This window comes from Lethenteron reissneri, chromosome 26 (genome assembly GCF_015708825.2).
Source record: "Lethenteron reissneri isolate LAM-NWPU_2019-01 chromosome 26, ASM1570882v1, whole genome shotgun sequence".
Classification (NCBI taxonomy): Eukaryota; Metazoa; Chordata; class Hyperoartia; order Petromyzontiformes; family Petromyzontidae; genus Lethenteron; species Lethenteron reissneri.
The window spans coordinates 9,628,180-9,750,464 of NC_083804.1; the positions used below are offsets into that span (position 1 = coordinate 9,628,180).

Consider the following 122,285-nt stretch of genomic DNA (forward strand, 5'->3'; position numbering starts at 1 on the left):
GCACAAAGGTGTACCTTCACACATACACACTGGTGTACAATGACAAAATATCCCCGTATAAGGATATTCAAGGCTGTTGGGGCAAGTGCGGTGAACATCCGTGGTGGTTGAATATCTGAACTGGGTCCCAGGGATCTCACCTTTGGTCGACTTCATCACTGGGGAGACAAATGCGGCCAGGCGTGGTTCTGATCACACCATCCTGTTTATCCACCCCTTCGAATGCCGTGTTCCAGCATTAATAGATGGTAGCAAACATCACCATACAATAGTGTATCGGTGGCTAACAGACGGTCTTGTTTTATTTAGGCCTTTAATCCCCGAGAACCAGGCCTGCTTTCGGGCCGACACAATAATCCTTAAATTCAACGACAGAGCAGTTGCTGCTATTATTATTATCATACAACGCAGTTCCTGCGGGGTAATAATGTACATCGTTCGAGCTGTGTGTGAATACACACACACAGGGCAGTGCAGGTCCAGTCTGCATTTAACAATGCATCTTGCATCTTGGCGAGCGTATGGGCGAGTGTGCTGTCAGTCAGTTGAGCATGTAGTCGAGCAGGTGTGTGGGTTAGTGAAGAAGTGTTTGCGTGCGTGTGTGAACGTTGGGGTGAGTGTGTAGCCGAGCGCTCTGTAAGTCAGTAAGCATGTGGATATGCATGTGGGCGAGCATTTGGGTGAGCATGTGGGCGAGTGCGGAGGTGAGTGCATCGTCAGTCGGGTGAGCGAGGGGGAGAGCGGGTGAGCACCGCGATGACAGCCCCGCGGGGAACGGGAACTCCTCCCACCTCCCTCATCCTCTTCTTCCCCTCCGCCTGCCGCTTCAGCAGCTTCATCTTCCTCGAAATGTCACCTCCGTACTGATGGCAACATCGTCACACGCCATCGCCGAGCCTCGTCACGCAGCATCATCATCTTACCTCTACTGCTACTAATCGACCTCAAGAAATATGGTCCACATTAAATCGAATACCTCATGGTGGATCCAGCCACTGCTTATTATTTATTATTATGCTTGTTTAGCCAGGAGACCCTTTTATTCCGAAGGGTCCTGCCAAGTTTTTGTAGAAAGGGGGCGATGTTGCTACGCGTGAGTCATCTGCGGGCAATGTTTTTTCAGTATTGGGATGTTTTGGCCATTATCAGTTACATTACATAATTTATTTGTATATCTATTGGAGGGAACCAGGAGGATATGGAGGAAAACCCATGCAAAACAAAAACGCCACGCAGAAAGGTGCCTGGACTCGGGAAACAAACCCAGGCCCATGTTGCTATCAGTCACGAGTGTCATCACCGCGCCACCTGCCGGCCCTTCGCAAGTTCTAAATTCAAAGAAATACCGGTGTGCGATTGCGTAAACGCCAACCCAACCATTGTCCACATGGTCGTGAACCACTGTGAACTCCGTAAATTAACGCAAGTCTTTGGGTCTCTATGTAAGTCTATTAGTCTCGACGTGGGAACAAATAGTCGTGGGTGCGTATCAGTCTTTTCCTAGCTAACGAATCTGGACATAGACTGGTAGGTGAATTTCCGTGCTCAAGAGAATTATATCTCTGTGTGCCATGTAGTCACCCCTCAAACTCCTCAACATTGTCACATATTATCGTCACTTCCACACCGCACCTCATCCGGCATCGGCACACCTCATCATCCGAAATCACCGCTCCTTGTCATGTGCCGCTACACCTCATCACATCATTATCACACCATCACACCCCACCGAACATCGTCGGCGCTACTCACGCATTTGGCGAGGACGTTCTTGCGGAAAGCTTTGATCCTGGAAAACGAGAATGGCACCAACGTCGTCAGTTTCTTAGCGACACCAACATCATCACCATCATCACAATCTCCGCCATCAAGATGATTTATCGCGAACACCAAAACCCAAACTATCCTGATCAATCTCACTTATCCAGCGTGTATTGTGTGTCACGTACGTCTCCCTGGCGATGACCTTCGACCCAATGGTGGCCTGGATCGCGACCTCAAACATCTGGCGGGGGATGGAGTCGCGGAGACGAATGCACATCTCCTTGCCAACCAGGTGTGCCTTGTCCCTACATGCACACAGGAACACAATGTACATGCAATTGTGTGCACACACATGTCGACAAGAGTGTATGTGCGCGTCTATACGTGGGGAGCGGCAGTGCAGAGGTCAGCACACTGTGCTACAAACGCGGCGACCACAGTTCAACTCCCGCTTATAGCCAATATCGGCGACGAATATCTCAACTGGTCCTTCTTGGTCCACTCAGCCTTAAATCAAGAACCTGGTATGATGTGTACACATCAGTCTGTTAAGGCTATATGGTGGATCTTTGCCTTTTGTGTGTATGCATGTTTGTGCAGGTGCAGGTGCATCCGGATGTGCCTGCGGGTGTGTGTCTGTATGTCCATGCCGGTGTGTGTCCATGTGTTACGTTTACGATTAGGGTGAGAACCCGGTGACCCAAGTTATATTCCCGCTCATGGCCAACACCAGTGACGATTATCTGAACCAGTCCTAGGCCTTCCCTAGGTCGACTCAGCCTCAAATGAGTACCTGGTGCGGTGTCTAAAAACATCATCACTGGGGAGACGAAGGAGTGGCTGGGTGTATTGTTGGCCACCCACCCCCTCGTGTGCCGTGGCGGCCTTCATAGGTGCTCGCTAACAGCCCTTGCCCCAACAGTCTGTTTCAGGCTACACGGGGGATCTTTGTTTTTTGTGTGTGCTGCGTGTTCGGACCGGTGCACGATGTTCGTGAGTTCCTCCACAGGTTTCCCGTTGAGCATAACGTCCATGCGCACGATGTCCACGGGCTCGTAGCCAGCCTCCTCGTAGTCAAAGCTGTACACGGGGGTGTTACCATGGTGAGCAGACCAGGTGGCATGTAGATACACGGGGATACACACAGACATGCAAATAGTGCACGGGGATACACAGGGGTGCACGAGCATGCAAATAAACACAGAGATGCACGGTGCAGGCATGGCTATGCGTAAGGGTGCACTCGTAGGAGTACACAGGGAAGCAGAGGGGTGCACGCGGATACATGGAGACAAGGCGTGGTTGTGCGGCGGTGGCTGACGTCACCTGGCGTATCCCGAAGACAGGGACTTGAGGATGTCGTAAAAGTCAACGAGGACCTCGCAGAGTGGCATGCGGTAGCGCAGCATGATGCGCGCGCCGTCCATGTACAGCACGTCCACCTGCGTGCCCCGCCGTTCCTGACACGCGGCGACACGCGGGTAAGCAAAGGTACATGCGGGGACACGCAGGGACACGCGGAGCCACGTGGGGCACGTGTATCTAAAGCGACAGGCGGGGATACTAGAGACACAGAGAGAGACGACACAATCCATAGTTGTATTGTACTTTCTAAGCTCACACGCCTATACTCCTCGCCTACACTAACCCACACCTCCAAATGTTTGTGCAATTTACAGACATTCAATCCAGCAGTGAATTGACATAAGGTGGTTTAATGTCGTGTGTATGGACACGTATGTGTACACGTGCGTGCGTGAGCGTGAGATGTGGCACCTGGCAGAGCTTCATGATGGCACCCATGTGCGCGTCGGGCGTGATGATGGTGCCCGTGATCATGGGCTCCAAGTAGTGCGACACCACCGAGCGGTCTGGCAGCTCACACGGGTTCAGCACCATCACCTCGGCACTACCATGCTCCTGGTAACACCAGCACGGCACAGGGAGGGTCACGGCATGGGCAGGGTCACGGTACAGGGAGGGTTACGGCACAGGAAGGGTCAAGACACAAGGAGGGTCACGGCACAAGGAGGGTCACATCAAGAAGAGAGGGGTCACGGGCAGGATCAGTTACATCATCTCTCACATGGAATGGTGTATAAGTGTTACGTGTTGCTTAAGCGGGTGTGGGTATTACGAGTGTGAGGAGTGATGACATCGTCGTTGACGTACTGCACTATTAACCCGGTGTCTTGAGATCGACTCCTGACCATGCCTTGCATGTGTGCATCTGTAGAGTATGCGTGCGTGCTTGTGTATTTGCTTGAGTGCGGAGCGCTAGTGCAATGGTTAGCGCGCTGCGCTATGGACCCAGCGACCAGAGTTCAATTCCCGCTCACGGCCAACACCAATGACGAATATCTGAATCTGTTCTGGGCCTCCGCTAGGTTGATTTAGCCTCAAATCAGGACCTGGGGCGATGTGTAAACATCGCCAGTGGGGAGACAAAGGCGGCCGGGCGTGATGCTGACCACGCACACCTTTGAGTGTCGTGTCGGCCTTCATAGGTGCTCGCAAACAGCACATGCCCCAACAGTCTATCGAAGGCTACACGGGGTATCTTTGCCTTTGTTTTTGTGCTTGAGTTTGAGAGTGGATGAGCGTGCTTTCATCAGGCCCAGTTCCAGCTCCTCTCAGATGGGGGGAGGGGGAGGGGGTCCAGTAGAGCTGTTGTATGGGGGGCCACCTGAACAGCTATTCACCGCTAAGGAGTGTGAACTTGGGTGAGGTCAAAGGGACATCTGTTGGGGCAGGGCCCACCCAGGCCCCACCCAGGGCCCACCCCAGCTCCCACGTAGTCCGGTCCTGGTGTGTGTATGCGTGAGTGTGTATGCGTGGCGTCACCTTGATGAGGCGTGGGGAGGTGAGCACGGCGCGGTAGGGCACGGTGGGTGCCGTGAGAATGACGCTCGCATTGTACTCCTGCTCCAGCCGCTGCTGGAACACGTCGAGGTGCAACAGGCCCAGGAACCCCAGCCTGCACAAAGAACAAGATTCTCTCGTGTAGCCTTTGACAGACTTGTGGGGCAAGTGCTGTTATCGAGACACCTATGAAGGCCGGCATGGCACACGGGGGGCTGGCATGGCTGGCTCCACGCCCGGCTGCCTTTGTCTTCCCCAGTGTTCATGTTTACACAATGCACCAGGTACTCATTGAAGGATGAGCATATCAATTACATACTCGTGTGTACTGCATGTGTGTGTGTGTATGCGCATGTATATCGCGTGCGTGCGTGCGTGTGTGCGTGTGTATGTCCCGCTGGTGCCCAATGATTTTACCTCCAACCAGCTCCCAAGGCGGCGCTGCTCTCCCTCTGTATGGAGACGCTGGAGTCGCGCAGGGTCAGCCTCTCGAGCGCTGAGCGCAGGGACGTGTACTCCGACTGGTCTGATGGGAACATGCCTGGACAAACAAAGACAAAGATCCCCCGTATAGCCTCAACAGACTGTTGGGGCAGGCGCTGTTAGCGAGCACCTATGAAGGCCGGCACGGCACACGAGGGGGTGGGTGGCCAGCACCACGCCCGGCCGCCTTTGTCTCCCCAGTGGCGATGTTTACACACCGCACCAGGTATTCATATCACGCAAGCACACACGCCACAGACATACACAGCCACCACCATCAACACCACCACCGCTTTTTTTCACACATCAGGGGTTGTTTGTAAGTACGTACGTGTGTTAACATTTGTATGTCAGCGTATATTTTAGTGTTAGTCTACGTACATCTCTGTGTGAGTGCATACGCGCCACGGTGGCAAGAACCACCTAACCTGGTATACAGGAGGTCGTGGGTATGATCCCGACCCTGACACCTGTATATTTGGAGTGTGCATGTTCTCCCAGTGGTTGTGTGGATTTTTCTTCAGGTCCTCCAGTTTTTCCCTACACATTTAGAATAAAGGTGTTTAAAAGTATTTGGCTGCTATAAATTTCCAGCCAATAAGCCACTTCATTGAGCTATCATTTTTGGCCAGATCGCTTCTGAAAAAGAAGCTAATAGCTCAGTGGGCCCTACCTGGTAAAATAAAAAATAGTTTAGTGTTTGTGTGTGTGTGTGTACATATGTGAGTATACACAGTGACAATTATATGCACTGTTCCTGGGGCTTCCCTAGGTCGACCTCAAATAAGTATCTGGTGCGGTGTGTAAACATTGCCACTGGGGAGACAAAGGCGGCCACTCATCCCCTCATATACTGTGCCGGCCTTCATAGTTGCTTGCTAACAGCACTTGCCCTAAAATCTGTTAAAGGATATATGGGGGTCTTTGTATACGAGTATACACAGGTAGTATTCATATGTGTGTTAGCACGTAGGCTTTCGCGACCAATATTATTCATAATCAACGTTTTTGGGTTTAGATCGCGTTATTTATAAATGTGTCGTAACCCTCCACCACCCGACACAGCCAATCAGTAAAAAAGTGTCACGTTGACAAAAGACAAAAATAGTTCACTGCTTTAGCCCACCGGTGTGTTGAAGCGTGAAACCACAACATTTACAATTTTTGAGTACGACGTTTCGCTGGATGCGTTGATTATGAATTCATACGTGTGTTAGCATGTGCGTCCAGCGCCGCGTACCGGCGAACACCATGGGCTTGGAGGGTTTGAACCCGGGCAGGGGCTCTACCTCGTGAGCCGGGTCTTTGTATGCGAGTATACACAGGTAGTATTCATACGTGTGTTAGCGTGTGCGTCCAGCGCCGCGTACCAGCGAACACCATGGGTTTGGAGGGTTTGAACCCGGGCAGAGGCTCCACCTCGTGTGCGGCCGAGTGCACCGTGTCGCCCACCTGAGCCTCGCTAACCTGGCGCATCCCGCACACCAGGTACCCCACCTGGCCCGCGTACCTGGGCACACATACCGCAGCAGACCACGTCACGTGAACCACGTCGCACGCTCACAACGCACGCTCCGCACGCCACGACACACCGCATCACACTGCATGACAACACATTGCGACACACACACGGCACGCCAACCAGGCAACTAATTCCAATCGATGCGAGCCCAGCGCACGTGCGCACACACATTTACACGTGCGAGGGTACACAGCTTGCGCGCACTCATAGAGCACGCGTATAAGTGTTTGCGAGCGCACACAAACGGGTGTCCGCACGTACGTGCGTGAGCTCACAGAGTTGCCGTGGGAGTGGGCAAGGGCAGCAGGAGGCCGATGTCGGACACCTCGTAGTCGCGCTGCCGCAACGAGGTGGAGGAGCTGTGCGTGCGCACGCGGTCGCCGCGGCTCACGGCGCCGTCGCGCACCATCACGCGCGCCACCGCGCCGCGGAACGAGTCGAACTCCGAGGCGAAGAGCAGCGCGCGGAATGGGGCTGTCGCGTCCCCGCGGGGGCTGCACATGCACGCACCCATGCACACAGTTAATATACGTGTGCACGGGTGTGTGAGAATACGTGAACAGGTGTGAAAAGATGTGTGGTAGCAGCGGTGTAGTGGTTACCACGCTGCGCTACGAACCCGGTGAACTGAGTTTGATTTCCGCAAACAGCCAACAACACCAGCTACGATGATCTGAACTAGTCCCGGGCCTCCCCTAGGTCGAATAATCCTCAAATTAGTACCCGGTGCAGTGTGTAAACATCGCCACTAGGGAAACAAAAGTGGTTGGGCATGGTACTGGCAACCCACCCCCTTGTGTGCCTTGCGGGCCTTCATAGGTTCTTGCCAACAGCACTTGCCCCAAAAGTCTACTAAAGTTATATGGGGGATCTGTGTCTTTGCCTTCGTGTGAAGAGAATGTGTGCACGAGTGTGCGTGAGAATGTGTGCGCAAGTGCGTGAGGATGTGTGCACGGGTATGCGTGGTAATGTGTACAACGGTGTGCGTGAGAATGTGTGCAAGGGTGTGCGTGGTAATGTGTACAACGGTGTGCGTGAGAATGTGTGCAAGGGTGTGCGTGGTAATGTGTACAACGGTGTGCGTGAGGATGTGTGCAAGGGTGTGCGTGAGAATGTGTGCAAGGGTGTGCGTGGTAATGTGTACAACGGTGTGCGTGAGAATGTGTACAACGGTGTGCATGAGAATGTGTGCAAGGGTGTGCGTGGTAATGTGTACAACGGTGTGCGTGAGAATGTGTACAACGGTGTGCGTGAGAATGTGTGCAAGGGTGTGCGTGGTAATGTGTACAACGGTGTGCGTGGTAATGTGTACAACGATGTGCGTGAGAATGTGTGCAAGGGTGTGCGTGAGAATGTGTGCAAGGGTGTGCGCACTAACGGAGGGATCCTGTCGATAACCGCCTCCAATATTTGCTCCACATTTGTACCCAACTTGGCAGATACCTGCACACACACACATACACAGACACGCACAGATACAGACACAGCATGCACACAACATTCACATACAGACACAGAATGCATATACAGCAGACGCACAGCAGTTGTTCGTCCGTCATTCTCACTCTAATGCAGTCGCTGGCCGGAATGTCGAAGAGTTTCTCAATCTCCGCGGCGACTCGGTCCGGATCCGCGTTTTTGAGATCGATCTAGCCGAGGCATCAAACACGAAAAAACAACAACCACAACAACAAAGTGAGCTGAGATGGGGATGCATGAGGGGACATGTGGAAACAAGGTGAGGCACGGTGCGGTCATCTGGAACGCTGTTCCTTCCGACATTAGGAAGCCACTGGAGCTATGCACATTTAAATCTACATTAAAAACAAATTTTTTTAAACCGATTTTTGCGTTTAGTTTGTTGTCCTTCCCCCGTACCTCCAATTAGCACGTTTGGCTATGTACAGTGCGATGCGAAACACGTTCAACATGCAGGGAGACGCGGGTAGCCACAGCAATGCACGGAGAGACATGGGGAGGTACATTTATAAGTCTATCTGGCCTTTTGAGGTCTGTCTTGCATCCTAATTTCTTTGCAGCGCAACATCCGCTCCTTCCTTGTGTTTAGACTCTTAAATGTATAAATCCACATCGGATTGCATGAATTGTATGACGAGACGGAAAGGAAGAGAGGGAAAGTGTGAGCTAGAGGGACGGAGGGGGAAGGGAAGGAGGAAGGTGAGATGGGGGGGGGGTAGATGGAGAAGGGGAGGAAGGGAGGGGGGAGGGAGAGAGGCTTCACCTTGTTAATGACGGGGATGATTGCGAGCTCTGCTTCAAATGCGAGGTAAAAGTTTGCCACAGTCTGAGCTTGGATGCCCTGCACAAATACACACAGAGACCCGTACAGCCTTAAAGAATGTTGGGGGGGAAATACTGTTAGTGAGCACCAGTCATAGGGCTAGCGAGCGCCACATTCTCTCAATCCTGATGTTTAAATACACCACACTGAGCACTCATCTAAGGCTGAGTCGACCGAGGGGAGGCCCAAGACTGGTTCAGATTTTACTTGCTACTGACATACACACTGGCAAACAACAAATTGGCACACATGCATGTAACCCACCATGCCCTCTCGCTACAGTGGGCATGCATGCATGCCTGCGTGTGTGTTCCTGAGTGTGATTGTGACTGAGCATACGTGTCTGTAAGTTGTGTGCATGTCTGTGTGAATGTGCCCAAGTGCATGCGAATGATTGCTTGCATGTGTGTGCGATTGTGTGCACGTTTTGAGTCTTTTCTGTTCGTGTTTGTACGCACATGAGTGAGTGCGTCTGTTTGTGTGCGTGTTTATATGTTCATGCACGCTTCTTTTTGCACACGTGTGCCGGTGCGTGCACGCTTGTATATGTGTTGCCGTGCGTTTGCTTTTACATTCGCACGTGTGCATGGCTGTGCATCTTGTTAGAACCTCATTAGCGTCGACCAATAGAAGCACTCCCTGGCAGGCTGCGAGCGACCGCGACACCTCATAGTTGAAATCCACGTGGCCCTAACACACGCGCACACATAAATACAAAGATCCCCCGTATAGCCTTTAACAGACTGTTGGAGCAAGTGCTGTTAGCGAGCAACTATTAAGGCCGGTACGGTACACGAGGGGGTGGGTGGCCCAAACCATGCCTGGCCACTTTTGTCTCCCCAGTGGTAATGTTTACACATCACACAAGGTACTCATTTAAGGGTGAATCGACCTAGGGGAGGTCCAGGACCAGTTCATATATTCCCCGCTGTTATTGGTCATGAACGGGAATGGAATCCAGGTCTCTGGGTTCGTAGCGCAGTGCTAAACACTATGTTATCGCTCCGCACGCACACACACACACAAGCATTCATACACACATACACACGTGTATACACACATCCGCACAAGCATATGCACATGGACATATGTAAGCACAGAAGGTTGGGCATGTACGTGACAAGCGTGTATACTTGGTTTGTCTAAGAAGTGAAGGGTGGACACATGCTGTGTGTATATGTGTGTGTACTAGAATTTCTAGGCACTTGAGTGTGCATACGTGTGTATACCGATGTGTCTATGAGGTCGAGTGTGTACCTGCGGCGTATATGTATGTGTATATGTCGTTGTGTGTGTAGTAGTGGGGAGCGGTAGTGTAGCGGTTAGCACGCTGCCTGAGATTGATTCCCACTCACGGCCAACACCAGTGACGATTATCTGAAGCAGTCCTGGGCCTCCTCTAGGTCAACTCAGCCTGATATGAGTACCTGTGAGGTGTGTAAACATCGCCACTATCGAGAAAAAAGGCGGCTGGGCATGGTGCTGGTCTTCCCGTCCTCCTGTGTGCCGTGTTGGCCTTCATAGGTGCTCGCTAAAAGCACTTGCTTCTATAGTCTGTTAAGGCTATACGGGGGATCTTTGTGTGTGTGCATGCATGTGTAGAGGAGTGAAATACGCGGTTGCGCACAGTTAACCGACGGCAACTGAGGGCAAACAGGTGCGCGTGTGCAACACGAGGGTTGCACGGACAAATCGCCAGTTGTTAAGGGGCGAAGCAAGGTGCAAACGGGGTCGACCGGTTGTGCACGTTGAGACCAGAGGTGTTGCCAGGGAGGCATGGCGATAAGGGTTGATTGATGGGCCAACAGGCGCCGGCCTAGCGAGAGCTTAAAGAGACGCACGAGAAGTCTTGGATAATTAGCAGAGAGATGTAAGGGTGTGTGCGTGAGCGGAGGGAGAGTTGTTGCCGGGGACAAGATTGAAAAGACATCTCGCCGCTCCAGCCGTTAACGGGACCTCAGCCCTCACGCCGTCGCCGGGCGGGTGTTGGCTGATCCCCCCGCCCGGGACAGACGGGTGAGCGGGTCTGAGGGAGAGTAGGAGAGGGCAGCGGTGGAGATGTAGAGTTGCTGTGTGCGTAGACGCTGTGTGTGTAGACGCTGTGTGCGGAGACACTGTGTGCAAAGATGCTGTGTGCGGAGTCGCTGAGAGCAGAGCTGCTGAGTGCAGGATGAGTGAGGTGGAAGGCTGATAAGAGTGGGGAGGAGTTAGTCATAAGTCACCGTATTGATAGTTATAGGAGTGCCTACAACTGGTGCAAGAATAGGTGAATAAAGTGTAAGCAGGTGACTTGTTACAAAGTGTCGGTGTGAGTAATTTTTGAAGACGCTACACATGTGTGTGTATGAGGTTGAGTGTGAACCTGTGGCGTATATGCATGTATGTGTATACGTGTGTATGTGTATACACGTGTGTGTGTGTACCGGTGTGTCTATGAGGTTGAGCATGTACGCGTGGCGCGTGTGCACATGCGAGTAGAACAGCGTGGCTGTCTGAGCCTTGACCGTGATGCCTCTCTCCCGCTCCACCTGGAGCGTGTCCAGCACCTGCTTGTTCCCTGAGCTCGGCTGGATGGCTCCTGTGCACACACACACACAAAACAAAGATCCCCCGTATAGCCTTCAACAAACTGTTGAGGCAAGGGCTGTTTGGGAGCGACTATTAAGGCTAGCACAAGGGGGTCGGGTGGGGTGGCCAGAACCACGGCCACCCGGCCGCTTTTTTCTCCCAAATGCTGAGGTTTACACACCACATCAGGTACTCGTTTGAGGCAGAGTTGACCTAAGGGAGGCTCAGCAGCTGTTTAAATATTCGAAACGGATGTTGGCTGCGAGCAGAAACTGAATTCAGGTCACCAGATTCGTAGCGCAGGCCGCAATCCACTTTGCCATCGCTCCCCACATGCACACACACGTAAAACGACGCAGATCCCCGTGTAGCCTACACAAGACTGTTGGGGTAAGAGCTATTAGCGAGGACTCATGAAGACTAGACAAGTGCACAAGAGGGTGGCATGGCCCGCACACACGCATGAAAGCACGCACGCATACGAATGCACACATATGAACACAAACATTCACACGCACACCCGCACACGCACAGGAGGAGGTGTTAAGAGGTGGTAATGCGAGGAGGAAAAGTTGTGAGGAGGAAAAGGAGGTGTGAGAACGACTGAGTAGGAGGGGAAGGAGTTGTGAAGAGGAAGAGGAGGTGTGAGGAGGTAGTGTGAGGAGTCAGAGGAGTGGGAGGGAGAGCGGAGCGTACCCGTGATCTCGAGGAGCCGGTCGGCAAGCGTGCTCTTGCCATGATCAACGTGCGCCACGATGCTGAAGTTCCGGATCCTCTCCATGGGGAACAGAGACAGATCCGGGACCTGCAGCATAAGCACACAGTCCCCCAGTGCAGGCTACGTTATAGAGTGCGGTTAGCGAGCACCTATGAAGGCTGGAGAGGCACACGAGGAGGTGGTGTGGTCAGCACCATGCCGAGCTGGCCGCCTTTGCCTCCCCAGTGCTGATGTTTGGACACCGCACCAGGTACTCGTTTTCAGAACCAGTTTGGATATCGCTCGCCACTGATGTTCGCCGTGGTGTAAAATCAAAGCCATTATGCCAAGTCCTTAGCGTAGTGTGTAACACATTGCACCACCACTCCTAACGGCCACGTCATCACACCTGATAACACACACCTCATCATGCTGGCCAAAATCCACACTTTTATTCTAAAGTGTTATTTTGGCATGATGCCAGGAGACAAAGAATGCATTTGGAACTCTCGTATTAGCCTATGTTCGAACACAATCTGCAGAGGTTGATATCACAGATCTGCATACATGAGAGCACGCAGCACTTTCCCGCCCTCCCACCTACAAAGACATGTTCGTTGCATGGCAGTCAAACCGATATATTTATTCTAATGAAGTGCAAAACCAAATTTATCGTGGGATTGTTTTGTGCAGTCATTGGTGACTGGCCGGAGACCATCAACTCACTAGCCTCGAAAACCCGGCTTCATCACTGTTGGCTGAAACCAAGATTCGAACTCAGAACCTAAGCGGGACCGGCTCAGTGCTACGACACAGCCATTGTGAACCCCCTGAGCAACCCGTCCACCACTCCAGCTCTTACTGCCCAGTCAATGCACCTTCTCCCCTCTTGCTTACCGCAACCTCTTCCTTTTCCACCTCACCTTGGCTTCATCACTGTAGCTCCTCGTGCTGACACCGTGACCCGACCTTAACCTTGACCTCGGCCCCGCCCTGAGCGGCCTCAGCAGCAGCAGGGCCCGTGTGTTCAACATCAGCGGCGGTCTCTCCTCCTGCGCCGCCGTGGGGTTAACATTGAGGTCAATTAAAACGGTTTCAACTGGACCCACATTCAAACGGAGTTTCAGCACCATAAGGCTTGAGATCTCCATCGTTGAATGAAGGCTTTCCCTCGCCATCACCATCTTATCAGTATCACGATACAGCAATCCTTCTAGCTCCTCCACATATGTTTAGTTCATTGCTCCATCTCTGTATTGGACGTAGTCTCAGGTGTGTTCTCTCCTTTGGCTGGAAATCAATGTGATGTCTTTAACTTGCGTTTGTTCTGTGGTCCGTCTGTAGCTCTTTCTGTCTCTCAGTGCAATTCTCAGAATACACATCTCCATGCTTCTTTAAGTACTTTTCAGCTGTTGTTCAATTTTCTTTGTGAACATACCAATGCGCTTAAAGGAGAAACGGTTTAATCAGTGTATTTTACCTGCTGTGACATATGAATTGGAAATATATTACATAAACACAGTGTAATATTGTAGAAGCGCGCGAGTTTAAAGCAGTTTAAAGTAACGTAATCAGAAAATACATCTCCTTCAATAGCTGTCTCTCTGTATACAAAAATAAAATATGTTTTACATAACCCAATGGCCCTACAGCCTTCTAAGAGTTAATAATTTGAGCAGCATTGATTCAAAGCAAGCAAACTCCGGATGGGTTTTGATATACGGCGTCGCATCAGCAGATTCAGGCTCGCTTGAATCAATTCTGGTGAACTGTCAGATGTCATAGGCAAGAATAATCTTTTAAAGATATGGGTCCTCGTTAGATGTGAAATACAACTAAAAATAATCATAAATGGTAATCTTGGGTAATATCATTGTAATCGAGAACCATAGTAACTAGAAGGGAATTCATGATCTAGAACCGTATGGTTAAAGAAACAACACATCCATTCGAATCTATAGAATGGCCCGCGGAAGGAGATATCGCAGATTTACTTCAGAAATTAATTCAAGTGACCTCTGGTCTACACGAAACTTTCTCACCCATCCTGCAACGGAAAAATATTCGTCGCATGTCAGACAACCTCGATATTTTAAATTTTCAGTGCTGGAATTTTTTCAGATTAAGTGCAACAACAAAGTGAGTGATATTATATTTTTGGTTCTTTCGGTAAAGTCACGTAGAAGGGAGATAATAAAATAATACAAATATAAAACAATAAAAATTCTCACGACGTTTCGACTGCAACACAAGCAATCATCATCAGATGTGAAATCCACAGCAATAAAATTGGTGATGTGAAATCCACAGCAATAAAATTGGTGATTTTCTTGCTGTGGATTTTACACCTGATGATTGCTTGTGTTGCAGTCGAAACGTCGTGAGAATTTTTATTGTTTTATATTTGTATTATTTTATTATTTACCTTCTACGTGACTTTACCGAAAGAACCAATAATATGAATCCCTGCAGTCACGAAAGCTTTAAATCAAAAATGAGTGATGTGTTTTTTATCGCAATCATCGCAAAACAAAAACACATCACTCTAAATGTTAAACACTTGAGATCCCGGTTAATTCAGAGGTGAAGGATCAGTACCCTGGCATCTGAGGCACCAGGCCACCTCAGGTTCTGTTGGTCTAACACGATTTAGCCTGTTAACCTCGTTCAGTCTGAAACCCTATTAAATCTGGTGCTTTTGCGTTTAAAATTGTTTAACTTTGAACCATAACACCATGTTTTTGAATGGAGAAGCTTGGTACTGAACGTACAGTACTTTAAAAAGATTAACTCGACCCGTGTAACTTGAAAACGATTTAACCTGCCCCATGTCTATTGTAGAAATGTGTAATCCGTTTAAACTGAAACCTTTATAACTCAACAGTCTTAACTTGGATGCACATCCCCGTAATATGTGCTACTCTTGGTCTAACAGGGGTTAAACCTGGATTCTTGTTGGTCTAACACGGTGTAGCCTGGGACCGTGATGGTCTAACACGGCGTAGCCTGGGACCGTGATGGTCTAACACGGCGTAGCCTGGCAACGTGATGGTCTAACACGGCGTAGCCTGAGGCAGTGATGGTCTAACACGGCGTAGCCTGGCAATGTGATGGTCTAACATGGCGTAGCCTGGGGCAGTGATGGTCTAACACGGCGTAGCCTGGGACCGTGATGGTCTAACGCGGCGTAGCCTGGGACCGTGATGGTCTAACACGGCGTAGCCTGGGGCAGTGATGGTCTAACACGGCGTAGCCTGGCAACGTGATGGTCTAACACGGCGTAGCCTGGGGCAGTGATGGTCTAACACGGTGTAGCCTGGCAACGTGATGGTCTAACACGGCGTAGCCTGGGGCAGTGATGGTCTAACACGGTGTAGCCTGGGACCGTGATGGTCTAACACGGCGTAGCCTGGAACCGTGATGGTCTAACACGGCGTAGCCTGGGACCGTGATGGTCTAACACGGCGTAGCCTGGGACCGTGATGGTCTAACACGGCATAGCCTGGGACCGTGATGGTCTAACACGGCGTAGCCTGGGACCGTGATGGTCTAACACGGCGTAGCCTGGGACCGTGATGGTCTAACATGGCGTAGCCTGGGACCGTGATGGTCTAACACGGCGTAGCCTGGGACCGTGATGGTCTAACACGGCGTAGCCTGGGACCGTGATGGTCTAACGCGGCGTAGCCTGGGACAGTGATGGTCTAACACGGCGTAGCCTGGCAACGTGATGGTCTAACACGGCGTAGCCTGGGGCAGTGATGGTCTAACACGGCGTAGCCTGGCAACGTGATGGTCTAACACGGCGTAGCCTGGGGCAGTGATGGTCTAACACGGCGTAGCCTGGGACCGTGATGGTCTAACGCGGCGTAGCCTGGGACCGTGATGGTCTAACACGGCGTAGCCTGGGGCAGTGATGGTCTAACACGGCGTAGCCTGGCAACGTGATGGTCTAACACGGCGTAGCCTGGGGCAGTGATGGTCTAACACGGTGTAGCCTGGCAACGTGATGGTCTAACACGGCGTAGCCTGGGGCAGTGATGGTCTAACACAGCGTAGCCTGGCAACGTGATGGTCTAACACGGCGTAGCCTGGGGCAGTGATGGTCTAACACGGCGTAGCCTGGCAACGTGATGGTCTAACACGGCGTAGCCTGGGGCAGTGATGGTCTAACACGGTGTAGCCTGGGACCGTGATGGTCTAACACGGCGTAGCCTGGCAACGTGATGGTCTAACACGGCGTAGCCTGGGACCGTGATGGTCTAACACGGCGTAGCCTGGGACCGTGATGGTCTAACACGGCGTAGCCTGGGACCGTGATGGTCTAACACGGCGTAGCCTGGGACCGTGATGGTCTAACACGGCGTAGCCTGGCAACGTGATGGTCTAACACGGCGTAGCCTGGGACCGTGATGGTCTAACACGGCGTAGCCTGGGACCGTGATGGTCTAACACGGCGTAGCCTGGCAACGTGATGGTCTAACACGGCGTAGCCTGGGACCATGATGGTCTAACACGGTGTAGCCTGGGACCGTGATGGTCTAACACGGCGTAGCCTGGGACCGTGATGGTCTAACACGGCGTAGCCTGGGACCGTGATGGTGTAACACGGTGTAGCCTGGGACCGTGATGGTCTAACACGGCGTAGCCTGGCAACGTGATGGTCTAACACGGCGTAGCCTGGGACCATGATGGTCTAACACGGTGTAGCCTGGGACCATGATGGTCTAACACGGTGTAGCCTGGGACCGTGATGGTCTAACACGGCGTAGCCTGGGACCGTGATGGTCTAACACGGCGTAGCCTGGGACCGTGATGGTCTAACACGGCGTAGCCTGGGACCGTGATGGTCTAACACGGCGTAGCCTGGGACCGTGATGGTCTAACATGGCGTAGCCTGGGACCGTGATGGTCTAACACGGCGTAGCCTGGGACCGTGATGGTCTAACACGGCGTAGCCTGGCAACGTGATGGTCTAACACGGCGTAGCCTGGGACCATGATGGTCTAACACGGCGTAGCCTGGGACCATGATGGTCTAACACGGTGTAGCCTGGGACCGTGATGGTCTAACACGGCGTAGCCTGGGACCGTGATGGTCTAACACGGCGTAGCCTGGGACCATGATGGTCTAACACGGCGTAGCCTGGGACCATGATGGTCTAACACGGCGTAGCCTGGGACCGTGATGGTCTAACACGGCGTAGCCTGGGACCGTGATGGTCTAACACGGCGTAGCCTGGGACCGTGATGGTCTAACACGGCGTGGCCTGGGACCGTGATGGTCTAACACGGCGTAGCCTGGGACCATGATGGTCTAACACGGTGTAGCCTGGGACCGTGATGGTCTAACACGGCGTAGCCTGGGACCGTGATGGTCTAACACGGCGTAGCCTGGGACCGTGATGGTCTAACACGGCGTAGCCTGGGACCATGATGGTCTAACACGGCGTAGCCTGGGACCGTGATGGTCTAACACGGCGTAGCCTGGAACCGTGATGGTCTAACACGGCGTAGCCTGGGACCGTGATGGTCTAACACGGCGTGGCCTGGGACCGTGATGGTCTAACACGGCGTGGCCTGGGACCGGTGTCAAAGTCAACCGCAGTTCACTCCGGTGCCCCCCCCCCCCGATATGACCCCCCCCCCCCCCCGATATGACCCCCCCCCCCCTTAATCTCTCAGACCCCCGCCCCCCACCCGCCCCCCGCTCTGACCTCCCCCGCCCCCACGTGCGCGAGGCCTCTGCTTGCGGCTGCCCGGGGTCACGCGGAATCGATCCAGCGTGATGAATCCTCGTCGATTAAATCGACGAGCTTTGGCCAAAAAGCGAACCTCTCTGTCCAATTCTTGTTGAGTTTTTCGCAGTTGAGCAGGGTCGCTTTGAGATCAGGATCAGAATAGTTACTAATACTGGAGATTTCACGTTGCTGTGCCGGGGGTCCGGTATATCCGTAGGACATTTAATGCTGAGTTTATAACCAAAGTGGTAATAATTTGTAATAACCCCCCCTATCAGATGGACCATAACATGTAATTAAAATAAACTGGCCGAACGCACCAATAATATTGTTTACGAACTATGAGCCAATCATCATCACCACCAAATGTGGTCGATAAACGCGCTTTAACAATCGACGGGGGGAGTCGATTCGACCTTCACTCGTGGCGTCGATTCCCAGCGAACGGCCAATCGTGCGCGCGCGTCACCACCACCACCACCACAGGGCGGGGCAATCGAGGGCCGACAAGAGCCTCGCAATCGATTGGGGGGAGGGGCTCTGCGAGACCGTCGATTGCGGACGCGGCAGGCGGCGCAAGGTGGGGGTTGTGAGGGGGAGGCGAGGAGGGGGGGGGAGGCGAGGAGGGGGGGGAGGCGAGGAGGGGGGGGGAGGCGAGGAGGGGGGGGGGAGGCGAGGAGGGGGGGGGGAGGCGAGGAGGGGGGGGGGAGGCGAGGAGGGGGGGGGAGGCGAGGAGGGGGGGGGAGGCGAGGAGGGGGGGGGAGGCGAGGAGGGGGGGGGGAGGCGAGGAGGGGGGGGGGGGAGGCGAGGAGGGGGTGGGGGGGAGGCGAGGAGGGGGGGGGGGGAGGCGAGGAGGGGGGGGGGAGGCGAGGAGGGGGGGGGAGGCGAGGAGGGGGGGGGGAGGCGAGGAGGGGGGGGAGGCGAGGAGGGGGGGGGGAGGCGAGGAGGGGGGGGGGAGGCGAGGAGGGGGGGGGGAGGCGAGGAGGGGGGGGGAGGCGAGGAGGGGGGGGGAGGCGAGGAGGGGGGGGGGAGGCGAGGAGGGGGGGGGAGGCGAGGAGGGGGGGGGGAGGCGAGGAGGGGGGGGGAGGCGAGGAGGGGGGGGGAGGCGAGGAGGGGGGGGGGAGGCGAGGAGGGGGGGGGGGAGGCGAGGAGGGGGGGGGGGGAGCGAGGAGGGGGGGGGGGGGAGCGAGGAGGGGGGGGGGGGAGCGAGGGGGGGGGGGGGGGAGGCGAGGAGGGGGGGGGGAGCGAGGGGGGGGGGGAGGCGAGGAGGGGGGGGGAGGCGAGGAGGGGGGGGGGGGGGAGGCGAGGAGGGGGGGGGGGGGCGAGGTAGGGGGGGGGGGGGAGCGAGGTGGGGGGGGGAGCGAGGTGGGGGGGGGAGGCGAGGAGGGGGGAGGCGAGGAGGGGGGGGAGCGAGGAGGGGGGGGAGGCGAGGAGGGGGGGGGAGGCGAGGAGGGGGGGGGGAGCGAGGAGGGGGGGGAGGCGAGGAGGGGGGGGGAGGCGAGGAGGGGGGGGGGAGGCGAGGAGGGGGGGGAGGCGAGGAGGGGGGGGAGGCGAGGAGGGGGGGGGAGGCGAGGAGGGGGGGGGAGGCGAGGAGGGGGGGGGGGGAGGCGAGGAGGGGGGGGGAGGCGAGGAGGGGGGGGGAGGCGAGGAGGGGGGGGGAGGCGAGGAGGGGGGGGGAGGCGAGGAGGGGGGGGAGGCGAGGAGGGGGGGGGAGGCGAGGGGAGGGGAGGAGGGGGGGGAGGCGAGGAGGGGGGGGGAGGCGAGGAGGGGGGGGAGGCGAGGAGGGGGGGGGGGCGAGGAGGGGGGGGAGGGCGAGGAGGGGGGGGAGGGCGAGGCGGGGGGGGAGGGCGAGGAGGGGGGGGAGGGCGAGGAGGGGTGGGGAGGGCGAGGAGGGGGGGGAGGGCGAGGAGGGGGAGGGAGGGCGAGGAGGGGGGGAGGGCGAGGAGGGGGGGGGGCGAGGATGGGGGGAGGCGAGGAGGGGGGGGGAGGGCGAGGAGGGGGGGGGAGGGCGAGGGAGGGGGGGAGGGCGGGAGGGGGGAGGGAGGGGGGGGGCGAGGAGGGGGGGGAGGGCGAGGAGGGGGGGGGAGGGCGAGGAGGGGGGGGGAGGGCGAGGAGGGGGGGGAGGGCGAGGAGGGTGGGGGGAGGGCGAGGAGGGGGGGGGCAGGCGAGGAGGGGGGGGAGGCGAGGAGGGGGGGCAGGCGAGGAGGGGGGGGAGGCGCGGAGGGGGGGGAGGCGAGGAGAAGGGGGGAGGCGAGGGGGGGGGGGGCGAGGAGGGGGGGAGGTGAGGAGGGGGTGGCGAGGAGGGGGGGCGAGGAGGGGGCGGGGGGGGGGCGAGGAGGGGGCGGGGGAGGCGAGGAGAGGGAGGGGGGAGAAGAGGAGGGGGCGAGGGGGGGGAGGCGAGGAGGGAGGGGGGAGGCGAGGAGGGGGGGGGCGAGGAGGGGGGGGGCGAGGAGGGGGGGGGGGGCGAGGAGGGGGGGGCGAGGAGGGGGGGGCGAGGAGGGGGGGGGCGAGGAAGGAGTTGGGGGGAGGCGAGGAGGGGGCGGGGGAGGCGAGGAGGGGGAAAGGGGGGTAGGGGCGAGGAGGGGGTGGGGGCTAATGGGAGGGGGCTGCCGAATCGATGCGGTCGACGCTCGATTTGTCTCTGAGTTTCTTAGGTTTCTTCCTGGACGCCGCTGGCCACGCGAACGGCGTCTCGCCGTCAAGAAGAACCCCGAGGGGCTCTCGACGAGAGCGATTCGTTGTTTTAAACATTCAACTCAAAGTGAAGACCTCGTTCGCGTTTAAAAAAACAACCCGCGGTGTTTTGCTTTAGCGAATTAGACGGCGATAAAAGTGCCGCGCATTGGGACTCGGGGTACGGGGATCGCGACCCAGTGGCTCGTGGAGTGGAAATTCGCGCTGCTGCTGCTGCTGCTACAAAGCGATGACAGCATCGGCGTCTTTGACAAGGTGAGAGACTCCGAAGGTGGCCCAGAGGCTGCAATGCGGGCAAATGCCCCCCGGGTCGTGAATGTTGTTAACATTATTGGGGTTTGTTGTTGCTGCTTTACTGGTCGACCGAATGATAAACACCGGTTATATCGAGGTATACGCCAGAGTACGGCACATTTACCCGTAGAAATGTCTCGCAGCAAACATAATTTGTGTTAATATATAAAAAAAAACTGAAACGAAGGAAGCTGCCAGACGGCGGTGTAATGGTTAGCGCACTCAACTCGACTTGCAATCCAGGCGACGCCGGTTTCATTCGATCTCCCTGCGCGGCATTTGAAGCAACGTGGTTCCTGACCCCCCCCCCCCACCTCGCCTCTGCCCATCCACCAGCACTGCACAGTGTAAAGGGGCCGGCCATAAATGACGTCACGCACCTAGGGGGGGAGGGGGGTTTGATAATTGTGACGTCACATCGAAATGCGCAACTTTAAATAAATCTAGAATTGTTATAACAACACTAATTGTTATAACAACACTCCTACAACATCAGCGTACAGCGCCACGTTAAATACGCACTACAATGACAATAGTTTAAAGCGATTTGAAGCATGTTTTATTTTCCAAATGGAAATATGATTTTGGGGGAGGGGGCAGAGCTTTGTGACGTCAAATTTGAGGGGGGGCAGAGCTTTGTGACGTCATATTTGAGGGGGGTCTGACTTTTTGTGACGCCGTCCAAAATCGCGTGACGTCATTTATGGACGGCTCCTAAATGGGCACGCCGCCGTCGATCGGCAGTTCGCGTGCGGTGCGGTAAAGTGTGGTGGGTACGCCCAGCTCATCCCAGAAGTCTGGTCAGGGTGGACGATGACACCAAATACCGTAACACGACAGTGCTGCCATAGAGCTCCCTCGAGTGGAGGAGGCTCTTCCGCCGGCATTTAGAAAGCAAGCAATTGGCTGAGAATCGAGAGCAATTTGACTTGTGCCGCCGTGCCGTTAGCACGTTAAGCGCATGCCAACCAGTGCATTCATTACTAAAATTTACACAGGATATGGTTACCGGGCCCAGACTTTCTGAACCGGCAATCATCTTCTGAAAATGGTTACCAGTTTATAGCAGTTGTTGCGTAACAACCCCAAAAAAACATTACATAACATCTGGTGCGACGCCTTGATTTGCCAAAAATTTGGCCTAAGAATCTTAAATTTAGTTTGTGAGGTGACGAACATTACTCTCATATGGAATAATTGGTGGGAAAGTGCTACCCCACCTATTGTGCAGAACAGCGGTTACTTGGAGGGATCTGAGGAGAGAAAGTTCTGTTATATCCACTTCAGTGGGACATTCTCTAAGACGAAAGTTTGCACAGCATTGTGTGAGATAATGGATGTTTTGCCTCATGACATGACACTGTAGCACAATCAAGATATTCTTTGTGGGAAATTTAAATCAGTCGTTGAGATTGACTATTTCTTAATTTAACCAGGGAGACTATTGAGATTCATTCTTAATTATATTTAAGGCCGTATTCACAACTGGTCTTGAGCCTTGAACGGGGGACAGGGAGTCGACAGCACGAATGGCTGGGAGAAAGGGGACTGCAGACGAGGGGGGGGCAGCAGGGGAGAATAAGCAAATAACACTACTAATAAATGGTAAAAACGAGACCAAACTGATTAGAAAATGTATTATTTTATTATTGAGTTGAATCACAGCCCCGAATTGTGACATTGAATCACTACTCTTGAAAGTCATCAATATTAAAGCTCCAGCATTCATCTTCCCTTTGCTAAGCCATGCAAGACCCCGCTGATGGAGAGTCTTTATCTTCTAACCCCAACTCTCTCCTCGCGCTGCTCCCTTCCCTGTCCAGGATGGACGGCCCCCGTGCGAGGGGGCCCACGGCAGGACGGGGCCGTGGTCGAGGAGGGGTCCCCCCCAGGCCTCCGGGGAGCGCGTGGGCGGCGGGGGTGCCCGGAGGAGTTGCGGGGTCGCTTTTCCCGGGCGGTAGAGGTCGAGCTGGAACCCCTGCTCGCCCTCCAACTCCGGTGGCAAGAGGTCAACCGGGGCCAAATATGGGGCCCGCTGCTGGTGGGGTGAAGGTGGCGCGTGGGGGCGCATCCATGGACGGTAAGAGAGACAGCCGTGGTTGAATAAGAAAGAAATACAGTCACGGGCAAACTCGTTATCCCCACATCCTCTTGTTCCCCAATGTGACCCATGTACCCATTCCTCCTCCTCTCCGTGTCTGTATTGCTGTGTCTCCCCTTCACCCCCTGTCTCCATGTTTTTCTCTCCCCTTTTCCCCTGTGTTTCTGCATTAACTTTTCCCCTTGAACCCCATGTTCCGTTTTCTCCCGTGTCTTGTCCATTTCTTCTTGTGTCCCCCATGATCCCATTGTGTCTGTGTTCTTCTTTATTCCTTTCCCTTCTCTTCCATGTCCCCGTGTCCCCCGTGTCTCTTGGTTTTATGACTCTGTGTCTCGACATCTCCTTCCTTGTGCCCGTGTATCTTGTGTCTCCCTGCTCTCTTCATCCCCGTGTCACTTTTCCCCGTGTCCCCATGTCGTTATCTCTCTTTTGTCCCCATGCAACTGTGTGCGCATCTCCCTCCATCCAACCCTTGTCCCTGTACCAGGCCGCTCAGCCCAGCAGAGATTCCACGAGGCTCAACTCGCCAACCAGGCGGCCGCCAGAAAATTCACCAACGATTGCGACAGGTCCACCTCCTCGGATGATGACGACGACGACGATGAGGATAACGACGTTAAGGAAGCGCAGAGCAACAGAATCCTGGACTCGGCACTCCGCCAATACACAGGGCAAGCAGGCAAGTGCTTAAATGTGCATTTATGCATGTGTACATGTGTGTATGCACATGCCGTACACATGGGTACACATCACAATTTGGGGTCGAATATTTATCCAATTATGGATATTTTTGTTGTCTCGTTTGTACTAACCCGTTTGTGTTGTTTCTCATTTTCCCTGTCTTGTTGCCAGTTTTATTTAAAATCTCCATGAGTCGAAATGTAACGTGAGAATACCTTTGCATGTAATGTGTAAAAAATATCAACACAAGCGGTTGTCATCAGGCAATTTATAAAGGTTTGGGGACCCTCCAGAAAGATAGTCTTCAGACTCAGTGAAGCTTTCCTAGGTACACAGGCATAATCTGCCTGTATATCTCTATGCATCGCTCCATGTGTCTCCAGAACCAAACAGTAGTCTCAGCCTTCTGCTCTGCAATCTCTTAATAATGCCTTTTATTTGCCCAGGAACGAACTCTGTTATGGATTATTTTTTGAAAAATTATATTAATGAGTGTTTGGCTTCATGTGGAAAAAAACTGGAGAACTCGGATAAACTCCACCGAGCACATGAGGGTATAACACAGCCATCTTCTGGCCACCTTGCAGCCCCATGACCGACTATGACTTGTGGAAAGCCCCGGGGGGTCGACCATGCAAGCACTAATCGAGCTCGATCCCCTGTGTGCGTGTAGGCACGGAGGGGGCGGTTGTGCTGGAGAGGACGAGGCAGCTGCTTGAGGAGTGTCTGCAGTCGGGGGCGCTCTCCTGTCTCGTGTGCATCAGCAGCGTGAAGCGCACGCACGCCGTGAGCGCGCGCACGCGTGTGGCACACATAGCACACGCCACACACACCACTCACACACTCTGAATGGTGTACACTACGCACACGCGCATAGCTTACACCACTCACACACTCTGAATGGTGTGCACCACACATGAATAGCATACACCAAACACACGCTGTGAATGGTGTAAACCATACACCACATGCACACATTCATAGCATACACCATACAGACCACGAATGGTGTACACCACACACATGCATAGCATACACCTCACACACTAAATGCTGTACACCACACACATGCATAGCAAACACGGCAAGCTGTAAGCACACGCCACACTCACACGCACTGCACAGCATGCATCACTCACACGCGGTACTATGGAAGACACCACACACTGGACTGAGGGGAATCATACAATGTGTACACCATACGTGCACACGCAGCATGTGCAGAGTACTCCACACATGCACACTTAGTGTACACCACACATTCGCTCATTGCTTGCACAGCTGCACCCTACATGCACGTATACATCATATCCCGCACATGCACCCACACGTACTACTTGTAACCATGTGCACTACATGTACCCCTGTGCATTGTGTCTAATCGTATGTATTGCATGTACCTATGTGTATTGATTGTATCCATATGTATTGTGTATGTGCGTGCAGGTGTGGAGCTGCATGGGATGCTACAGCGTGTTCCACCTGCCGTGTGTGCAGCAGTGGGCTCGGGACAGCGCTCGCCTCGCTGTGCCCTCCCCGCTCTCCCCACAGCACTTCCCGGCTGTCGACACGCCCTGGCACTGGTGCGCATGGGGATACATGGGGGGGGGGGAGGGAGGACGGAGGGTTTTCGCCTTCGCAAGGCAGGATGTCGGGACGGCCGCGAACTTTAAAGGGTTCCTGAAAAGTTGTTGATTAGTCTTTCGTCAATTAATAAGCAGCCAATATATCTGCTTGATATATCTATCCACATACAAACTAAACTTATTATTACACTTTTCATTAACCAGGAGGCCTTTTGGGAGTCCACTATTTCAGCAGATGGGTGCAATAGAAGCACACTTTGGACCGGTTTTGACATGCAGTGTGTCTTCAGTAGTCTAGGTTGCTTGAACCAATGCTGGTGAACTGCCAGGTGTTATAGGTAAGAAGCCGCTATTAGTTGTGGGTCACAATCTTTTAGTCTATCAACTTTACGACGAATATTCCGAGCTCTAATCGCAGCGCGTCCCCACGGCGCGCGTGCAGCCCCAAGTGCCGTCACGAGTACGCGCGGAAGGAGGCACCCAGCGTGTACTACTGTTGGTGCGGCCGGGAGCCCGACCCCCGGCCCGACCCGTGGCTCGTGCCGCACTCGTGCGGGGAGGTGTGCAACCGCGAGCTGCGGCCGTCCTGTGGCCACCGCTGCCTCCTGTTGTGCCACCCGGGTAACTCATACACTTGTGTACAAAAACACGCATGCATGCATGCAGAGGGCTGCCAATCCACACACGCATGGCTGCCCACCCACCTACACACACCGACATAGACAAAAATGTTGGCCACCCACCCCCTCGTGTGCTGTTCTGGTCTTCATAGGTGCTCGCTAAAAGCACTTGCCCCAACAGTCTGTTAAGGTTGTACAGCAGATGTTTGTATTTGCCTTTGTGTCTTGACATGTTTTCATTCACTCCTTGTGTGCATGCTCCCCTGCTCCCAACCCCCACACTCCAATGCCCCGTGCAGGCCCGTGCCCCCCTTGCCCCCAGGTGGTGCGCGTCCCATGCCACTGTGGAGGGGGCGGCGTTCAGAGCCGGCGCTGTGGGGGGCGTGCGTGGTCGTGCGGCACCCCCTGTGGTCGCGCCCTGCCATGCAGGCAGCACAAGTGCAGCGTAACGTGCCACGCAGGTACACACGGCGTGTATACACACACGCGTCGTGCATGCACATACGCTACGTGGGTATGCAGTACTTGCCTCAACAGACTATTTGGGGGATCATTGTTTTGTGTGTGTGTATGTGGTCTATGTAGGTTGTGGGGGACTATACTATAGCGGTTAGCGCTCTACGCTACAATCCCAGCCACCCGAGTTTGATGCCCACTCAGGGCCAACACCAGTGATAAATATCTGAAATAGTCCTGGGCCTTCCCGGGGTCGATTCGGCCCCAAAATCAGTACCTGGTACGGTGCGTAAACATTTGCACTGAAGAGACAACGGCGGCCGGGCGTGGTGCTGGTGACCCCCACCCCCTTGTGTGCCGTGCTGACCTTCATAGGTGCTCGCTAACAGCACTTGCCTCAACAGTCTATTCAGGGTATACAGGGGGACCTTGATCTTTTTGTATGTAGGTGAGTGTCCCCTGTGCCCGCACGTGAGCTCCCAGCTGTGCTGCTGTGGGACCTCGCGTGCTATGAGGCCGTGCAGCTCCCCTGACTGGCAGTGCATAAAGGTAACATGTGAGCACACACACAAACACACACACCCACACGCATTCAGAAATGCACACACACTAAGACATAGTCATACACACGATTACGCACCTGTGAATCTTACCCATGATGCAATGCATGCATAGTAAGCGTGAGCCTTGATTTGAATCAATGAATCGATGCATTATTACATGCCTAAAGCAGTGCATGATGAACCTGTTCAGTTCCTGGCCACAGTTAAAGAGGAGTATGGAATATTTGAACCGGTCCTTGGTCTCCCATTAGTTGACTCAGCCTTCCCTGATTACCAGGTGTAACGTGTTAATAAACATCAGCATTGGGGAGAGGCAAAGGGGGCCATGTCTGGTGATGGCCACATTACTTTCTCATGGTCGCAAACAGCACTCTCCCCAACAGCCTATATCGGTTATACGGGAGATTTCAATGCTTATCTGTGCATCAGGCACCTCCGATTAGCACAGTTGGCTACATACAGTGTGAAAGAAGTTTAATTTATATAAGTGTGCATCTGTGTATATCTGCACACGTGTGCCCTGGTGTGCATGGGTGTGTGCACGTTGTGCATGAAGGCATTTAAGTGCAACGTACACAAGTGTGAGCATGTGTGTCTGCATATTTGGGGAGTGGTAGGGTCGCGGTTAGCGCTACAAACCCAGCGACCCAAGTTTGATTCCCACTCACAATATCTAAACCGGACCTGGGTCGACTCGGCCTCAAATGAGCACCTGGTGCGGTGTGTAAACATCGCCACTAGGGAGGCAAAGGCAGTCTGGTGTGGTGCTAGCCACCCACCCACTTGTGTGCCGTGCCGGCCTTCGTAGGTTCTTGCAAAGAGCACTTGCCCCAACACAGGCGGGTCTTTGTATGCGTACGTGTCAGGTGTGTGGGAAGGCATTTGACTGTGGCGTACACACGTGTGAGCTCGTGTGCCACGCGGGGGCGTGTGGTTCGTGTCCACGCTCCGGGGAGCGCAGCTGTCCCTGCGGAAAGACAAGTACGTACACACGCATATGCGCACACGAGCGTGCACGCATCCACCTGCTCACACACTTTCACACACACAAGTAACTCATGCACACGCACATACCTACAAATACAAGTGTACAAAGACACATGAACACGTACACACGTACTTGTACACGCACACACGCATACACGCATGTGCATACACATACATGTGCATGTACATGTGTGTACACGAGGATATGTGCACACTCACTTGCATGATGATAATTTCAAGTGGAAGATGAGATGATGGACAGGTCTGACAATAATTGCGGTGACCGTTGAAAAATTGTTGACGCCTGCAATTCATTATTATCATGTAGACGATGGTAACAATGATGATGGTGATCATGGATCATGATGTCGCTGATGGAAATGAAGCCAATGATCACGACACGGCTGATGAGGCATCTTATGATCTTGGCAATGCCGACCACACCGGTCAATACTGACGATGCTGTTGATGGTAATGATGATGACAACAACGCTGATTATGCTGATGCTGCTGCTGACAATGTTGTTAACTATGCTGCCGATGAGGCTGCTGCTGCTGCTGCTGATAATGATGGTGATACTGGGGGCCAACCCTGCAGGGTGCTCCTTGCCGTGCACGGAGGAGGTGCTGCTGTGTGGGGACACGTGTGGCCGCCTCTTGTCATGCGGCGTCCACACCTGCGCACAGCGCTGTCACCGTGGACCCTGCGACACCTGCCGGCAGGTGAGGGGGCGGGGACTGGGTGGTCAGGGGTAGGGCTGAACGATTTGGGGAAAATATCTAATTGCAATTTTTCTGACAGATATTGCCATTGCGATTGGATTTGCGATTACATTTTTTTAAGTCAAGCTTCAGTTCAATATTCACTGTGTAATAGATTTAAAACGTGATGGAGCATTACCACATGATACCATCAAAATATGAACTTCTCTATGTATTCTAATGCAAGGATGAGAACTTGACAGATATGAATTGCTTCCAACATGTATTTATTTAAATGTTTTAATTGAAATAGAACAATCAAACATAGAACAAATGTTAAGTTAAATAAGTAAAGGTATAATAATAAATAATAAAACAATTCAAATAAGAAAGTAATAGGACTTTTCAAATCGCAAAAATCCGCAGCCTTTGCGATTTGCTAATCGCATTGTTTCAAATTGCGATTTAGATTTGAAATCGATTAATCGTTCAGCCCTAGTCAGGGGCAGGCCAAGGGTGGGCGTGGCAGTGCTGGCCTTGGTGAGGGTTAGCTGGGCTGCGTGGTGAGTGTCTGTGTTGTTTCCGTGTCCCTGTGTCCCTACGTCATGGCGCTCACGTGCAGGTGGTAGAGAAGGTGTGTCGGTGCGGTCGCCACTCGAAGGCGATGCCGTGCCTCAAAGAGTATCTGTGCGACACGCGCTGCACCCAGCAACGCACCTGCCAGCGCCACGCCTGCCGGCGCAAGGTGTGTACGTCCACACACGTGTATTTGTGCATCGGATCAACATCGCTACCCCTCGTTTGCCCCCGTGGCCTTAATAGGCACTCGCTAACTAACATCAATCTGTCTGACAGGCAGTCCATTTCATTTGGCTTATCTTTGTATGTCAGGCTTGTTACCAATACGTCAACCGTCGTCGATGCTTCTCTGTGCCCCGATGTGTTCCTGCACGTCCCCGTGGATCCCTTTGTGTTCATCTGTGTCCCTACTTGTCCTTTTGACCCCGTCTTCCCGGGTACCTGTCCTCTCTCGGTGTGCCCACCACTCCACAGTGCTGTGACGGGAGCTGCCCACAGTGCGACCAGGTGTGCGCCCGTTCCCTCTCCTGCAAGAACCACAAGTGCTCCTCCATTTGCCATCCCGGTGAGATGTGTGCAGGGCATCGTGCCTGTGGGGGTGGGTGGGGGTGCAGTTGGGCATGCATGGACGGGGTATGTGCAGCGAGGCATTGGTGAGGAGTGCGGTATATGGCGAGTGTGGCGGGCAGTGCGAGTGAGTAACGAGCGCGAGGTGTGCGTGGTGAGTGTGAAAAGCGTGGAGGTGAGTTGTTACGGTGAGTGTGGTGACAGTGTTAAGAGTTGTGAGTGCGGTAGCTGCGTGCATGATGAACGCGGTGAGCGTGGTGGGTGTGTGGTGACTGTGCCATGCCTCTGTGCTTCAGGCAGCTGCTATCCGTGCGGGGTGAGCGTGGAGGTGAGCTGTGCATGCGGTTCCACGAATGTCACGGTGCCGTGCGGTAGGGAGAAGCACACACGCCCCCCACGCTGCAAACAGCTGTGCAGGTGCGAACCCCCCCCCCCCACCACTACGTTCCTTACACCCCTTGTCCGTGCGTCCCCATTGTGTACGTACAATACACTCGAGATTTCTCTAGCAGCGTCTAAATGTTATCGCATCTCAAGAACCTGTAAAAAACTATGAGCATAGTTTCATGAAAAACAGAACTATGTCTCGTGTATTCCTGTGTGTATGTACGTACCCTTGTCTCTCAGTGTGTCCTCGTGAACCTGTGTTTGTGTGCCCATGTGTACGTGCATGCTTGCGGGCATATGTGGGTATGTATTAATGCGTGCGTGTGTTTGCGTTTATCCCCTGTGTGTGTACATGCTTGTTTGTGGATGTGCACGCGCACGTGTGTGTGTACATGCGTTTGTGGATGTGCGCGTCTGTGTAAATGCGTGTTTGTGGATGTGCGCACGTGTGTTGCTTGTGCAGCGCCCAGTCGGACTGCCACCATGCGGCACGCGAGCCCCACCGCTGCCATGGGGGGCCGTGCCCCTCGTGCCGCCAGACGTGTCGCCTCCCGCTCAAGCCGTGCGGGCACGTGTGTCCCGCCCCGTGCCACGATAACGACACGCTCGCCGAGCCCGCCGCGGTGAGTCGCACTCGCACACACGAAACGACACACACAAATGCACACTCAAAGACGCAGGCTAAGACCGCCCCCCGTGTAGCCCTTAAACTAAACTAAATAATTTTTATTTTACAAGGTGAGGCCCAATGAGCCATATAGCTCTTTTTCAGAAGCAAAGTGGCTAGTCATGTGGAAATTTATAGCAGCCAAATACTCAAAACGCATGATTCTAAATGTGGAGGGAAAAACTGGAGGACCCAGAGAAAAATCCATACGACCACGGGGAGAATATGCAAACTTCAAATATACAGGCGTCAGGGTCTGGATCGAACCCGTGACCTCCTGCATACCAGGTAGGTAACGTCTCGCCACTGTAACTGCCCCCTCTCTGACAGTCACCAGAACCATGCTCCCGAGAGCCCCTTTCCATGCCATATAAACTCTGGTGCCAGAGAGAGGCTCTAACATGCACAGTTCCACTCTTGTATGAGTAGTTGGCGCTAAACGCCGTAGTGACTCAATATACGTCACTACACATTTATCATGTGTACACTGTCATTAATAAGGCTATTACCGATACCCCAATGAAGCCCTCGTATATCGCTCATAGGTAAAAAATAGCACTTTCGGTAACGCACCTCCATTGGAACCATGTTATAACGACCTCCTATAGCGCTGTTTCGTATAGCGTTCCGTTATCAAAAATGCATCCTGAGTGATAAAAGAGGTATGCCTGTACACAGAAGTACACAATTACACAAACACAAGCCGGCACAGTGTACTAACTGTTGTATTACTGTGCCCCGCTCTCACATTAATGTGTATATATACACATATAAATATATGGGGTGGAGCAGTGGCACAGTGGTTTGCACACTGCACCATGCACCTAGCAACCTGAGTTCGATTCCCAGCCACGGCGAGTGATATCTCAACTGTTCCTGGGCGCGGCTTTACCCAATCCACACTGACGAACGTGGTGGAGTATTGTCAAACAACCGACATGTCCAGCGCAATGTCTTGTGGGTACCTGTACATCTCTACATATATCTGCGGATGTCTGTACATGACTGCAATCTACAATGCTCATAAACGTTTGCACGCTCGTGTTTCTGCCCATGCATTGGTGCATGTGCCTGTGCGTGTGTGTGCCCGTGCGTTTGTGTACATGTAGGCTCAGCGCGCTGGCCCCTGGGAGCTGCCAGCGCCCGTGGTGAAACGGGCGGTGTCGTGTCCACCGTGCATGCATCCCACCCCCACGTATGTACACGTACCCATGCGCACGACTCACGTGTGTACGATACAACACAAAGATCCCCCGTATAGGGAAACTGCTGTTAGCGAGCACCTACGAAGGCCAGGATGGCACACGAGGGGATGGGTGGCCAGCACCACACCCCCACACACACAGACACACGCAGACCACATGTGTACACACACACAGCCTGCACACCGATGCATATAGCTCATGTGTGTACACACTCGTACACACATCCCACCTGTGTCCAAATATATTGAAAAGGATCCCCCGTATATCCTTTCACAGATTGTTGGGGCAAGTGCTGTTAGTGAGCACCTATGAAGGCCAGCACGGCACACAAGGGGGCCCTAGATCAGTTAAAATATGCACCTATGTTGTTGGTTGTGAGCAGGGATCAAACTCGGTTGCCAGATGTGTAACAAAGTGTGCTAACCACTGCACTTCTGCTCCTCACTGACACATACCCATGCACACAGCCCACATGTGTACAGACACACACAGACTGTGTGTATACACACATAGCCCACACACCCTCGCATACAACTCACATATGTACACACAGTAGACTCGCAAACACCCACACACTGGCCATATATGTACACACTCCTGTGTAATAGACCACAGTTGGAGGATGTTATGTTCATCATTGTAATATGAATCTGTAGTAACATGTGCACGTGTGTGCATGTCCGTACGTACATGCTTTTGTGTTTGCGTGTGTATTTCAGGAAATGCCTGGGAGGCCATGAGGTGAGCACTGCACGCCCACGGACTTCAACTCGCGTACACACGCATTCAAACCCGCACTCTGATTCTCCCGTGTAGGAGTGCAGTGTGTAAGTTGTTGCGGCGCCGTGTGGATGTGGCATTGCGATGACGACGTGGTTTGTGGTGTTATATGCTGATGGTTTGAAATTCTGAGTGGTGTGGTTTGGTGTGACGTGAGATTGTGACGTGAGATAGTGACGAGTCTGCCAGTAGTGTGGTTTCATGCGGTGTGATGTGACATACTGGTTTTGCAGTGTGCAGTTCGGTATGACCCTCGTGCTGGTAGTCGATTGTAACACGGTGGAGTGTGACGTGTTTGTTGTGTAGTGCAGCACATGCATGTGCGCATGTGTGCGTGCGAATGCTTTGTGGTTTTGTGCACTGCGCCACTAACCCAGTCGCTTGAATTTGATTTCCGGCCGTGGCTAACATCAGTGTCGAGTGATGTATGAACCGGTCCTGGACCTCCCCTAGGGCGACTTATTCACAAATGAGCATCTAGTACGATGTGTGAACATCACCACCGGACATAAAATGGTGGACAGGCGTGGTTCTGGCCACACCACCTCCTCGTGCACTGTGATAACATTAAAATGGTGCTCAGTAATAGCACTTGTCCCGGCAGTCTGCGTCGGGTATACAGGGGATCTTTGCGTGTGTGTCCATGTGTGTGCGTGCATGCAGGAGAGTGCGTTGCCGTGTCACGCCGCCCGCCCCTCCTCGTGCGGCCGTGCGTGTGGTCGATTGCTGGTGTGTGGGAACCACACCTGCTCGCTGGTGTGCCACGCCGTCACGGGCTCCGGCCTACAGGTGTGTACATGGTGTCTGCATACAGTGTGTGTACGTGCATTAGCGTACGTGTGTTATGTCGTAACCAACCCCTTGTGTGCTGTGCCGGTCTTCATTAGTGCTCACTTAAAGCACTTTCCTTTTCTGTATGTTAAGGTTATACGGGGGATCTTTGTTTTTGGTGTGCGATGTACGTGCCAGGCCGGCCCGGAGTGTGCGGTGTGCGAGGAGGGGTGTGCACGGTCCCGCCCGGCGGGGTGTACCCACCGGTGCAAGCGCCGGTGCCACCTGGGCCCCTGCCCGGCCTGCACACACACCATACGCACACCCTGCCACTGCACACTCGTGTCCATCCATCTGTCTGCAGGTGTGCATGTACACAACACACACACACAGTGGTAATCACCATACATGCGCACCCACACACACACACCACTCCTAAGTACACAACAAGGTACACACTGCCTCTCAAACGCACGCGCCAATCAACAATGCACGCCGACACATGCACACGTTGCATACCACATTTACGCACTAAAATGCACCCCACACACACATGCACTGATGTCCACCCTTATATGTATGCATGTTGAACTTCTTTCGCACCGTACGCAGCCAACCGTGCTAATCGGAGGTATGGTGAAGGATAAAATACTAATCACAAAAACAGTTCCCTATGTATTTTTCATATTCTCACTTGTCTGTGTTTTCTTGCATCTATGTATGCGTGTCTCCATGTCCCCGCCTCCTCGCATGTTGTCTCCTTCCGTATCCATGCCTTAACTTTGTGCCCATCCCCACGCTGGTCCACACTTGGGCCTGGTGGCATCTCCACGTGTTCTGCGAGCACCTGCAATCTCGTGTGTGCCTCTGTGTGTCCCGCCCCACAGCGAGCTGCTCTCCGCCGGTGAGACGGAGCGAAGCAAACTGCTCTCCTGCAAGAACCAGTGTCCGCGAAAGGTATGCACCGCACCCACCGTATATACGGTACGCACCACAGTGTATGCTCTAAGTGTGCGTGGGCTCGTGCGTGTGTGTTTAGCTGTTGTGTTCTTGTTGTGTTCTGCACTCTGTGTGTGTGTGTGTGTAGTTGGAGTGTGGACATCGCTGCCGCGCCCTTTGCCACCCGGGCGCGTGCCAGACCGGCGAGGCGTGTACGCACCGCGTGCGCGTGCGGTGTGCATGCACGCGCATCAAGAAGGTACCATGCACACATGCACCGCTGTTCTCTATTTGCGTGGTGTGCGAATTTGGGGTGTATGTGAGGAGTGGTAGTACAATGGTTAGTGCGCTGCGCTACGAACCCAGCGATTCGGGTTCGATTCCCGCTCACGGCCAACGCCAGTTACGACCTCAAACATCTGGCGGGGGATGGAGTCGCGGAGACAAATGCACATCTCCTTGCCAACCAGGTGTGCCTTGTCCCTACATGCACACAGGAACACAATGTTCAGCACACTGCGCTACAAACGCGGCGACCACAGTTCGACTCCCGCTTATAGCCAACATCGGCGACGAATATCTCAACTGGTCCTGGGTCTGTCCTAGGTCGACTCAGCCTCAAATGAGTACCTGGTGCGGTGTGTAAAATCATCACCACTGGGGAGACAAAGGCGGTCGCGCATGGTTCTAGATACCCACCCCCTCGCATACCGTGCCGGCCTTCATAGGTGCTCGCTACCAGCACCTGCCCCAAGTCTGTTAACGCTATACGGGGGATCTTTGTTGTGTTTGTGTGTTTGTGTGTATGGGTTGCTCGTGGGTATGTGCGGTGTGTGTTCACTATGTGTGGTGTTCGAATGTGCTGTGGTGTGTGTATGGTATGTGTGGTGTGATGTACATGGTATTTGTGGTGTGCTCACGTGGTGTTCTGTGTGGCTTGTATGTAGGACTCGGTGTGCTGGAAGGTTCAAACTGGCCAGCTGCGCGTGGATTGTGATGAGGGATGCGAGGAGGAAAAACACAAACTCCAGCAGGTACATAATTGCCGAGTGAGCGGTCAGCACTCTTAATTACTGAACCGTGGTGTAATGCATTGTCTGTGTGGTGCATGTGTGGCAAAAATAGAATAATGTTACATAAGGCAGCCTGCACACAATTTCCATCCTCCCTCAGCAGTTGGCTTGGGAGGTCATCCCTGCCCTGGTCTCAGGCTCTGTATCGCTCTTTGCACCTTTAGGGCAGATGTGAAATCAGCCATCCACTCACAAATGATGACTATTTCCTCCAACTTTTGAGGCTATGCCACCGTCACAGCAACTGGAGGGGTTTGCCCTGTGTGCGTGGTGTGTGTGAGTGGTGGGATAGAGAAGAGATGGCTCATGTGGTACATGAGGATATGGAGCTGAGTGGACATACCGATGACTGGTACCAGCAGTGTTAAAATTGGCCTCTGTGGAGGAGACTCGTGAAGGACGCTACTGAGCAGTTGGAGGCAGTCGCCCTCCAGCAACAACGGAGGGCAGAGGAGCGACGCTCACAACGAGCAAAGCACCGGGTGGCTAAAGCGCAGCAAGTTGGCACAGTAGGGGGCACAGGTGGTGCATCGGCCAGTCATCTCAGTCGACCTGTGGCACCTGCTGGGTCTGCCCCATGACCTACACTCACGTGGCCTCCACGTGCACATAGCCTGGCACAAGCGCCATGGTGACGTCACCGCCACTTAGTGGCAAATGACGGTTGTTGTGCGTGTATGCTGCAGGGGTGCAGGCCGAGCCAGGGCCACACGAGGCAATACTTACAACAACAGTCGGAGTGCCAGGCAGCTAAAACGCAGCTAGTGGGCACAATTGGGAGCACCGGTGGTGCTTCTGCCATTCAGTCAACCCATGGCACCTGTGTCCATCCCATGATACTTCACGTGGCCTCAGAGTGCACCTAGACTGGCTTGGGCACTGTGGTGACATCCCTGCCACTCGGTGGCGAATTGCGGATATTATTGTTGTGGAATGGTTCGGTGTGATATGCTCGGAATATGTAAGTGGTGTAAGTGGCGCAGGATGCGTCGGAAAGTGTTCTTTGCTTGTGGTGCATGTGCGGTATGTGGTATCGTGCGTGCGGTGTTTGTTGTGTAGGTGAAGTTTGCCGAGGAGCAGGCTGCCTTAGAAGAAGAGGAGAAAAAGAAACAGGTGATGCACGCACACACCCAACTATACATGACAAAACAATGGTCGCCATTCAGCACTTAGTGACAGTGACCTCACCATGGTGCTTGTACCAAGCGAGGTGCACTTTGAGGCCACGTGAAGTTGTCGAAGGCTTGCTAGCAGGTCACGGAACAGCCCCAAGTGTTATATGGGGTAACTGGGATGACAACTTGGACATACACATACCCTTACTCATGAATTAACATCTCAACACAAACACACCTGTACATAAAGATAAAGATCCCCCGTATAGCCTTAACAGACTGTAGGGGCAAGTGCTGTTAGCGAGCACCTATGAAGGCCGGAACGGTACACGAGGGGGTGGGTGGCCAGCACCACGCCCGACCGCCTTTGTCTCCCTAGTGGCAATGTTTACACACTGCACCAGGTACTCATTTGAGGCTGAATCGACCTAGGGCGTAGCCCAGGACTGGTTCAGATAATCGTCACTGGTGTTGGCCGTGAGCAGGAATCGAACTTGTGTCGCCGGGTTCGTAGCGCAGTGCGCTAACTGCTAAGTGACCACTCCCCACACACCTTAGTACACGTATGCAAACCTCCACCGATATGAACTCGCACTCAGCTGTGATTTTAAACTTTACTTCATCATTTGAATTTGCCAGTGGGTTTGGACCTCCATGCTGCCGCATGTCTCCGTGTCCCTATGTTTGTGTCTTCCTGTTACCCATCTCTCCATCCCAGTGTGTGTGTGCATATTCCCTCTTTCCCACGTGTCACTGTGTCCTTCTGTGTCCCCATGTCTCCCTTTGTGTTCCCGTGTCTCCCCATCTGTTCCCACGTGTCCTCGTGAATCCCCATGTCTCTGCGTCTTATTTTATCTCGCTGTTCCTGCGGCCTGTCTGTCCCCCGTACGTCCCCATACATTCCTGTTTGTTCCTGTGCAGGCGGAGCTGGAGTCTTACGCGCGTCTCTTCGGGAAGAAGCGCCGTCGCGAGCGCTCCCAAGCACTCTCCGCACCCGCTGCCTCGCACACGCGCAGGAACATCGCCATCACAGCCATCGCCGCCACCGTCATCGCCATCATCGCTTCCGCTGTCTCTTACATATACAAGGATTGATCATTACCCATCATCGCATTCATCACCATCATCACAACCATCATCGCCATTATCACGAGTATCACCATCATCATCATTGCCATCATCATCACTGTTATAACCTAGGCCAGTTTGGACTAACACTCACCTTCGCCATGACCCTCGTCAGCACAGGTACACTCAATACTATAACAATGTTGATGGTGGTGATATATTAATGCGGGCTGTTTACTTGAGGGTAATACAATCATGTTTGTTGTTGGAATAAATGGAGCTCATATAGTGATTAGACACACGACCCGAGGCCTACGCACAGCAGACACACATCCGTACACCGATGTACCCCCTTTGTCATTCTATGAATTTTCACGATTCGGGATGGCAATATTTAATCAAATAGATTCTATTAACCAAGTTCTTAGTTGACTGTCTTAGCCCGGCCACTAATGGCTGCACAAAAAAAGCCCATCGCATTATAGATTGACCGCAGTGAATTTTTTAAAATGTATTCTTGAATTGAACTGTGGCCCTGAATTGAAATATTTCTTACAACTGCAATGGGGTGAATTGTTCACCCCCCTTCCACCCAATGAAAAACCACAGTAAATAATACCAGTCACTCGCACTCGCCATACACACCACTCTTGCCCACCACACCACTCGTGTTCCTAACACATGTTCACCACACACACTACTCATGCTAATCACACATACACTGCTCGCAGTGATATACATTTGTTCTCAAAAGAATTGTGTTTGAAAGTGATGTGCGCATGTTAAAGAAGAGATATACGGGCAGGAGCGTTCCACTAGAATGGATGGGTCCAAGTCCTGATAGGGTGTTACTCCCCAAGCCGTCATCATCTCAGGCTCATGGTACCACGATCCAATTTTACGTCTGTGCATGAGTCTATTGTATCACTCCATCTCATATTAGAAGGGGAGACATCCTTTGGCAAAATTGTTCAGAGCAACATTATTAAGTGTTTTGTTTTCTCCATTAGCTTGACCAGAGAGACAATGGCATATAGAGACGTACATAAAAAAATTAACTCCATTAAACTGTACACAAATGCACAGCCTTGTACTGCCATCTGCTGGCCACATAGCCAAACTAATTTTACTATGTCCTGAAGTCAGACCGTTTCATGAGCAGATCTTGATTCCCCAATTTGACGTCTCACCCCACCACCTCTGAGCTTGCTTCGTGAACAAGATTTAGTTTAAATAAGGGGCCGTAAGTCAGATTCCGTGGGGCGTGGTGCTGGAGTCGGCAACGACGTTGGTCCCATCGCCTTCAGTGAGTACCCGCGGCACGCAGGAGAGCCACGTTGGCAGCAGGACGGGGCAGGTAAGGGGCCGTCCATAAATGAGGTCACGCACCTAGAGGAGGGGGAGGGGGTGAGAAATGTGACGTCACATCAAAATGCGCAACTTTAAATAAATATAGACAACACGTTCTACTTAATTAAATAGACATTCTCCGACAACAGAGTGCAGCACCACATTAAATACGCACTACAATGACAATAGTTTAAAGCGATTTGAAGCATGTTTTTTTTGGGGGGTGGGGCAGAGCTTTGTGACGTTATACAGTATTTGAGGGGGGGGGTCTGACTTTCTGTGACGAAGATGGGGGGGTCAAAAATCGTCCAAAATCGCGCGACGTCATTTATGGACGTCCCTTAAGGTGGTCGGCGGTTGCGGACAGAAGGTTTTGGGAAGGAAGAGTCAAATCTAATTGTGTTTTTGCTTCAACACTTGCGCACCTTACTAGCACATCTGCCACGCATTGAGCGAATTTCACAGTGGAATCGCAGCAGCCAGCCAGGCCCAACGACGCATTCTGCCGATATACCGTCCCTCCACATTCTAAACGTTGCAAGGCAACGATTGTGACCATGGGATGAAGCCCTCCTCCCATCAGGCCCAGCATGCCACGTGCCATCACGCTGTGTATTTTATGCACGCAGCGGTATTATTGATTAATTAAGGCAAACATGGGGCTGTATTATTGAGACCACTGGATACCAGTTTCGTGCTTACACGTAGTATGGTGAGGTTGCGTGGCATGCAAGGCATGACGGGCAGACCGATTGTAATCGTGCATTTCGGTGTATATAAATTACCTTGTACGTGCATTGCATACCCAGGGAACATACAACGTTGGCATGTGGTTGGAAACGTACTTTCCAACCCTACCGATTTAAGCGTTATTCTGCCAATGTTTTTACCGCGACACCAAATAACCGAATTTCGATATTCATCATTTCCCTTGTTAATGCGATCTTTGCTTTGATAATTAGTTTGCGGTAACATTGTTTTTTAAGTGCAACCTGCTGCTTACACTGGTAGGGTTAGCCGTATTGCTAGGTTTACTCAGCATTTACCCAGTAAAACACGCAATTCTGAGCCAACGTTGGTCTATCATCGTTTGGTCCAACGGTTCCACCCACGTGTCAACTTTGACCATATTGTTGCATGTTTGCTGAGTATCTGATGAGTTACATTCGCAGAAAGTGTTGCAATTGGTGTGCTGAATCCCAACCCTCAGCACGTGTTGTGTTTCGGGAGGCAAGGCGCACGCTGCGCCGTCGTGCCGCCGTGCCGAAGCGCGTCCAGGAAGGCGTTTGCCACAAGTTCCGCTTGCAGCCCACGAAACTTCCCCCTTTTTGTCACACGTTGGGACTTTTTTTGTGCCTATATTTTTTTCGCTGCCACTGCTGCCACGAGTCCCATTTATAGCCCTGCCTGCCAACATAGCGATGTTGAGCAAGGAGGACTTACAGTGCGCGTGTCGGCAAGGGTTGTAGTATACGACACCTTTCACCAATGATCCCCAATGTCGGTTAAACCCGTCTTGGCAAATGGCAAATAGGTGATCATGGCCACACCACCGCACTGATGATCAATAATGATAAAAGTACATGTGATGGATCAATAATGATAAAAGTAAGTACATGTACAGCTTTTTAGTTCGCTGGTGGTTGAGCGCTTTCCCACGCCGTACGGGTCATGGAGGTCAAGTGATGAATTCGCCATTGCGGGTTCGTGAATGCATAAGACAGACGTGTGTGCACGACCCTGTGCTGACCACCACGGAGCCCTACCGGCATTCTGCCCATAACAACTTGGCGTGCACGACGGCCGCCCATCCGCGTCCTATCCATCTTTAAAACTGCTTAGCTTTACAGATCTGACGCACGGAGCGCGCATTCCAGGCTAATTGGTGATAGACGGATGAATATGGGTTCCACTTAAACATGTATCTTAGTCCATCAGCCTATTGGGTTACCAGACTAATATCCAGTATAATGTTTAAACACGATCTCATGTAAAGTCAGAACTATTAAACAATGCTGATAGGTTATAATTTGTTATAAGCAAGAGCACCTTATTTATAAGGCAGAGTCTAGGCCAATCCAATAACAAAAACGCTGTTGTCGAGTCTTGTGGGTAAACAAATAGACCTGTCTTGTGGTCTTTCTCAACCAATATTTTTGCTAAATATATAGAAATGATATGCTCTATTTACTTTGAGGCCAGTTGAACCAATTAAAATGTAGAAGCCAGGCACAATACAAGTAATGATACGAACGAGACATTCAAATCGGTTCTTATACAAGACAACAAATACGGTTTATAGTATTCTTGAATCTAAATGCAGTCCTGCTGAATCATGGCATTTTATCAAATTGAATGGAGGAAATTATTGTGACACTATGATGGACATGTACTGGCAATTACACATCTCTTTTTGGAGGTTCTGAGCCGATGGTGGAAATTGCACATTCCTATGACAAGAGCGATGGCGCAGTGATTAGTGGACTGCACCGTGAACTTGGCGATGTGAGTTTGGATTCCCAGCCATGGCTAACATCAGTGGTTTGGAGTGATGCCTGTGAACTGGTTCTACCCCCCTCCCCTCTCCGCCCTTCACCATCCTTCACCGATCACAGTGGTGAAGTGTGATCAAGTAACCCCTATGACGAACGTGGAGTGGCGAGGCCTTCAACATTGATTTTACAAAAAAGCGGAAATAACACAATTTGAGTATATATCTATCACAATCATTGAAAGTGGACTGTCATCAAAATTAAGTAAAGGGGTAAGTCAGAGCTGGTCGAAGTCCCTTTGGAAAACATAATTTGGTCAACAAAATCAGGACGCCAATGAGGCCTAATAAGGGAGGCTTTTAATGCACGTTGGGTGACCATAACATATACAGCTCATAGAAAAGTTTTCAAAGAAATACTGAGTGCTGCATGCTGGGAAATACGCTGAGAAAAAAACATTGAAATCTGAGACATCACAGTGACAAGAGAATAGAGAAGTGGGCTTGAGCAGGACAGGTTCCAAGAAGGGGTGAACTCTCGGTAGCCAAGACTTTAACAACAACAAAAACAGCCAAAGGAGAGGACGTGCATGACGAGAGGACGTCAACTGAGGGGTCTGGGGCAATTAAATCAGCTGGTGTGCAGGAGTTCGATGGATTTGCTGAGGCTGTGAGAGATGGTGATGGCTTGAAGAGGGATTCGTCCAGCAGTGGATATACTATGGCTGATGTGTGTTTATACCATCATTCTATACCATGTGCAGTTATTTAACATGCAGGTTCACACTTCGGTGATGTCAATTATGTTTTTGTAATGCAGATAATTTAATTATTTGAATATTTTAAGGACAGGAAAATCGATGTGTTATTGACCGACTAGGCCTTCATCACGAATAAACAAGGGTGATGGCGGTGATGTATCTTGCCATCGGCGAAATCCAGGCGACGGCAGTGTCTCCTTTTGCATGGTTCGTTTGTTGAGGTCAAGGCCTGTTAGTGAGCACCTATTTAAGTCCACATTTATTGATTGTGCGCATGTGAAATGGCCTTACAAACAGGTCTTTCCATCATACGTGATCATCGTAATTAATATTTGTAATATGTACTGCTGGATGAAGGTCTCCCCACACGTGTCGGTTTTGTGGGTGGTTTGACCATATTTCACCACGCTGGTGAGTGTGGGTTGGTCAAGCTGGTGACGGAGAGGCTGCTCTGAACAAGTTCAGATAGAGTATAGTGCTCCAACCGCCATATCAACTTCTCCGTACACCGCACTGAAGTACAATTCATCCAGCATTCAACCCTTTTCACACATCTAATTCTCATAAACCTTACAATACCACTACATATAAATAATCTGTCATATCGCCCTCAAATATTATTCTTACAGCAGTATTCACCGCACACATCCTCTTCCCGTAAACCATGCGCATTGTGAAAATATATTACATAAAACATGTGTTTTGAGGCCATACATAAACCCTGAAAAATAAAAGCGTGACTAAAGTCACAAAGAAGTTAAATTATGATTTCAAGCTTTCGTGACTGCAGGAATTACTCTTTGGTTCTTTCGGTAAAGTCGCGTAGAAAGAAAAAGAAAATTATTTAAATACGAAGTTTCGATTGCAAAACAAGCAGTCGTCATCAGGTAGAACTAAATTTGAGAGACAAAACACAAACACGGAGACACAAGCAGAGAGAGACACAACATAGACACACAGAGACCCAAGAAGAGAGAGGGGGGCAGAGAGAGTTGTGGGTCTGCTGGAGCAGAGAAATTAGCATGTCAATGAGAGAGTTGTGTGGAAATCCACCCCAAAGCGGCCGGGAGAGAAAGAGCGAATGGACCTATGAGAGCCTGGTAAATTTTAGAGAGAGAAATAGGCAGTTTGAGAAAACAAAATTAGTCGGAGCGGGCCACACACAGGTGGAGTGAGCAGCGCTGCGCTGGAGGCAACGAGGACGTCTATCGAAATTGAAATAAATACAAATAACTTTAACCGTTCGGATAGCTACCGCCTTAGTGCTGCGTGGAAGTTGGCTGTGTCGGGTGGTGGCAGGTTTTAACGACTTTTACGCGATCTAACCCCAAAAAAAACCTCTATTATAGATCAACAGAGAAAATCAGTCAAGTTTTGACTGGACTGAAAATAGCAACGTAAAATAGGGGGTAAACTGCATTGACTTGAAGCTGTGGGACAGGAATAACGTGGATATAAAAATTTAGAAAATCAACAACCGTGACACTTAACAATGCATTCGGGTAGGACGGCCGTACTGCTGCTGATGATTTATAAAATAATAATGAAACTACTCCTGGCCACAGTGATTCTTTGTTTTGACATTGTGGTGATCGTAGCGGCCTCGGTCGGCTGAAAGGAGTCACGTGAACCCAATACGTACAACCATGTGTATATGGACAGACCGTTTGCCATTCCACTGCTGTTTGAGGGTTTATGAGATTATGCTTCACTGCGCTGGTCAATGCGAGTTGGTGAAGGTTGGGGGAGTAACAGTCTCCCTCCCCCCACTGCCCACAGCGCAAATTACTGCTGCCGGTTGCGCATGGCGGTCACTCATCCAAGCACTACCCAGGCTCAAACTCTGCTTAGCTTCCGAGCTCCGATGGGATCGGGCGCATTTCCTCGTTAAGGAGAATAAACCATCGTCACATGAACTCCGGTCGTCATCCTCGCAGCGGCGGCTTGTGGCTGGCCGTCGAACAAAGACGGCGGTCACCGCATCGCGCGGCGCTTTCAGATGCGCTTCTGTGGCCGTCTGGAATGCTCTTCTTTCCGATATTAGGAAGCCACTGGAGATGTGCAAATTTTAAACATCTAGATTGGCAAACTCATTTCTTTACAACTGTTTTTTGTGTTGAGTCTGTTGTCCTTCCCACGCACCTCCGATTAGCACGTTTGGCTATGTACGGTGCGAAATAAGTTCAACATACATACACATACATACACAGCGCCCTCTAGTGAGTGTATCATTGGTACTCCATTTATATTCCCCAGAAGGATGATAAGCTGATTGTCATGATCTTCTATATATAAAAAAGGGAAATTTGTGAATTTATGTGTCTGTTCGAAATGTTTAGCATGCTTCCCGACATGCAACAAACTTGAAATTTGGCATGTGGGTAGTTCCCAGACTGTACACCATGCAGAGGGGGTTGGAGGGGGGGCGGAGGAGGTTAGAGGGGGGGTTGGGGCCGATTTTTGACCCCCCCCCCCTCTAGTCACACGACGTTACAAAAAGTCAGACCCCCCCTCAAATATGACGTCACAAAGTTCTGCCCCCCCCCCCCAAAACCATATTTCCATTTTGAAAATAAAACATGCTTCAAATCGCTTTAAACTATTCTCATTGTAGTGCGTATTTAATTTGGCGCTGCACTCTGATGTTGTAGGATAAAACATTTATTAAAAAGTATATTTAATTAAGTATAACATGTTGTCTATATTTATTTAAAGTTGCGCATTTCACATTTCTCACCCCCCCCCGTCACACATCGTCACAAATGTCTGACCCCCCGCCCTAGGTGCGTGACGTCATTTATGGACGGACCCTTGGAGGGGTTGGAGGGGGGGTTGGAGGGGTTGGAGGGGGGTTGGGGGGGTTGGGGTTGGAGGGGGGGTTAGAGGGTTGGAGAGGGTGGGCGGAGGGGGTTGGAGGGTTGGAGGGTTGGAGGGAGGGGGGACTTCCTCGTTGCCTCCAGCGCAGCGCTGCTTTTGGGCTCCGTCACTCCACCTGCGCGTGGCCCGCTCCGGCTGCGCTGCTGCGTCTCTCCGTTTCACTTTCCCTGTGGCTGACTCTCATTCCTCTCTGCCGCTGTGTATATTTACGTGTGTGTGTGTCTGAATGTGTAACGCTCTCCGCCTTGGTCTTAACTCTTGCCTACCTGTGCCTGTGTCCGAGCGGTGAGTTCGCCAGCGCATGCGGTTGTTGGTTCCACTTGTGACCGAGACTGGCTGGCTCTGCCTGCAAGTTCGACCGCCAATTTGTCCGGCCGTGTGGTTGTCCCTGACGTGACATCGGTCCGAGTCTGGTTGTGACTCATTGTAACCTGTAAGAGTCTGTGAATATGTGCGAGTGAGAGAGGTGTGTATTGTACAGGGGTGTGTGTGTCTGTGTGAGTTACGTGTGTGTGAGTTACGTGTGTGTGTGTGTGTGAGTGGTTGTGAGTCCACACTGCACATCGTTTGGGAAGAGAGGAGCGATGCCGAGGTGATATCACAGCGATGAACGGCAGGTAAGACTCACCGGCACACACACACACACCTACACACTCACGTGTTCACAAACTCACCTGTACACACACACACCTATACAAACTCACCTGCACATATCTGTAGACACACGTGTGTACAAAGATACCTGTACAAAAGCTCTCCTGCAGACTCGCATGTATACAAACTCATCTGTAAACAAACTGATCTGTTCAACACGTAGGCTTTCGAGACCAATATTCATAATAAACGTTTTTGGGTTAGATCGCGTTATTTATAAATGTGTCGTAACCCTCCACCACCCGACATGGCCAATCAGTAAAAAAGTGTCACGTTGACAAAAGGCAAATAGTTCACTACTTTAGTCCACCGGTGTGTTGAAGAGTGAAACCACAACATTTAAAATGTTTGAGTATTACGACGTTTCGCTGGTAATTGCATCCAGCATCATCGGGGTTACGACACATAAATAACGCGATCTAACCCAAAAACGTTTATTATGAAACTGACCCGTACACCCACATGTGTACACACACACCTGTACACAAGCTCACGTGTAAACACACTTATTTGTACACACTCGTACGTACACTCGACATGTGTAAACAACAGGCGCCCTTCAACCCACTAAGTGGCGGCGATATCACCAGCAGTTGATAGAGCGTGTTAGGTTCATCTCGGGAGATGATTAACAAATCCACTTCTAGATGAAGGCGCGTTAACGCCTACCAAGAGGAACGTTTTCAAGTACGTCGTCTTCACGTTGCGAAGATTAAAATTCAGCATAAGGCGGGATAAACGTTATGGCGATTTATTAGGGAAAAAACTGAAAGACGAATGACCGTGCTTGTTGTGTACAATGATAATAAGAATCATCACCATCGTTATCGGACGCACGTCAGCTGATCTCATCCACCGCTTCGTCAACCCGCTCCTGGATGACGGCACGCGCACGCCGTGGTAGTGGTGGTGGTGGTTGTTGTTGGTGGTGGTGGTCATCGAGGTCGTTTGCCCATAACTTCATCGCACGTTGGTCGGGACGGGTTCTCTTGATTCACACGCGAAAGTTATTTGCTCGATGCTGTATATGTGCCTTGGCAGTGGTGCACAATCGCAAACAACAGTCGTCAACCACGTTAGCCAATTAGGTGTTAGCCATGTTCTATGAATCAGGGACATGTTCTGAAACGTCGGCTGTTATATAAGGCCACACTTTTAGTCACCTTTGTTCTGTTTTTTTTTTGTGAGGGGGGGGGGGGGGTTCATTTATGTATCCGCCACTGACGGCGAGCCCTTGCATTGATCTCGGGTGGCATTAATCACTGCGCCACAGTTCCCAATCAAACGTTGCTACGTCGTTCTAGAGACGCCTGTATACCGTACAACTGGTGTCACACAAACCCCACAGCGGCAACACTCGCGTGTTTACCCCGTTACAACAATGCAACAACACGCTGCGTACACAACGCGTGCACGTGCGTCGAATGGATAAGCGCTCTTACACCATAGGGGCCGTCCATAAATGACGTCACGCACCTAGGGGGGGGGGGGTCAGACATTTGTGACGATGTGTGACGAGGGGGGGGGGGTTGAGAAATGTGACGTTACATCAAAATGCGTTCTACTTAATTAAATAGTTACAATGACAATAGTTTAAAGCGATTTGAAGCATGTTTTATTTGGGGGGGGGAGGCAGAGTTTTGTGACGTCATATTTGAGGGGGGGGGTCTGACTTTTAGTGACGCCGTGTGACGTCATTTATGGACGGCCCCATAGCAGTAACACACAGGGTGGACACAAAAAAAGTGGAACAAGTGCTCTACAGTACAGTAATCGCACAACAAAGACAAAGATCCCCATTCATATCGCCTTAATAGACTGTTGGGGAAAGGGCTTCATGTTGGGCCATTATTGAGCCTAACGGTTCCAACCGCGCGCAAAAACGTTGGGTCAACGTTCGCATGTTTACTGGGCAAGCCACCTCTTTAACACGCCGGCTTTCGTGACGAATGTCATTAATAGAGTAATTTATTTTGTTGGGTCGGAGCGCGTAAATAAAATGTGTCGTATAAACCCTCCTCCACCCGACAGCCATATCATAAAGTCGCCACGTGGTGTGGCCAATACCACCCTCGGGCCACGCTGGGCCGCCTTTGTCTCCCCGAGTGAGTGCTGATGTTTTTACACGCCACACCAGGTACAAATGTAAGGGAAAGCCAAGCGAAGGGAGTCAAGCGGAGTGGAGGGCCAGGGCCAATTCAGATGCAACTCGCCACTGACTGTCAGGGGCCGTCCATAAATGATGTCACGCACCTAGGGGGGGGGGGGGGTCAGACACTTGTGACGATGTGTGACGAGGGGGGGGGTTTGAGAAATGTGACGTCACATCAAAATGCGCAACTTTAAATATAGCATTGTTATAACAACACTAATTGTTATAACAACACTCCTACAACAACATTAAATCCGCCCTACAATGACAATAGTTTAACGCGATTTGAAGCATATTTTATTTTCAAAATGGAAATATGGTTTGGGGGGGGGGGGGGCAGTGCTTTGTGACATCATATTTGAGGGGGGGGGGGTCTGACTTTTTGTAACGCCGTGTGACGAGGAGGGGTGGGGGTCAAAAATCACCCAAAATCGCGTGACGTCATTTATGGACGGCCCCTTAGCCGTGGCCGGGTATCGAACTCGAGTGACATTGGTTCGTAACGTACGGTTGGTGGATTATCCTCTGCCACGATAGCTCCACATGCACGCAACACGTGCATCTTACGCTGCATACAGGTGCTGTAATAATTAACCTGCTACACTGGGACATGTTTAAAAAAAGTACACACATGCACTGCTTACGCAGGCACACGTGTAATATATGACCAGGTTCGTTTACCTCGTTATACATTAAGGATATCTGTCCGTTTATGCGTCTCTTCAACTGTTTGCTGGGACGTAAAATTACCAACTGGAGTGCTTTGTTTATTTGCCAAAGAAAACATTGTGTCAACTCACATTTAAGGCTACCCTCAAACCAAACAAACGTGCGTACGCTCTCTAAGACAATGTTAGCAACGGTGTTCGGGACAAAATAAAATAACCTCGAACGTAAGCTATCAACCTAACGAGACATCACGTTACGATTCACCGTCCAAGGCCAACAATCGGTGGCGAAGTGATATGCGAACCGGCCGTGGCATTTCCATCACCGACCCGCACTGAAGTTCAGTCTGTGTGCTCAAAACACAGTGAGACCTTGATCCAGCCGATGATTGACAAGGGAATGTTCGGGGTGGTGGTCCAGATGTTTGGTGACCCCCTCTCCATTAATTGCCCCCGAACATTTTTTTTCCCTCGGTCACAAGACATCTGGACCACGCTGTAAGATTATTACAACTTACAGCATCTAGCCGTTGTGTGAAGCAGCTGCAAGGCCAGGATAGAGCGCAATTAGAGTAACTCTGCCAGTGACTAAGATCAGTGAGTAGTAGCACATCAGCTAAGGCGCCCCCCCAGATCGTTCCTGCACGTTTCTGGAGGAGGGGAAATTCTTGATTTTGTCTTCTTCTGTAAGTGGGGCTTCAAGGGGGTCAGACTTCTGTCCATAATAACCCCCAAGATATGTTAAAGTGGGGTCATAGCTCATTGGGCTACTACAGAAGGACACATCTGTAGTATATATATACTGTATGTGCCTTCAATATATGTGTAGGTGTGTATACATGATGTGTAATTTTCTGGTATGTCCGTATAAACTATATTAAATGAGTGTGTGATATAAAAAAGAACATGTAGTTTGTGTATTTATGTAGGTATATTGATATGTATGTATGTGTGTATTAATACATGGCAGTATGTTCATGTGCACGAATATGTGTTTGTGTACGTGCTGTGTGTTTTTTTGGTATGTGCCTGTGGACGATACTGAATGAGTGTTATTTTTCACGGAGAGTGTGCATGTCTCAAGGTAGACATGGCTGTCGGTAACAATAACAATAACGCCCTTTATATACCCAGAAAAGCCTCACTGAGTCTCAAGACCTCAGGAGGGATATTTGGTTAATTCCATCAATGAGCAATGTGCCTGTACTATGGGAAGGTGCTATAGCCTGAAACGTAAGCTATTTTATATACTGTACTGTATATCTTTTATGTTAAGGCAGTGTTTAGTTATGTTTGTGTGTGTATACTGTGTGTATATGGAGGACGGTATATTGGGTTGCATCTGCATTCATTTGTCTATCCACTGCTCGGATGAAGGCCTCCTCGTGTTGTCACTCATGGTCCCGCGATACCACACTCCACCTCGTTGCGAGCTGATTTCATCGCCGCATCTTCGCAGCAGTCGTCATCGTCGTCCAGGGTGTGTTTATCTCCTTTAGCTGTCATTCCATCGCAGTCTCGTCTCATCGGCCATCAATCGCTTTGAGCGGGGTGTCGTCCTGCCCAACCCCACTCACTTTCTTGTATCGTCAATTTGATGTTTTGAGTTTGTTTCCAGACACCACGTGGGTGTTTCCTCTCCCAGTACTTCCAAGCCATAATGGGCCTCTCTCCTTTGCCTCTTTGCTCTCCTGTCGACTTTGGTTCCACTTTTACCATCTTTTCTTACGTCATGGAAGGTAATATACCTTCATAAAAAAAACGTTCTTTATGCAGAATGGTATAAGATTGGTAAATGTACATGCGTGTTCATTCTACAGTGAGCGATCGGAAGTGTGTTCAAATCCTGACTAGGGGTTCACTCAGCCTATCATCTCTTTGGGGTCGATAAAATGAGGACCGATTTTAGTTCTACTTCTTGGGGAAGTCAAAAGTGGTTGTCCTCTGGGACAGACTTGCCCCCACCATAGGAACATGGAATATACAGCATTGGCTCAGGGTTGTAAACAGAAGAGAAGCACCACCTCAATGCTCGTTTGAGCAGGAAATAACTTTGGCTTATTTATATATTTATATATGTAGGTTGTGTGTATTCATAAATGTTATCGTGTTTTAGGCGTGTGTGTAGGCACGCCCATATGTGTGTTGTGTAGGCATTGTTAGGTGTGTGTGTGTGTATGAGGTTGTGTGTGAACACTGGGACACACATGGCAGCATTTTAAAAAAACATTCCTGTTTCCAGGGTCTCAACTTTCCACTTCTTGTTCATTCTACACCCTGGAATGTGTTTTTTTTAAATCAGAAACACGGGAATTTGAATTCAGGCTCTATAGATTAGAACTGTGATTCTAACTAATCTCTTGAATCTGTAACAGAACCATCCCATTTGATGTGTGTACGGTCTGTGCTTTAGTCTTGTCTGCTGTCTGTAAAACACTCATGTGATCCGCTGCGTTGTGGCCTTAAAGGTAAAACACATTAAATAGGTGACATTTTGGGCAATTGCGCTTCTTCATAGCACACAACGTGCGAAGTATTGAGCTTGCTATGTGTGGTGGGCTGTGTGTACAGCCTTCCGTTAGCAGTTCCTGTTTTGCACGTCTCAACCATAACCCCAAACCCTAATAACCACACCACCGGGCCCCAACCTTAACGGTAAACCTCCCCAGAGCAGGGACTGATTGTTGAGAATATAAACTTACATTACCATATTTGTGCGTACTATATTTTATTTTACCTCGAGGCGTAGATGTTTTTTTTTTAACACGCACAAACGCCTACAGAATTTTAAAGGGCATAGAGAGAATGTGCCTGGGTGGGTTTGTGAGTGCCACTCTCCGTGCGCCTTGTTATACTGGGCACACGGCCGTTGCTGGGTTCCTTTTCATCGGTGTCCGCTAACAGCACTTGTCCTGACAGTTTGCCTATGCAGGGGATCTCTGTGTGGCGTTAGTTGGTTTTTGCGCATTGTGCTACGAACCGGGCCCTTTCTGAGTTCAATTCCCGACCACGGCTAATAGTGGCGAGTGATATCTGAACGTTGTCCTGTGCCTCTCTTAGGTCGATTTTTCTTAAACGAGTACCTGATGAGGCGTGATGCTGGCCGCACAACTTCATTATGGGCCATGCCAGATGCAAACAGTGCTGTACATTTCTGTATTTACATATGAGCATTATTTCAGTTTATATGACCATTGATGTTTGTACTTCTTTATTCGGAATGTTAAATAGTGGGTTTTTTTCAACACTAGTAACCATATGAATTTTTTACCTGTTTCCAGCACATGAGCATTAAAACCCAACATAAAACATTTTTTTTAACTCGAGCGGCCACGGTGGTGTCACGGTTTCCACACTGGATTTGCAATCCGTGGGCCGTTGGTTCGATTTCATTTCCTGGCACCGAAGTTAAAACAATTGGCCAGGTTTCTTGAATCCCCCCCCCCACCCCGCTCAGTATACCCCGCAATATAAATATATAAATTGGTGCTGTGATATAAACATTACCTTGTAACGTTCACTGTTTGGCATTCTCTGGTCTAACACTGCTGAGACAAGGCCAGAAAGAAGGCTATCTCTGGTGTAGGCCAGTTTAAAAACAATTCATACATTGTCTTTGGCTCTTTTGGTAATGTCACGTAGATAAAAAATTAAATAAAAAGTCAAAATTTTATGCGTACATTATCAAAGCATGTTTTTTTTTGCCACGTTTTACCACAAGCACGTGTGCTTCACGCAGACATGGTGCCTTGTAAAGGCTGCCTATTTGGTTTTTGAACATCGTTAACTAACACCTGTATTATTGCCAGAAAAGGTAAAGGCCGATTATTGTTTCACCATTTTGATACTGGAAAAAAAGGTCCCGTAGATATAGGAACACAGTTTGTTGATCGGTGTGTAGTATGTGGTGGGGAAAAGTGTAGGTAACTCCCACTTCTTTAAAAAATATCTAGTCGTCTCGGAAGAGTAGAGCAAGCGGAGTTCCTTCCATAAGAAGCGATGTGATCAATCAATTGCAGGTGTTGCACCTTTTAAACTTAGAAACGAGGACAAATGTACCACGTGGTGACTTTAGCTGCCATGCCGCTTGTACACCTTGTGCGTGCCAATAGGTGAATTCGTCACAAAGATTCCACTGGTAATCCAGTTGTGAGATCCAGTTGCGTTTATATGGACTGTCGTTATATGCTTCAAACCCAAATTGTAATTGTAGAGTTTGAATTCTCCGGAGAATAAGATACTTTCCTGGTAGTATAAATCAGCAGCTGGAGGTGCGTCTGGTAATCTGCTAGGTGTGAGTGTGGCCAAGTGACCAGATTGATATAACTCTCTTGACATCGGGCACAACTTTAGGGTGATTCTAATGCAGCTAACCAGCTTCATAGACGGCAACGATGCCCCCTTTTGCCTCCTAGAATCACAGTGTGATGTCAAACAGCAGATACACTTTTCTTCACGTATAGAGTACTGTACGGCCATTTTGTAATTTTACTGCTGGACGAGGGCCTCTCTACTCTGTGCTTGGGTCGTAGGGGGGCCATCCATTTAGTGCGTCCGCAAAAATCCGTCAAAACTTGACCCCTGCCCCCTCCCTGTACGCACGCGTACTTTTTACACCCCCCCACCCACACCTGCGTACGTACGCCTGACGCACCCCCCCCCCCCGAATCCTATAGAACGGCCGATGTAGACAAATTATTATCGAGGCTTCACACCCCCCACCCCGTGTCCTATGCGTACGTACATTGTTAGCAGACCCCCCCCATACGCAAGCTTACGCATTTGGGTTAACCCCTCCTCCCCCCTCCATGCGTACGTACTAAATGGATGGCCCCTAGGGGTTAGTTGACCATACACCACCACGCTGGTCAGTGCTGGGTGATGCAGGTGAGGAGCATAGACATGGGAGTACATGAGTACAATACAACAATACATTTTATGCGCTGCTCTCTGCTGCCCACATCATAGCTCCGCAGCAGTTGCCTGTAACTGCCGATTGTGCATGACGGTCGCCCATCCAAGCACTATCCAGGCTCAACCCTACTTAGCTTACGAGATCTGACGAGATTGTGTGTGTATGTGTTTAAGTGTGGGGTTCAGCCACCCGTGATTAAACTGGGCCCTCGGGTGTTCATGGAGTCAGCCCAATCACCAATGACTGCACCAAAAACAAAGGATGATCACGTTATACATTTATTCAAACGTACATATCTTAGATATAAATGTTATAAATATAGTACACGTTGGATATTTTAATAAGCCTGTGTATTGCTGATAAATATTGCAGCATGGCAAAAGCATGAAGGATGTTGATGTTGTGGAGGTCTTAATCGAGCTTTGGATAGACAATGGCTGGTGACGATCATGATTCGCATTCGGAAGGCCACTCTTTACAAAGTATGACAGATTTATTTTCACAAGTGGCGATTAAAAGACTATCCACACTGCAGCTTTGGTGAATTTCACAATCGAACACGTGGAGAACTGTCGCACCTTATATTCACTTCCTGGCAGCACGGCAAGAGTTCAAAATGCATGTGATTACGTTTGTGACTAGCTATCCGAACTCGATCTACTCCTGTAAATGTTGCTATTTCCATTCGGCAGAAGGCAGGTGATGGATTCCTTTTTTAGTTCTGGATGAGAGAGGCCAACAGGAAATAATTTAAGAGCTGAACAAACAAGCCTGCATAGTAGGGCTAAAGATAAATACGGTACAAGCAAAACAAAACTTCTATTAAATATGTTCGCTGCACGAAATAAAATTAATATTGGAGGGACAATAACCAGAACATACAAAAGCATATGTATTCGTAGGGAAATAACCCACTGTAAAGAAGAAAGTTTTCAATCGGTGTGTATTACCCACTGACAGATAGATTGGGAACATGGGCACTGATGGATTTTTTTTTTTTTTACAAAAACTGAGTGCACAAAGAAGTGTGGAGAGATGCATGCCAGACATTACGTTTAAAGATAGAATGAGGAACACGTGGATCAGGAAACAAACTTAAACATGGCGAGAAGGGACAATGGTCGATGGACGAGACTGGTGACGGAATGGCAGGCAGAGGAGTAAACGCGTCTTCGAGGGTGACCACTGTGATGATGGAGCGATACGATCGGCTCGTGCAGGCATGAAGATGGATTGTGGCATTGTAGGACCGTGAGAGTTGGCAAAGACGTGGAGAGGTATTTCATCCAGCATTCTCGGTAGATCACGGTGGCATGGGGTGTCACGGTGGTGAGATGTTAACTACCTCGCCTCGTATACAGGAGATGATGGATTCGACCCTTACCCTCACGCCTTTATATTTGGATTTTGCATGTTCTCCCCATGCATGCTCGCGTGGATTTTTCTCCAGGTCCTCCGGTTTTTCTCTCCACATTTAGAAATGTGTTTAGAGTATTTGGCTGCTATTTTCCACATGATAAGCCACTTCGTTGAGCTATCATTTGTGGCCAAGTCGCTTCTGATAAAGAGTTATATGGCTCAGTGGGCCTTCCCTGCTAAAATAAAAAAAAATGTGTTGTAGCTTAGTTTAGCTGATTATAATCATAGAGGCCCAATAAAGTGAAGACCGACGCTGTTCTTTGGGGCCTTATTGTGCACCCACTAGCTGATGTGCTTTTATACTCCGCCGATTGAGGAAGTCTCAAGAGGACATTTCTTCATCACATGAAAAAACCGCAATAGCAGCCAAATGAGGATACATTTGCTGATAAAAGCCAAACTTAAAAAAATGTGTGCATGTCAGGTGTGTGTTGCGGGAAATGGTGTGTTGTTGGCTGTGTGTACAGTGAATGCATTTTGTCCATTGTGTGTGTATACTCCAATACAGTAAAGTAGAATTTGAAGTTATTATTGGAATAAAAACAAATCCCTTACTGACGAGCTTCCTTAATGTAAGTATATTAGTTTCACTCTCATATACACATGTGACACAAAATGGGAGGGCCTGGAGAAAATCTGCTGCATGTACTCAAACCCAGCTACGTCCGCAAAGAGGTCAGCAGTTCTCCAAACTTCCTTGCTGTACTTCCTTCTGAAGGGTGCCTCGTGCACGCATTCTTGGCGGAATCCACCTACCCAGCTTCCGAGTTTCTAAAGTTGAAAGGTGCACAATTGAAAGCACCCGCAAAAAAAAGAACGTTTATGTGAATTATTTACGTCCTTTGTGTGACCATCTTTACACTGCTTGTTTACATTGTCAACAGAGGAAAGCCCAACAAAATCAAGGGGTGTACTATGCTATGCTCCCACGCCTATGCTCCTCTTCCTCACCAACCCACACTGACTAACGTAGTCAAGTATTGTTTAAATAACTCCCACGACCGGCACGGCGTGGGAAACCTCTCATTCCGCAATGGGTTGACAGAAAGGGCTGTACTTGTGCATATTGGTGTGGCAGAGTGGTTAGCGTACTACATTATGAAGCTGGGTCCCCGAGTTTGATTCCTGGCCATGACTAACATTAAGTCGCAAGCGATTATTTGAACAGGTGCTCGCACACCCATTTCTTCTCCAGCTCACACTGACCAATGTGGTGAAGTATAGTCAGACATCCTCCACAACTGATAAAGCAAAGGCAGGCATTTATTCAGCAGGGGATTGGCAAAGTGCTCTAAAATTAAAATGAGTTTAATGACGAATGATGTACAGACTTCACGTGTCCTTGACAAACCAGTGATGTGCGGTGAGGTCAATGGCTGGGGAGGCACTGGCTGGTGTCAGAGCCAGATTCACACACTGATGGAGGCGTGGCCTCACGGAGGGGGGCGTGTTAGACACGTCCCACTCAGTGAGGCCTCATGTGGAGTGACGTCACGCGCGGGACGGACAGACATTCCTGGGTGATTATAGTCGGTAATGCCCGAGTTGTGTGTGTGAGACTACGGTGTCAGAAAATCTGTCCTGGTGTCCCAAAGCATTTGTGTCCTGATTTAAAACTTTCTGGCCTCATGTGTGAATCGTGATATGAATATTTACAAATAATTTTACTTCAGAATCAGAATATTTATTTATACTGGTGAAATCCGATGAGCTATAACGCTCTTTTTTTACAGATGTCCAGTAGGGGCCGGTCAGAACGTTACAGCAACAAACGATACAAAAACACAATAGGAGTGCAAAGTATAGGAAAGGTAACCAAATCAAATTTTTTTACAATATTTTATTGTATCAGGTAAAGCCCACTGAGCTATTAGCTTCTTTTGCAGAAGTGACTAAGCAAACAAATGATAGCTCAACGAAGTTGATTTTCATTATGAAATGTATAGCACCTAAATAATCTAAAAGCATTATTCTAAATGTGGGCAGAGGGTGGGGCTAGCCGAGTAGTGGGCGGTGCTGGCAGATGAGTGGGAGGGGCCTATGAGCAGTAGGCAGGGCCAATGTCAGCGAGGCCACTCGGTGTGGACGGGGTCAGTGGCGGAGTGGGTGGGACTGATTGATGGAGGTGCTGCCAGATTACCCGTGTGTTCTGGCTGAGCCTCCCAGAAAGTAGCGTTAGGTTCGGAGTCGTGTCATCATCATGTGTGTGTGCTTGGTTTGCTTCACGAACAATAATTGTCCGGCACAACGAGTCTGTGTGGAAAATGTCAGCTCGATTGGATCACGGGAAGTGGGTTAAAAAACGACCGAAAGATTTGCACGGTCCTAAGCAAGCAAGCAAGCACGCAAGCAAGCAAGCAAGCGAACTTAATATAAAGGATTTAAAAATGGTGCTTCCACCTGTGATTTAAACTGGGTTCTCAAGTGAAGCGAGTTGATGGTCTCTGCCTAGCGACCAGTAACTCGCAAATATGGAAGCCCATAGATTTACATATCCTGCCACTGATGACTGCACAAAACATACCCGCATGTTAAATTTTGTTCTGTACATTATTTGACTAATTTCCAGCTATCAGATATAATATCGGTGTGATATTATAGGGCAGCTGGCAAAGTGCTGTCCCCAGGGATCTCAGAAGCAGTTCTGTATATCGCCGTCTGCAGGCCGTTCTCTAACCCTCAGCTAGGGTTTCAGATTAATTCTTCATCTAGTGACATTTATTATGCTTGTTTATCCAGGAAAAGCCTCACTGAGTCTCAGGACTCTTTGTCGGGTGGGCCATGATAAGTGTTCGCAGTGGGGCGGGGGCGATGATTACGATGTATATAGCGCCTTCGAATAGGGCACAATATACAGGGTGTTTCAAAAAGATGGACCCGATTTGAAATCGCTATATCTTTGAAATTGGGTCCATCTATTTAAAACATCCTGTAATTCTAGATAAGATGAGAAGATACTATGTATTCTTCTTACTTGATTTGGCAATATGTTTAGAAGCTAAATGCAAATATCGATGTCTGCTTGACACGACGAGAGGGCTTCAGGAGAACGAGTTCATGGAGCCTTGCTATTGCTCCTCAGTTGAATGAGAGCAGGCTTCAGTGGTTTACGGTACGATTCATAGTTGGGTTACACGGAGATGTGCACATCAGCCTGTTGATTTTCTCATGCTATGTATAATCCCAATTGACGTGACACCCGTAGCTCAATCGATCCTAGTCTGCCTTCAATAACTGCCCTAGGTTATACAGTATACAAATACGTACTCCGATGTGTTTTGCAGTTGTGTCCCTCCAACAGATATCACGAATTGGTTATTGAACTGTTAAATGTGACCTATATTTCGATCATATTTATTTTGTGCCCTGCTTTACAGATTTTTTTCTTTGACATTCGACAATATACAAAATGTTCATCTGAGACTTAATGTAAGATTAGTGGTGAGGCATACATCACAAGTTGAATGAAACGGCCGTATGTTTCCTCTACAGGAAGGAAATCTCATCACCGGTCAAAATTTACCCAGCATCTTGAGGGGAGGAGAATGGAATTGACTGTCTAAACTAATGAAACTAAATTATTTTATTTTACCAGATAAGGCCCACTGAGCTATAGAGGTCTTTTTCAGAAGCAACCTGGCCACAAATTATAGCTCAACGAAGTGGCTTTTTACGTGGAATTGTATTGCAGCCAAATACTCTACATGCATGCTTCTAAATGTGGAGGAAAAACCGGAGTACCTGGAGAAAAATGCACGCAACCACGGGGAGAACATGCAAACTGAAAATATACAGGCGTCAGAGTTGGGGTCGAATCCACGACCTCCTGCATACCGGGCGAGGGAGTTAACATCTCATCACCGTGGTGCCTGAGTCATTTAAAGAGCTGATTGGGTTGCATGTTTCTTTCCTATATATTGTGCAAAACTGCAGGATGGAGCATTGGCCCAGTGGTGAGCACGTTGCGCTAGGAACCCAGCAACCCGGGTTACATTCCCGGCCATAGTTCACATTGGTGGTAAATAATATTTGAACCGGTACTGGACCACCTGCGAAATCAACCTGCACTGATCAATGGGGTGAAGTACACTCTGTATTTTGAACTTCTGTACATAGCCAACCGTGCTAATCGGGTGATACGGCGTTAGGAGCCCTTCAACCAGCAGTAGATTGACAGAGGGCTACACTTTCTATTTATTTATTGCTTCATTAAACTGCCACTCCTTTATCTCCTCCTTGATGGGTTCTGTGCCTACATAACCCCACTGAGATCGTGAGGACATTTCAAATGATAAATATAATGTCCTTACTGTGGAACAAAAACATTTCGTGTTAATATAAAGGCTGGTGCCATAACTTGTTGTATGTAATATATATTTAGTGCTCTGTGGTTACTGCCCGCGAGACTGGGGGTTAAGGAGAGCTGAGGAGGTTAGTGACCTAAATATATGACCTTTGATTGTCAGCTTGTATGAATGTATGTTGAGCTTCTTTCACACTGTACGTAGCTAACCGTGCTTATGGGAAGGTGTGCGGGAAGGACAACAAACTAAACACAAAATCAGTTTAACAAAAATTTGTTTTCAATCTATATTTAAAAGTGCATAGCTCCAGTGGCTTCATAATATCAGAAGGAAGAGCGTTCTAGATGACCGCAGAAGCGAATCTGAAAGTGCGCGATGCAGTGACCGTCTTTGTTCGATGGCTAGCCAATAAGCCGGTGCAAGGGTGACTGGAGTTTGCGTTATGGTTCATGTTGCTAAACGAGATCAACAAGGTATTGTAGTTCCTTTGTGGCAAGCACTTTGTGTGTAATAAGTGCGGCCTCATAAGCTTGGCATATTCACATGTACTCGTAGAATTTTATTGAGAATGGAACGATGGAAAATCTATGGGTGCTGATGGGGATGATTGATGATGAATGCAATGGGGAAAAAACGACTACTTCCTGTGCTGCCTTCTACTGGCCACCACCTTAATGCCGTCCACTTGGTGAAAGTTACCATTTCGTAATAATTTGACTAACCCCCACCACTAAATTGATAACATTTCAACACAGTCATCAATAACACTGTTGCTTTAAAATTAAACGTATAATTGTTTGGCGTTTCGAGCAGTGGCACTTCTTCATAGCACAATTTTGAGTTTATTAATTTGTTTTGTTACACGGATGATCACATTTGGCCAGTTGCCCGGCTATTTTACAAGGGATGTCCATCGTGCGTGAGCACAGCAGCAACAAAAACCAAATCATCAATATTGCAGACAAGTATAGGCGCCTTGCTGTGGATCGCAGATAACAGCAAATACAGACACTCCTCAGAATCACCAGCCCTTACTGGAAAGCACAATCCAATGCTATATTAGTATAGTACTAAAGCTATATTAGTATTGTACTAAAACAGTTTAGTACTGCAGTGCTACTCTTGGACTGTCTAGCAATGGACCTTGCGCTCCGCGTGGAGTCGTAGCGAGCACAGCCTTGTGCGTCGTTCGATCCTTGAGCTTTAGGAATGCGATAAAAACATTCCTACTCCATTTATTTGTGGGCCACGGAATATCTGCTCGCTTTATTGCGAGGGCACACTGCAATAACAAAGCCCTCTTTGCCTCGGTAACTGGCCGAGCAGCCAGAAAATTAGCCCTATCACCATTGTCCACTCAGCCATAATGGACGCTTGCACACCCGTCTCTGATGCAGCTGCGGGACCTCATTTCATCAGATGTGGATTTTTTATGCCGTTAAAAATAGACGGTGTTGGGTTTGGGTGTTTTTTCAGTGAAAATCTTCCACAGTTTCCTGCCCACCCCACGCAGCTGCTTCACTCGGCTCATTCCCCACCGTCACGTGGTGACGCCTGCCTCTTGTGACGCGAGATCCATGTCCTGATTTTGAAGATTGTGGCCTGGCTGCTAAGCAGGGCTTAAACTCAACACTGAGCAACAACAACAACACTGGATTCTAGAGCTAAACAGCGTTTTAGATTGAGGGTTAGATCAATGGTGTTGCCTGGGCCCCTTGGGTGGCAGATTTGTGCCAGAAAAGCACCACGTGTTTAAGCAAAAATAAAAAAAAACTTCACTTGATGCAAGGAATGAAATGGAGCAACTTGTCCAATTTCCCCTGCTTTTTGTAGCTTGGCCCGTCTGAGTTGTGGACCCATGTGCAGTTGCCCTGCTTGCACACTCGATAGCTATCCAAGTAAACGTGGGACGTTGGGCCGACGTTGGTCCAACGGTTACTGGGTTAGAACATCAGGCTCAGAGATCAACTGTGCAATATAACTAGTGTTCAACCTAAACTTATATTTAAGGCTAGAATTAGGCCTAAACTCATCCTGAAGCCAGCGTTTGGGTCTAAACTTGTTTCTGAGCCGAGCATTGTACCTCATGTCTTGAGTCTTGGGTTGACAACCCTGTAGCTCGGGTTGCCACCTTTTCCACAGACCAAAACATGGACATATGTCAGCCCACGTATATTATAAAAACTGTGCTGTTAACCTGTCATATACAGTTCAACGCAATAGTGGTACCAGATTTTGGTACAAATGAACTCTTGCCACCCTAGCACAGATGCCAATTCCTGGACTCTGTGGGTATGACCTAGGTAGAAACATTCTACCTGGAACGTGACCTTGTTTAAAAGGTGAGGCAGGGGGATTAAAAACACTTGGGTGGGCGGGGGGGGGGTGTACAATAGAGTCAATGTTTAACGCAAAACATAAGGCTAACGATACTATCTGGTTTTTTTCTCTATTTTGCAACGTTGAATCGCTGAACTGAAGTGGACACGCACGGCCGCATGTCTCTGTGGATATGGGTGTTCACGGAACTGGCGAACTCTGAAGAAAAAAAGCCCACACTCGTGTTAAATATTGCACCGACATGTTTTGACTTGACTATACAAATGTAGAAGTTTGTGGGGGGTGAGCTTTCAGCAGGGGGGTGGGCTCCCCACTCCGACACTGTGGGGCTGGAGATGGTTCGGAATGCCTGCCTAAGCCTGGGATTAATCGTTCACTCGTTTCTGAGCCAAGGGCAGTGGTTCTCAACTGGCAGGCCGTGGCCTCCATGGGGAGGTGGGCTGGCGGCATGGATACCGTGCAGGATACATTTTGAACGTCAGCACCATGTCGCGGCGACAAAACACGAGACAACGTAAATACAACGTGAACTTCATTGACAAACGCCTCCTCGTTTGACTAGTGGCTTGGGACACGTGATCTTTCGTTGCATAGGGTGGTTGTATATCATAATAAAAAAGTGAAAAGCGGATCATATTAAACCAATTAATATCGTAACAAAAGCAGATATTTTAAGCATTCCATTGTTCTAATAGGACAATGGAATAGTTAATAGAGTACTGTATTCCTACAGGTTTACACGATATCGTTATGGCAATAACAATAATCGACTGATTTATTTATCAAATTTTCCAGTTTGCATGCACGTTTGTGCCTGTGTCTTTCTACATGGCTGAGAGTGCACATGCCAGAAGTGTATGTGTCTTTGACTTTGTACAGAATTATGCACCACTGTGTATCCACCAGCGTGTGCGTCAGTGTTGACCGAGCCTGGCACCTGCTGTGGGCATGCCACCTTCAAATAATGGCAAATGTCGTTTCGTATTTTGTGAGTGTTTCTCCGTGTGTCCATATCTGCAGGTGCCTGTGCGTGTGTGCTTGTGTGTGTGTGCACCTGACAAGTCCTTGAAAGGTTTGGACACGTTTCCATCAATGAGCTCCTTTGGCAGGCAAGGCTGCATTGGCTGGGTCATGTAGCCCGCATGCCCAGCCACTGCATGCCCAAACAACTTTTGTTCGGCCGGATAGAGGGGGCTAAACGGACGTGACACGGGCTAGAGAAGAGATGGACTGATAAAATGCAGAAGGATGTGGAGTTGATTGCACTTGCTGACTGGTACCAGCGGTGTCAAGATCAGGCCCTGTGGAGGACGCTACTGGGTAGTTGGAGGCCGTCGCTCGGCAGCAACAGCGGAGGGCAGAGGAGCGACCCTCACAACAACGTGTGGAGCGCCGGGTGGCTAAAACACAGCAAGTTGGCAAAGTCGGGGGCACAGGTTGTGTATCGGCTAGTCATCTCAGTCATTCCCACCCATAGCACCTGGGTCTGACCCGTGACCTCCTGCCAGCAGGCATTCGACACTTGACGTGGCCTTAAAGTGCATATAGCCTGGCACAAGCGCCACGGTAATGTCATCGCCAATTAGTGGCGAATGGCGGTTGTTATTGTTGTACCTCACATGAGTACCTGGTACGGTGTGTAAACATCGCCAATGGGGAGACAAAACCGGTTAGGCGTGGTGCTTGCCACCCACCCCCTCGTGTACTGTGCCGGTCGTCATAGTTGCTCACTAACAGCACTTGCCTCAACAGTCTGTTGAGGCTATATGGGGGATCTGTGTCTTTGTTGTGCCCGTGTTGGGAGCATAGTTGGTGCATCTGACAGTTATCTCAAGTCACCCCTAGACACAACACCTGGGTATGTCCCGTTACCTGGCAGCAGTGAGCCTTCAATACTTCACAGGATAGCCTCAAAGTGCACCTAGCCTGGCACAAACACTTTGGTGATGTCACTTGTCACTTAGTGGCAAGTGGATGCTACTTGTTATTGTGCCCGTGTGCCCAGTGTATACGGGTGCATGTGTGTGAGTGTATTACCACCCTGATGTGCATAGTCGAGATGCAGTTTGCCACTAAATGGTTAATTCTAATGATCACAATTCAAATTAATGAACGGCCTCCACCAGTATGAGTGGGTATTTCCAGGCTATTTATGATGGCGATACAGTAATTATTAATCCGGTGAAATCGGAACATGCGGGCAGGTCACCTCCCTTGTGTGCGCATGCGTGTACCTGTGTGTGTACGTGTAGGAATCAGTATTGTAGTGCTATGTACCCGGCGACCCGAGTTCGATTCCCGCACACGACTAACACCAGTAACAATTATCTGAAACGGTCCTGGCCTGCCTTCCATAGGTCGGCTCAGCCTCAAATAAGTATCTGGAGCAACATGTAAACGTCGCCACTAGGGAGACAAAGGCGGCCGGGCGTGATATTGGTCACTCACCCCCTTGTGTGCCGTCGCAGCCTTCATAGGTGCTTGCTAACTGCACTTGCCCCAACAGTCTGTTCAGGCTATACGGGGGATATTTGCATTTGTATCTATATATTCGTTTGTGCCGTGTGTGAGTGAGGCTCTGCATGAGTGGAATGATGCGCTGGTGGTCCCCTGTTTTAAGAAGGTGGACTGCACCGACTACAACAACTATCAGGGCACCTCTCCTTAATGTACTGAGAAAGGTCCTGGCAAGGTCTATTTAACATCGTTTTACCAGGCCCACTTAGAAATTGGAGGAATTCCAATGTGGCTTCAGGCCGGTGTAGTCTTGCATGGATGCCATATTCTCTATCCATCTGCTCCAGTAAGGGTTTAGGGAATTTCAACAGCACCTACACCTCTTGCTTGTTTGACCTGGTAAATTCCTACGATGCCATCAAGAGGCCAGGGCCTTGGGTTATCCTTGTTTTTGGCGTTCTTGACTCTCTGTTCACAATCTTCAAGAACTTTCAAGATGGGTGGGTAGGTCGGGTAAAGCTGCATGGCCTGGAGTAGGAGCCTTTTCCTGTTCACCTTGGGGGTGGAGCAGGGATGTCCTCTTTTTCCCCGAGACTTGGCTTTTTTTTTACCCGTAGCTTGAGAAGTTTCCCATGGCTGTACCACAGGAACTTAGAACTTTGTGAAGGAATGGCTCCTTACTGATCAACCTTGTTACGCGTGCCAATAATATGGTAATTGTCGCTTACTCTCAGAAGGAGTTTCCGCTAATAGCTGGTTGCCTTACCATCAGCCCTACTAAAGCAAGGCACCTGTCTGGATAATTCGTGTCATCGATACTCCACTACCTCAGCTCCCCATGAGCACTGGGGCAGTTGTGGATAGTGTGAAGTACCCCATACTTGGGCAGAGTGTGCTCATGCTCAAGCTCCTGTTTGGCGACAGCAGAGGTTTCGCTTCAAATCGGTTGAGCAATTATTATATATTTATTGTCTGCTTAACGCTGCATGAATGCTGCCAGCATTGTAGTTCCACATGTAGTTCCGGTTCTGTTCAGCTACAGTTATGCCCACTGTTCTCTTTGTTTGCGAAATGCGGACCGTTTTACAGGAAAACCTGAACAGTTGTCCCTTGGTTAACGATATGAATCTATGAAAACCATCGTTCATTGAAGTTATTGTTAATATCGAAAAAAGGAAACGCATGTTAAAGGCTTAGTCTGTTCGAAGACGATCGGAAGTTGACCTTTTTCACTTTTAAAAACATGGTTTATAAAATTTAAACATGCAATTTTAAGAAATAAACGTTAAAGGAGCATAGTAAAGCATGAATATGAACAGAAACATGGATAAATAATGAATAAACAGAGCATAACATTTAATTATTACCTTGAGCTAAGAATATAGATGGCTTAAGCGAGCCATTTGTCCTCAAAACGCTCCTAAAAGGGCGTCATTGGTTGGCTGAGGTCTGCTGAGTCCACTTAGGAGCACTCTAATTGGCCGAAATTGGCAGCCGCGTGATATCGTAAAAATCGTTAATCGAAAATGTCTCGTTAATGGTAACAATGGGACCCTATGGGAGGCAGATCATTAATCGAAATATCGTGTATTGATGGCATCGTAAACCGAAGGACCACCTGCACTGGCTTGAAAAATGTATGATGGTTTGCCTACGATCCATCCATGGTTTAACTAGACTGGATTGTGTGAGCATCTCAGATCCTTGAAATGTCCGGATATAGTCTGATGAGTCGGCTAATTTGACAGGCAAAGTTGCGTTGGCTGGGTCATGTAACTTTCCTGCCCAACCACTGTATGCCCCAGCAGCCAAATCGTCACGATACTGGCTCGAGAGGCCATGGATTGGTGTGGTATGGGTAAGAATTGGAGCTGAGTAGACCTGCCAATGACTGGTGCCAGCGGATGTCAGGATCGACCTCTGTGGAGGAGGCTCATGAAGGATGCTGCTCTGGGCAGTGATAGGCGAGGTGTACTTTGAGGTTATTGGGCAGTTGGAGACAGTAGCCCTCCTGCAGCAACAGAAGGAGGAGTGACCCTCAACACGAATGGAGTCTCGGGTGGCCAACATGGAGAAAGGCAGCAACAGTGGGTAGCACAGGTGGTGCAACTGGCAGTCATCTCAGTCGGTCAAAACCATAACACGTGGGTTTGTCCAGTGACCTCCCGCCGGCAAGCCTGACGACACACTTCGCGTGGCTTGAAAATGTACCTGCCCTGGCACAGCCGCGGTGGTGACGTTACCGCCACTTAGTCGTGAATGGCGACTTGTTATTGTGTGTGTAAATGTGTGTTCAAGAGCGTGTGTGTGTGTGTGTGTACTGTGTACAGACTTGTTTGGTACAGTGCAGCCACGATTGTTAACTTCCGTGTGCAGCTAAATGTGGGTAGCCTCAGTTGTGGGGGAGCACGACGCGTGCCTGCTCCCCCCCTGTCGTGCACAAATCTTGCACACTCATACCTGTACACACACGTAGCACAATGACGAAAATCCCTCTTATAGCATTCACAGACTTTTGGGGCAAGTGATGTAAGCGAGCAGCTATGAAGGCCGGCATGCTACGTGAGGGGGTGGATGGGCAGCACCACGCCCGACCGTCTTTGTTTCCTCAGTGGCCAATTTTACACACCACACTGGGTAGTCCATTTAGGACTGAGTCGACCTCGGGAAAGCCCAGAACTGCTTTAGATAATCGTCACTGGTGTTGGCCATGAGCAGGAATCGAACTCGGATCGCCAGGTTCATAGTGCAGGGTGATAACTGCTACACTACCTCTCCCCACACACGTACACACCTCAGAATACACATACACACATGTACCACATACACATGGTTCACAGTAGGGCTGAACGATTTGGGGAAAATATCTAATTGCGATTTTTCTGACAGATATTGCGGTTTGATTTGCGATTAAATTTTTTGAAGTCAAGCTTCAGTTCAATATTCACTGCGTGATAGATTTATAAACACGTTATTGAGCATTACCACACGATACCATCAACATATGAACTGCTCTATGTATTACAATGCAAGGATGAGAACTTAAAATATATGAATTGCTTCCAACATGTATTTATTAAAATGTTTTAATTGAAATAGAACAATCAAACATAGAACAATTGTTAAGTTAAATAAAAAAAGTTATAATAATAAAAAATAAAACAATTCCAATCAGAAAGTAATCGGACTTTTCAAATCGCAAAAAAAATCGCAGCCTTTGCGATTTGCTAATCGCATTATTTCAAATTTCGATTTGAAATCGATTAATCGTTCAGCCCTAGTTCACACACACACCTTAATTACACACCACACAGTCACTTATACACAAAGACTTAAATGTCCCATTTAGTCTTATTGATCATAGGGACAAGTACTGTTAGTGAGCACCTATCAAGTCTGGCTGAGTACAGTAGGTTTTGGCGTGGCCAGAATCACAACCAATCACCTTTGTCTTCCTTGTACTGATGTTGACATACAACACTATATACTTATTTAAGGCTGAGTCGACACGATTTATCATTGAAACTGCGCGTCTTGACTTGGGGTTGAACATGTACACCTATACAGCGGTAGCTGAAATTACACGCAATGCACACTTTCAGGTTCTTATATGTGACCCTTATGTGGCCTGTGTCACTTTCATATGTCCTCTTTCCCTGGATCTCCCTGTTGCTTGGTCCCTCTTGGGGACATCCATTTAGTACGTACGCATGCACGGGGAGGGGGGTTAACCCAAATGCGTACGCTTGCGTATGGGGGGTCTACTGACAATGTGCGTACGCATAGGAAACGAGGGGGGGGGAGTGAAGCCTCGATAATAATTTGTCTACATTGGCCTTCAAATGAGTTTGATAGTCCGGCGGTGGACTATCTGTTTGCTTAAACACGTTAATATTATTAAGCCTTGATCGTTTCTGCGTGGATTAAATATCGCCCGTTCTATAGGATTCGGGGGGTGCGTCAGGCGTACGTACGCAGGTGGGGGCGGGGGGTGTAAAAAGTCCGCGTGCGTACAGGGAGGGGTCAAGTTTTAACAGATTTTTGCGTACATACTAAATGGATGGCCCCTTTCCTCGTGTCACTCCATGCCCGTCTCTGTGTGTGCCCGTATCCCATGTTGTGTGCACACGTGTCTCCCCCCCCCCCCCCGAGTGCCCCATTGCTCCCCGTGTGTTCCGTCTATGTGCGCTTGTGACCCGAGTGACTGCGTGTGTGTGTCCTGCGTGACCCCATGTCCCGTGTGTTGTGTGTCTCGTGTCCCAACGTCCCCTGTATCCCCTGTCCCGTATCCCTGCAGATCTCCCACGTTCTCTGCATCTCCAGTACATCTCCTTGTCACGTGTGTTTTTCCGTGTCCTTCGCGCCCTGCGTCTCATGTCCGGTGTTTCCCATGGTCCCCGTTTCTCCTGGCAGCATGAGTAGGGAGGTGTTGCTGCAGGATCTGCTCATGAAGAGGTCCCAGCAGCGGAAAATCACGAGTCCCTGCAACTTCAAGGAGCGCGTGTTCATTCTCACCAGCGATCGGATCTCCTACTACGAGGGCACGCTGGAGGTGCCGCTCCGCGCCCCGCTCACCCCCAGCACCCGCCACCACTCGCCAGCACTCACTGACACTTGATAAAGATTGCCACCACTTACCAACAATCACCTGCCTCAAAACTCACCAACACGTGCGTGGAGTAAAAAAACACACGGAATAAAATGCAACAACACTCCAGCACTCAAAAACACGTTTAATCACTGACACTCGCTCAACAGCACGAACACTTTCCACACTAAGAAACTTACATGTAACGAAGACAATTATCCCCCATGTAGCGTTAGATTACTGTTGGGGCGATTTCGGCTTCGTGATCACCGATAAAGGCCTGCGTGGTACACATCGGGGGTAGTGTGGTCAGCACTGCGCCCGGCCGCGTTTGTTTCCCCAGTGCTGAATTCTTTTGTTACACACACTACACCAGATACAAGTTTTTTGTTGCTGATTCGACCCAGGCGAGGCCCATGACCAGTTCAGATATTTTCCAATGATGTTAGCAGTAGCTGCAAATCAAACCTTAGTTCACCGGGTTTTGTAGCGCACACTGCGCTAACTACTGCACTATGCCACCACTTCCTACTCACACGCGCAACAAACAAGCTCACTCGCACCCATCGCAATGGCTCGGTGGATGTGTGTGATGTGCGGAGAGCGGTAGCGTCGTGGTTAGGGCACCGTGCTACAAACCCGGCAATCCAAGATCGATTCCCAATTGCGACCAGTATCAGTGGCGAATATCTAAACTGTTGCTCTGCTTCCACGAGGTCGACTCGGCCTTAAATAAGTCCCTGGTGTGGAGTGTATAAAACATCAGTACTGGGAGACAAAGGTGGCCGGCTATAGTGCTAGCCACTCACTCTCTCATGTGCCGTTCCAACCTCCATAGGTACTCGCTAACAGCACTTGTCCCGACAGTCTGTTAAATACAATACAGGGGGGATCTTTGTCTTTATCTTTGTGGATTTAAGCAAAGTAAGGTTGGGGAGGGGAATTTTCACACAAATCTCAAGTTTGTGTGGGAGGATGCATTGTCCACCTGGAATCAAGGGCTGTTATCGTCTTCGCTCACTAAAGAATGTGCATGCAGACCGTAGAACCTTGACACTCGGTGGGGGGGTGGGTGGTAGTCGTGCGACAACGCATGCAGGCCACGTGAGCATGCAGGTATTCACGGTGCCAGATGGACAGACAGATACATCCTCCATGTAGGTATTTCGTGCTGCAGATAAACACTTTGATTCATAGAGCAATGCACATGCGCAGATGTCTGAGACGGGTTTGGCAGCAGAGTTGTTGCCCTGGATCAGTCGAGCGGCTTTATCATTTCATCGCCTGCTCAACGCTGTGAGGAAGCACCCTTACCTCTTGCTCCACAAGAAGCTCCAGGTCTTCTCATCCATAGTTATGCCCTCCCTTCTGTATGCTTGCAAAACATGGGCAGTCTTTTCAGGAACACTTTCCCCCGCTTGAAACATACAGGCTGGCCTTTATACGAGTCACCCTGCGTATAAGGAGCGCACAGATCATTGTGAGGCGCTCACAGATCATTGAACCGATATGGACACAGTACCACCCGTGAGTTCCTCCGCCAGACAAGGCTGAATTGGCTGGGTCGTGTATCCCACATGGCCAGCCACCACATACCCAAGTAGCGATGGGGGGGCTAAACGGGCGCAGCACAGGTTAGAGAAGAGATAGGCTTTGGTACAGGAGAATTTGGAGGTGAGTGGACCTGCCAATGATCAGTACCAGCAATGTCAAGATCGGTCTCTGTGGAACAGGCTCATAAAGGATGCGACTAGGCAGTTTGAGCTTGGCCTGTGACTTCCTGTCAGTGTCCCTAGCCTGTCACTGCTATTTGGTAGAAGATGGTATTTGTTGTTCATGTAGTATTCGACAACAGGACCCTGCAGGGTGGGCTGGTAGGAATAATACTAATGCCGGTACAGGGATATCGACCGGGTATAGAGGAGTTATAAAGAAAATTATTTGTGCATGGGGGGTGAGCGATGACGTCCACACCCCCCTCCCCACTGACTCGCGCGCCCTAGAGCAAGGATTGCAACAGGCGATGTCATTGGCTGCGCCGGATGCGACGGCCATCTTGTTTAGTTCATTTAGTTCACGGATCGCAAGGGGAGCGGGCGGCCATCTTGTCGGACAGACGGACGGCCTCGCAAAGCCTGTCGCAGTAGGCCTCGCGAAGCCTCCTGCACTAGGCCTTGCGAAGCCTCCTGCAGTAGGCCTCGCGAAGCCTTCTGCACTAGGCCTCGCGAAGCCTTCTCTGCAGTAGGCCTCGCGAAGCCTTCTCTGCAGTAGGCCTCGCGATGCCTTCTCTGCAGTAGGCCTCGCGAAGCCTGCCGCACTAGGCCTCACGAAGCCTGCTTGCACTAGGCCTCGCGAAGCCTTCTCTGCAGTAGGCCTCGCGATGCCTTTTCTGCAGTAGGGTTCGCAAAGCCTGCCGCACTAGGCCTCGCGAAGCCTGCCGCACTAGGCCTCGCGCTGTGCTTTTCGTGCACAAATAAGGCGATTAAATGTATCTCGTCTCTGTGTTAATAAATGTATCTTGTCTCTGTGTTAAAAAAACGTGCTGCGTTTCAGTAAAGTAAATTTGAAGCGAAGTTTAAAGTTTCACCGTGAGGCGCCGGAAGCGACGGCCATCTTGTTTCGTTCACAGATCGCAGGGGGAGCGGGTGGCCATCTTGTCGGACAGACGGACGGACGGACACATTAATCTATTGGTGGTCTGGTCCACTTCGTTCCTACCAGTATAATGTTATCTGTAATGTGGTGTGGTGGTTGATGTAGTGTGGGGTGATGTGGCTTGTTGGGATAGATGATATAGTGTGGTGTGGTTCGTAAGCGTAGGATGGGGTGCTGTGGTGATTGAGGTGTGTGTTAGTCGGTGATGTATTAGGTTGTGATATATTATATGGTGTGTGGTAGTTATTGATGTGGTGTGGTGAGTATTCTGGCGAGTGGTGTGGTTAGTGATGTGATGAGTCGTGTGTTTGGTTTGCTGAGTGCTGTAGTATGTGTTGGTGTGGTGAGTGATGTGGTGCATTGGTGTGGTGTGCGCACAGAGACTGGGCTCACGGAAGGGTGTGGTGGAGTTGAATAAGGTGCAGTGCGTAGCGAGCATCACCACGTGCTCCGAGGGGGGCACACCCGGGAATGGCTGGTACCCCTTCCAGGTAACCCTTCCACACACACACACACGTGTACCATGTGCAGCACACACACATGTACCATGTGCAGCACACACATGCAGGTGTACTGTGTGCAGTGCACACACGTGTACCGCATGCAGCACAAAGACAAAGATCCCCGTATAGCCTTAACAGACTATTGGGGCAAGTGCTGTTAGCAAGCACCTATGCAGGCTTGCATGGCACATGGCATGAGACACGAGTGGGTAGGTGTCCAGCACCACGCCCGGCCGCCTTTGTCTCCCTAGTAGCGATGTTTGCACGCCGGACTAGGTACTCAGGAGCGTTTCAGATAATAGTCAGTGGTGTTGGCTGTGAGTGGGAATCGAACTCGGGTCGATGGGTTCGTAGTGCTCCCCAGACACATACACACGCACACACGTGTACCATGTCCTACTGCTGTGACTCCTGGCGCAGGTCGTGCACGAGGAGGCGACTCTCTACATCTTCACTCTTCAATGAGTCGGTGCGGAACAAGTGGGTCAACACGCTCAAGGATGGTGAGGGGGGCACAGGGAAATACTGGTGGGGGCTCGGGAAGGTATGGGGAGATGCATGGAACCACATGGAGCAATGGGGAGTTGATTGGAGAAATGGGAAGACAGAAGGAGGCATGGAGAGTTGATATCCTGCACCTTCGATTAGCACTGTTGGTTTCATACAGTGGAAAAGAAGTTCAATCATTCATACATACATTGGAAAAAACACAGCGAGACATGGAGGCATGAGGACTAACATGGACATATGGGGATACGCAGGGTACCACCAAGGGGAGTTGTTTAGGTGAAATGGGGAGACACGTGGAGGCATGATGAGCGGAATATAGGTACAGGGAGACACTGGGAGGCATGGCAGGAGAATGGGAGTAGGAGGAGACACAGGAACACATGGGAGATACAATAGCACTCAAAAGGTCACATGGGGGCATATATTGGGCACTGGGTGGCACTCGCCTTAGTTTTTGGTCCTGTGCCAGTGGTGCAAATTCCACATTCCCACGATGGGACCCAGTCTCATTAACTTGAACTCTTCAACAAAAGCCGCCGTATCTGTCCCCCACCTGTTCCCACGCAGTTACGAGACAGAACCAGTACCTGCTGTCCAAGTTCCACCCCAGCCTGTGGGGCAACACAAAGTGGCCCTGCTGTGGCCAACCCGACAAGAAGGCCATCGGCTGCGTGGTGTACACACACCACTCTGACGGTGCGTGGTGGTGCATGGTGCAGGTGTTGGTTAGATTATGTATATAGTGGGGAGTGGTGGCACGGTGGTTGGCGTGCTGTGCTATGAACCTAGTAACGCGAGTTCGATTCCAGCTCACGCCCACCAACACCAGTGACAATTATCTGAACTGGTCCTGGGCCTCCCCTAGGTCGACTCGGCCTCAAATGAGTACCTGGTGCAGCATGTAAACATCGCTACAAGGGAGACAAAGGCGGCCAGGCGTGATGCTGGTCACCCACCCCCTCGTGTGCTGTGCCAGCCTTCATTAGCGCTCGCTTACAAGCATTTGCCACAACAGTTTGTTGAAGGCTATATGAGGGATTTGTCTCTTTCTTTTGGTGTGTGGTGTACACATCACCATGTGGGCAATGTTTGGTTGTATGGTGGTAGTGGATCGTGTGCGATGATGTGTGGTTGTGCTGGTAGTGGTGGTGTGGTTGTCGTGATTGCAGTGGTTACTGTGTGCTTGTCGTAATTACTATGTTACGTTTGTCCTTCCTGCTGTCTCTCTTTGTGCAGTCAAATCTTTGATATACCAGAAACCCCTGCCACCAATTCCGGACTGAAGAGCAAAACACTGGATCAGGTACACATACAAAAACACGTACATTCATTTACACATATGCATTTTACCATCAACAACAACAGCCGCTAATCCCCACTAAGTGGTAGTGATGCCACCGGAGTGCTTGTGCCAGGCTAGGTGTACTTTAAGGCCACGTGAATTGCAGAAGGCTCGGTGCTGGCAGGTCACAGGACAGACCTAGGTGCCATGGGTTGACTGACCGAGATGACTGGCAGATATACCACCTGTGCTACTGCACTTTGCCAGCTTGTTGCGTTTTGGCCGCCCGGCACTCCGTTCTATACCACGACTGTCGCTTCTACTGCCCTCCGTTGCTGCCTGGATCCCAACTGCCCAGTCACGTCCTTCACAAGCCTCCTCCACAGGGGCCGATGTTGACACTGTTGATATCAGACAGCTGGCAAGTCCAATTTGCTCCAATCCTTCTATACCACATTGGTCCATCTCTTCTCCAGCCCGTGCTGCGTCCATTTAGTCCCCTGGCCAAATATAAGCAGCTTGAGCATGAGGTGGATGGGTATTCGGGAGCTACATGACCCAGCCAGCACCTACCAGAGGAGCTTCACCTGCCGGAGGATCTCACCAATGGGACTGTGTCTGTATATCTTTAAACGACCATGTAAATGCATAAAATGTACACACGAGGGGGCTGTATGCACGGCAGTGTTCAAATAAGAACAATCCAGTTTTTAAATGCATGGCTACCTCGTTCATGAATAAATGAAGTAGAATATTCACTGTATAAATCTTGTAGCGGTTTTGTCATTTGTAAACTCTCTTCCCATTCCTATAATGTTTCCACTCGAGATTTGGGATTACAGTAATCGTTTAACTGCTGTTGATGCGTTCCTGTATAGTGCCGCGTGAAGAGAAAAACACTTTAAGCGGAAACAGTATGCCCATAAATAATGTAACGATACAGTTTGGTGAGATACGATGTACGCACACACAGTAATATGGCGGGGACAAATTACTGCCTTACTGTATCATACCTCTCAGCCACGCAGTTCAAGAAAGTAGTTCGTCGTCAACCACTCAGAAACTGCGTGATAACGGGCATGTTCCGCGTTACATATGGGTGCATTCTGCATCTTGCCAAAGTGTTCCCTGGTGGAAGAACCGCGTTATAGCGAAAATGCGTTGTTTCAACACTGCGTTAAGCGAGGGCTTACCGTAGTTTTGGTAAAATGTGTAAAAATCCACGAACTTTGGTTGTGGTGGGGATACAAATTTTGCCCAAATCTCCCCATGTCTCTCCACATCTTCCCTTGTCTCCCCGTGTCTCTGTCGGCACAGGATGTCTGCTGGGCGTCCCCCATGCGCCGCCTCCCGCCCCCGCCACCCCCAGTGGAGGAGCCCTCCCATCAGCTTGTGGCGCTTTTTGACTTTGGAGGGCTGGAGCCGCACGACCTCCCGCTTATGCGGGGGTCGTTCTATGAACTCGTGGACAACCACGATCCCCACTGGTGGAAGGCACGCAACGAACACGGGTACGGGGGCATATACGGGGGGGGGGGGGGGGGGCACGGTGGGATGTGGAGGAGGCAAGGAGAAAAAGAGGGAGATGCGAGGAGACACTGGGAGCCACGATGGGTGTAGAGGCAACACGGGGAGATGCAGAGAGGCACGAGAGATGTCAGGTGGTGGCACGATTGTGACGAGCATGAGGATGGGAACACACAGGGGTCACGGAGACTCGTAGGGAGACACGGAGCGGAATAATGGGGACATAGGTGGACATGGGGAGATACACACTGATAGCATGTGTGTGACCAGTATGGGTACAGGGACAGAAAGATAACACACAGGTATTGCTCTCGCGGATGAACAGAAACAACTCACTCCTAACCTTAATGCTCGCTCTAACCCCAGCTCAAACCCTAACCCTGATATATGACTGATAGATTGCCATGGTGGTGAGATGTTAAATACCTTTCCTGGTATGCAGGAGGTCGTGGGTTCGATCCAGACCCTGACGTCTGTATATTTGGAGTTTGCGTGTTCTCCCTCCTTGTGGTCGTGCGGATTTTTCTCCGAGTCCTCCTTTTTAATTCCCTATAGTATTTGGCTACTATGAAATTCCACATGATAAGCCACTTCATTGAGCTATGTGGTACGGTGTGTAAACATCATCACTGGGGAGACGAAGGCGGCCAGGCGTGGTGATGGCCACCCACCTCATGTGCCGTGCTGGCCTTCATTGGTGCTCCCTAACAGCGATTTGCCCCAACAGTCTGATAAAGACTTATACGGGAGATATTTATCTTTGTGTGCACATTTGTGTGTGTGTGCATGCATGCAGGCAGGAGGGGTACGTACCGAGCAGCTACGTAAGCATCGTGACCGGGAACATCGTGCAGGAATCTGAGTGAGTCGCTTGCCCCTTTAAAAATACTCCTTCACACGCTACACCAGCGGTCAGCAACCAAAATAACAAGAACAGCCATGTTTCGAATTCGGTAAAGAAATTCAACATTTCAAGGGCTGCAATGCATGTGAATATGAGACAGTCCTTCCCACCCGCACCTCCAATTAGCACGGTTGGCTTCATATGGTGCAACATAAGATTAAGATACATACGGTCCTTCATAAATAACGTCACGCAGTAGTCATTAAAGAGCCACATGCGGCTCAGGAGCCGCAGGTTGCCAACCACACACCCTGACAAAAAAGCTCACCAAAACATATACACACTCAGATATACAACAACAGCCAGCGTTTTCTAAGTAGCGGTGACATTACAATGGAACTTGTGCCAGGCTAGGTGCACGTGGAGGCCACGTGAATTGCGGATGGTTCACTGCTGGCAGGAAGTCACGAGACAGACCCAGGTGCTTTGGGTTGACTGACTGAGACGATTGGCAGATGTATCACGTGTGCTCCCCTACGATACCAGCTTGCTATATCTTATCCACCCGGCTGTTCATCTGTTGTTGTGAGCATCGCTCCTCTGCTGCCCGTTGTTGTTGAAGGGCGACTACTTCCAGCTGCCCAGTAGCGTCCATCACGAGCATCCTCCACAGAGCCCAATCTTGATACCGCTAATACCAGTCAGCGGCAACTCCAATCGGCTCCAAGTCTTCCTGTACCATATAAGCCCATCTCAGATATACCAAGACACAAACCGACACATACCGATAAGGACACACACACCCGTGTGCTGTGTGTAACAAGTATTGTCGGGGTGTGTGGTGTGTGTCTAACATGTTGTAGGTGTGTGTGGTGAGTGTGGAATAGGTATTATAGGTGTGTGTGTGGTATGTGTGTAACAGGTATTATAACAGTGTGGTGTGTGTCTAATCAATTCTATAGGTGTTCATGGTGTGTAGCGTATGTATGTTGAACTTCTTTTGCACCGTACAAAGCCAACAGGTACTATATAGGTGTGCACGGTGTGTGTGTGTGTAACAGGTGGTTTTGTAAAGACGTCACGAGAGTCCGCGCTGAACAGCTTTTAAAACAACAGGTAACAGCACACACCACGCCCACAACATGTCGTGACACTACACCGCTTCACTATATTAGCACCGCACTGGGTCAACCACATTCCACCAAACCATCCCAACCTCGTCACATGACAATGCGATCATTTTCCGATGGTTCTAGGACTGATCCGATTATGGTTTATGAATCGTCTGTGACCGTCGTTTGAACCACATGCCGTGTGTCGGTGACCGTGCCGTGGCTGCGGTGGTGTTGTGCAGGGTAAGGACGGGGGCTACATGGTGAGAGACTCGAGTCAACCGGGCAAGTTCACCGTGTCCGTGTTCACCACCAAGCCCACGTACGTGTCTCGGTGTCCCTGGGTCCCAATGTCCCCGTGTCTTTCTGTCTCCGTGTCCCCCTGTTCTTTTGTGTCTCTTGTCTCCGTGTCCCAGTCTCCCTGTCCTCCGTGTTCCCGCGTCTCTCTGTATCTCAGCATATCTATCCGTGTGTCGCCATGTTTTCCCTTGTCTCTGTCCCTGGATATTGGTGTCACCATGTCCCCGCGTTGAGCCCGTGTCTCCTCTCTGTCTCCTGTCATCCCCGTGTGTCTCCAGGGAGACGATTAAGCATTACCACATCAAGGAGAACGTCCAGGGTCAGTTCTTCCTGGCAGAGAAGCACGTGTTCTCCAGCATCCCAGAACTCATCATGTACCACCAACACAATGCCGCGGGTACGGGGGAACACATGGGAACACGGGGACTCGGGTGAACACACGGGGAAAGCACAAGGACACGGGCACACATTGGGACACACACACATAGGAACACACAGAGACGCAGGGATATAAGGGAACATACGGGGCCATGGGGGAACTCACGGGAACACACAGGAACACACGGAGACACAAACGGTGACATGGCGGGGACATACGGGGAGTCACAGGGACATGCATGGATACACAGCAACATGGGAGGCACACAGAGACAAGATGGCATCAACTAGGGGCTACGGGGGCACAAGGGGATTCATTGGGATGCAGGACACTAGGACATACGAAGACATGGAGATACATATCGGGACACATAGAGACTTGCACAAGTATTGTAAGTGTGTGTGTAAATATCTGTTGTAGCGGTAGTGCAGCGGTTAGCACGCTGGTTAGCACGCTGCACTATGAACACAGCTAATTGTGTTTGATTCTCGCTCATGGCCAACACCAGTGACGATTATCTGAATCGGTTCTGGGCCTCCCCTAGGGCGCCTCCGACTCAAATGAGTACCTGGAGCGGTATGTAAATGTCGCCACAAGGGAGATAAAGGCGGTCGGACGTGGCACTGCTGGTCACCCACCCCTCATGTACTGTGCCGGCCCTTATAGGTGCTCAATAATAGCACTTGCCCCACCAGTCTGTTCAGGTTATATGGGGAATATTTGTTTTTGTCTTTTGTCGGAGCAAAAGTGTAGTGTTTAGCACAATACGCTACGAACCCAGCAAGCAAAGTTCGGTTCCCGCTCAATGCCAACACCAGTAGTGAATATATGAACCAAGCAATGGGGAGACAAAGGCGGCTGAGAATGGTACAGGCTACCCTACCACCTTGTGCACTGTGCTGGCTTCAGAGGTGGTGTAGCTGCGACCACCTATTCAGGCCAGCACAGTGCATGAGGTAGTGGTGAGCCGGCCTGAGTAGGTGCTCGCTAATAGCACGTGCCCCAGCAGTCTATATGGCTAAAGGGGGATCTTTGTCTTTATGCATATGTGCAGGTCTCGTCGTGAGGTTAAGACATCCTGTGAATCATCAGAGTATCGGGGCTCCTACAACCGTTGGATTCAGCTACCGTGAGACATCACCACCATCACTGATCACATCATTACTATCACCATCATCACCACTGTCATCATTATCACCACCACCACCATCATTATTACTACCACCGTCATAGCTGTCACCAACACTTCGTCGAATCTGCAAGAGCATTGGCATCATCACCTTAAGTGCATGTGTGTGACTGTACATTGTGTCCACTGTATGCTTGTTCATCTTTGTGACTATGTGTGTGACCACATGTGTGTGGCCTTAACGTGCACATAGCCTGGCACAAGTGCCGTGGTGACGTCACCGCCACTTCGTGGCGAATGGCGGTTGTTGTTGTGGCCATGAGTATGTGTGTGTGTGTGCATGACCGCGGCGTGTCTGTGTCTGCGAGTAGAGAAGTGGGAGATCGACCCCCAGGAGTTGACGTTCACGCACGAGCTCGGCAGTGGACAGTACGGGGTCGTGAGGCTCGGTGAGGTCACCCCCCGCTCTCCCGCCCTCATTCATCGATGAGGATTCGTCATCACAGCACCCTGCGTCATTTCATCAAGAACAATTCGTCAGCCCTATGGTTAATTGGTAGTTACATGATCTTCACCCAGAACCAAATCACGAAGAATGTGCCCGACCTCGTTATATTTCGTGTGCTACACCGGCTCCCTCTAGTGGAGAGGCCCTCCTGCCAGCAGTGGTGGAAGCAATCAATTGCAGGGCTGCACATTGACCTTTTTCACCATTTGCGTGCAATCGCAAGCCTTTGACCAAATCATCCGGAATGCGTTTGAGCCCGTTAGATCTCCTAAGCTAAGCTGGTTTGAGCCTGATGGTCTTTGGATGGCTGACCCACGCTACCTCTCTGGCCTCTCCATGTGTGCTGAAGAAGGGCCATTGCCCGAAATGTCGGCAATTATATACTTTGCTTTATAAGGCCACAGACGTAACAGCGATACACGCGGTTGCTCCTCACACGGTTGTCTGGCTTGACCACCTGAATACTAAATTGTAGTTGTTGCTCTGCATCTACATCACCCATATCAATGATGAAGATTAGTGCTACTTCCATCACCCCAATGAAGCGCTCGTATATTGCTGATATCAAAGAAATAACACCGTCCGAAACGCATCCCCATATATCCAGTGGTATAAAAGAACTATTTTAGCGCTGATTCGGTTCGTGCTTACTTCTCCAGGAACGCATCTTGAGCGTTAAGCGAGGTCTGCCTGTCATTTTGGGGTCTGCGTGATTATGTTTCGTGCAAAATTCCTTTGGTGCCACCTAAATAAAACGAGTGCCAATTAAAAGAGATTTTCACTTCAGGTGTTTTATGCAACGGGCCACTGATGAATAGTTACTGATCCTAATTAATCACGATTGATCCTGATTCATTATACAAACATCATTGTTTGTATAAAAAAAACCTGTCATAGATGTACAGTCTGTTCTCCTGTAACGCGATAGTTGCGTTCCTGAAGAACACCGCGTTATGGAAAAATCGCGTTAGAATGAATAACATAGGGTAAAGGACAGTCCGCGATAACACGTGAGATGCATATGCAGGCTGAACAAAGACTGAGGCGTGTCAATAGCATCTAAAAGCATCCAGCAGCATCCCGCCTTGGTGATGCTACGACCGAGGCAGCCGCACAAGCACTTATTCCTACTCGCGCGACGGAGTTCTGTTCACTCGGTCACGTTATATCCAATTCGCATCCGCGTTCTAAGAAATGTGTTCCCTGATGCATTCATCGCGTTTTATCAAATTCGCGTGATGAAAACCGCGTTAAAGCAGAACTGACTTTGTAGAAATTATTTCGCGCCATACGTAGCGAGCTGTGATAATAGGAGGTTGTTGATCCTGATTAATTGCTGACTAATTGCTGATTAATTGCTATTGATCATCATTACTGTGCGTGATTCATCCTCATTGATGCTGATGAATCGGTATAGATCCTGATTCGTCGTTGCTGGATCTAATGAATTGTTAGGGCAGTGGAAAAGACGAAAGTTAGTTGCTGTCAAGATGATCCAGGAGGGAGCCATGTCCGAGGAGGACTTCATCGAAGAGGCCAAGGTCATGATGTGAGTAAACCACACACGCAACCATAAGCAACCACATGTCACGATATGTAATCACGTGTGGCCACGCGCAATTATACGCAATTGCTCTTGTGCAACCGCACGCAGATCATTGCACATATGATCACATGCCTGTCCGCACAAAACCACGTGCAACCACACACGAACAACAGCACACAACCGTATGTAACTTCACACAACTGCACGCAACCCTGTGCGATAATCGCAGGCAACAGTGCCCTACCGCTGCTTTTTCTGCGTCTGCCGCTGCTACTGCTGCCACTACTGCTGCTGATGACGCTGTCATCACTGCTCCTTCTGCTGCTGACGCTACCGCTGTTGTCGCGGCTGCTCTCAGGTTCTTGCTGTTGCCACTGTCGTCGCTGCTGCTGCTGCTTCACAAAACAAAAAATGTGGGTGGAAATTAACCCGCTGCTGTACTGCCTTCATACCCTGGCACACCGGGGGATGGCAGCCTCGTCGACGGTCTCAACGCCAAAGCTGATGGTCGTTGCGCCACCCCTTGCTGTTGCTCGTGCGCGTGTGCGTGCGCCACAGGCAGTTGTCGCACCCGCGGCTGGTGCAGCTGTACGGGGTGTGCACGCAGCAGCGGCCGCTGTGCATCGTGACGGAGTACATGGCGGGGGGGTCGCTGCAACTTTTCCTGAAGGCTCAGCGTGGCTCCACAGTGCCCGAGCTCATGGCCGAGATCTGCTTAGACGTGTGCGAAGCAATGAGCTACCTGGAGGCGAAGATGTTCCTGCACCGCGACCTGGTGCGACCCCTGCGCTTGTGTGTGTGTGTAAGAGAATGATATGTGTGTGTGCGACCCCCTGTGCAGTTAAACTGCAGCAAGTTGGCACAATAGCGGGCACAGCTGGTGCATTTGCCAGTCATCTCCGTCAACCCATAGCACCAGGGTCTGTCTCGTGACCACTTGTCAGTGAGCCTTCCACAACTTCACGTGGCCTCAGTGCACCTGGCCTGGCACTGAGTGGGGTGACATTGTTGTGTGTGAATTGCGTGTGTGTGTTTGTGAAAGTGGTGACCGGTCGTGGAGCGATTGGCGCGCTGCGGTACGAACCCGGCTACCCGAGTTCGATTTCCGCTCACGGCCAACACAAGTGACGATTAACTGAACTGGTCATGGGCCTCTCCTAGGTCGACTCGGCCTCAAATGAGTACCTGGTGCACTGTGTAAACATTGCTACTAGAAAGACAAAGGTGGTCAGGCGTGGTGCTGGCCACTCACCCCCTAGTGTGCGGTACAGTACTTTGCCCTCTTGTTTAAGTGCATACGGGTCAGGAGATATGGATCGGTTACGTAGAAATTGACAAAGAATACGTGGAATAAAAAAAACTAAAGAGTGCACAAAGAAGGATGGAGAGGTGAATGCTAAGTATGATACGGAGAGACACAATGAGGCACTTGTGGATCTGAGAGCATCATATTAACTGTTAAGAAAAGTGAGATTGGGCAGAACATGTCACTCAGGGACGATAGCTGGTGGCTGAGAATAACGATGGGGTGGCAACCAAGGAGAAAGCATTGAGGAGATGGAGCGACGAACTCTACTCGTGTGCTGTGGCTAATATGGATTGTTTAATATCAGGATGGGTGGCAGCTTGGGGGGAGGCCTTTATCCAGCAGTGGATTGGTCACGGCTGACCACCACGGTGACAATAACCTTGCGTGTGTTTGTGTGTCAGGCCGCACGGAACTGTCTGGTGGGAGAGGGTAACATTGTGAAAGTTTCGGATTTTGGAATGACGAGGTGAGACACGTGTACACCCACCTCCTCGTACACCTCATCATACCTCAATCCAATTATGCCTCATTCACAACACACCTCATTGCTATATCACACCATTTCACACACCCAACACCTCCTTACTCACTCCCTCATAACACAAGAGTCACACCTCATCACGCAATCACACCCAATTAACAGTGATATTTCATCAGTCCCACCTTCATGCAATTACACCTCAACATATGTTATCTCACGTCGTCTCATCTCATTAGAATCCATCGCACTTCACTCCCAGAGTCATAGCTCATCGTAGCCACAACCCATCGCTCATCACACAGTCTCATCATATCTCATCACATCTCACTACGACCCATCATATTTCATCACACAGCCATCCGTGTCCGTACTCGTGTGTGTGTGTGTGTGCTCCTGCGTGCGTGCGTGCCCCTATGAATGCCTGTGTGTGTGTGCGCTCCTGTGGGAGTCCGTGCTTGTGTGCCTGTCCCCATGTGTGCGTGTGCATCCCGGCACAGGTACGTGCTGGATGATCAGTACACCTGCTCGATGGGCGCCAAGTTCCCCGTCAAGTGGTCCCCACCGGAGGTGTTCCAGTACACACGCTTCAGCACCAAGTCTGACGTGTGGTCTTTTGGTACGGACACAATGCACACACGGCTGCACACACGGCTGCACGCAGAGATGTCGGTGATGACGATGACGATGGTGATGGCGGTGATGGTTATGACGTTGGTGTGCAGGCGTGTTGATGTGGGAGGTATACACGGAGGGACACATGCCCTTCGAGGGATGGTCAAACCAGCAGGTGGTGGATGAGATTCTGCGTGGCTGCCGCCTGTACCAGCCGGCGCTGTCCCCTCCCACCGCCTACAGCATCATGCTGGACTGCTGGCAAGAGGTTTGCAAAACAAACGCACGTGTGCACAAATGTGCATGCCCATGCACTGCCATGCAAATCCACGTGCACACAGGTGCACACCTATGCCCTCGTCCACACACACCCATGCACTCATAAATATCCACACGTGTGCGTACAACTGTCCTCGCCTGCGTACACCCCTGTGCCGATCTGTGTACACCCCTGTGATGATCTGCGTACACCTTTGTGCTCACCTGCGCACACCGCTGTGCTCACCTGCGTGTGCTGTCCGTTTTCCCCACCCCATAGAAGCCGGAGTCGCGCTGCTCCTTCATTGAGCTGCTGCCCCGCATCCGGGCGCTGTGCGTGCAGGACTACAGCGAGTAGCAACACGCGGGGAGACGCACGGAGAGAGACACTGGGAGAGATGGAGACACGTGGGGAGATACATGGGGAAATGCAATGAAGAGACGCTGAGATATATGTTAAAACATGGCGGCACACTGCAGGACACACAGAGAGACACTGTGAGAAACTGCGAGCCACGGCGGTGAAACAATGGGCCAGCTGGACACTCAAGGCGGGATGGCAGTGTGCATAGTGTCACCTAAGATGCCACCCTCTACTGATTATTTCTCCCCATTCATTGCCTCCACCTCCTGTCTCTCTCCCTGCCTCTATTATTTCTCTCTCATCTCAGTTCACTTATCACTGTGTGATGAATTTCCCTTCACTCATCTCATCTTTTATCATGTCCTTATTGTGTCTCTCATCATGATCACTCTCCATTATCAATCCGTCTCTCTCCTCGCTCTCTCTCTCTCTCAGTGGGGTAGTGTAGTTGGCATCGGCCCTGGTACAAATAATACCGTGGATCCCCTTTCCAATTTTCCTCCGCACTCTTCATAGCCCAGTGTCTGGGCCCCTGTCGCAGTTGCACTGCCTACACACTCGACAGCTATGCCTCTACTCTCTACCCGTCTCTCGCTTGTGTCTTCATCTCTCTTTTATTTCTCCCTTGATAATCTTTATCCATCTCTCACCATCACGTTTCTCTCTCACCAGCTTGCCACGTCATTACCCCCTTTGCCCGAGTTACCTTTTCTCTTTGTATTTTTGTACAGTGTCTTGAGGTTTAGTGGCATTGAGATGCTTTAGAAATTAACTTTATTATTATGTGTTATGTCCCCCCCTTTCCTTATCTCTCATCTTTCTGTCTCTCACCCACATCAGTCTCTCATTTCAGTCTTTCTGTCATTATCTTGCTCATCTCCCCTTGGTGGCCATGTTTGTGTCAACAGTAGTTGTACCGCGTCTGTGTCGTCGGTATATTAACTTAGGGGCGTTCGTGTTGTAAGAATCGGTCTGCTCCTGATTGATTTATAAATATGTGTATATTTTAACTATGCCCAGTTGTGTCGTGTGTTTCTTGCATCCAAAGCCTATGTTGTACGTATGTATGTATGTTGAACTTCTTTTGCACCGTATGTAACCAACCGCGCTGATCGGAGATGCTATTTAAAAGTTCTCACCACCACGGTGTTGTTGGGATGTAATGCTGAGCTCACTGGACTTGTAATCAAGAGGTTGTCCGTTTGATTCGATCTCCCAGTACCGCAGTTGAATCTCGCCTCCTCTGTTCACCAGGCAGTATAAACGGGTGAACCAGTCGATTGCCAGGTCCTGTGTGTTGGGGTAAAGTGTGGGTACCTCCACTTCCAAAAGGTCTGACCAGCGTAGAAGAGTAGGTCAAATACAGTCCAGATTGACTCCCTAAAGCGTCATCTCGTGCAGGCCCAAAAGCCAGCAGTGGCTTGAGCAAGTAAATGCAGGGCTGGACCTGTGCCTTTACTTTTTACCACCGAGGCGCTGAATCAATGGCCTATCCATGGCCAGTGACCCTAAGACCCGGTCCTTGAACCTTGAAGTGTTGCCCAATAGCCCCGATATGGCCATTTATAAACTCCCTGAGAGAGTCAGCAGCCCCCCCCCCCCCGAATGAAAGTAACACAGAACCAGGGGTCAAGATCTGCAAGGTTTATTGTTCATGCCTGAGGCACATCGTCAGACGAAAGCTACCAATTAATTCTGAGCCAAAGGTGAGGTTTGGTGAATGACACAAATGTGTAACTCCCTTTGGGCATTGAGGTGTCATAACCTCATAACCTGGTTTGCCAGGAGAAGGCGATGCAGCAAATGTAAGGGATCGTGTTGCCCCCCTTCATGTGTGAGTTTTTTCAGGGCATTCCGGTTTCCTCCATGTAAATACTCTGGCAACGGTGGCGAGATGTTCACTACCTCGCGTGGGTTTGATCCCAACCCTGACGACTGTTGTCTATTTGGAGTTTGCAGGTTCTCCCAGGTCCTTCGGTTTTCCCCTCAACATTTAGAAACACGCATTTAGAGTATTTGGCTGCTATACATTTCCACATGATCAGCCACTTCGTTGAGCTATCATTTGTAGCCAGGTCGCTTGCGAAAAGAGCTGCGTACTTTAGTGGATCTTACCTGGTAAAGTAAAATAGTTTAGTTTAGTTTATTAACGGCCGATAAGACTATCATATATCGAGGATCCGAGTGCTTGGGTTCCTCGCGCATGTGAGAATCCTGTGCAGGGCCGTTACAAGTTGAAATTATTATTTTGAGTTGAGCGTTATTGCCCAATATTAAGCCTAAATGAAGGCACCCTTAGGGTCATCAGGGATCAACATTAATCCCTAGGTTCATTGCATCACATAAAGGCATCTCCAAGATTATTTCGGTTCATTGTTAAGGTCTGAAGCTCATAGAGCCATAGGACAACATCAGTGGGATTGTTGGAGTTCAGTAATGTTAATACCTGGGGATAACATAGCTAGATTAAGGCACCGTTACTATTTTTTTTTAGTTAAAAGTTAATGTACAGTATGAAAACAAGACTAGAGGCATCCTTATGATTATGAAGGTTCAGAGTTAATATCTGATGCTCATAGACCCAGACTAAGGCTTTCCAAGGGTTCAGTGTCAATGCCCACGGTGAAGGGTAGGGCTTGAGGCTCCTAGAACCACACCAAGACAAACCTGGGATTCTTAGAACCAGACTGAGGCTCCCTTGGTAGTCACGGTGTTCAGTGTAAATCCCAGAGGCTAAATGGGACAGATTAAGGCACGCAGGGTCTTATTATACTAATTCCTGGTTCTCGTTAAACGCTGCTCTCCCATTCACGGCAATGCAGAGCAGTAGTATCGCACACCCGAGATCCATCTCCACCGCGGTGGGGTTTGGTGGATCACGCCTGGCCCGTTGAGCCTGCGAGCTGAACCAGGAGATGGCAGTACAGCAAGTGGATCCGTGCGCTCGTCAGCGCAGATTCATGAGTGTTGTGTTTTTATTCTGGATGCACTGGTTTCCTCCCACGTGAAGCGAAACACTCCGTACAAGGCAAAGGGTCAAGCATCCCGATAAATGAACCTCCTGAAAAGAATCTTGATACTCGATTGAGGTATTCCTGGGTACAGCATTTTGACTCGGTGCAACTAGGTGCAACTCAGTGCAATCTAATGCATACTGATGCAGTGCAGTGCATCTTAGTGCAACCCAGTGCATGCTAGTGCAACCCAGTGCATGCTAGTGCAACCCAGTGCATGCTAGTGCAACCCAGTGCATACTAGTGCAACCCAGTGCATGCTAGTGCAACCCTCGTGCATGCTAGTGCAACCCAGTGCATGCTAGTGCAACCCAGTGCATGCTAGTGCAACCCAGTGCATGCTAGTGCAACCCTAGTGCATACTAGTGCAAACCAGTGCATGCTAGTGCAACCCAGTGCATGCTAGTGCAACCCAGTGCATGCTAGTGCAACCCTAGTGCATACTAGTGCAAACCAGTGCATGCTAGTGCAACCCAGTGCATGCTAGTGCAACCCAGTGCATGCTAGTGCAACCTCGTGCAACCCAGTGCAACCCAGTGCATGCCAGTGCATGCCAGTGCAACCTCGTGCAACCCAGTGCAAGGTAGTGCAACCCATTACAGCCCATCCTAGTTCACCTGAGGCAACCTCTTGTAAAACCCAGCGCAACCGAGCATAGTGCAACACAGGCAGGTCGGTGCACCCCGGTGTAGTTCGGTGGAGGTCAGTGCAGCCCGGTGTAGTTCGGTGCACGCCGGTGTAGGCCGGTGGAGGTCGGTGTAAGTCGGTGCACTCTCACTTCACCAGCCTCACACAAACCTCGCTTCCCACCAAAAAAACGCGACGGTGCACCAGCTGGCGGGGGGTCAGGGGTGGGTGGGGGGGGACAGGGGTGGGGGGGTGTCAGGGGTGGGGGGGGGGACGACAGGGGTGGGGGTCAGGGGTGGGGGACAGGGGTGGGGGGGGGTCAGGGGTGGGGGGGGGGACGACAGGGGTGGGGGTCAGGGGTGGGGGGGGGGCAGGGGTGGGGGGCAGGGGTGGGTGGCGGGGGACAGGGGTGAGTGGGGGGGGGTGATCCGAAATCCCCCCACGAGACGCGAGCCCCCATTGGTCGCGAGCGGCTCACGTGACCGCGTCCGCTCCAATGAGCAGGGTGCCGTCGACGGAGGGGCGAGTCGCCGCTGCCGCGCTCCCGGTGTAACGGTGAGGGCCGCTGTCAATTTGCAATAAACCATTGAGGAATAAATAATAAGAATGATTGTAGAATGTAACATGCCCTACTCATTGTAATCGCCTGTTGAGATGTTGATTGCATTTGTCGTTGTACGTTTTTAGGGGAGCGGGAATTTAATTTTTTTCCCGCGAGGCTCTCGCCGGCTTTGCTCGACGATTTTGTAATCTTCCTCCTCATCCCCGTTCCGTGCGGCGAATTCAGTGTTTTCGTGTCGCGTTATAAAGATGTTAACATCAACAAAAACTCGACGCGTTTATTTGAGGTCCCCTTCTATCAGCGCGGCGTTGAAGCTGCCGCTGCCGACCTGCCAAACAAACAAACACGGGGTTTTTTGTGGCGTCTTTTGTTTTAACGTAAAAATCGTTCAATTTTAGCCGCTGTTCAAACACATTGCGGAGAGATGGAGAGAGATGGGGGGGGGGGAGGATTTGTTGGGTTTGCATGTCGGGGTAGTAGGGGGGGGGGGTCTTTGAGCCAGACTCTAAGTTGGGGCACCCACGCAGGTACTTGTCCACTGCTGGATGAGTCTCCCACGCCGCCGCCGTGCCCCGGGTCGGTCATTTGACCCGCGCTGCTCACGTTGGAAGCATAACATCATGCAAATTCCTCACATTAACATCATGCTAATCTCCAAGTTACATGCAAATTCCTCACATTAACATCATGGTAATCTCCCAGTTACATGCAAATTCCTCACATTAACATCATGCTAATCTCCCAGTCACATGCCAATTCCTCACATTAACATCATGCTAATCTCCCAGTTACATGCTAATTCCTCACATTAACATCATGCTAATCTCCCAGTTACATGCTAATTCCTCACATTAACATCATGCTAATCTCCCAGTTACATGCTAATTCCTCACATTAACATCATGCTAATCTCCCAGTTACATGCTAATTCCTCACATTAACATCATGCTAATCTCCCAGTTACATGCTAATTCCTCACATTGACATGCTAATATCCAAGTTACATGCTAATTCCTCACATTAACATGCTAATCTCCCAGTTACATGCTAATTCCTCACATTAACATCATGGTAATCTCCAAGTTACATGCTAATTCCTCACATTAACATCATGGTAATCTCCAAGTTACATGCTAATTCCTCACATTAACATCATGGTAATCTCCAAGTTACATGCTAATTTCTCACATTAACATCATGCTAATCTCCCAGTTACATGCGAATTCCTCACATTAACATGCTAATCTCCCAGTTGCATGCTAATTCCTCACATTAACATCATGGTAATCTCCAAGTTACTTGCTAATTCCTCACATTAACATCATGGTAATCTCCCAGTTACATGCTAATTCCTCACATTAACATCATGCTAATCTCCCAGTTACATGCTAATTCCTCACATTAACATGCTAATCTCCCAGTTGCATGCTAATTCCTCACATTAACATCATGCTAATCTCCCAGTTACATGCTAATTTCTGACTTTAACATCGTGCTAATCTCCCAGTTACATGCAAATTCCTCACATTAACATCATGCTAATCTGTCAGTTACATGGTAAATCCTCACATTAACATCATGCTAATCTCCCAGTTACATGCTAATTCATCACATTAACATGCTAATCTCCCAGTTGCATGCTAATTCTCTCACATTAACACAGCTTATTCAATGCTAAATTCTTCTGTTGAGATGTAAACTCCTTTGTCAAGGCGCTCTTCTCCTCCCACCCAGCTTTAAATACGCTGCCACCTGAGGACGGCTGCTTGTGTTGTGGCCGAAACGTGAGAATTTTATTTAATGTTTTATTTTGATTATTTTATTATTTCCCTTCTACGTGACTTCACCGAAAGAACCAAGAAGACGAATCCCTGCAGTCACGAAAGCTTTAAATCGAAATTTAATACCGCGTAGCTCCGTGGCAGCCTGTGACACCTATCATGCGTCTAAGGCGCCGTGTCGGCTTCAATCTGCCGAGCTTGCGATATATTCGGACGCCTGGTGCTTGTTGTGGATGATTTGGTGGGTCAGACTAAATAATATTGGGCACTGGTTTCGTGTTGTTTTTTTCTTTGACGGTGTTAATCATATATGTAGCATTATTATGATGTTATATCTCGGTGTCAATCGTATTTATGCGTGGTGTATTTTTTGCATTATAGTTTTTATTTCGTCTTCTGGAATCGGCCGATGTTATGGTTTCTAAACGCGTGCTCATTTAACCCCGACGAAGTCACGGTGTTAACTCTGACCATTACGCTCACAATTATTTATAATGCACGCAATCATTGTGTGATTAAATCTTGATTTGAAGCTTTCGTGACTGCAGGAATCCATACTCTTTGGTTCTTTCGGTAAAGTCACGTAGGTAGAAAAAGCGCCTACTTCAGCAGTTTTTCTTGCTGTGGTTGTCCCACCTGATGACGATTGCTTGTGTTGCGATCGAAACGACGTGATCTATATTTTTCTACCTACGTGACTTTACCGAGAGAACCAAAGAGTATTGTGTGATTACCCACCATTGGTTCCATCTATTTGGTGTTTCGTGTTGTATTATATAGCGCATGAGAGTTTCTATGAGGGAGACGTTGTCTTGGGCTATTGTGCGAGCTCATTGAGCCAGACTAATGTACTCTACCACTTCCACCAGTGTTTCATCGTCGACACATTTTTATATTAACTGTACAGAATTTTTAATCATGTCTATGCCAATCCACTACTGGATGGAGTTCTCTCCAACGCCGTGAGATTCATGGGGGTTATTTCACCATACTTCCCCACACTGGTCAATGCGGGCTGGTGAAGGGTGAGTGGGGGTGGCAGGACCGGTTCAGGTACAGTAATCGCTCGCCACTGATTTAGCCTTCCCAGGGACTCAAACTCATGTTAGCTGAGTTTATAGCTCTCTGCAAACGATTGTGCGCACCGCTTCTCCGCTACACACAGTTTCACTATTTGTGCAGGCATACTACTGAATGTATTAATTTGTACAGTGTCGTGTTAGTGCAGTATGCGTTAAGTCTGTAATGGGATGGCACGATTATTTATCATCGTTTTCACAACCTTTATTTTTCATCGCAATTCACAACACAGGTTTCAGCCTCCATAAACAGGTTTACGATTATAGAGCAGAAAAGTGATGGTATATTTGTGTCGGCACCGTGGATATAATTTAGATGATAACTTTTGAATGTGTTGGTAAAAAAGCAGTCCCTCAATATAGGGGAATAGGAGCTCAATATCAGAATTGTTTTCGGATTTTTAAATGAAGATACAGTATTGGGATTCAGCATCCTCAAAAACCCTCAGATGCAAACGTGTGTCAGCTTGGGTTAAAATTAAAAATGTTCAAACATTTTGCCACCCACTTTTTCGGGCTCCCAAAATTTACTTTTAATCTTAAAATTGTTATAATGTGATACCATATAAACAGGCAGATTACAACTTTCGTAGGGTAAGAATAAAAAAAATGTTCATTTAATTTTTTTGCCTATAATAATTTGGGTTTTCGGACTTTTGTGTTTATAACCATAGACGGGATATTTTTTGTGCCAAATGAGCTTTCTCACCACTCTAGGTAGAACATTGTTAGAATAAAATATGTAGGTCACTCATGGCCTACATATATTATACAAGCAATTCATGACACATTTTTCAGCGTGCAGCCATGAAACACAAATGTATTCGTTATAAAACACTAGTTTACAAGAGAATCAATGCAATGAATGTAAACCCACTGAAAATACGGTAATAAAAGTTAAGCTACAGGCCTGCAATTCATGCTCCTGTAGCACTGCTGGTGGAAGGACCGCCATTGCAGGGAGCTCCAGAGAGGTCCTCTAGTAAGGTATTTGGCCTACTCTTCCAGGCTGGCAAGATACCTGAAAAATAGCTGGGGGTATCCACACTTTACCCTGTCATATACCTCCTGGCAGTCGACTGATTGGTGAATCCGTTTATGGTGCTTAGTGGACAGAAGCGGGGGGGGGGGGGGGTGTTAAATTACCTGCCCATTGTTTCCACTGCCATGCTAGATCAACGATCTGGTAACCCCTGGTTGCATGTCCGCTGTGCGGATAATAGTTAAACTGTGTGTAGTGGGGAAGGGGTGCGCACAATTGTTTGCACAGAACTATAAACTCGGATAACATGAGTTTGAGACTCTGCAAAGGCTAAAATCAGTACTGTAATTGTGCAAGAAGAAGATACAAAATAATACGTATTAAAAATCACTCAATCAGTGTAAATCCATAATACTGTATTTCGCTTGAATTGAAGACATAAAAATAGGAAATGCATAAGAGAGTCACCATAAACCTTTCGCTAAATGTTTTCAGCTTAGGGGCTGTCCATAAATGACGTCACGCACCTGGGGGTGGGGGGGGGGTCAGACATTTGTGACAATGTGTGACGAGGGGGGGGGGGTGAGAAATGTGACGTCACATCAAAATGCGCAACATTAAATAAATATAGAATTGTTATAACAACACTAATTGTTATAACAACACTCCTATAACATCAAAGTGCAGCGCCACATTAAATACGCACGACAATGACAATAGTTTAAAGCGATTTGAAGCATGTTTTATTTTCAAAATGGAAATATGGTTTGGGGGGGTAGAGCTTTGTGACGTCATATTTGAGGGGGGGTCTGACTTTTTGTGACGCCGTGTGACGAGGGGGGGGGTCAAATATCGTCAAAAATCGCGTGACGTCACGCGATTTTTGGCCCCTTAATTGTAAATGCAGGAAAGGAGTCAACTTTTATAAATTAAAAGGGACGAGCATTCTACCAGCGAGCGTAAAGCTAAAAAAACACGTGCAAAATATGTTTCTTATTTGAATGTCTCGCGTGCCTGTGGGATGTAGAGAAGTTCAGCAACGCCAAAATAGATAGTTCCTCTGTTGGGCATACTGGCGAATAGAGGGAGACTGGTAGCACGGAACAATATGGCACAGATATTACAGATAATAATCTAAACCATTGATATGTATAATACAAACTTAACCATTGTATAGACAGGAGAAGCTGGATATAAGCACGCACTTTTGGAGCAAGGGGAGGTGTTACTTATATGCGAAATGTGCTTGTGTTAGAGTTGCCCGTTTCCTCTCACCCACCAGTAAGGATGTGTTCCTATTATGAGCTGTACTCATAAGATGTGCCTATATCCAGATTCTACTGTACTGTATATAATAGCCTATGACCAAAGCTTCCAATCTTGTCAGAAACCGATTTTGTAGCGTCTCAAAAGCTGGACAGGTTGAGCACAGATTGTGCTTGGATGAGTGACCATGCATAAAACAGGTGTAATGTGATGCTGTGGTAGCTATGTTGTGGGCAATGCAGCATAATCCACTGTTGTGCTGTACTCTGCTCTCACCTTGATGCGCCCCACTTTCAAAAATCCACACTGCCTAGTGCAGTGAAGTATGATAATATACCGCACATCACCCTCACGGCATGGGGGGCCCTTATCCGGCAGTGGATTTTAAAAATGGCTGCATATGTACTTATACTATATAATATGTTATGATGAAGAAGGTACTGACGTGCTACAGTTAAATATTGATCGGAAGTACGGAAGGCTCAAACAATGTTTATATTTGGGCGTGGAGAGACTAATTGAAGTATTTATTTAGTTACACTTTTGAATTGTATAATATAGTGAATACATACACAAAACGAATTATTATAGTATACAGAATGCATATACATAGTTTATTGTACATGTGTATTGGATGTTTATAATTATATAGGTAATATCAACCTTGTTGAGCCACGAATACATGTAGCGTTCAAATATTCCTAATTTACAATCCTTTGTCAATACACTGCTGGACGCATGCCTCCCCACATCGTGTTGGTCATGGTGGTTGGTTTACCATACCTTACTATGCTGGTCATTATGGATCGGTAATATAGTCGTTTGGGACTGGTTTAGATAACACTCACCAATGGTTTAGAAATTGCCAGGAATTAAACTAAAGGTGGCCGGGATAATTGCGTAGTGCGCAAACCTCTTTGTCACTTGCCCCCCATTCCCCCTCAACACAGGTAGCATAGCCATATTAAATGATAAAATAACACGCAGTATTAAACGTATTTGTTGTACAGTCAATTAATACTAACATTTAATCTCTAACATAAAATACATTTACATCAAACGCATTAATTACGTGATGATAATTGCTGCTGGAGTCATCCTGAAGGAGTTGGTTTCTTGGTATTCTGGGGTTTTTAAGCTCGGCTTATTGAGCTTGTTCTTTAAAATGGCTCTCCCCGCTATCCTGATTAATTACAGTGTACATATACTGTATTTTGTGTGTGCATGCCACCGGAAGGCTGTGGGATTTGTTGCGCGTGTGCTTTTTTTTTTAACACAATTGCTGAGCACAAGCCCAATGGCCCACAACGTCAAGCGACCAGCAAAAAACAACATTGGTGTCAGTTAATGTTCCACGCATGGCTATGGAGTGTGGTGTATTCGTTGTCGGGCATGTGTGTGATTGTGCCACTGTTGCCTGTATAGTGTGTTGAGTGTACGAGTGTGCCACCAGTAGCTTCGTGGAGTGTTCATTGTGCGTGTGTGTGCCACTGGTGGCTGTGTGGTCATTTGAGGATATGCGTGTGTATATGTGCCTGTTTGTGTGCCACTGGTGGTGGTTGTGTGATGTGTGCAGTGTGTATGTGTGTCATGAGTATGTATGCCTCCCGGTGGATTTATGAAGTGTTGAGTATACGAGTGTGTCACTGGTGGATGGTGTTTTGAGTGTGTGCGTGTTCATGTACCCCTTTGTGGCTGTATGTGTGCGAGTGGTGGGTTGTGTGCGTGGGTGTGAGGGGAAGCTGTGGTGGTACTGACGCCACACCGGAACCACATTGCTTTGCGGACTAGTTAAAGTCATATGGGTGTGGACCTGTTGTACGAATATTCATACAATTCCTGTACCATTTTCATCATTAGAACAATCTAAAAATCTATTGTACATTCAGGACTGGTTTTGTGTATTGTATGTTGTTATTGGTGAGAAGAATCCATACAGCCTGGAGAAAATTATCAACTGATTTAGTCTGGTTCAAAGATCATAGTTAGAAATCCAAGAAACCAATTTCTTCAGGAAAACATCATTACCTACGTAAGATTGATGATTCGTTTTCAGTGTCGTGGGCTGTGTCCGTGCAACTCAATGCAGGGAAACGTGATTCACTCAAATGCGGGAAGTGCCCCTTTTCAAACAGTAGAATAATCATAATTTTTTATGAATGGTTAAAGGTTTATTACGTGACGTTGAAACATTTTCACACATGGAGGCATACGACCATGCCACATCTATAACTGTTAATATCTTTGCATCGTATATGTTATATTTTTACCTTCAGAAACATGTAACTTTGAGACATATATCGATTGTTCTAATAAAATGTTGTATTATCCTACAATATATATGCATCAAATTATGTATGTGAGAACTGATTATGTATTAATGTTTGCAAATTATAAGCACATGGTATATGTATTTATGCAAATTTTGGCTAATTGAGTGAATATAACTACGTAAAATTACGAGAAATGGAACCAACAACATAATGTATATTCTTGGGTCTTTCGGTAAAGTCACATAGATAGGTTCAAAGAAAATCACAAAAAATAACAAAAACTACGACGTTTCGATCGCAACACAAGCGGTCGTCTTCAGGAATAAGACGACCGCTTGTGTTGCGATCGAAACGTCATAGTGCGATCGAAACGTCGGAGTTTTTTGTTATTTTTTGTTATTTTATTTGAACCTATCTACGTGACTTTACCGAAAGAAAGTTAATTGAATCGCCACATGCCCAGTAATCTGCAAATACAAGGCGATATGACTTGCTGGTTACGTTTCATGTTTATTGCGTATATATTTTTACACCAAAAAAGGAATTCGTCTCCAGCAAAAAAAAAAATTGTAAATAGTTCGATTTAATAATTTACGTGGCAAGAGATGAAATTTGATATTGCATTCTCTTATCATACACCGGACCATTAATATGTGATTCCAGGTCTACTCAAGTGACTTCCGTGAACCAGGCGAGTCCAGACAAACCAGATGAACATGGCGCAGGCCCAGGTGAGCCTGGAGGACGCCTTGTCCAACGTGGACCTGCTTGAGGAGCTGCCCCTGCCTGACCAGCAGCCGTGCATCGAGCCTCCACCCTCCTCCATCCTCTACCAGGTAATTTGGTAACCGGGTGCTGCTGTAACGGGATAATGGGGGCAATTAACTGATGTGGTGGGGAACGGTGAACAAGCTGTTTGAGAATGAACCTGTTGTGTCTCCACTTACCACAGGCGAACTTCGACACCAACTTTGAAGACCGCAATGCGTTTGTGACGGGGATTGCGCGCTACATCGAGCAGGCAACCGTGCACTCAGGCATGGTGGGTCCATGTATTTTGTGCTTAGTTTGTTGTCTTCCCGCACCTCCGATTACCATGGTTGGCTACGTATGGTGCGAAAAAAGTTCAACATACATTCATACGGCGGTCACAGCGCTTGTGGAGATGGGGGTGGCAAAGGTTGTGATTGTGTTGGTGCTGTTGGTGATTGAGGTGGGTTGGGTGATGTAGTGGTAGTGATTGTAGAGTTGGTGATGATGGTGAAGTTTGTGACGATGGAATTAATGTTGATGGTGCAGATGTTGAAATTAGTGATTCTGGTGGAATTGTTAATAACTGTAATGTTGATGATTTGGTAGTGGTGGGAATGGTGGTGATGGTAAGATAGGTGATATCAGTGGTCCTGATGGTAAAATTGGTGACTGGTATGGTTGTTGGTGCAAGTGGTTTTGTAAATGGTTGAGTGGTTTTGTAAATGGTCACGTGATGGTGGTGATGTGGTTGAAGTTGGAATGTTCGAGGATCTAATGACTGTTACTGATGGTGGAGTATGTAATGGTGGTTGTTTCTATGATGACCTTGATGTTAATGTCGACCATAATAATACCATAACAGTAAATGTGATTATGATGATTGGGATGTACATGGTAATGCATTAGAATGCATGTAGTCGACAGTATAGCTGAACATGATTGTGGAGATGATGATTATGACGGTGATTTGTGTAGAACGAGATGCTGGAGGAAGGACAGGAGTATGCTGTGATGTTGTACACCTGGAGAAGTTGTTCACGCGCAATTCCCCAGGTTCGTGGTGCACACAGGAAGACACAGAAACACAGGTACATGGGGACAAAGGTGCATTGATGCAGATCTCAAATCAGCCTTACAATTATTTTAGTAAGTGCCTATTATAGCCAGCGTAGCATATTAGGGAGTGGATGGAACCATCACCTTGTCTGGGCATATGTTTCTCTTCAGTGTTGATGTTAACCACACTACAGCCGATACTAATTGTACACTGAGTCTACCTAGGGAAGGCCCAGGCTGGGCTCAAATACCACTTGCCACTGTTATCTTGAATTAATGTCTGGACTAAAATTATAGTTGCTGGGATTTTGGCACGGTACATGAAATGCTGCAATACCAATACACACATGGGGATACAAGGATACAGTGAGACTTGGAAACATAGGGACATACTCTTGGCAATACAGGAAGACATGGTGGCATTGGGACATGTTTTGAAATACGTGGATATATGCACAGGGACAGGCACTGCCTGCCCTTTGAGATGTAGATGCTCTACTGTTGCTGTTAATAATGTTTCTACAATAATTTTGATGATGCTGCTACTGTTGGTGTGGACGTCGTTTCTGATGACACTGCAGCTGTTATTGTATGGCTGTTTTATTTTGTGACGATTCATTCACATTAAATCATGACGCTGAATAAACAATAAGGCATATTGTTATTTAATAATAAACATTCGTAGGCAATTATTATCGCAGTATTTTGCATGTACGAGGTCGTAGAACTGCAACACGCATATGTCAATGTGTAAACTGTGGCGGCAGGTGAAGTGTAACGAGCAACCAAACCGCGTAGAGATCTACGAGAAGACGGTGGAAGTGCTGGAGCCAGAGGTCACCAAGCTCATGCGCTTCATGTATTTCCAGGTACGGTGTGAGCTACCCAAAAGGCTTTAGCCGAAACCCGAACCTTAAAGCTCTGAACCACAAGATAGTACTGTATTGGGTGTGGTCGTGCTGTGTTGTGTATGTTGGTGCTGTGTTGTGTATGGTGGTCCGTACGTATGTACATATGTGCGGTGTCTGGTGTGTCGTCTATTGCGGGTAATATTTACTACGTTCAGGGTGTGTGGTGAAGTCGATGGTTGTCATGTCCTGTGTAATGTATTTTGGAGTGTGCATTAGCATGCGTGATATGTATAAGGTGATTTTATGTATAATGTAGTTGTATGGTGTTATACGAGGTTTGTGGAGTGTACAGCGTGTTTTGTGTTGTATGTTGCCTTGTATGGTGTACAGTGTTTGTGACGTGGTGTGGGGTATACGGTTTTCTATAATGAGGTTATTTACATCATAATGTGTGTGATGTTTGCTCGTGTGTGCAGGGTGGTGTGTGTTATAATCACGTAGTGTTATAATGGTGTGCTGTGTGTGATGCGATAATGACAAAGCTTGTGGTGGTGTCACATAGTGTTGGTTATAATGCTGTAGTGTGTGTGATGTCATAACGGTCTGGTGTGTGCGGTCGCAGCGCAAGGCCATTGAACGGTTCTGTGGCGAGGTGAAGCGTCTGTGCCACGCTGAGCGCAGGAAGGACTTCGTGTCGGAGGCATACCTCCTCACGCTGGGAAAATTCATCAACATGTTCGCCGTACTTGACGAACTCAAGAACATGAAATGCAGCGTGAAGAACGACTACAGTGCTTACAAGAGGTGTGCCAGTCAAGAGCATATCACACCTGCACTATGACGGGAGGGTTGTGAGGTAGTGAGAGGTGATGTGTCGGGTGATGGTAAGGCATGTAATGATTCGCCCCCCCAACAACGGGGTGGCAACCAAAGGAGGAAACATGCCCGAGATGACGTCCACCACATAGATGGAGTGATAAACTCAGCTCGTGTGCAGAAGCTAAATGGATTGTTGCATTGCAAGACCATAAAATGTGGCAGTGGCTTGGGGAGGCCTTCATCCAACAATGGATAGATAATGGCTGATAATGATGATGAGTGGATTCTCGGATTATATGAACTAATTACAGTGCATACAGCTTATAAAAAAAAATTATGCTGACATGCAAGATGTATGTATCTTAGAAATTGTAACTTGTATTAATCGAATCAATGCTTTTTCATGCCTAGTGATGGTTAATGAAGTTGGGTGCCAACTTGTTTTGTTAAGTGGTAAATTGTGGTAATTTATGACATGACAAGCAGTGGAGATTACAGATAAATGCTACAGAGGTGTGGAGTGAAGGTGTCTGGTGTGATGTAGTGGGAACGGAGGTGGTGTTGGTGAGCTGTGAAGAGGTGATGTCTTGAGGTGAGTGCTGGTTAGGTGTGGGGTATTGTCTGGTGATCGTACTGTGCGAAAGAAGTTCAACATACATCATGATGTCATGATGACTGTGGTGTTCATGACAGTGATGTGATGATGCTGATTTATGTGTTCAGGGCTGCCCAGTTTTTGAGGAAGATGTCTGATCCACAATCCATCCAGGAGTCTCAGAACCTGTCCATGTTCCTGGCCAATCACAACCGCATCACCCAGGTAACTACTACCACATAACCACAACCATTACCTCATAATTGCTATCACAATCCCCAGTTAAACTCAACCAAATAACCCTTACCACAACATTTAGATAACCAAAACCACATAACCACTACCACATAACCCCAACATCAAAACCACTTTCACAATACCCTGAAAATCACAACCACATTTACAACTGCATCAGAGATTACCACAATAAAATCGATACAACCACATAACCACAACTGCAGCACCCAGGTAACCACAACTAGATCAACTTGGTATCCACAACTGTTCATGTGCATGTGTAGTGACATAGATCGGAGACAGTAATACTTGGAGGCACTTCTTTTTTTAACAAGCACCATCAGGATATATACACACCCTACGTGGGTGCACGCTATTATAATTAAGACCGTATATTGTCGGCGGTACTACTTAGTTAGAACAGTTGGTAGGCTGTCTGACTAACAGCACGCCAGGATGGTGAAGACGGAGACGACGATGAGGAGATGGTGACGTTGACGAGATGGTGACGACAATTATCTTGAACAGCCACGACGGGGATTCCACTTCTAGCAAAAGACCCGAGCTCCCGCTCATGGCCCCCTCTTATGCTCCCAGCGTGCCCTTGCTCCGCCCTGGCCACGCCCCCCTTCTGGAACCTACGAGCTGGTTCCCGGGACTTCCCGATGGGCCCCTTCTATGACCTTTCCCCTAGATGTCCCCCTCTCGTATATACTGCGGCCTGCTGAAGCGAGTACTGCCATACACCGCAGTTACCCTTTTCCGCCAGCAGCCAGCGCTATACCTCTACACATGTATGCATCCCCTCTCACGTGGTGGTGTATGTGTTGCGTGCATGTGTGTGGGGAGCAGGAGTAAAGAAGTTAGCACGCTGCAATAGGAACCCGGCGAGATGTGTTCGATTTCCACTCGTAGCCAACATCTTAAGAATATCTGAACCGGTCCTGGGCCTCCCCTAGGTCGAATTAGCCTTATATGAGTAGCTGGTGCATAGTGTAAAGGCCGGGCGTGGTGCTGGTCAACCACCCGGCCTTAATTAGGTGCTCTCTAACAGCGTTTGCCCCAACAGTTTGTTAAAGTTTGTATGGGGATCTTTTTATTTGTGCATGTGTGCAGTCCTTACAGCAGCAGTTGGAGGTGATCCCTGGGTACGAGGAGCTGCTGGCCGACATTGTGAACTTGTGCATGGATTACTACGAGGGGCGCATGTACCTCACGCCCGGCGAGAAGCACACCCTGCTCAAGGTGTGTGGGGGTGTGCGCGCATATGTGTGGACGTGGCTACAAATGGAGAGCAGTGGTTTGGTGGTTAGCGCACTGCGCTACAAACATGGTGACCTGAGTGGCAAGTAATATATGAACCTTATGGCGGTACCCCGGGGTACTATGGTACTTTGGTACCCCGGGGAACCGCATAATGTCATTTTTAGTCTGATGATGGTCGGCGATGCGGCAGTTGACTCATCTCGACGAGCTGTACACGATGCACTATGGTGCATACGAGCGTTCAGGGTTTCAGCGCAATCGTCCTCGCTGCGTTTCGACATCGCGGAGTAGCACGAATTTCGGATTGATTGGTACCCCAGTCGCGGAGTTATGTACACCCCTGGAAAAAATAGTGTCCCAGAAATAAAATATTTAATTGCCTCGGCCATTTTGTGTTATTTGGTACCCCGGGGTACCGCCATAAGGATCATACGAAATAGTTTTGGGCCTCCCCTAAGTCGACCCATATCGGCACTGGGGAGACAATGGCGGCCTGGCTTGGTCCTGGCCACACCACCCCTTTTTTATTTTATGTCTAAATTACATGAAGCTTTCAGTAGAGATGAATGCCATCTCATTGCTCATTTGATCAGTAACACACATTGATATGCAAGTAGTGGAGTGTTTCTGTTGGAGTCTTGGATGAGTCTGATAATGTATGTCTGAGTATAATAATTGTAAAAAAAAAATGTAAAACACAGACGTGTGTGTGTACATTCCTATGAACCCGTATGCATGTGTGTCCAGGTGATGGGGTTTGGGCTGTTCCTGATGGACGGCTCCGTCAGCAACATCTACCGTCTCGACGCCAAGAAGAGAATCAACCTCGGACGCATAGACCGCTACTTCCGGGTACAGCACACACATACATACAGTATGTACACGCAGACATGAAAATGCGAACACAAAACACCCATATACAGTCAGACATAAAAGTACTGCTAGAGAGCACTTATTAAAGCTTACACGGAGCACAAGGAGGTTGTGTGGCCAGCACCACACCTGATTGCCTTTGGCTGACAGTGCTGAGATTTACACACCATGCCAGGTACTCATGTATGCCCTGACTTGACTCAGGGGGGGCCCAGAATCAGCTCAGATGTTCATGACTGATGTCGGCCATGGCCATGTATTTAACTCTGAGTGCTGGGTTCGTAATGCAGTACGCTTGCATTATTATATCTCTGTGCTGCCTGTTTCGTTTTTTCTGAGCTTCTCTGTGTCCCCTTGTGTTACCTTGTCACATGTTAATGTGTCCTTGTGTCCTCGTGTCTGTGAGCAGCAGCTGCAGGTGGTGCCGTTGTTTGGAGACATGCAGATAGAGCTGGCGCGGTACATAGAGACCAGTGCCCATTACGAGGACAACCGCTCCAAGTGAGCCTTGCCACCACAACATAGCACCGAACCACATCACACCACCCTTTTATCAGTCCTGTGGTGGATTGGGTCCACCCCACGCCGTGTGACCGTTATATGACCAAACTAAATCACTCTGGATAGTGCGAGTTGGTGAAGGCAGGAACCCAAGACAAAAATACACGATAACAATGTATCTTGCTGTACTGCCCTCTGTTGATCACAACGTAGCCCTGCATCAGCAACAATCCGTTCTATGCACGGTGGTCATCCATCCTAGCACTTTTCAGCCTTGGCCCTGTTTGGATTCCAAAATCTGATGAGGTTGGATGTATTTCGGTTGATTTGGTCATGAGCCACACCACCATACCATTGTGGAAATAAACCATACCAATGCATTAGACATCTCACAAGCACACTGCACAACTGCAGTAATAAAGAACACCACCACATTCTTGTTGTTGTGTATGTGCACACGTGTACATATTTGTGCATATTCATGGACATATGTGTGTGTGTCTGCAGGTGGACGTGTACTTGCAGCACGCTCAGCCCCCAGTACATCTGTGAGCAGATGGTGCAGATCCGTGATGACCACATCCGTTTCACCTCTGAGCTGAGCCGACACAGCAACAGCGAGGCAATCCCGCCAAGCTACGCCTAAACAACAATAATAGCCATACTAACCACAACAACCACTTCCACAACACTTGCCACAGCAAATATAACCACAATTTCCACAACGTCTACATACACCAATACAAATGCAACCACAGCATCCACCACATTCTTGTCACATCAATAACCGACGACCACACCCATTTCTGTTTTTCACAAGTGTTCATCGAGTAATGAGTTTTTCCTGTGTTTGAGTGTTGCTGCGTCTCAGCATCCCCGTGTCTCAGTGTTCACTTGTCTGAATGTCCTTTGTGTCTCAGTATCTCCTTGTTTGAGCATCATTGCATCCCAGTGTCCTCTTATCTCATCCCATTTTTCCCATTTCTCCTTGTCTCAGTCCGTATCTCAATGTCTCCATCTCACTATGCCTGCTTGTTAGTGTCCTTATGTCTCTTTGTCCCCACTGTCATGTCTCCAGGTGGTGACCGGCTCAGGCCAGGATGGACACAAGTCAGATGAGCAGCACAAGGAGCTGTGTGATCTGGCGCTGCGTGGACTGCAGCTGCTGTCTCGCTGGAGCGCACATGTCATGGAGGTGGTAAGTGACATCACTTCCTGTACAAGCGGCATCACATCCTGAGTGAGCAACACAAGCAACATTTATCGATAATTGCCTACATGTGTTCATCCCAGTAAGTACTTTGTGTGCTCTTGTGCATCCCATTGGGTCATCGTGTGCCTCTGTACTTATTTGCATTCACTGATATATTTCCTTGTATCTTCATGTGTTGCCTTACATAGTGTCCTGGTGTGTCTACTCTGGTCCCTGCATTCCTGTGCAACCCTGTGTGTCACCCCACCTCACCACACGTCCTCTTGCTGCACTGAACGTCCCGTGACCCTCTGTCCATTCCCACTTGTCCCATTGCTTCGCTGTATATTCGCGTACATGCCAAAATGTCCCCACTCTTAATTTTGCGTTCTCTTCTTTCCCACATTCCATTGCATCCCATGTGTTCCGTGTCTCGCTACGCTTCATATTTTATCTTTGTGTATCCCTGTTTGTCCCCCTTGCTCGCCTACCGTACGTGCCTCAGTACTCATGGAAGCTCGTGCACCCTACGGACAAATTCTCTAACAAGGACTGCCCAGACAATGCAGAGGAATATGAGCGTGCGACACGCTACAACTACTCCAGCGAGGAGAAGTGTGCACTGGTTGAGGTATGTGAGGGTGGGAAAGTGTGAAATTCGTGTAGGCGTGCGTGGTGATGAATGTGTGTGTTATGACCACGATCTTTGAAGAAAACTGGAGTACCGATATATAATTTGCACAGACACGGCCCAATCCTATGGGCATTTAGCAGCCCTGCAGGTTTGGATTGATCTCCCTCTTCAAAACACTGAGCTACAGGTGCATACGTCTACTCGTGGCAAATGATACAGAAGATGATAGTGAACTGTTCCTCGAAGCATTTCCCTAAGCCTCTCGCCCCACACCAGATAACCCTTATATTCTGTAAAGAGTGGTTATTAGCACATTTAATTTGTAGATATTTTCATATATGTGTTCGCATGCACACTAGTACAAGGTAATTTATCCAAGTCAAACTTGAGGAGGCCCAGGACAGGATCATTTACTGCTTGCCACTGATGTGTGCCTTGTAGTCAGGTATTGAACTAGGGTCCTCTTATTGCATAGCATAGTCTGCTGTATTACTGATAGAGACACACAAATACACTATATGTACACGTACCCATCCATATACACACATGCACAGGATGCTGTCCACTGTACTGCCATATACACACACAAATGAATAAATGCTCTTATGCACACGGATTGATTCGCAAATCGATGATGGTGGCGTGCAGGTGATTGCAATGATCAAAGGGCTGCAGGTGCTCATGGGGCGCATGGAGAGTGTTTTCAACCAGGCGATCCGGCACACCGTGTACGCCGCGCTGCAGGACTTTGCACAGATCACGCTCCGAGAACCGCTCCGCCAAGCGGTCAAGCGCAAGAAGAACCTCATCATCAGGTACGGGAGAATGGTTGTGCGTTTGGTGGGTGGGCGTGTATGTGTGAGAGAGTGTGCGTGGTGTGCGTATATGGGTGGAGTGGTTGCATAGTGGGATAGCACCCTGCGCTATGAATCCGGCGTCCTGAGTTTTGATTCCTGGCCACAGCTAACATCACTGGTGAATGATATCAGAGCTGGTCCTGGGCCTCTCTTAGGATGTCTCAGCCTTAAATAATTACCTGGTCCTTTCTTTAAACATCAACATTGGAGAAAAAAAGGCGGCCAGGCGTGTTGCTGGCTACAACACCCCCTTGTGCATCATGCCTGCCTCTATATGGGTCCTCGCCAACAACACTAGTTCCTGTAGTCTCAAAGCTTGTGTAGATACCCCTTGGTTTATGTGTTGTGCATTGTACCTTGCACACGGATTTATTAATCCAGTGCGAAATAAAGGCCTCCCCAGGCTGTGTCAGTCATAGGCGTTGTTTGATCATGCTGGTCAATGCAGGTTGGGGAAGGGAGGAGCCCCAGGACCAGTTTTAATATTGCTCGCTACTAATGCCCTGATCTGGAATGAATCTGATGTTGCCAAAGTCATAGCACGAAGCATTAACCACTGCACCACTGCTTGCCACCCCAAATGATTGCAAATTCCTGTGGGTTGGCGTGCGGTTGTTGTCTGTGGGGTGGCACGTGGTTGCAGCATCTTGCAGGCGATCCGCAAGACGTGCGGGGACTGGGAGGGCGGCGCAGAGCCAGCCTCTGACCCCTGCCTGCGTGGGGAGAAGGACCCCAAGGGTGGCTTCGAGCTGCACGTGCCCAGGCGCACAGTGGGGCCGTCTAGCACACAGGTGCTTGCTACAGCGTGTAACACCACGACAAAATGTCACACCACACACTGTGGAGTAAGGGAGCAAGACAGAATGTACATAGATGTTCACGCCACACCACTGCACATCAAACACCGCACACTTTTTACATGGTGCACATTATGCTGGGGTATCTGACAAGATGTGTGATGAGGTTATGGGTCGATGTGTGCCGCGGCAGCTGTACATGGTTCGCACCATGCTAGAGTCTCTGATCGCTGACAAAAGCGGCTCGCGCAAGACTCTGCGCTCATGCCTTGAGGGCCCAACCATCACCGCCATCGAGGAGATCCACCGCTCGTCCTTCTTCTACACCCACCTCCTTAACTTCAGCGGTAATTCCTCCTATTCTGGCATCTCCTCCACCTTATCGTTCTTCCACCCATGGTTGCCGCCGTGAGGTGCGCTTGTTCCGTCAGTAATGCGAGGTGTGTGTGTCGTGCCGCGGGTGTGTGGGATTGCAGAGGCCCTGCAGGCATGCTGCGACCTCTCACAGCTGTGGTTTCGGGAGTTCTTCCTGGAGCTGACAATGGGGCGACGGATTCAGTTCCCTATCGAGATGTCCATGCCCTGGATCCTCACAGACCATATCTTGGAGACGAAGGAGCCCAGCATGATGGAGTGGGTCCCACGTCCTTCCTTTAGCACTCACAAATACCAAAGGCCATGATACACTAGAGCAGTCAATTGTCACATAACCATAAACCATCTCCACATGACCACCTCAGTTGCTGAATAATAACTCAACATATTCACATCTTTAATGCACCATCCCTATATTCGAATTCTTTTATTACAAATTGAAAAGCTACATATTTCAATTCAAAATGATAAAATTGTCAACCTCATGGGACTTTAGTGTAATGCACAATCTCCAACTGTATGTCAGTCAAAGTCTTTGCTATATCTCTTTTGTTGGACCATTGTGCAAAACATGAGTACATTATATGTAGTTTATTATAAGGCAGTCTAAATGACGTGTAGTATTTATGTTAAAGCATGATTAACTTGAGTTTATTTACCAATTGAAACCGAACTGAGTCTCAAGAATCATCTTCAGCGAGTCCTAAACTAAATGATTCATCATTTACCAGGTAAGACTCACTGAGCGATACAGCTCTTTTTTACAAGTGAGCTGGCCACAAATGATAGCCCAATGAAGTGGCTTTTCGTGTGGAAATTTACTGCAGCCAAATACTCCTACTTTGGCTGATAGGCTGTCTTCTTTCTGTGTGTTTTTCTCCACATGCAGGTATGTGTTGTACCCACTGGACCTGTACAATGACAGTGCTCACTACGCCCTCACCAAGTTCAAGAAACAGTTCCTGTATGATGAGATCGAGGCTGAGGTGACTCATGCATGCTCACCAGCTCACCAGTCTAAACATTAAAAGACTCACCAGTCTCCCACTCACCAACGTAATGGTCTCACACCAAATCACCGGTTTCAATCTACAGATTACAAGTCCCACATTCACCAACTCGCCAACTCAATATTCTTACACGAGACACACACGGACCGTGTCACTTTGTGCTGCTATATGTGGTTGTGTCATTACATGTGTGTATGTATGTGCTTTCTCTGGTGCTCGTAGGTGAACCTCTGCTTTGACCAGTTTGTTTACAAGCTTTCGGACCAAATCTTTGCTTACTACAAGGCGCTGGCTGGAAGGTATCCTTTACACTCCTTACATTGGATTGTGGTATGAGTGTGGCTTATTTACATATGAACACAGGTCTGTGATGCCACATAGCAGATGCAATTTGTGGGTGTGTGCATATGTATGTGGGGGACGCTATAATTTCCAAACTGCCATGCGATTCTGAAAAGCAGCCCAATACCTCGTCATGGATAACTATGACAAGTGGTTATTTGTCACTAGGTCAGTTCAGCCTTAAATGAGTACTTGGTGCAATTTTTAAACATCACCACTGGGGAGACAAGACAGGCAGGCTTAGTAATGACCACACCACTCCCTCCTGTGTCTCGCTAAAAGCAAATGCTCCGATAGACTCTTTGTAGTTCAAAGGGAAATATTTGTTTTTGTGTGTGTGTATTCATGCGTGGCGAGCTGCAGTGGTTAATTTGCTACCCAACAAACCCAACAACGTGAGTTGGATTCCCAACCATGGATAATATTAGTGGCAAGCGATATCTGAAGTGGATGTCCCCTTTGTTGACTCAGACTTAAATGAGTACCTGGTGCAGTGTGTTAACATCATTGGGGGGAACAAGTGTGGCCGGGTGTGGGGCTGGCCATGTCAACTCCTGTGTGCCATTCCGGCCTTCATAGGTGCTCACTAACAGCACTTGACCCAACGTATGTAGGCTACATAGGGGATCTGTATTTGTCTGTATGTGCACGCCCCACTTTGCCAGTGTGCTGCTGGACAAGCGTTTCCGAACAGAGTGCAAGAACCATGGCGTGGTTATCCCCTACCCACCTTCAAACCGCTACGAAACACTGCTCAAGCAGCGCCACGTGCAGGTGTGTTCCTCCGCATCACAAGGTGTGATGCTCTGCATGTGGCCTCAAGTATTCACCCACATACCCTTGTGTGTTCTTCCACATGTGTCCTTAACCATTATGTATGCTCTACAATGCACAATTGTTTCTCTCTAGCTCCTCGGCCGCTCGATTGACCTGAATCGCCTGGTAACGCAGCGTGTGACGGCCGCCATGTACAAGTCCCTGGAGCTTGCCATCTCCCGCTTCGACAGCGAGAACCTTACCTCCATCGTGGTAGAGTACCGCACCCGCCACACCGGCTACATCGCACAGACTGCCCACACTGACTGCACCCGATTGCACTGACTGCATGCCCATACTGACCGCACTGACTGCTGTCGCCACACTGAATATATCGGTGTTAATATCTGCACCAGCCACTATATCCGCAGCGATATCAACAATGAAAGTTTCTGCAATGACATCACAAAACTAGTTCAGTACTAATCCTTATAAAAAAAAGATCAATACATATTTTTATAATTAATCAGGAGGAATTTTAAAATGCTGGCCAGGTGGCTTCCAGATCAGAACGCTGAGCTAGCGCTGTTGTATGGCATGGGTTCAAATCAAAGGCAGCTGCTGCATGTGATTAAACCTTACCCTCAAAGGTAGTGAGTTAATTTCCTGAACCCCAGTCATCACTGAGTACACACAAAACCCATAATGTTAAATTTGTCTATGTTTAAAAAAAAAGATCATACTTAGTAGGTGGAGATCATGAAGTGGGGCATTGCATGTGATGAAATTAGAGGAGGAGGTAAAAATTAAGTAGTAGTGATTACTGATTCCATGTAATTGGAGGTATTGCCGTGAATAGGACAGCTAGTCAGCTGAACATATAATGTTGAAATTCTTCTTTTTGCACCGCACGTAGCCAACCCTGCTAAGTAAGCGAGAGAGCAAGTGAGCGAGCAGCTGGGTGAACGAGCAAGTGAGAAGAGCGGTTGGGCGAGTGAGTGATCTATTGTTCAACCGTGTGTACCCGTGCAGGAGCTGGAGGCCCTGGTGGAGGTGAACCGCCTAACTCACAAGTTCCTCAGCAAGAGACTCACCTTGGACAACTTTGACGCAATGTTCCGTGAGGCGAACCACAACGTGTCGGCGCCGTACGGGCGTATCACTCTGCACGTCTTCTGGGAGCTCAACTATGACTTTCTGCCCAACTACTGCTACAACGGCTCCACTGGGAGGTGAGGCTGCGGTAAAGGTGGTAGAGGAAGAAAGAGGATCAGTAGGGTTTGTTTTGGAGGCTGGGTTGGGGGTGTGGCAGAGAGGAGGTGACAGTGTTTGGGTTGAGAGTGTGGGAGAGAAAGTGGCTGCTGCAGTGTTTGGTCTGGAGGGAGGCTATGTCGAACTATTCTGTAACCCAGATGTTCTCAACCAATGGTCGGTAGACTCCTAGTTACGCATCAGTAACAGCACACACACAAGACTGTTAATTAGAGGAAGGCTTTGGCAGTCAGTTGTGAATCTCTTAAGGCAAACTTCACAGGTTGAGAGCCCGTGTGCTGATCAACAACACCAGTGGACACCTTATCCGACAGCCCTAAGTGGCACAACATGACTGAAAGTATGCAAACCATTAACACGAGTGCACACCCATTCCGCCCCAGGTTTGTACGCACGCCGTACCCCTTCACGCAGGACCTGCAGAGAGACAAACCTCCCAACGTGCAACCACACTACCTCTTCGGCTCCAAGGTAAGTGCATGACCTGGCTGATGGTGGATGTGGTGGACAGGTTGGTGAGGGAGTGTGACACTTGTTTTTAGGGGTTTGTGGATGTGTATGATAGAGTTTAGAGGTATTTGTAAGGGTTTAGAGGGAAGTGGGGGGGACAGATGTACACGTGGGAGAGTGTAAGTTTATCTGTTGGAGGGGTACAGAGGCATCACATGGTGTGCATGGTATCATGTGTGAGAGAGGCTTGCGGTCGGCTGCAAGTGTGTGATAAAATGGGTGTATGTGGTTGTTTGTGATATTGTGTGGTAGTGTTTAGGAGGTTGTGGGTATGCGTGTGGAAAACTGGTAAAATGGGCAAGTGTATGGGAAGGTGGTCATGCGCTTACAAGATTGCTGAGACATGCGCATGTGTTAAAGTGTGAGTCTTGGAGATCATGGAAAAATGTGAATGTAAGAATGTGGTTGCATGTATAAGATTATATGAGTGTTTATGTGTGAAGGTATCAGTTCTCACCAGCACACATTGTTTTGTCACCTCTTGCCTCTCTGTGGCCATGTCTGCATGTGTCTGTGTGTCTCCTCGTGGGTGTTCCCTTGTCTCCTTTCATGTCCCTCTGTATGCCTGCCTCTTCCCCTCTGTGTCTTTGGTGTGTGCGCAGCCCCTCAACATCGCATACACGCACGTGTTCGCCACGTACCGCAACTTTGTGGGAGCGCCGCACCTGCGTACCATGTGCCGCCTCCTTGGCTACCAGGGCATCGCCGTGGTGATGGAGGAGCTGCTCAAGATCATCAAGAGCCTGGTGGGTGCTGAGGGTGTTGCTCCACTCACCTCCCTCCCCTCTGGTTTCCTTGGTTTTGTGGAATATTTACCTCTGGCTCAGGGCTATAATTGAAAGGTGAACAGTGGCCTTATATGTGCAGGAGCCACTTTAAACAAAAACAGTAACCATGCTTAAAACTTAGGCTTTCGCGACCAATATAATCCATAATAGAGTTTTTTTTGGGTTAGATCGTGTAAATATATAAATGTGTCGTTAAAACCCGCCACCACCCGGCACAGCCAACTAGTAAGGGTTGTCACGTAAGCAGAACATGCCAATTCGTCACTAGTACGGCACACCGGTGTGTTGGAGAGGCAAGCCACAACATTTACAATCTTAGTACGACGCTTCGTTAGTAATTACAACTGGCTTCATCAGGCTGTAGTGGTGATACGCGCTGGCAGTAGGGATCGTGTGGCAGCGCGTGGTGATTGGCTGTGTGTTAGTGACGCGCGCTGACAGGGAGTGATTGTGTGGCAGCGCGGGGTGATTGGTTGTGTGGTGGTAACACGCGCTGGGAAAACGGATCGTATGGCAGCGCGTCGTGATTGGTCGACTAGGGTGGGTGCTCACATCGCGGTCCGCATAGGCTCCGTCTCCTCGGAAGCGGAGGGCTATATAAGTCGGTGCGCGCGGGCGCTCGGGGAGTTGGTGACCAGTGAAGACAGAAGACGGAGGAGGAAGAGGTAGGGCCCTGAGACCCCTAGTCCCGCTGTCCTTGTAAGGGCCGGGACCCTGTGTGGCTCAGAGGCGGGACCTTGGGACCCGGGGCCGGACGTCCGTGTGAGGGCCGGGCCACGGGACCCAGTGGTCGTGACCCATACCCAAGCTGGGGTGGGTCTGTAGGTTCCCCTGGAAGCTACGGGGCTGGAGAGCCCGTGTGTGTGTAGCCGGGTGGAACGTGTAGCGTGAGCTGTAGTGTCCACATGTGTTATTGTGGCTAAGGAAGAGCTGTAGTTGTCCACACGTGTTATTGTGGCTAAGGAAGAGCTGTAGTTGTCCACACGTGTCATTGTGGCTAAGGAAGAGCTGTAGTTGTCCACACGTGTCATTGTGCCCAAGGAAAGAGTTAATAAAGTGTGCTACCCGTCAAGTGGTCTCCCGCCGTAATTTACAATACTACAAGGCGACAGTCAGATTTGTGGAGAGGTCTAACTGTTTCGTTCCTTATATAGAGGCGTAGATATGGTGACCACGCTTCTGTGCTCTTGCGCCATGTGGGGGGGGGGGATTTCTGAGGCAACTTACATTATGCATTATGCGAGTATTCATGCTGTTGAGTTGCAATGTGTCTCATCCCCATGTCTTTGCTCGAACCCCAGTTGCAGGGAACAATCCTGCAGTACGTGAAGACCCTGATGGAGGTGATGCCGACGATCTGTCGCCTGCCGCGACACGAATACGGCTCTCCTGGTAAGTATGCATACACGCACACATACACATGCAAGTCGCATGTGCGCACATATACCCCGCACACCCTGCACCTGACGCGCAAAATATACTGTGCACGCGTGCTAGACGCATACATATTTTGAGCAGCACACAGGCCTCACATAGACACTTATACAACTCCATATATGCACAACATGGCTGTGGTTGACTACATTTCACGTGGTAATAAAAAGTTGATTTGATTAGCAGTAGCTACTGTAGCGGTTGTGGTTGTTGCTGTCATGTGCAGGCATCTTGGAGTTCTTCCATCACCAGCTGAAGGACATCGTGGAGTACGCAGAGCTCAAGACTGACGTCTTCCAGAGCCTCAGGGAGGTCGGCAACGCTGTCGTCTTCTGCCTACTTACCGAGCAGAGCCTGGTACGTGTCGCTGGATTACAAGTCACCAGGTCACACATTGTGGCATTAGGATAAAGTGTCACAGGGGGAAGAGATGGTAGGGTCATGTATGTAAGCATACGATGCCTTTGTCTCCTGTTCACTATTGTCCCCTGCTTGTTTTTATCCCTTGTTTGTCTCTGTGTCGTGGTGTCCCTCTGCATGCTGTTTACTCTCATGTTCGCATGTCTTGTGTCACTGTGGCTTGTGATTTGCATTCTTCCTCTTTATGACCCCGTGTTTCTGTCTCCATATACGTGTCTCTGTGTTCCGAACATTCCACTTAATCTCTTTTCACTCTGTTGCCCATGTAACAAATTTACTTGCTTACTCATGTCCTTGTGTCCCCATATTCCCTCATCAATGTTTTTTCTATGTCCCGCTGTTGCGATCACCCCATGTCCTCACGTTGCCCCCATGTCTCAGTCCCAGGAGGAGGTGTGCGATCTACTCCACGCCGCGCCCTTTCAGAATATCCTTCCTCGAGTCTACGTCAAGGGTGCGTGGAGGCACACACTCTCGCGTCCACCCACACGCGTGTATATGCATGGGCATGCACAGATACGCACACAGATATACATGCAAAATGACAAAGATCCTCAGTATAGCCTTGCTGTTAGCAAGCATTTAATTAAGACCGGCATCGTGCATAATGGGGGTGGTGTGGTCAGGGCCATGTCTGATTTAGTTTAGTTTAAATAGACTGCCTTTATCTCCCACCTTCAGAAATAAACACAATGCAGCAGGCAGCCATTTTAGGCAGAGTCGAATGAGGTGAGGCCCATGATCAGTTAAAACATCACTCCCACTGATGTTAGCTGTGGGTAGATATAAAACGTTTCCAGGTTCATATCGCAGTGCACTAATCATGACGCCACTCTTATACGTACACATACAAAAATCAAGAAAATGCTAATTACATGCTTGTACACACACGATTTTTTCACGATTTTTAGCAGTGCTCATCCTTTATTCGATGCTAGCTTTGACTTCCTCTTAGCTGACTCATCTCAAAATAAGAAGGGCTTGATATATTGGCAGCGGGTCATTTGGGAGACAAAGGTGGCCAGACATGCATGGTGATGATTCCATCACCAACACTTTTGTGCTATACCAGCCTTAATATGTGCTCGCTACCAGCATTTGCACCTACTGGCTATGTGACTAAAGAGGGGATTATTGTCTTTTCTACTTGTGTTTTTATTATTGCGTGTGTTACTGGTTGCAGAGGGGGAACGTTTGGAAACTAAGATGCGTCGTTTGGAGCAGAAATACTCATCCCTGCACCTGGTGCCGCTCATAGAACGGCTGGGAACTGCACAGGTACAACAATGACGCACCACACCACATCGTGCTTGACCATACTTTACCATAAAACATGTTACAACATCATAGGCTATACAGCACACCATACTACACACACCTTTATGCTTTCACACACCACAAACCTTTCTTACCTTACGACACATCACACCATCTCACGTTTTCCGCACGCCACAACGCCACACACCATACATTGCCATACATTACCACATATTCTGCCACTTACCACCACTTACCACACCTGTGTTCTTAAAATCCCATAACTCATTCAGCATACATTGAGTCTCTCCTGGTTAAATAAAGGACAAGTGTTATAATGTCTCGTTCTATCAACACTAAACATTGAATCTCAGTGGGCCCTCACCTATTCAAATAAATGACTCATTTTGAATTCTGTCTTCCTCAGCAAATCGCCATCGCCCGAGAGGGAGACCTGCTCACCAAGGAGCGCCTCTGCTGTGGCCTATCCATGTTCGAGGTGCATTTTTCCATCGATATATTGTTTTTAAAATCTGTATTGCTCAAATCTTATGCCAAATATGCTATCGGTGTCATGTAATGAGGCATTGTATCAATTTGGGTTGCTCAAAAAATATTTCTACCCTTTGTACCAGAGAATGTCACGCAGAAATATCAAATAGCTACCTCTGAGATGCCTTCAAGTAACCTGGTCCACCCACTCTGCCATATGAGAGTAATATTTGTTTCATGATGGTCACACTGATATTTTATAGTTCTGAGAATTGGAATTGAAATCAATAAATGAACCTTATGGCGGTACCCCGGGGTACCATAGTACCCCGGCTCTCGCATAATGTCCGTGATGCAGTAATTTTTAGTCTGTTGATGGTCGGCGATGCGGCAATCGACTCATCTCGACGAGCTGTACACGATGCACTATGGTGCATACGAGCGTTCAGGGTCTCAGCGCAATCGTCCTCGCTGCGTTTCGACATCGCGGAGTAGCACTGATTTCGGATTGACTGGTACCCCAGTCGCGGAGTTATGTACACCCCTGGAAAAAATAGTGTCCCAGAAATAAAATATTTAATTGCCTCGGCCATTTTGTATTATTTGGTACCCCGGGGTACCGCCATAAAGATCAAATGTTGTGCAGCCACTGAGCCCATCAACTCACGAAACTTGAGAACACAGTTTAATCACAGGTGGCTGCTTGAATTTGACCCAAGGATCTCAGCAGTGCCAACTCAGTTCCCTGAACTCTGAGCCACACAGTTGCCTCGCGTTCGATTAATTAAGTTGAGATTAACCGCCAGTTAATGGCGGCTGAGGCACTGAGTGCCACGGAGTCAGCAAATGTGAATGGATTGGGGATTCATTGAAAACTTGCCGATTAAAGCATCAATGTCTGTAATTAGAGTATCTATTTAACTGTGACTTGCTTAGATACATTTTTACAGTTTCCAGCAGCCCATGGGGGTGTATTTAATCACTAGGTATATAAAGATAACTAAATTCCTTAATTAAAATATATATTTGTATTTGTTCATGTCACCTGCATCGAATCGTGTGCATGACATTTTGTAATTGTGTATTTTGTAGGGAATCGGATAAGTTAAACCTGCAGCCACTAGAGGTGCTATACAACTTCCTTGAATCACATAATGATGTGTTTGACCTTACCTGTTGAAGTCTTATGCTCATTAACAAAGTTTCAAACTCTTGCCATGCAACCCAAAAATGTATCTGCGAAGATAAGAATTTTTGCCTTTTTGTCGGCCTCTTCCCTTCGTCGTTGTCGCTACCGACGGGTCATGGTTAATCAGGGAGTGTCGCGTTCGATGCTGTGCGTGTAGGTGATCCTGCAGCGAGCGGGCACGTGCCTGGACGACCCCGTGTGGCGAGGACCACCGCCGGCCAACGGCGTGATGCACGTGGACGAGTGCGTGCAGTTCCACCGCCTGTGGAGCGCCATGCAGTTTGTCTACTGCATCCCCGTGGGCACGCACGAATTCACTGCAGAGTACGCACGCGCACGCATACGCTCGTGGAGTACGCGCACGCATAGAACTGATAAGCTTGCGATGATTAATCGGTGAAAAATCTAATCTTTTGCCCACCGTACATGCGGAATATTAAATAGTTTCGGTGTGCTATATGGCTTGCGAAATTTCAATTACATTTATTTAATTTATTGCTTGTCTCTGGTACGGAAATGTGGGATGCAATTTTACATGAACGACATGATATAAACATTATTATTAATTGTGTGCGTAAGAACCATTTTTTTTATGGTAATTTGTTATATTTGATTGGTTTAATTGACCCTTTTAGCCACTAGGAGTGCTATATTTAAAATAATCAATTTGTGGCTAAAAAATTTTGATTGTTGAGTCTAATCGCGACCCCGAGTTGAGGGGATGAATTTTTCTATGCCCAGTGCATGCATTGATGGATACCCTCACATACACAGAGGTACATGTATGCACATACGCATGGGTGCACATATACATTGGAGGGTACATGCACACAGGAACTATTAGAGGGAGGATGTACACATACAGTTGTTTGGTTATGGTGGTTGTTCAGTGTAGGCAGTGCTCAAGAGACGGGCTGCACTGGGTGGGCTGTGCGGTGATGACACTGCAGACGTGTTAATGGCTTTGATTATGATCGAAGTTATTATGGATATGGTTCTTGTTGTTGATGTTTTTGCGGGTGTAGGCAGTGCTTTGGAGACGGGCTGAACTGGGCGGGTTGTGCGGTGATGACGCTGCTCGGGCAGCAGAGGAGGTTTGACCTCCTCGACTTCTGCTACCACCTGCTCAAGGTGCAGAGGCAGGACGGCAAGGACGACGTGATCAAGAACGTGGTACGCCAGCCACAACCACACCACAACGGCAACCGCGATTCAAACAAACATCAGCCACAGCAAATACTACTTCGTTACACAACCAAAATTGCACTGCAAACGCAACCACACCACCACCAGGCCGCTCTGGCAGCCAAAGTAAATAACGCACCCAAGAAGAGGTTCACAGTTGAGAGATGAAGCAATGAGTTCAGCTTGAGTGCATGTGCTGGATGCATTGTTATGTCACAGGACTGTGAGAGATGGCAACGACTTGGGGAAAGCCTTAATCCAGCAGAAGATTAATCATGGCTGACAATGTTAAAAGGTCATCTGTCGATCAATAACTGCACGTGAGCCACATTGTTTTATCATTGCGCTGTAACTGTACGGTGTTTCCCTCTCGCTCTCCCACTGTGCCCACGCTCCAGCCATTGAAAAAGATGGTGGAGCGGATCCGGCGATACCAGATCCTAAACAACAGCATCTTCGCCGTTCTCAACAAGTATCTACGCGGCTCCGAGTGGGACCCGGCCCACACGGCGCCACCGCCACACGGGCACAGTGACGGGCTTCCCGCCGAACACGTGCGCTGCTTCCAGCCACCTATCCACCAGTCGCTCGCCAGCACCATCTAACACCTCATGAGCAACTCACGCGCACCTCGTTAACAGTGCTGGTCACCCATCCGTCGTCAGTCGTCTGCCAGTGCTATCTTGAACCTTGCGAGAACCTCACTAGCATCTCATACTCCACTTAAAACTCACTGATGCCTCACTAGAACCACACGAACACCACCAATCAACTTCAAGACCAATTAACCTCACCGGCACCCAATGCCTCATTAATACCTCACAAACAAGCACCAGTAACTTATTCATGACTTGCTCGCCAACACAATTTAGAACCATACACCTCACGAACACCTCACCATTACATCACAAATGCCTAACCATCAACTCGCCAACAATTCCTCATTACTATAGAAACAGTATGTCACCAACACTTCCATGTGTCCAATCCCCAGCCTCTTCCGAACACTTCCTTTACACCGCCTCACCACCCCTTCCCACTTCACCATTCTCTCAACACCCTCTCAACACCTCCGCAATGCTCACTCAACACCTATTCTCTCCCTCACGCCACTTAAGATCTCTCCGTGTTTATTCACACGTCAGTGTGGGATTAGTCGGAGAGTGCGTACGCACACTTTGCACGAGAGTGCCGCGTGGGCCCATCTGCTCCCATGAGCATTTCATGTTCCCTATCGTGGCCACATCCACTCGTACTTTGAGGAGCAGAGCACGACTGCATTTGCTTCTGGAAAAGCGCTTCCCTTCTGCGTAGCAATGTTTCAAAAACAGTCATGCAAATATGAATCTGCTCTCTGGCCTCAATTGAAGCCTGGATTAGAAACACCTAGATCTTAAAAGAAACCTCTCTCGCTAATTTGAAGCGTGAATTGCAATTTGCGAGCTGACAAATTGCAGTGTGCTGCAGAGAAACCTACTTCCGGTTGCATGTGTATCTTAATGCTCTGAGGGCTGCAGGTACAGCTAAATAGGGGTGCCAAATGTCCTGGCAATGGTACTGTCGTTATTTTTAAATCTGTGCGTGTATGTTGTGTTGTTTTTTTGTGTGCCGTGTAGTCCTGTTCCCTCTAACCCTTCCCTTTACCTTCACCACTGCTGCACAAACTTTCTCGCTGATTTATAATTATGAGTGTCATTTCATCTATTTATATATATTTTTTGCTGGCCTCACCATTCCACATTTAACGATTTATCAATTCAAATCGAATGATTGTGCTCACAATGCATGCATTACAGCATCGCGACTAGCAGTCACATTTAGATGCTACATAAATCTATAATGTATTGTTTCAATCCGTGATTGTAAGATTAAATAATTTGTATTCCATGCAAATAATATCCATTTATATTCAAATGTTACCTTTTGTCTAATGGAACCAATGAGTCAGAACAAACAAAAACCGTACTTATGAGACACAATACAAACTAGATAATATCACAAACAAGATTAATCGACTCTTGTATCAAACCATGGAACTGAATTGTTAAAATGAATCACGTTGTGGTGGGGTTGAATCGTTACATGCTTACTATACTGTGTCCTGCGTTGCATTTTGATGAGCTGCAGTCTGCAATGGCTGTAGAGTTTTGCGATGTACCATTAACACCTGGAGGCAACGGGAAATGTTGCCCCGGGACTTGCAGTCACGATCTGACGTAAAGTCAAGCGTGTGTCGCGACGAGCTAAGGTTAGTCACACTTTTACAAGCCGTAGCCAGGAGAATACAGGTACAGCCAAACTGCACATTTTTTTAAATGTATCCATATATACAGGTATGTCCATTTGCACACTGATGAGGTTTCTCTACATTGAAACTTATATCGACATGGCCATGAGGTAATTTAATAGGTGTACCCATAACTATGGGTACAATGAGCAGGCTACCTGACCCAGAGAGGCTCATAAGAGTCATGTCAGAGAGCTGGGTCAGCACTAGGCCTCGGCAAGGTACGGTCATTTACCCTTTTTACCGGGTAAAGAGTAAAGGTGTCGACATGCCAAGGGGTAAGGTAAAGGGTAGGCTCGTTTTTACCTTTTACCTTACCTTGCCGAGGCCTAATCAGCACTGTGGAGATCCCCAGTTTGAGCTCGAGGGCCGTGTATCTTCCAGTGGTCACGTGACGACAATGAGCCAGCAGTGTTGTGATTCCTGCATTCAAATTCCGGCTCCAGATACCCACGTTTAACAAGGTCCTTGTGTGTAATGAGTTGATGGTCTCAGCCTGCCTGGTCATCACTGACCGTACAAAAACCTCCATCGGAATGGGATTTCATATAATTCGGAAATTTTCTTTCCCAGGTTAAGTAAAACATATGTTGGATGATTGACGCATGGTGAACCACGCTCCTTGAGTTTTGACAAACAATTATTGTAACGCCGTGACAGACCATATTGCCGAGACCTACCCGAGCACTCTTAACGTGGCAGCACTAACAAATGGCGATTTCAATTGAATTTTGTCTTTTACCCAGATAAACCTCAGTAAGTCTCAAATCAAGTACTACTTTGGGATGTTTAGACTGTTCCTTTTGAGTAATAGTTTTTTTTTACATGTGGGAGAAACACTGGAATGGCCAGATAACATAGGTCAAAAATTTGTATGTTTGATGATAGTTGTGTTACTGATGACGGTGATAATAATAGTGTGAGTGATGAACATTGTGACAGTGATGATCGGTCTTGATAATGTTGATGGTTGATTGTTCATGATGATAGTGATGATTGTAATGGTGAGAGTAAGGGTAATAATGACGGTGGTGTTCATGATATCAATGGTGATGAGTATATTTATGATATTTGTATTATGGTGATGACAAACATGCCCATGGATGATAGAGTTGTTGTTATCAGTGGTGATAATGATAATGGTGGTGATACTAATAGTAATGAGAATTATGATTGTGACGATAATGCTGGTGATGTCGATGTTATTTTGTATATCAGCTACTTAATGTGATCATTTACATTCTCCAATGGCTCAGTGTGAGTGTGGTTGATAAAGGTATACGATCTTAGTGTTATCCATCACCTCCATCGTCATCATCATAGTCCTCAGTTGCGGTACTTATTGATGTTTATTAATTTAATTCGTTGATTTCTTTGGATTTTTGGTGCTTTTTGTGTTTTTTAAGTGCAGTATTTTTTATTATTAATATTTTAAGAGCTGGCTAGAAAGCTGTAAAAGGAAGTGGTGAATGTGTTCCATCACCTTGGATTTAGACCACATTTACTAATTAAATGTCATGGAGATGCATGTTCATCACAGCCTGTGTGTGCAGTGGTGGTAGGAGCAAGTGAGAGAGACATCGGTGCTCTCCGGAGTAAACATTTAAACCCATGGTTTGTATGAGGGAAATGCATTTTAAACAGGATATGGAATTGCCTGATATTAACACTGAACCTGCACGATGTCTGTTCAAACTTAAAACTCAATCTTTCATGATATTAACTGCAATATTTGTTAGCTGTGGATAACAATAGCTGGGTATGAGTGGCTGGGTTTAGGTGAGTGCCAGATAAATAATAATGTTTTCTTTTTGGCCCAGGAAATCTTCATTGTGTCAGTATTCTTCAGGAGGTTTGTGAACAATTGTTCAAATCTGTTCACAAGTATTTGGCTTCACGTGGAAGGATATCGCAGTGCCCAGAGAAATCCAACACGAGGTGGTAACCCTAAAGGCCCCGGCACAGATACATTCAAGAATCCATTGCTGTCTGCCATCTCCTGACCACTAAGTACAAGCACACAATATGTGTACTAACCAGGATGAAATTATGTTTAGCTTTGATGATGGGTATGGTGATTTGTTTATAGGAAATATGCGTGGATAGCTGTGGGTAGTAGCGTGTAAGTGATAAGGTGTAAGTGGTAGGATTCCAGTGTCAAGTTATAGCTGAGCAGGTGGGTGTGGGTGCCTGAGTATAGATGAGTAACTGGGTGTGCGCGATGAATTGTGGATGACTAGATTTGAACCAGATCTCGGGGCACATTGAAGGACAGAAAATGACAATATACTGATGTGCGTAGAAGCATATAACGCAATGAAACAATTTCACCCGCAATAAGGAAGTCTAGTGTGAAAACACCACTGTTAAAATGTCTTGAAGTTGGCAACGCTCGTGGGCTGCGTGACGGCGTACACTGGCAGTGCACGCCAGCCTAGGTGAAGCAGAGGCACAACTTGCAATGATAATTCGATCAGAGTTCTTGATAGCTTGCATTGACACAGCTATCGAGTGTGCAGGCATTGCAACTGCACCTTGGGCCCACGGGCTGGAAGAGTCCAGGTGCTGGGCTACGAAGGCGGGTGGATGGAAGTTGTGGTCGAGCACTGCGGTTTGGCTGGGGGGCTCTGGCAGTGCAGATTGCTGGGGCTCGTGAAGAGCGGGTATGTTGAGCTCTGCAGTGGGTTGGCTGTGATTTGGTGGGAGTGCATTTAAACTTGCAAGAAACCAAGATGCCCAGGCTACATCGTTGGAGACGCGCGTGTGCAGCAGGCCATCGGCACGCGGAGACGTGAGGTGAGAGGGGACGGTGATACACAACACGTTCTTTACACCAGGACCCCATGGGTGTCGGTGACTGACAGGTGTGGTTTCTGGATGCAGAT

At 49.0% G+C, this 122,285-nt stretch overlaps 4 protein-coding genes and 1 pseudogene across 6 annotated transcripts; 3 read left to right on the forward strand and 2 right to left on the reverse strand.

Moving 5' to 3' along the window:
* Positions 1 to 300: 300 nt before the first annotated feature.
* Positions 301 to 18,356, reverse strand: GUF1 (GTP binding elongation factor GUF1). Of its 2 annotated transcripts, none has more exons than XM_061560086.1 (18): positions 18,033 to 18,356; positions 13,122 to 13,250; positions 12,198 to 12,306; positions 11,357 to 11,511; positions 9,543 to 9,623; positions 8,874 to 8,951; positions 8,197 to 8,280; positions 8,010 to 8,074; positions 6,907 to 7,125; positions 6,480 to 6,619; positions 5,044 to 5,167; positions 4,609 to 4,741; positions 3,541 to 3,684; positions 3,091 to 3,224; positions 2,743 to 2,844; positions 1,950 to 2,069; positions 1,753 to 1,789; positions 301 to 863 (listed from the first exon to the last, which is right to left on the reverse strand). In XM_061560086.1, exons 2-18 carry the CDS (start codon positions 13,230 to 13,232, stop codon positions 717 to 719), a joined length of 1,983 nt encoding a protein of 660 aa, XP_061416070.1. In that variant the 5' UTR covers positions 13,233 to 13,250; positions 18,033 to 18,356; the 3' UTR covers positions 301 to 716. The 2 variants fall into 2 exon arrangements, with proteins under 2 accessions (XP_061416070.1, XP_061416069.1); XM_061560085.1 differs by having other exon boundaries at positions 17,915 to 18,039.
* A 194-nt stretch (positions 18,357 to 18,550) lies between these two features.
* Positions 18,551 to 20,402, reverse strand: LOC133347423 (basic proline-rich protein-like; annotated as a pseudogene).
* Positions 20,403 to 20,600: 198 nt separating this feature from the next.
* NFXL1 (nuclear transcription factor, X-box binding like 1) lies at positions 20,601 to 44,689 on the forward strand. The gene is made up of 23 exons (XM_061560087.1): positions 20,601 to 20,887; positions 22,750 to 23,006; positions 23,515 to 23,706; positions 24,382 to 24,494; positions 25,155 to 25,291; positions 25,737 to 25,915; positions 26,214 to 26,375; positions 26,819 to 26,919; positions 27,800 to 27,914; positions 28,519 to 28,643; positions 29,245 to 29,367; positions 29,676 to 29,766; positions 30,065 to 30,185; positions 30,619 to 30,778; positions 31,932 to 32,017; positions 32,747 to 32,768; positions 33,471 to 33,596; positions 33,777 to 33,940; positions 34,463 to 34,535; positions 34,666 to 34,776; positions 35,465 to 35,551; positions 36,650 to 36,703; positions 37,627 to 44,689. Exons 1-23 carry the CDS (start codon positions 20,862 to 20,864, stop codon positions 37,798 to 37,800), a joined length of 2,799 nt encoding a protein of 932 aa, XP_061416071.1. The 5' UTR covers positions 20,601 to 20,861; the 3' UTR covers positions 37,801 to 44,689.
* Positions 44,690 to 45,362: 673 nt separating this feature from the next.
* On the forward strand, positions 45,363 to 85,072 carry LOC133347639 (tyrosine-protein kinase Tec-like). Its single transcript, XM_061560089.1, is given in 21 exon segments — positions 45,363 to 45,869; positions 68,575 to 68,713; positions 71,785 to 71,895; positions 72,328 to 72,366; positions 72,368 to 72,410; positions 72,985 to 73,113; positions 73,654 to 73,697; positions 73,699 to 73,715; positions 75,013 to 75,210; positions 76,023 to 76,088; positions 77,132 to 77,186; positions 77,425 to 77,504; positions 77,761 to 77,879; positions 78,916 to 78,990; positions 79,362 to 79,439; positions 80,954 to 81,047; positions 81,603 to 81,819; positions 82,755 to 82,819; positions 83,332 to 83,450; positions 83,557 to 83,714; positions 83,985 to 85,072. Coding segments are annotated over 21 exon segments (1,935 nt in total). The 5' UTR covers positions 45,363 to 45,858; the 3' UTR covers positions 84,063 to 85,072.
* A 3,135-nt stretch (positions 85,073 to 88,207) lies between these two features.
* LOC133347640 (cytoplasmic FMR1-interacting protein 2) lies at positions 88,208 to 120,934 on the forward strand. 2 transcript variants are annotated; one of them, XM_061560090.1, is made up of 32 exons: positions 88,208 to 88,264; positions 96,316 to 96,488; positions 96,605 to 96,694; positions 97,381 to 97,458; positions 98,229 to 98,330; positions 98,935 to 99,116; positions 99,855 to 99,951; positions 101,080 to 101,208; positions 101,977 to 102,081; positions 102,512 to 102,603; positions 103,111 to 103,225; positions 103,682 to 103,801; positions 104,301 to 104,426; positions 105,078 to 105,244; positions 105,930 to 106,077; positions 106,277 to 106,430; positions 106,560 to 106,716; positions 107,348 to 107,444; positions 107,691 to 107,767; positions 108,476 to 108,584; positions 108,720 to 108,839; positions 109,599 to 109,798; positions 110,222 to 110,309; positions 110,951 to 111,094; positions 112,438 to 112,528; positions 112,797 to 112,927; positions 113,372 to 113,444; positions 114,174 to 114,268; positions 114,675 to 114,746; positions 116,086 to 116,252; positions 116,954 to 117,101; positions 117,512 to 120,934. In XM_061560090.1, the coding sequence occupies exons 2-32, from the start codon at positions 96,363 to 96,365 to the stop codon at positions 117,716 to 117,718; spliced, it is 3,807 nt and encodes a 1,268-aa protein (XP_061416074.1). In that variant the 5' UTR covers positions 88,208 to 88,264; positions 96,316 to 96,362; the 3' UTR covers positions 117,719 to 120,934. The 2 variants fall into 2 exon arrangements, with proteins under 2 accessions (XP_061416074.1, XP_061416075.1); XM_061560091.1 differs by lacking the exons at positions 88,208 to 88,264; positions 96,316 to 96,488; positions 96,605 to 96,694; ... (1 more) ...; positions 98,229 to 98,330; positions 98,935 to 99,116 and adding an exon at positions 99,196 to 99,723.
* The last annotated feature ends 1,351 nt before the right edge of the window (positions 120,935 to 122,285 follow it).

Bases quoted from the DNA above. Each gene is read 5' to 3' on its own strand.
- NFXL1 (XM_061560087.1), top strand. From the start codon at position 20,862: ATGACAGCATCGGCGTCTTTGACAAG. The intron at 25,292-25,736 runs GTGCGCATGGGG...GCGCGCGTGCAG, and splicing joins GTCGACACGCCCTGGCACTG to CCCCAAGTGCCGTCACGAGT. The intron at 25,916-26,213 runs GTAACTCATACA...TGCCCCGTGCAG, and splicing joins CCTCCTGTTGTGCCACCCGG to GCCCGTGCCCCCCTTGCCCC.
- GUF1 (XM_061560086.1), bottom strand. From the start codon at position 13,232: ATGTTGAACACACGGGCCCTGCTGCTGCTGAGGCCGCTCAGGGCGGGG. The intron at 12,307-13,121 runs GTGAGGTGGAAA...CTTATGCTGCAG, and splicing joins GCTACAGTGATGAAGCCAAG to GTCCCGGATCTGTCTCTGTT. The intron at 864-1,752 runs GTGAGTAGCGCC...TGTTGCCATCAG, and splicing joins AGAACGTCCTCGCCAAATGC to TACGGAGGTGACATTTCGAG.
- LOC133347640 (XM_061560090.1), top strand. From the start codon at position 96,363: ATGAACATGGCGCAGGCCCAGGTGAGCCTGGAGGACGCCTTGTCCAAC. The intron at 101,209-101,976 runs GTGTGTGGGGGT...ATGTGTGTCCAG, and splicing joins AGAAGCACACCCTGCTCAAG to GTGATGGGGTTTGGGCTGTT. The intron at 116,253-116,953 runs GTACGCACGCGC...TTGCGGGTGTAG, and splicing joins ACGCACGAATTCACTGCAGA to GCAGTGCTTTGGAGACGGGC.